The sequence below is a fragment of the Medicago truncatula genome, chromosome 8, assembly GCF_003473485.1.
Source record: "Medicago truncatula cultivar Jemalong A17 chromosome 8, MtrunA17r5.0-ANR, whole genome shotgun sequence".
NCBI lineage: Eukaryota > Viridiplantae > Streptophyta > Magnoliopsida > Fabales > Fabaceae > Medicago > Medicago truncatula.
In genome coordinates, this window is record NC_053049.1 from 42,411,224 (window position 1) to 42,551,613 (window position 140,390).

The 140,390-nt window shown below is 32.8% G+C and overlaps 17 protein-coding genes, 3 long non-coding RNA genes, 1 other non-coding gene and 1 pseudogene across 27 annotated transcripts in view; 11 read left to right on the forward strand and 11 right to left on the reverse strand.

Moving 5' to 3' along the window:
* The first annotated feature begins 7,143 nt into the window (after positions 1 to 7,143).
* On the forward strand, positions 7,144 to 8,142 carry LOC120577585 (phosphatidylinositol 4-phosphate 5-kinase 8). The gene has a single exon (XM_039829189.1). The coding sequence runs from the start codon at positions 7,144 to 7,146 to the stop codon at positions 8,140 to 8,142; it is 999 nt and encodes a 332-aa protein (XP_039685123.1).
* Positions 8,143 to 16,798: 8,656 nt separating this feature from the next.
* LOC120577763 (uncharacterized) lies at positions 16,799 to 18,580 on the reverse strand. The gene is made up of 2 exons (XR_005643745.1): positions 18,229 to 18,580; positions 16,799 to 17,159 (listed from the first exon to the last, which is right to left on the reverse strand). It is a non-coding gene; the product is annotated as an uncharacterized lncRNA (long non-coding RNA).
* A 5,096-nt stretch (positions 18,581 to 23,676) lies between these two features.
* On the forward strand, positions 23,677 to 24,853 carry LOC120577609 (stress enhanced protein 2, chloroplastic). The gene is made up of 2 exons (XM_039829246.1): positions 23,677 to 24,210; positions 24,335 to 24,853. Exons 1-2 carry the CDS (start codon positions 23,884 to 23,886, stop codon positions 24,590 to 24,592), a joined length of 585 nt encoding a protein of 194 aa, XP_039685180.1. The 5' UTR covers positions 23,677 to 23,883; the 3' UTR covers positions 24,593 to 24,853.
* Positions 24,854 to 25,140: 287 nt separating this feature from the next.
* Positions 25,141 to 28,664, reverse strand: LOC120577608 (uncharacterized). Its single transcript, XM_039829245.1, has 10 exons — positions 28,404 to 28,664; positions 28,050 to 28,145; positions 27,706 to 27,780; positions 27,515 to 27,583; positions 26,568 to 26,644; positions 26,392 to 26,480; positions 26,140 to 26,269; positions 25,753 to 25,843; positions 25,587 to 25,652; positions 25,141 to 25,458 (listed from the first exon to the last, which is right to left on the reverse strand). The coding sequence occupies exons 1-10, from the start codon at positions 28,599 to 28,601 to the stop codon at positions 25,339 to 25,341; spliced, it is 1,011 nt and encodes a 336-aa protein (XP_039685179.1). The 5' UTR covers positions 28,602 to 28,664; the 3' UTR covers positions 25,141 to 25,338.
* An 83-nt stretch (positions 28,665 to 28,747) lies between these two features.
* Positions 28,748 to 28,828, reverse strand: TRNAL-AAG (transfer RNA leucine (anticodon AAG)). Its single transcript has one exon. It is a non-coding gene; the product is annotated as a tRNA-Leu (tRNA).
* Positions 28,829 to 32,054: 3,226 nt separating this feature from the next.
* On the reverse strand, positions 32,055 to 37,991 carry LOC120577441 (shikimate kinase 1, chloroplastic). The gene is made up of 11 exons (XM_039828904.1): positions 37,901 to 37,991; positions 37,554 to 37,753; positions 36,475 to 36,533; positions 36,246 to 36,300; positions 36,080 to 36,152; positions 35,396 to 35,483; positions 33,549 to 33,631; positions 33,312 to 33,441; positions 33,099 to 33,177; positions 32,687 to 32,751; positions 32,055 to 32,544 (listed from the first exon to the last, which is right to left on the reverse strand). The coding sequence occupies exons 2-11, from the start codon at positions 37,723 to 37,725 to the stop codon at positions 32,488 to 32,490; spliced, it is 861 nt and encodes a 286-aa protein (XP_039684838.1). The 5' UTR covers positions 37,726 to 37,753; positions 37,901 to 37,991; the 3' UTR covers positions 32,055 to 32,487.
* Positions 37,992 to 47,802: 9,811 nt separating this feature from the next.
* Positions 47,803 to 50,209, forward strand: LOC112417174 (zinc finger BED domain-containing protein RICESLEEPER 2). The gene is made up of 4 exons (XM_024772351.2): positions 47,803 to 47,997; positions 48,077 to 49,450; positions 49,547 to 49,868; positions 49,965 to 50,209. Exons 2-4 carry the CDS (start codon positions 48,089 to 48,091, stop codon positions 50,087 to 50,089), a joined length of 1,809 nt encoding a protein of 602 aa, XP_024628119.1. The 5' UTR covers positions 47,803 to 47,997; positions 48,077 to 48,088; the 3' UTR covers positions 50,090 to 50,209.
* A 3,499-nt stretch (positions 50,210 to 53,708) lies between these two features.
* Positions 53,709 to 56,240, forward strand: LOC112417160 (zinc finger BED domain-containing protein RICESLEEPER 1). The gene is made up of 4 exons (XM_024772292.2): positions 53,709 to 53,909; positions 54,024 to 55,345; positions 55,445 to 55,766; positions 55,857 to 56,240. Exons 2-4 carry the CDS (start codon positions 54,920 to 54,922, stop codon positions 55,946 to 55,948), a joined length of 840 nt encoding a protein of 279 aa, XP_024628060.1. The 5' UTR covers positions 53,709 to 53,909; positions 54,024 to 54,919; the 3' UTR covers positions 55,949 to 56,240.
* Positions 56,241 to 57,411: 1,171 nt separating this feature from the next.
* Positions 57,412 to 58,723, forward strand: LOC112417438 (zinc finger BED domain-containing protein RICESLEEPER 2-like). The gene is made up of 3 exons (XM_024773124.1): positions 57,412 to 58,095; positions 58,187 to 58,508; positions 58,605 to 58,723. Exons 1-3 carry the CDS (start codon positions 57,412 to 57,414, stop codon positions 58,721 to 58,723), a joined length of 1,125 nt encoding a protein of 374 aa, XP_024628892.1.
* Positions 58,724 to 61,138: 2,415 nt separating this feature from the next.
* Positions 61,139 to 63,618, forward strand: LOC112417161 (zinc finger BED domain-containing protein DAYSLEEPER-like). 3 transcript variants are annotated; one of them, XR_003007704.2, is made up of 4 exons: positions 61,139 to 61,222; positions 61,339 to 62,687; positions 62,864 to 63,109; positions 63,207 to 63,618. XR_003007704.2 is itself a non-coding variant. In XM_024772305.2 (4 exons), exons 2-4 carry the CDS (start codon positions 62,640 to 62,642, stop codon positions 63,299 to 63,301), a joined length of 441 nt encoding a protein of 146 aa, XP_024628073.1. In that variant the 5' UTR covers positions 61,139 to 61,222; positions 61,339 to 62,639; the 3' UTR covers positions 63,302 to 63,618. The 3 variants fall into 3 exon arrangements, 1 of the variants encoding a protein (XP_024628073.1); XM_024772305.2 differs by having other exon boundaries at positions 62,812 to 63,109; XR_005643417.1 differs by lacking the exon at positions 61,139 to 61,222 and having other exon boundaries at positions 61,243 to 62,687; positions 62,812 to 63,109.
* A 138-nt stretch (positions 63,619 to 63,756) lies between these two features.
* Positions 63,757 to 66,902, forward strand: LOC112417140 (zinc finger BED domain-containing protein RICESLEEPER 2-like). The gene is made up of 4 exons (XM_024772199.2): positions 63,757 to 64,651; positions 64,752 to 66,098; positions 66,198 to 66,519; positions 66,619 to 66,902. Exons 1-4 carry the CDS (start codon positions 64,637 to 64,639, stop codon positions 66,693 to 66,695), a joined length of 1,761 nt encoding a protein of 586 aa, XP_024627967.2. The 5' UTR covers positions 63,757 to 64,636; the 3' UTR covers positions 66,696 to 66,902.
* Positions 66,903 to 68,591: 1,689 nt separating this feature from the next.
* On the forward strand, positions 68,592 to 71,070 carry LOC112417092 (zinc finger BED domain-containing protein RICESLEEPER 2). Its single transcript, XM_024771982.2, has 4 exons — positions 68,592 to 68,736; positions 68,854 to 70,191; positions 70,291 to 70,606; positions 70,703 to 71,070. Exons 1-4 carry the CDS (start codon positions 68,722 to 68,724, stop codon positions 70,759 to 70,761), a joined length of 1,728 nt encoding a protein of 575 aa, XP_024627750.1. The 5' UTR covers positions 68,592 to 68,721; the 3' UTR covers positions 70,762 to 71,070.
* A 2,090-nt stretch (positions 71,071 to 73,160) lies between these two features.
* LOC112417235 (zinc finger BED domain-containing protein RICESLEEPER 2-like) lies at positions 73,161 to 75,639 on the forward strand. The gene is made up of 3 exons (XM_024772544.2): positions 73,161 to 73,336; positions 73,593 to 75,316; positions 75,419 to 75,639. The coding sequence occupies exon 2, from the start codon at positions 73,680 to 73,682 to the stop codon at positions 74,472 to 74,474; it is 795 nt and encodes a 264-aa protein (XP_024628312.1). The 5' UTR covers positions 73,161 to 73,336; positions 73,593 to 73,679; the 3' UTR covers positions 74,475 to 75,316; positions 75,419 to 75,639.
* A 2,850-nt stretch (positions 75,640 to 78,489) lies between these two features.
* LOC11437440 (transcription factor TFIIIB component B'') lies at positions 78,490 to 85,379 on the reverse strand. 4 transcript variants are annotated; one of them, XM_024773714.2, is made up of 16 exons: positions 84,980 to 85,379; positions 84,746 to 84,889; positions 83,984 to 84,252; positions 83,833 to 83,899; positions 83,680 to 83,754; positions 83,437 to 83,579; positions 83,292 to 83,358; positions 83,019 to 83,110; positions 82,729 to 82,911; positions 82,237 to 82,636; positions 82,057 to 82,151; positions 81,918 to 81,961; positions 80,833 to 81,052; positions 80,541 to 80,685; positions 80,268 to 80,401; positions 78,490 to 78,851 (listed from the first exon to the last, which is right to left on the reverse strand). In XM_024773714.2, the coding sequence occupies exons 1-16, from the start codon at positions 85,029 to 85,031 to the stop codon at positions 78,696 to 78,698; spliced, it is 2,286 nt and encodes a 761-aa protein (XP_024629482.1). In that variant the 5' UTR covers positions 85,032 to 85,379; the 3' UTR covers positions 78,490 to 78,695. The 4 variants fall into 4 exon arrangements, with proteins under 4 accessions (XP_024629482.1, XP_024629483.1, XP_024629481.1 ...); XM_024773715.2 differs by having other exon boundaries at positions 82,237 to 82,627; positions 83,984 to 84,258; XM_024773713.2 differs by having other exon boundaries at positions 83,984 to 84,258.
* A 1,357-nt stretch (positions 85,380 to 86,736) lies between these two features.
* LOC120577721 (uncharacterized) lies at positions 86,737 to 88,870 on the reverse strand. The gene is made up of 4 exons (XR_005643675.1): positions 88,717 to 88,870; positions 88,430 to 88,574; positions 88,149 to 88,277; positions 86,737 to 87,253 (listed from the first exon to the last, which is right to left on the reverse strand). It is a non-coding gene; the product is annotated as an uncharacterized lncRNA (long non-coding RNA).
* Positions 88,871 to 89,140: 270 nt separating this feature from the next.
* LOC120577722 (uncharacterized) lies at positions 89,141 to 90,480 on the reverse strand. Its single transcript, XR_005643676.1, has 3 exons — positions 89,989 to 90,480; positions 89,809 to 89,903; positions 89,141 to 89,706 (listed from the first exon to the last, which is right to left on the reverse strand). It is a non-coding gene; the product is annotated as an uncharacterized lncRNA (long non-coding RNA).
* A 10,386-nt stretch (positions 90,481 to 100,866) lies between these two features.
* LOC11432177 (60S ribosomal protein L6-3) lies at positions 100,867 to 102,847 on the forward strand. The gene is given in 5 exon segments (XM_024773555.2): positions 100,867 to 101,201; positions 101,581 to 101,687; positions 102,227 to 102,355; positions 102,358 to 102,407; positions 102,499 to 102,847. Coding segments are annotated over 5 exon segments (702 nt in total). The 5' UTR covers positions 100,867 to 100,941; the 3' UTR covers positions 102,655 to 102,847.
* A 983-nt stretch (positions 102,848 to 103,830) lies between these two features.
* On the reverse strand, positions 103,831 to 106,660 carry LOC11432178 (heparanase-like protein 3; annotated as a pseudogene).
* A 1,232-nt stretch (positions 106,661 to 107,892) lies between these two features.
* LOC11442561 (uncharacterized) lies at positions 107,893 to 109,379 on the reverse strand. The gene is made up of 3 exons (XM_003630063.4): positions 109,184 to 109,379; positions 108,259 to 108,519; positions 107,893 to 108,163 (listed from the first exon to the last, which is right to left on the reverse strand). Exons 1-3 carry the CDS (start codon positions 109,205 to 109,207, stop codon positions 108,116 to 108,118), a joined length of 333 nt encoding a protein of 110 aa, XP_003630111.2. The 5' UTR covers positions 109,208 to 109,379; the 3' UTR covers positions 107,893 to 108,115.
* Positions 109,380 to 115,728: 6,349 nt separating this feature from the next.
* On the reverse strand, positions 115,729 to 116,908 carry LOC11439951 (uncharacterized). Its single transcript, XM_003630065.4, has 2 exons — positions 116,566 to 116,908; positions 115,729 to 116,123 (listed from the first exon to the last, which is right to left on the reverse strand). The coding sequence occupies exons 1-2, from the start codon at positions 116,799 to 116,801 to the stop codon at positions 115,937 to 115,939; spliced, it is 423 nt and encodes a 140-aa protein (XP_003630113.1). The 5' UTR covers positions 116,802 to 116,908; the 3' UTR covers positions 115,729 to 115,936.
* Positions 116,909 to 131,231: 14,323 nt separating this feature from the next.
* LOC11427447 (small GTPase LIP1) lies at positions 131,232 to 137,001 on the reverse strand. Its single transcript, XM_003630066.4, has 7 exons — positions 136,456 to 137,001; positions 134,326 to 134,417; positions 134,094 to 134,235; positions 133,698 to 134,002; positions 132,089 to 132,142; positions 131,852 to 132,000; positions 131,232 to 131,775 (listed from the first exon to the last, which is right to left on the reverse strand). Exons 1-7 carry the CDS (start codon positions 136,544 to 136,546, stop codon positions 131,580 to 131,582), a joined length of 1,029 nt encoding a protein of 342 aa, XP_003630114.1. The 5' UTR covers positions 136,547 to 137,001; the 3' UTR covers positions 131,232 to 131,579.
* Positions 137,002 to 140,075: 3,074 nt separating this feature from the next.
* Positions 140,076 to 140,390, forward strand: part of LOC25501943 (probable galacturonosyltransferase 4) — an 8,917-nt gene continuing 8,602 nt past the window's right edge. For both annotated transcript variants that reach the window (XM_024772736.2, XM_013591396.3), the window contains exon 1: positions 140,076 to 140,314. The gene's annotated coding sequence lies outside the window, so the exon portion shown is untranslated. The remainder of the gene's footprint in view (positions 140,315 to 140,390) is intronic.

Genomic DNA, 140,390 nt, shown 5'->3' on the forward strand with positions numbered 1-140,390 from the left:
TACAAATATCATTTCTTCTATTTTTTTACTACAAACAACGGCTGGCTTAGTAAAAACTTAATGGAAGGTAACAACAAGTGAACTTAAACACAAAAAGAAGTATTCAACCCATTATAGTTTAAAGAGTAATGTTAACCAATGCCCCCTGGACACTGGTTAAGGAGTCAAATATAATAAGTATTTTATTGGAACTTGTGTTGTCAACTATTCAAAAGCATAAAAAGTGTTACTTTCATTTTAAAATTTTCTTTTTTTAATTTCCTTAACCCATGCACCAAAGACACTGATTAGCATGACCCACTAAAAAGTATTTGTTTAAAGGGTATTGCTATAACACAACCACTCACTTTTGTAAATGTGTGTTTTAGCATGAAACATCTTTTCAACTTGACACTAAAAGCCCTCACTTTCATTTTAAAATTAGTGAAAACAAGAGGGTAGGATTGTTATTTCAATTTAATTTAATCATTAACAAAATCATATATCTCCTTTTTTCCCCTTTCCGCTGCTTTTTTACCCAGAGTCTCTCCACACCATTCAACTTCCTTCAACCAGCTCCTTTTCTTAAACTAAACCGACCTTATTTTGCCTTCAATCTTCATAGTCTTTCGGTATCCAACGTTGATAGAACTGGACTCTTGTTTATGTCTTTATCTTACACTTGTCTTGCTCCTGTCTCATAATGTCAAAGACAATTTTTTTCATATTTGTTGAGAGATAAGAACATCACTCCATAGTCCCGTGAGCATAACTCAGTTGGTAGGACAATGCATTATTATATGCAGGAGTCGGAATTCGAATCCCGGACACCTCACTTATTCACCTTATAAAGTGAATTATAGCCACTAGACTACCTGATAAAAAAAAAAAAAAAACACCACTGTATATATAATGCTAGAATGTAATCTTCTTCAAAATGTGTAGATTTTTTTTCTTCCGTTTTTATTTATAATTTCATTTCAATTTTATTCGTTCCAATTTCTTCATGGGTGTTTTCGATATAATGAAAGTTTAAATATGGCATCGAAGGAGTGATGTTGGTGTCTATTTACTATATATTAAATATTAATCCTTATGATTTTATCATTTTGTTTATATGAGGGGCATTTTTGTAATTTACTAATTGGTGGGATTTTGTTGGTGCCACCTCATCATTTTTATGGCATATTTCCCATTTTGCACCCATCAATTTTTTTTTAAAATTTTTAATAATTTTTAACTATTTTCCAATTTTTTCACCCAAAATTCAGTTGCTTCTACATTGCCATTGTGGAAGATTAATGTATCGTTTGACCCGACTTTTTTCCAACTTCTCTATATTTTTAAGGAGAAGTTAGGTCAAACACAGTATCAATTATTTTAATTTCAATATTGTTTAATCATCATAACCTCACAAATATTTTTATTCACACTGTCATTTAATGAAACCAAATATTTTTATTTCCTTTCTTCAACCTCGCAAATATTTACACACACATTAATGTTTAGAGTAATATTTTATGTCCGTCTGTCTGTGTTTTTATTACACTGATGCATATAATTTTTTTTAATGTTGCTTGGTTGAGTGCTACCTCACCGATGTTTTTTTAACTTTTCCAATTTTTATAAACTTTTAACTATTTCTCAATTTTTTTATTTTTAACTATTTTCCAATTTTTTTCTCTCAAATTCAGTTGTTTCTACACTGCCATTGTGGGAGATTAAGATACCGTTTGACCCGATTTTTTTTTCTACTTCTCTACATTTTTAAGGAGAAGTTAGGTCAAACACGATATCAATTAAGTGTACTTACTAGAAATGGAAATTTTTTTATTGCATAAAGTAGAATGGAATGAGCTTTGGCCAAAAGTTGTTGAATGCTACTTTAAAAAACTACTTCTTGACAATATATTTCACAAGCATCTCTTTTGAACTCACGCTGGGAACCTTTTCTTTTATTTTTTAATATTATATTTCAATATGTTTTTTTTTATTTAACTTTATTTTATTTTATTTTTTTAACCGTTCCATTTAATTTTTTAAGGAGGTTCCGTTTAATTTTATTATCTTTTTTTCAAAGGAATTTTATCATCATTTTATCACTTATATAGTTAATTTCAATATTCCTTTATCATTATAACCTCAGTAATATTTTTATTCACGCTGTCATTTAATGATACCAAATATTTTTATTTCCTTTCTTCAACCTCGCGAATATACACACACACATATTAACGTTTAGAGTAATATTTTATGTTCGTCTGTCTGTTTTTTGTTACACTAACGCATATAATTTTTTTTAGTATTTCTTGGTTGAGTGCTACCTCACCGATTTTATTTTTAACTATTTTTCAATTTATATATTTTTAAAAACTTTTGACTATTTTCCAATTTTTTTTATTTTTAACTATTTTCTAATTTTATTTGTCCCAAATTCAGTTGGTTCTACATTGTCGTTGTGGAAGATTAAGATACTGTTTGACCCGGTTTTTTTTCAACTTCTCTACATTTTTAAGGAGAATTTAGGCCAATTACAATATCAATTAAGTACTTACTAAAAAAGGTATTTTTTTTAATGCATAAAATTGAATGGAATGAGCTTTGGTCAAAAGTTGTTAAATGCTACTTCAAAAAACTACTTTTCGACAATTAATTTCACAAGCATCTCTCTTCAATTCACGTTGGGAACCTTTTCTTTTATTTTCTAATATTATATTTCAATATGTTTTTTTTCTTCCATTTAATTTTTTTAACCGTTCTATTTAATTTTTTTAAGGAGGTTCCATTTAATTAATTTTATTATCTTTTTTTCAAAAGAATTTTAGTATCTTTTTATCACCATGTTTTTGAAAGGAATTTTAGTATCTTTTTATCACTTAATCATAACAACCTCACAAATATTTTTATTCACGCTATCATTTAATGATACCAAATATTTTTATTTTCTTTCTTCAACCTCGCAAATACACACACACACACGTATTAGCGTTTAGAGTAATACTTTATGTGTTTCTGTTTTTTTGTTACGCTAATGCGTATAAAATTTTTTTGCGTTGCATAATGCGAATGATTATTTTTATAAAATTTTGATTTTAATTAAAAGTAAATTTGTAGATGTCTTTTCTTCAAAAAAGGTACATATGCCTAAAAAAATTATGCTTATCTTATATATATATATTGCACCTTTATATTGTAACAAACTATGCATATCTTTTTCTTATTAAAAAAAACTAAACATTGCTAAATAGAAAAGGTATTATTTTCTATTTTGTCAGCATCAAATGATAGGATTTTATATAAGTTTAATAATGACCCGAAAGATGTTTTTCCTTATGTAGTGGGAATATAGTTGATGTAACACTATGGAAAAAATACTTCGTAGCTTTATCATTTACCATTTATTTACCTTGAGTTCTTTGCTTCCATTTTGTAGTCAATGACTACCCAAATATATGTAACAATTGGTCAAGTTCGAGGCTGCTCATCAAGCTACATCATCCGGTTGTTGAGAAGTTTAAGAATTAGTAAGTTTGCATTATGATTTCACAATACAGTGTTAGAGTAACTTATTATTTCACAATCTGATTTGATTGTTTTTTGACCATGTTTATTTAATTGTTGTCGTAACCTTAAAACTTCTCAAGCTCAGAGTCAAAGCTTCAGTTAGAACTTAAGTCAGAGTTGGACTTCTTCTCAACGTACTTCGTACAACGATTTTTCCAAACTGTCTCATGTTAGGCCAATAATGCAATAATACTTATTGCATTATTTTTTATTTCATGTGCATAATTTGTGTTAGGATACATACTGCATCGCTATTTGGAAAACAACTAAATTCAATCATAACCAGTTTGGATTGTATTTTAAGAGTTGCACCAAATGTTCGAAGACATCAATGTGAAATTGTGCTAGCTATATATGCCCATGCGGAAGTGATGCTTAATTTCCATTTGTTTCAACAATGTTAATTGGTCAACAAGGTACATATAATGTACATGCATGCATTTATCTAGACTTTATATGAAGATAATATAAAGATAAATTAGAAGTCATGGTACATTTTCTTTAACTTAAAATCAGTTATGCTACCTTTATTTTAAAAATTATATGTAACTATATTCGCATACATCTTATCCATGTTAATATGCATTAGACTAATATTGCAGTTATTTTCCTGTATAGCATTTCCCAAACGAGGTGTCAAGAACAATTCTGAAAGGAAAGCGCAAAACAATCACTCTCATTGATGACCAGAGACAGAGACAGTATAATTGTCGCCTCATTACAGCCAATCGAGCAAGCTATGAAAAATACTTGGGTGGGCAGTGGTTCAATTTCTGAAGAGAACGAGTGATGGAAGAAGGTGGTAAGCTCATCTTTGATCTCGAAAAGTCACAGAAGAACTTGCACGTTCGAGTTGTTCCAAAGTAGATCTTTGTTGTTGAGCTATTTGAACTTCTACTATTTTGACGTATCGCTTTGGACTGTAGTCGTAAACTATCTTGACTTTGGGATGCCATTTGTTCTTTTCATTTTGTCTGATGTAAATATTGGCAAAAATCCCTTTTTGGTTAGTCTATGACACTTGCAGTCTCTTTTATAAACCTAACTATTATGTAACGTTAATCTGCACATTGTTGGTTCCTTCATTGGTTCCAATTAGTATCATGTTAATTATAATGTTGTTTTCATAATCTCTTGAACAAAATAAAACATGCTTTGATAAATGTTTTAGAAATGTACATATATATAACATCTAATTAACAGTGCAATTTGTTTTGTACCTAGCACTTCCCAAATGAGATATCAAGGACATTTCAAAAAGGAACACGGAAAACAATCACACTCATCGACAAACAAGCTCAAAAAAGGTATAAGTGTCGCTTGATAACGGCAAAGAGAGCAAGTTACAAAAAATACGTAGGCGATCAATGATTCAAATTTTGCCGAGAACATATGTTAGAGGTAGGTGATAAGTTAATTTTTGATCTAGTGAAGCCACCTAAAAATATGAACGATCAAGTCGTTCCCAAATATAGATTTGGTGTTCATGATCCGCACTTTCAACAGATCACCTTATCTCTAATCCTAGACTAGATTATCTTCATTCACCAATGTTACTTCTTTGCTTGATTTCATTTGATGTAAATATGGGTATCAATCCTTTTTGGTAACTCTATAACAATTTTTTTTTTTTTTTTTTTTTTTTGTAATTTTGGATAATATGTAATCATAATTCATACATCATTAGTTCCTTTATTAGTTCCAATTGTTTTCATCCTAAATATTATGTCAATTCCTAATCTCATAAACTGATTATATGCTCTCTTAATCAGCCGATACATATTTTATGATGAATCACAATGTTATGTCGTTTTAACATCTCTTCTTTCAAGATTTTTTTTATCGAATACGTTATTGAACCTGTGCGAAGCACGAGTTTGTAACTAGTTGATTATTAAAAAAAAAGCATTAACTTGATTAGTTAAATTATATGTCAAAGAGGCTCATGAATGAGCTTTTCTTCTTTCTCCGAACAAGTAATAGAATGACTGGCGGCTGAAAGTAAGAGAAAGAAAATGGGTCATGACCTCATGCATATGAAAATGACTTTAATAGACATTAAATAAAGAGAAATGATATTTAAACATTCATTTTTTAACAACTTTTGTGACAACTCTCTCTCATTTTCTTATTATACATTTATTCTCTCTCTTCCTTTTCTCTCTCTATTGCTATTGTCCAATCAAAAGAGAGGAAAAAGATTGTCACTAAAAGTTGTTGAAAATTGAATGTCAAAATATCATTCCTCTTAAATAACACAATTGAAGAGAGAGAAAAGGATTTTTAGTGTCCAATTGAAAATGTGTTTCATGCTAAAATACACCTTCACAAGAGTGAATGGGTGTGTTATAGCAATATCCTTTTTTAAACATAAAATTTATAAAATTGTTTATATTTTTAAAGCGTTAAAATACTTAATGAATTAGTCTCTCCAATTACATGCATAAATATCCGGTTTACACTATAAAAATCCTTAACAAAGCACTTATTAAAGATTTTAAAATCTGAATAATTTATAAATTTTATTTTGAAAAAATTACTTTTTAACATAACCCAAACACTTTAATTAACTTACAAGCTATCAGTCATACCAAATCAAGTTTATTATCCAACACGTCTATCGTGAAGGTGAAAAGGTAGCTTTATCTAACATGTGTTACTTTTCCATCCCATTAATTTTGTTTTTTTGTTTGTTTTTGAATAAGCTAAATTAATCCACCCTAATTGACACCAGAGAGAATCGAATCTGAAATGTTGAGGAGAAACATGCTCCCAAGTCACAAGTCAATACCACTAGACCCCAATTAAATTTCTTATTGAAATATACTAAAAATTTAATTAATAACTGATAAAATAATTCATAAATAATTAACAATTTAATTGCAATTTAAGAATAGTAAATACTTTCATATTTAAGAATAGTAAATACTTTCATCAACTGACAAATGGCGAATTTGGCAAAGAAACAGATTTGTTATGTTACTATATATAAGATATATAAATAGAGGGTTCATTGTTTAGATAATAACGATTAATAGAATAGAAAACGTCGGAGGAGGAGAAAAGGAGATCTGAAAAAGCAATGGGGTAAAAGCAAACCACTTTGCTTTTTAGTTCCTATTTTTTAGTTATGCTCTTGTGTTGTGTTGGTAGAAAGTAGAGACGTTAGTATTATTTTTGGTTTAGTGGAACTTGATTTTTGTAATTAATTCATTTTCTGTCTTTAACACCACAACACGTGCAAAGCAACAAACATTTTTAGCAGGCATCCATCTCCATATGATTCCCAAACAATGAGTTTGTCGGATTTTTCTCTTTCTTTGTTTCTGTTGTGGAATTCAATTTTTCCATCGACCAGTATGAACTTTGAAATCAATATGGTTTGAACCATTCATTTACAAACCACAACATGCATGTATGGTTTATCATCTTATGTTATATCGATTCACAGTATTTGGATGGGGAACGCATGATTTTTATGATAACAAAAAAGTTAATGATACGGTGATCTTTTGTTTTGACTAATCACTGTATTTTATGATGCGGCCATGTATTATGATTATGATTTCATCGTTTCTTGTTAAGTGTAGGTTTAAAGAGATGTTGTATTCGGATGGGGGTGTCTACATTGGTAACTTTAAGGGTGAACAACATCATGGCAACGGAAAGTTTATATGGTCAAATGGATCAATATACGAGGGTGATTGGGTTGATGGAGAGAGGACAGGGAAAGGACGGATCGTACATACATCAGGAGATAAGTATGAGGGTGGATTCTCTGGAAATCGCCGCCATGGTAATGGCACCCAAACTTGGAAGGAAGGAAATGTCTACATTGGAAATTGGAATAAAGATAAATTTGATGGAAGAGGGATTATGAGTTGGGCTCAAGGTGATGCTTTTTATGGTTGTTGGACGAATGGACTTGCACATGGATCTGGAGTTTATATATCTGCACGTGGGAATGTCTATATTGGAAATTGGAAAAGTGGTAAAATGGATGGAAAAGGGAATTTTATTTGGGCCAATGGTGATGATTTTAATGGTTGTATGTCAAATGGACTTAGACATGGATTTGGAGTTTATAGATTTGTAAATGGGGATATCTACATGGGAAATTGGAAAAAAGAGAGAATGAATGGAAGAGGGATCATGAGATGGGCTAACGGTGATATTTTTGATGGTTGTTGGTCAAAAGGACTTATACATGGATATGGAGTTTTTAGATTTGCAAATGGGAATGTCGACATCGGTAACTTCAAGAGTAAAGTTCTCCATGGCAACAATATGCACACATGCTCAAATGGAACAATGTATGAGGGTGATCGAGTTAATGGAAAAGTGACAGAGAAAGGATTGGCAATATGGGCCGTTCAAAATCCTGATGGATATTGGATATGTCCTGATTCCTCACCTGAGAGCCCTTTGGTTATCAAAAGGGAATATATGGAAGGAGTTCTAATTGTGGAGAAAATAAGGGAGTACTCACAAGTAAGGAATAATAATAAGAACAAAAAACAAGGGAAATTTAGTGTGAAGAAAGTAAAGAAAAGATCGTGTGTATGGACATTTTTAAAGACCATCAAAGCTATTATCTGAATACTAACTTGCAAGGTGGCATCAAGTAAATTATTTGATCTTTAAAGAAAGCATTGTGGAAAAATTGATATAGTATTCATTGTTACTAGTATTATCACCTTTTTTTTTCCAAATGTTTTATACTTCATTATTTTATAATCACGGCCTTATGTAGAAAATCATTCGACTGATAGATTAGATGCCTCAAGTTTTTTAAAAACTTGTATGGTTCGAAAAGTTCCATGAAGTTGGAGTTTATTTATATTGTATTCATATGTACTTGTTGCATTTTTTTTTTGTGTGAAGGATATGTACTTGTTGCATGTTTCCCATATCAAATTAGTATAGAAATAATCTATAATATAAATTATTTGTTTAATATTATAAGTGAAAAATATGAAACACTTGGAGAATGATGTGATATTGTAAGTCTGACACCGAGTAGGATGGGATGCTTGGTGGTGTGTTTAAGTGGTTTGGTTCTTCCTCTTTGCTAGTTGGCTATTAAGGTAGGGTTCCCCAAGGGCTTAGATACTTCAAAAAATGATGTGATAAGTGTAGAGTTTTTTCATGCATTCTTTATAAGAACCTGCAATTTTCTTATAGAAATTTTTATGTACCTTATTTGTTATTTGTTGAAATTTTGATTAGGATGGTGAATTTTTAATTAGGAAACCAAAAAATTTGTTTATGACATTAGTTAATCAGTCTGCTGAAATTTTGATTGCTAGAGCATCTAATGGATACTAATATGGTTTGATAGGGCCAAACCCAACTATATATTACAAATTGTTAGCTTCCAAAAATAAAATTTGGAAACTTTCGTACTTGTGTCTATACAACTATATTTTGAAAGAAAAATAAAGTTTTAGTTCAGCGTATAGTTATTCAGTTACGAAGTAAACGTCCTCACAAAGTATTGAGTTATTTTAATTTTAGGTTAAATAAGTTTTTTGTGTTTATAAATATAGCGAATTTTTATTTTAGTTCCTACAAAATTAAACTAAATGTTTTTATCCTCATAAATTTTTATTTTGTTTTTGGTCCTTAATGGCCACTTTATGTTCATATGAATGTCAAAAGTATAACTCTTTTATGTTCAAATTATATTCATGTTATATCCGTTTATTATGTTCAACTTTTATATATTCATAGTATGTTCAAAAAATGTCAAAATTATATCCATTAGGGACCAAAAACAAAACAAAAAATTTTGTGAGAACGAAAACATCCTATTTTATTTTTTAGGGACTAAAATCAAAATTTGATATATTTATAGGGATGAAAAACTTATTTAACCCTTTATTTTTTTATAAAAAAGAACTCTTAGTGTTTGTGCATCACATGTACTTAGTGTTTGTGGCATCTATTCTCATATTCTATTCACCCGTGTTTTATTTAGGCTAAACTGCACTTTTCGCCCCTTAAGTTTTGAAATGTTGCGATTTTGGCCCTCTATTAAAATAAATGGCAATTTTAGCCCCCTTCGTCCCAAAATTGTTGAGAAGACGTCATGTGTTCCAAATAAGGGGTCATAATTGCAACTTTTTGTAAAGATAAGGGGTCAAAAGAGCATATTTCCCTTATGTTAGAAAGTCAAAAGAACATATTTCCCTAAACATGGGGGTCACTTTTGCCATTTTTTTAATAGGGGATCAAAATTGCAATATTATAAAACTTAGGGGGCGAAAAGTGTTGTTTAGCCTTTTATTTATCGAGGTGAAGATGTAGAATTAGGAGTTTATCGTTTAGTTGTTTTTAAAGTCAACTTTTTACATTTGAACCCTATTCTGCAGTGTCAATTTTTGAATTTTTTTTTCCCGCCCCTATCACCAAAAAAATTGATATGTCTGCCCCTAGTTCAATATTATTGATAGAAATGCCCTTGTTCTTTATTTTAGTTGGCGAACATAACCATTTATTCAAGTTTTTTATGAATATTCTGTGTGTTCTGCAAATGAAATGGCGAACATGATTTTTTCTTTTAGGTTTCTTTCCTTTTTTTTATATGAAATGGCGAGCAAGATATTTTTTCTTGGGTTAACATGCCTTTACCCCCCTATAATATATGACATTTTTGGTTTTGCCCCTTGTAATTTTTTTTTTTGGATTTGATCCTTGTAAAAAAAAAATTATTTTAGAATACTCTCAAAGTCAGCTGACTTTGCATTTTCGCTGATGTGGCATGTTGTATCACCTTTTTCGGATGACATGGCATGCCATTTCATATGAAGAACAGGAAACAAAACTTTAAAAAAAATCATGTTCGCCATTTCATTTGTAGAACCCATAGGATGTTCAATGTTCAGAAAAAACCTACAAACTTGCAGAGAATGTTTAATAAATGGTTATGTTCCCCAACTAAAATGAAGAACAAGAGCATTTCTATCAATAATATTGAACTAGGGACAGACATATCAATTTTTTTTTGTGATAGGGGCAGAGAAAAATTACATCAAAACACAATATATCTTATACTATAAGGTAATAAATAAGGTTTTTTACTCTCTTTTTTATAGTTCATAATATTTTGCTCCTATTGTTATGGGTTATTTCTGCTATTGTTGTCGATTCATCCAATTTGAATGTGATCGAACAAAATTTTTAACTGATAAATGGAATGATATTATGAACTAATATTTTAACTGATAATTGAAATGATATTATAGATAAAATAATTTAAATGAAGGGGTAAAAATGAAAGAAAAAAAAAAAAAGCCCACAATGGTGTACTCCCTTTATACATCGTTGTAGATTTACCGGCACAAATTTTTAAAAAACATCTCAACATGTTGAGTGTTAGAGGTGACAAACATCTTATTCCCATTTTCCCTTTAGTTGAGACTTCAAAACATTCATCATGAATCCATATCAAAACAAGTTTTTTATATCTCTATTCCTTTCATAACATGATAGCTTGAGATTCCTTGTAGTTAGCAGGTTGTGTGATTGTTGATTTTTAATGGTTGCTGCCATATTTATCATTGGTTGGTACTTGTTGCAATTTTTTCTCTGTGTATGAGATCCTTGTTTTGTTAAGTTAGGGAGCTGAATGCAAATTAGTAGCTTCATTACGTAGTTAAATCATTGAACACCTTGGTGAGCAATTATGTCAACATTAACACTAAAAAGTGGTTACATAATCTTTTTTGAGAAAATTATGTCAACGTTAACATTTAAAAAGTTGGAAATGGGGAAAGATTTGGTTGGGATTTGAGTTTTTAGTCCACCCTAATTCTTTCATCCAATTAGAATGTTCATCAGCCGAAGGTAGCAGTAAATTGTCAAAAAAAGGTTTTTGGCATACTTCAATATGGGTGATTTTGGAATACGCGTAATGGGAAAAAATGTAAGACTAAGGATTTTGAGGTGAATTCGATCGTTGAGGAAATCAAAAGTTTTACCTTTGAATAGACTCAATTATTGTCCTTGTTTCTATGAATTGAGTTGGTTTCCGGGTGAGTATTTTGGTAGATATCTGTTGTTGGCAGCGGGCTAGTGGTTTGGGACTGTTATGCAGGTTTTTGGGTTGCAGTTAGTAGCTGTGTTGATTGCCTAGCCACAGATTCCAATTTGGGTTTTCTGTCCTGTGTTTGTATTCTTTTGTTTTTGGTTTTTGGTAGGTGTTTGGCTGGTCCCTTTGGTGTGGTTTCATTCACTGTAACTTTAAGGGGCTGTTTTTTCCTGTGTTGTATTCCTTTTCTTATGCCCCGACAGTGCGTTTGCGTTCTAAGTTCTCACTCTCATAAAACTGAGAATTTCGGCTCATTTAAGAGAACACAAAGATTATGAAATATCTGCAGTTATGAAGCATTATTTATCAAATAAGCTGCATTCTTCAATCTGTTTATCATCCATCATACTGGGATTTGGATGAAACATTTATCATTTGTCCAACTGTTTATTATGTATGCATGTATAATATATTGATTTATTATAGAATAAAATTTGTATATCTTATTTTATTTACAATTATGTAGGGGGAGCTTCTGTAGTCAGGAAACTGACTTTTTTAAAAAAGTTAATTTTAATGTTTGATTCATTTTTAAATTGTTGATTACTGATTAATTCATTTAGTAATGTTTGCAACATCTTTGACTTACATGTACTATTTTATCGTTGAAATCTTTAACATGCAAACATAGTTGATGATATTATGTAATAGTCTTAAGCGTTACACTTTGTGGGGGTGTTACGCTTATAACAAGGTATGATAAAATTAGATTAAGTGTAGTTTTGTTAATCGGATGAATTGATGATACTATGAGGAATGAACTTTTGATGTGATTGTACAAACAATGGGGTGTTACTCATTACATTTTTGATGTTATAGTGTTAACTTCACCAAAAAACTCATTCTTATGACTTCACCATAGAATTTTTCTTATGTAGAATATATTTCTCAGATAAACTAGAATTTGAACCCCACATTAAACAGTGAAATTTGAGAAAAAACATTAATACGAATTTGTCACGGAGTTTCTATCTAAGAATTATGGGATGGCGAAATATTTGTTCACAATCTTCCTAAATTTGGTTTATTTGGTCTTCCATTTTTTCTCTGTGCCTTTGAAATTTGAATACGAGTAATGTTTTTATTTTTTGAAAGGATTATGAGTAATGTTTAGTACTATGAAACTGCCACTACTATACGATGATCGAATAAAATATTTATTATATGATATCGAAACTTGTTTGGTAGGAAGGAATGATGTGCTCATGCGTTAGTTAATTATGGTTGCCCTTTGGATGACAATATTGTGTTTTATCACACTCTAGTGTATTGAATTAAGATTTTAAAAAAATTTAAAAGATTTTTTAATAATAATTTTTTTTTGTGGTATTCAATCAAGACTTTTATAAAACATAAATAAATCTCATAATATTCAATATTTTTTTTGTGGTATTCAATCAAGACTTTTATAGAACATAAATAAATCTCATAGTATTCAATCAAAACAATCAAGATTTTTTATTCAAGGCAACCAAATCTCATGGTATTCAATTGAGATTTGTACCAAAATGTCTATTGGTATTAACAAATATTTTATAGAACATAAATAAATCTCATAGTATTCAATTAAAATAATCAAGATTTTTTATTAAAGGCAACCAAATCTCATAGTATTCAATTGAGATTTATACCAAAATGTCTATCGGTATTAACAAATCTTAAAATTTTAATGAATTCTTTTGTAGAGTGGATTTTGTGAGATTTTTTTATTAAAAATACACATGACATGCTCTTCAACAATCTCACAAAAAACCTTAAAGTGTGTTTGGATGAGGGAATGTTTTGAGGGAATTGAAATACTTTGATGTGAATTCCATTGTTTGGATGATAATTTGAAGAATTTTCAAAATGATGGAAATTTATGAAGTATTTTGTTCAAGTTAAATTTAGAGAATTTCAAATGACACCTAAAAGGTAAGAATTTCAAAATTCTTCATTGTTATAATTTTTTAAATTTTGCATTTTGGTCCTCAAAATTTTCAATTTGACCCCAATAAATTTTCAAAAAATTGCAAATTGACCCCTCAAAATTTTCAAAAATTATAATTTGACTCCTCAAAATTTTTGAAATTTGCAAATTAACCCCTAATTTCATTTTTCAAATTTGGCACAAAAAAATTAAAATTTAGAAAAGTTGCCCAAAAATTATGACAATATTATTTTTTTATTTCTCCATCCAAACAATAATATTAAGGAATGAAAGCAATTTAATTGAATCATTTGAATTACCTAGAATTCTAAATTCTTCAAAATTTCTCAATTACTCCATCCAAACACACTCTAGAATTCTAGACAATTTAAATGATTCAATTAAATTACTTTCATTTCTCAATTCTTTTGTTTGGATGAAGTAATAAAAAAATTCATTGTCATCATTTTTGGGCAACTTTTATAAATTTTAAATTTTTTGGGCCAAATTTTAAAATTGAAATTAGGGGTCAAAATGTAAATTTCAAAAAATTGAGGGGTCAAATTATAATTTTTGGAAAATTTGAGGGACCAATTTGAAACTTTTTGGAAATTTTTTGGGGTCAATTTGAAATTTTTGGAAAATTTGAGGACCAAAATGACAAATATGAAAAATAACAACAATGAAGAAATTTGAAATTCTTAGCTTTTAGGTGTTATTTGAAATTCTCTAAATTTAACTTGAACAAAATACTTCATAAATTTCCATCATTTTGAAAATGCTTCAAATTATTATTCAAACAATGGAATTCACCCAAAGTATTTGAATTCCCTCAAAACAATACATTCATTCCCTCACAACATTCCCCCATCCAAACACACTTAAGAAATTTTGAGACATTCACAACTTTTGTTACATCCTGCTTTTCATTGTTGATGTGCACGTTCGGTCAAGAATCTTGTTGTCCACGTTACATACTCATACTTGTTTCTCACTATTGCAGATTCGTAAGTGTAATTTTTTTTTTATTGTTTTTCTAATTTATTATATTTATTTGATTTTTTAACAGATAGTTTTTGTAGACAGTGTTATGTTATTTTGTTGTTAACCAACAATTATTATTTTTTGGTCCAATAGTTTAGTGTCTGGAGCTCACACAATTAAATGTGGAGACGTGAGATGTTCGGGGTTCGAATCTTGACCTGCAAAAATTATGCAATGTCCCTACCAACCGAGCTAAGCTCACGGGATCAACCAACAATTATTATTGTTATTATTATTATTGTCTTTTTTTAGAGAAATTATTATTTTTATTATTGTTATTTGGTTATTTTGAGTAAATTATTATTATTATTAGTCAATTCCATATTACAATTTCATAAAAAATTCATTCGCTCTTGTAATATTGACTTTTTCATAAGAATCATACGATCCTTTTAAATCTTAAAATCCCATGAAATTCTTTGAAATCTTAAAAGTTTATGTTACAAATTCATTCAAATCCTGATTGTGAAAAATCTTTTAAAATCCCACAAAATCAATACAATTACACAAAGTCTTTTAAAATTTTAATTTCTTTTTGCCAAAACAATCTTACAAAATCTCAATCAAATACATCCCCTAAGATATTTAGTGTCCGCTGATATTACGGGGATCACTATCTCTTGCTTAATCTTATTGCAGTTCTTTTGTCTTGGGCTTAAACCCTCCTAGTAATAGAAAAAAAGAAGAGAAACTTGAGATCTCAAGTTTGTTGCGTATGACATTGACATGTGGCACATTAAAAAGCAATGGCTGAGATTTATTTTAAACCAAAATCATTTAAGAAAAAACTGTGAAATTTAGGGTGTGTTTGATTATGCGGTGGTAAAAATTGAGTTTGATAAAATTGATTTTGATAGAATTGATTTCGATCAAAAGTGAGTTGAGTGTAAATTGATTTACGTTTGGTTATATTGATGTGAAAGTGATTCCATTAAAATCGTGTTGTTTGGATAGTTTGGATGAAAATTGCTTTTGCATATGTAATTACCAAAATGGGTTTTAGTTGTATTTAGAATATATATTTTATTTATATTATTGCATTATTGAATTTGATAAAACTGTATAAAAAATAGTATAAAAAATTATTCAATAAAATGTGCATGTTATATTATAAATATAAAGAATTATAAAATTAATATAAAGTATGTAAAAATTATAAATACGAAGTAGAAATGTATAGTATATTTTTTTTTGAACAAGCCAAAATGAAATTATATACGAAATAGGGCAGTCCCAAACGCACAAGGTGTGCCTTAGAGACTACCTCAAAAACCAAGAGTTACAACGGTTACAAACAAAACACAACAGGAAAACATTAGCCAATACCTAAACAAACAAGAAGGTTTGACCACCACTGCTGAATTCCAAAAACAAAGGTAACTTTTTTAGCTTTCAGCCTATTCTCTTTCTAATTAACAAAGGTAAATCATAGTTATTGGCACATTGATTGAACATTATACAAGGCATTTGCCTTTTGCTGTAACCATCAATAATTAAAATAATATTTGAAATAATTAAGAAAACATGCTTATTTTTTTTTAAGGAAAAAACAAACAAACATGCTTTTATATTAAACGGTTTCTTCCTATTCTCTTTCTAATTTTCAGAGTTTTTATTTTTATTTTTAAAAGATTTTGGTTTAAAATAAATCTCAACCATTCCTTTTTTAATGTGCCACATGTCAATATCATATGCAACAAACTTGAGATCTCAACTTTCTACGTAAATGGAGAGGATCTGCACCTTCTAGTGTGCTCTTTAAAACCATTTAAATGGTAACTTTTTAAGATAATTTATAAAAAAATTATGTGTTCCATCATTTCAAATGTCAAACATAATTATACATCGATCAAACTCTCTTAGTATATGAAAACAAAAGAGGATTAAAAATCTCGAAAAATTGATATAGCGCAACCCAAAATTAAGAAATATATTTAAAAACAGGATAATGTTAATCAGTACATCCGGAGTATTGGTTAAACATTAAATAAAGTAAGTTTTTATTAAAAATTAACGTAATTATTACTTAATAAAAAGTATTCCTTAACCCGTGGCCCGGGCACCACTACACCCCTTAACAACACCCTTGAAATAAATCAGTTTTTATCTTCAACCTAATTTTTACCGAAATCAATTCAATCAAAGTTAATTTATCACTACCCTGTAGAATCAAAACACTTGCTAAGGCTAAAGTATGGATAGGGCCCAAGTAAACAACCACAAAAATGAATCTCGAAACTCACTTTGACACAGAGAGAATGATGAGAAACTAAATTAATTGTACCATAAAAATAATGATGAGAATCCTCTACGTCATAAGAATGAAGAAAACATATGCAGTTTACATTGTCAACTTTCCTTCTTTTTTCCCCTATTCTTCTGGGTTGCAGGATTATCGGATTCAAGGCCAAAACATTTGAGAAAAGCTACTCTTGCTAATTTGAAATAATAACAAGGATGAAGGAAATACAGTGATGAAGCCTCCCCTTCTGCAATCCCTTCTACCTCTCTCACTATCTCTCTGCTTGTTCTTGTAGGTATCTCCCCTTTAATACTAATGTTCTCTACCGCCTGCCAAAACACTTCCTGTTAATTGTTGCATATACTCTACTAATGCATATATATTTTATCTTTATGCAAAAGAAGAAGAAAAGTTAACTGCAATGAGCCAATTTCAGGCTTTAACATGGTAAGCAATCAGAAATGCCAACTCAACCGTAAATATTAAAAGACATAAAACAGTTTTTTTTATAATAATAAATTCAACTGTAAAAAGGTCAATTTGGTTGTATGTTTCTCCTGAAAGGTGGCAAACTTTCCGCGTTCAAGTAGCGGCTAAGTTTTCTAGCTTCTGTGAAATTGCGGGCAAAACATTATTGAATGCGTTCATCGTCTCTGACACCAAACCAAACGAGCACTAAAATGTTGGTTAAGCTCAAATGATCAAAGAACTTTAGTACCAAAGCTCGAATTGATCAGAATTCAGAAGTAATGAGTTTGATATCAGGTGAAACAACTTTTAGCCATAATTCAGATCAAAATCCGGATCATAACAGTCATTCCTTTCAGACGGGAACAAAATTAAGACCAAGTAACACTGACCAGCATACAACATATCCAAACCTAACAGAATCAACAGCAGGTAATGTTGTTTACTTGCATAAATTGGAGTTTGAGTTCTGCTCAATATTGTTACGTAAAATAATAGTAAGTTATAATGTATTGTTAAACACCGTAAAAGATTCAATATGTTTATGGCTGGTGACTTCTGGTCCTCAATTCATCTCATATGTAAATCACAAAAATACCAATTCAAAGCTCCTTTCCCAATTTCTTACAAATTTTTGTTTTGGTTAATATATATATCTCTGCCTACAAAAGAGTATGGACCAGCTACTATTACTATTCAAAGTATATCGCATTTACATTTATCCATTCACCTAATTAATCAGAGACATTTATTTCTTCCCAACCCAAAGCTTGAACTTTCTTAACATAAGAAATCAAAACAAGAGCGGAACACATCAGACATAGATCAGTCTTGAAGATAGTAAAATTTAATTCAAGGATTTATTTAACTTTGAACTTCAATGAATCAATAATTAATAATATAGGAAGTTTAAGATAAAAGAATATGTACCCGTGTGATTTGAAGGGGGTTAGTATTAAGAGTAACAGAAGAAGTAGAATGAAGGGTAGAAGAAGAATCAGCGGTAGTGTGATCTGAAGCAATGATGGTGATGCAAAAGAGGAAGGCAAGCAAAAGAATTAAAACTAAAAGTTGAATCCAAATGAGCCATGGAATTCTGAAACCCTCCAAGACCAGCTCATCTCCAAAATCAAACATATATAAATTGAAGGCAAATTTAGATAAGTGTGTGGAAGAGACAAACACAAGATTGGAAGTATTGTATTACAGTGGGTGTGGCCGGCCGGCCATATAATACTATTAAAAAACAAGGATAGGACTAGACGCTGACGGGGCAAATATGCCCTCTGAATGGAATAGACTCGTCAAAAGAAAAGTTGTCAAATAAGTTGTATTAAATGGGTGTTCAAATATCATTGCTCATTAGATAAATTCACATTAAGATGTTGATAATAGATTGACCAAAACTATTTTTTTTTCACAATGCTAATTGGACTAAGTCAAAAATGTATGATTATTTCCCTAAAAAATATGTATGATTATTTTTTTAGTTTAATTGTTTATGGTCCGATTTGAACTAAAATATGATGTACCGAGCCAATTTATTAGATCTGATCCATTTTCACAACTCTACATGATCGGCTATGGATCTAAGATCAATGGTCTAAGAGAGGTGGCGATGCTTTTGAGTTTTGACCTTCGATTAGTAGTTTCATTCTTCTCCGGAGGAGGGTGGTGTACATGCAAACACCCTCTCAATCAAATTAAAATGCACTGAATATGTGAAGTGTTTTAGAGTGGAAAAGTGTCAAGTGTGTACTTGTAAAAATGCTATGAGTTAGCCTTTATAGTGAGGAGTTAGGGACTTGGTTGGTCTCGAAATCGGTTTGAACGGTCCATGTTAGCTTACTGATGAGCCTGGTTGTAACAATGTGGCATCGAAGTATTTATTATTGCATAAAGAGGGACTTGGTTACTGGTTAGTGAATCATTAGGTTATTTGATTATTAAGAGGTGTGGTAGTACTTGTATGGTCTTGTATTATTGACAAAATATGAGTGAGGGATGAAACAAATAATAGACAAGCTATGAGTTTCGTTAGTTAGTTCGCTAATGTCTTTCTTTGTTCGACTTTAAACTCCTCATATGCCAATTATTCCTTCTCATATCATTCATCATGGATCTTGATGTCTCAGATAATGGGAGATCACCACTAGTCTCTAACCTCTTATGTCTCGCTCATTTTGCTAAAAAAATAAGCATCAAGTTCCAACGATGTGTGTGATTGTAAACTTAATCTGATGTCTCACAACTAGCATCTACAACTGCTCTTACCTATGTCTCTTACAATGAATGTATATGTTTAGCACACTCCAAGTCAAAAGATCAATCTCAAATTGCACGTTGGAGAAGCATTAAGAGTGGTACTAAAGACACTGATATAACAAAGTATGATTTATTATAGACGCAGACTATGTATTTACATTAGATCCCTAATTAGTTACACTTAATCTCAATATAAAGATAAATTTGCTACACATAATGTATAACTTATAAGACATAGGAGATGATATCGAGATGCTGCATCAACCGACTTGATCTATAAGCCTTTAATGTTACCACTCCACTTATGCCTTTTTACTATCTCCTAAGCTTGCCTTCTCTAACTTGAATATTGAGTGAATGAATGAAAGTCATGTTGTAGACCTCTATTTATATATAGGTTATGTAATCCTTTGCCAAGCGAGTGTTTTTTTGTTGGGCAACGACCATTTATGCTTCAATGAAATTTTGTCACGTCAGCTAAGTGGGACTTTTAAGACCGTCTTTACTCGCTAGGTGAGATAATAGGGGAATGGATTCTCTCCTGTAAGTTTTCCTTCTGTTTTCTCCCGTGAGTTAATCTCAGCCATTCAATTTGTTTTTAATGGCTATTAATGAAAATAATTAAATAAGGTAGGTTTTGTCTTTTTCCTTTCATTCTTCCCACGAGACCATCTTCCACCTAGGGGTGTTCGCGGTCCGGTTTGGATCGGTTTTGAGGTTAAAAATCAACCGATCCAAAATAAAAATCACATGCGGTTCGGTTCGGTTTGGATGATTATGTTAAAAAAATCCGAACCGATCCGATCCAAATATATGCGGTTTAATTTGGATCGGTTTTTGGATATCCAAAGTGTAACATGTAATTTTTTTTTTAATATTAATATTACTCATACACAATAAAATAATAGGTTTGATACAAAATATGACACAAATTTATTAAAAAAGTTAACATTACACAATGAAAATGATTGATTATATTTGAAATAGATGAAGTAGGAATAATATAGATTAAATTAATGCAATATATAAGATTAAATACCAATAAGCAATATATTAGTGCAATATATAATACTAATAAAATAATAAATAAGTATAAAAATTTACTTTTGCGGTTCGGTTTGGTTTTGAAAACGCAATCCGAAATCCGATCCGATCATAGCGGTTTTTCCAAAACAACATCCAAACACATCCAAAAATATTCGGTTTTTTGCGATTTTCGGTTTTTTTGGATCGGTTTGCAGTTTTATTTTGGATCGGTTTGGATTTGAACACCCCTACTTCCACCTTCGACAGTCACACAACTCACAAAATTGAATCTCCTTCTCAAAAATTGAAACTTAGATATTAAAGCCAATTTATTTATAAAACTCAGAAATTGACTCTCCTTCTTACTCGGTGTTGCACTATGTCTCTCTCTTAATCAAGAAAAGAATAAAACTCATAAATTGATTTTTGAGATAATTATGTTTAAGGTCGTTATAAATAAGCGAGCTTCCAACATTAGTTCCTATTTAAATTTTATTAAAATTTTCATCTCCAACGTTTTTTTCCGTTTGTAAGTTTGGTCCTTGCCGTCAAACTGTGGTGACTAGGCTAACAGAATGCTGACTCAGACATGCCACATGGACATTTCAAGTGACATGGCTGCCATGTGGTAAATGACATCATATGTTTTTTGTCTTTATAAAATTGGGACTTTTTAAGTATAGTCCTTACTTAATTATAATAGTGTTTTTAGTCCATATAAAAAAATTATGCATTCAGTTTTAGTCCCTACTAAATCTAAATTTGTTTAATTATGTTTAAACTTTTAAGATTTTGAACAATTTTTTGCACAAGTGTTAAGAACATCACGAAAATTTTATCTACAAAAATTTATCTCAAAATTTTATTTCTGCGTCCAAATTTTTGTTACTTTTATTTTGAACTTTTGTCTTTTAAAAAAATTCATATTTAATTTATTTCATGTTAAAAAATTATAAATTTTAGTAAACAAACCTTTTGTAATGTTCTAAACTTGTATCAAAAAAATCATTGAAAAATTTAAGAGTTTTTAGAAGAGCGTTATCGGCGTGAACAAGGTGATGAAAAATCCAAACTCTCTCCTTCTACTCTTTTCACCACCTCGTTCACGCCGGCGATGCTCTTCTAACCTTCACTTGCAAATTCATTTAAGATATCAATTTTAACAACTGAATTACACGTCAACTTCAACACAAAAAAACTCAACAATCTTCACCATTGAAAAATCCAGCAACAACCTTTTTGGGAGAGAAGCGGAACCTGTCGATTTTCAAAGTTTAGATCGGGAAACAAAGAGTGAGAGCGAAGAAGATTGAAGAGAGTGGGGAATGACCAGAAATATTTGTAGGGTGAAATATTTTTAGAACATTACAAACGGCTCGTTTACTAAAATTTAGAATTTTTTAATATCAAATAAATTAAATATGAATTTTTTTAAAGACAAAAGTTCAAAATAAAAGTAACAAAAATCTGGACGCAAAAATAAAATTTTGATATAATTTTTTTGCAGATGAACTTTTCGTAATGTTCTTAACACTTGTGCAAAAAATTATTCAGAATCTTAAAAGTTTAAGCATAATTAAACAAATTTAGATTTAGCAGGGACTAAAACTGAGTGCATAATTTTTTTATATGGACTAAAAACACTATTATAATCAAGTAAGGACTAAACTTAAAAGGTCCCAATTTTATAGGGACCAAAAACATATGATATCATTTACCACATGACAGCCATATCACTTGAAATGTCCACGTGACATGTCTGAGTTAGCATTCTGTTAGTTTAGTCAGCACAATTTGACGACAAGGACCAAACTTACAAACGAAAAAAAACGTTGAGGATGAATTTTTTTTATAAAATTTAGATAAGAACCAATGTTGGAAGCTCGCTTATTTATAGAGACCTTAAACATAATTAACCCTTGATTTTTTGAAGGTTGATGAGTTTTCACTTTAAATTTGCTGAAGAAAGGAAAATGGAAAATAGAAAAGGAAGGAAGAACACCACCACTGGTGTGGTGCACAACCTCTTTACTCCACCTGCTGTCTGTCTTAGAGATGGTTTGTGAGGGAGGAAAGGGGTTTCACTAGGAAGGAAGGAAATGAAAAAGACAAAGTCATGTTATTTAACTCTTTTTAATAATAGCCATTGATTTGTCATTAAAAAAAATGAATGGTTCAGATTAGCTCACAGGAGAAAACTGGAGGAATATTCATATGGGAGAGAATCCATTCCCAGATAATAGCTTCATTGGGCGAAATGCCAGCTTATTAAATTGTATTTCTTTGATGGGCCGACCCTGGTTGGAGGAACTCTTTTGTAAGAATGACATGGCTCATTAGACGAATGCTCTTATGTTTTGAGTTATATGTTTGTTGCTTTACTAATAAAAGTAGAGTAACAAATCTAGTGAGAATAAGACATTGACCCTCTTTCGATAACCAACTTATGTTGTTTATACTTTATAGTACATGTTTTTGTTATGATAAACATTTACTCTATCCCGTCACTGTTATAAGTAAAAATTAAGTTTTTAGATTCATTAATTAATTATTGTATTTAGTTAATAATACATTTTTTATTGAATGAATTTAAAAACTTATTTTTATTTACAATAATGGTCGGATATAAGTTATTTTCACAACAAATGATAAATAAAATAAAATTATTTTTTTTCGTATAAGTTGTAAGAAATTGTGACAAAAAAAAAACTTATGACAATGTCATAAATAATTTTCATAGACTTTCTGAAACGATCTCTAAGTAAATCATCTGTGCAACTGTGTTCCTTAAAAAAAAAAAAAGGTAAATCACCTATGTATGAGTTTAGCAAATGATAAAGTGTGGTGATAGGTTGACACCTTTATGTGACATATCACCCTTGGATACACTTCCACAACACAAAATTTCCTTGTAATTAAAGGGTAAAAAGATATGTTAAAGAAAAAAGAGAAGATTTGTTATGTGGAGGTTAAAATGTATGTAGAATTAAATCCCTCGAAAAAAAGAAAAAGTATTACAATTAAAGATGTGAAAAGATGATAAATAATTGAAGTATTAGTATGAGAGTGAATCCATAATAGGAGGAGAAGAAGGAACGTACAGGACCACATAGTTTTGTCTGATACCTGTGTGTGCTACGTATCCAATTTCTTCTCCGCAACTGCTACCACGTTACTACGACTAATACTGTGACTTTTTTTGGTAATATTCAACCTTCAACGTTCATTCATTCCCTACAACTACCTCTTCTCAAGTCTCAAACTTACTTTCACTCACAAACAAATTGATTTTTCATGGCATCTGCAACCCGTGTGACTAACTGCGACCTCCGGCCACCAAAAGTATCATCGTCTCGTTCCCGCCCCAGAAAAGCCGTTCCTGTTCAATTTTCCATCCCCGAACCAGAAAGCGCTAACACAAACATCGTACTACAGCCGCGGCTATGCACTCTCAGATCATACGGTTCCGATCCAGTCGGCGCCGTAATCAAGACTCGTAAAGAAGAAGAAGACATGCAAGTTACAGATGACGTGTCCTCCTTCTTCGCCACTCTTTCCGAATATATCGAGAGTTCTAAGAAAAGCCAGGATTTCGAAATCATCTCCGGCCGCCTTGCCATGGTAACAAATCCTAACACTAACACATTCAATTATATCATTATTCTTAGTTTATTATCGGTGTTAGTGTCCATATATACTATAGTAGAGGAACTAATTGTTGCTTTTTATTCATGTGGTGGTGCAGATGGTGTTTGCAGCTACAGTGACGGTGGAGTTGGTGACGGGGAATTCTGTGTTCAGGAAAATGGATATTGCAGGGATAACGGAGGCGGGTGGGATTTGTTTTGGTGCGGTTACTTTGGCGGCAATGTTTGCTTGGTTCTCAAGTGCTCGTACCAGAGTGGATCGAATCTTCACAGTCAGCTACAACTCCTTCATTGATTTGCTAATTGATCAAATCATTGACGGTTTGTTCTATGATGATAGCGAGGGTGAACTCTGATTCATCATGGTTTGATTTATACATATCTATACGTGTATATGTATATCTAGGCTATAGTATATAGGATAGAACAGAAAAAATTATCATGTTGCTAGTATAAACATGAATGATCATTTTGTAGAATACTAATAATGAATGATACGCGAATTTAATATTGATTTTGGTGTTGCTCAATCTCCTTTGAGCATGTTCATAGATTGTAAGATGGGTGGTTAGTGGCTATAATCATATTTTGAGTTCAAAGAAATTTTCATTATTCAATTTAGTGTGATGTTGTTTGATCAATGTAACCGATTTCATTTAGTGGTATAAAATTAATTGTTGTTGTAATTCATTTTTGAGCTATTGTTTCTTAATCATATTTTTGTCTCATCCATCCAAATATTACTTGAATCAAATACTGAATGTTTAAACAAGTGATTAGATGGTTAACGAAATCTATCTAAAGACGAATTGTTTAGAAGAACCTAGGTTCAATTTTGGTTAGAACAATTCTTGGCCACTGAACTCTAGCTCTAGAGATCAGTGGAGTCCTTCCCTTTGAGAAATGGAAAGTTAACACAAAAATAAATAAATAAATGGCTATACAAATGTACATGTTTTGCTTGGAAACTTGAAATACTTAACAAGAACTTGAATGCTATGCATTTTTATAAACAAGAAAATTATGATTTTAATGAAGTTTGTAGACTTTGCTTATACATGTGTATTATGTATGTAAGAGCTTATAATAGTTTAATGTTGAACTATGACGCACTTTCGATTGTTTGAATGCACTCCAGTACACTTGCCTTCTTTGCCATCGATGCCATTAAGGCTTCATGGATCGACTTGTTGTTTTTCAATAGAGAAGCAGAGAACAAAACCTGTAAATATAAGCTTTTTTAAGGACAAAAATGCATAAACTTGAGGACAACACCTCCATAAATATGAGCTTTTAAAATATATCTGCAATGCTAATTTGTGTCTAGCTCTGTGTTATAGAAGAACTTACTGCCCATCTAGTGAGATTTTGTTGCTGATCTTTGCTGAGTTGTGGTTTGGTTCTGTTTATAAACCTCTGTAGCAAAATGCATACTTTTTAAAATTATTATTTGATTCAATAATACTAATGAGTAGTTTAATAATATTCACATATTTTGAAAATAGAGGTCTCAAACCTGGAGAGTGAAAAGATCAGCAGATTGACCAACAACCTTGTCATATGTTAAACCTTCTGCTGCCAGTCCAGCCATTGATACAACAGCCAATCTGAAAAAACAAGCAATAACAACTTTACCTATTTCTTCACATTGGTACCTTGTTCTTAACAAATGACTACAAATTGGGATAGTTTCTTAATTTTATTATAGTTGTGACATGTCTTATGATTCTTAATTCACCACATTCCGTGTTCGTGTCATATCATATAAGAGTTTTTTGAACTAGGTGTATGTTTGGATTGGTGTCGAATTTCACAAAATCATGGTGCTACTGTGATTTAAGAATATGTACTAAAGTTTCCTAGTAAATATTCTACCAAAAAAACAGTTTCCTAGTAAATATACCTATCTATCTCCTTAGCATCAAGCTGACCACTATAGAGAAGCTTTTCAAGCCTGTCGTCAATGAGATTGACATGCTCTTTTCCAATATCCAGTGAATATCCCAAAATGGGTAAGCCAAGCAGATAAGCAACTAGAAATAGAATGAACAAAAAGAAGAAGCTGAGTTAGAATCATGATGAAATTGATAAGACATATATGATATACGTGATACTTTGTGTATGAATATCAGCCATAAAAGCAATAGGGCAGTACTCAAAAAGTGGGCTGCTTCATGTCTAGCAATCCTTTCTTGATAATCAGGAAAAACAACTGAAAAGCTGCTAATAGCTGCTTGGAGAAGCCTACACTAGCATATTAATTAGAGCATTAATGCTATGGCAAACACTGAAAAGAGGGCATTCTTGCTAACTTGTAAGCCTAGTTCTTACCCGGGAGATGTGCTACCTATACCCAATACCACTAAGGAAATACTCCCAATCAAATATGGTACAAAGAAGCCCCAATCCTGCATCAGTCAACAAGCATTAATCACAGACGATAAATGAGAGAGTTGATGGGAAGTAAGAAGGTAAAAACTATTAGGAGCAAAATTATTTTCAAACAAAACTTATTTTCCATTTTCTCTTTGTTATTTAGGCATAACAAGCAAGTTAAAAGGAATTCAGTTCTAAAATATTTACACTGTTCACTTATCTACCAAGGACATTCTTAAACTTCTGTTTAATGGTCATAAATGTATGAGCCCGTCAACTTCAAAGAGGAGAGAGTTCTAAACCCTAAAAAAAGTTTTTTTTTTTCTGAAAGAAACCCTAAAAAAAGCATAATGCAGAAAATTATCACTATTGCTAGCAATTGTTCAAAAGAAGTGGAATATAGTATGTAGACTAAACTTGTGATGCAGGTGAAAAAGGAAATTCCATTTTGGTTGCTTTTAACTCTAATTATCTTCTTAAAAAAAAAAAAAATACACTCCAATTACCAAGATATCATTTATAATCCATAAAAGACTACAAGCCTACCAGCCAAATGACCTGCCAGTCATAATTTCAAGTTGTAGACTACATTACGTGATATGTCTGCAATTGCAATATCACATTGCATTTGTGATGCTTTTGAAAATCACAAAAAAAATATACAATTTGATGTCGCAATGAAGCGGATGCACCTTGATGCAGACTTCAAAGTACTCGGATAAATTTGGAATGGATATACAATGTGCTTGACTACAACCACAATGTGAAACCATGAATGCTATATCCACACTTATGAATAACACTACTAGACTTCATCATATTTCTAAAAACAGATTATCATACACAAGATCATCAAAAAGACATACAAATTAACAAAGAAGATCAGTGCAAGGGATACATACCCCGGGAAGCTGGCCAGCCAGAATACCCAAGAATCCAGTTGTTCCAACCACAGTAAAGAGAAAAGCTGCCTGCACCACAAAGATCTGTGTTATATGTTGTACTTGAAAAACTTAATTCTCAAGAAAGCCATATGCCATGTATAATTCCATTTGATACTGCAAAAATAGAGAAAGAAATTCTGAAAACTTACATCATTTCTAACACTAGGAATTGCAAGGTTCTCCGCATTTTTAATCCCTAAAGTTGTCAGCTCTCGAAGTGATGTCTGTCGCACAAATTTGGAGAGGTTAAACGAACAATGAAGCTTGCATATGAATATTTAAACATTTGGAAGAAGTATTGGACAAAATATACTTGACTATGAAAGACTGATACATACGCGAAAATCAAACACGGCATAAACATGATAAGAATTTAAGAAAATCAATTCAATGTAACAATATGAAGTGAAGTGAAGTGTTAAATAGGTGCATTGCTTATTGCTATGTCCATTGGCATCTATCCAAAACTTCAACATTTATAATGGACACTAACCGTACGACGTGAAACATATGGCTGAGAACTCCATTTCTTGGCCCAACCAATTTCACTTAGTTGATCAAGTGCCTCTTTAACAGCATTGCTATCTTTCTGCACAAAAACAATTTACTTACAAACAAGTTACTTCATTTACATTACCAAACAGTATAATTAAATAACTGCCATATCAATGGATTGAGTATAACTTCATCGGGATTATTATCAATATAAAACAAAAGAATCTAATTTGAACTCAAATTATAGGAAACCTTCACATTCATCAATGGTAAGTATAACCTCGTGTGATTAGTGAGATATATTCAAATAAAAAATAAAATATTACTGAGCTTATAATTGAGATAGAAAGACCTTGGCAATGGCAGAATCAAGAGTGTTGAGGTCGACACCAGGTGCAGCAGAGGAAGAAGCTCTGGTTGTGAATTTAGGGAGGTTGATGTTGAAGCATGTTTGGTGGTGATGATGATGATAATGGAAATTATGATTATGGTAAAAATTATAATATGGTTTGGGTAAAGATGATGAGTAAGACATGGTTGTGATCAACATTATATTATTATCGCTTTGTTATCTGTATTCGTTCTAATTGTTCCAACCTTATTGGAGGTGCAGGTTGCAGTAGATAAGAAAGGATTTTGAGAGTTTGAGAAGCTTTGTGGGACCAATGAAGCGAAAAAATAAATAAAAAAAGCTTTTGTTGAGAGTGGGATTTGAACCCACGCCCTTTCGGACCAGAACCTTAATCTGGCGCCTTAGACCAACTCGGCCATCTCAACTTTATTGTTACAATAATTCAAACATAGGTATCTTAACGTAATTGCTACTTAGATGGGATTAATTTTTCTTTTCGATCAAGCTTAGGTGGGATTAATCATGAATATGATTAGATTATTTTGACATTGTTTTATTTTCTTTGCCTCAGGATGCATGCTGAACTGAAAATTGTTGTTTGCTCGGTGTCAGATAAATTGTCTATGAGAGAAATTGCTGGATAGTATAAGATATGGGTGGCATTTAGGGTGGGTAGGAGGAATTCTTACCCACTATGGGAAAGTAAATTTTAACTGTTGGATTAATTGGAGAGTACACTCTTATCATACTCCATCAACACTAGATCATTTTTACACTACCTTCCTCTCCATCCTCTCTCTTCCATGTCCCACTCACCTACTACCACCACTGCCATCACCACCACCAACATCAAACACACTTCTCAATTGCACTGATACTGATACTGTAGATTCAATTCAATCGACATGTTGAAAACTAAGAAAAAAATAAACCATTAAATATATTGCTTCCATTCTTGCTTCTACTTCTTCATATATAAAAATAAACCCTTAATTAAATATTAAAATTCAGGGCAAATGATAGAGTAAGAAAAAGTATAATATCTACAAAGGTTTTTTGTTTTAGGTAAAGATCTACACAGCCGCCGAAATTTGTTCTTCATTTCTCTCTATAAATTGAAATTTTTTTCAAACCCAGAAATGTATTATTCTCTTTTTTGCTAAATTTTGTTTCTCATTTTTTTTCTTCAAAAGGGGATTAGATCCTTGATTTCAATAAAGATGTTTGGAAAATGAGAGAATAAGCCATGTGTTATGGGAATTGAAGAAATTGAATGTGTAAGAAATTTGGAGTAATGGGTATGAAAAGATATTGAGGAATATGCATCATATGATGATGAATGTTGTTGTTTTCAAGATTGTTAATAATTTTGAACAATTTAGTTTATGTAAATACCTTTGTAAGTGCTCTTTGAGCCCGAAGGTCTTCTCTGCCTTGGACTGGAGCACCATCCCCTCACCCTGAAATTTTGTAACAAAAAAAAAACATCCACCATTTCCCTAAAAAAAAATTTCCTTTTTCAACAAAAAAATATTTTATTTTTGTTTTGAAAAAAAATCTAGTATTGAGAGTCCACTATAAAAGTGTGCTCTCTATTTGATCTAGAGGTCGAAAATTGACTTTCTCATGGTGGGAAAGAATTCCTCCTACCCACCCTGAATGCCACCTAAGATATGCTTAAACAAAAAATGACAAAATATGTAAGTATTAACGGTTGTTTTTTGAGATTGTCATTTTTATCCTCATGAATGGTAAGTGGGTTTGCCGTTCATCAAGTTTCGTTAAAGTACCAAGTCGCACTATTTAGCAATTCTCATCTATTAATCGGATATTGTATGTTTTTTGGGAAATATTGCATGTTTTTGTTTATTATCTTAACTTTTTAATATTATGGAGAGATTGTAATGCACACAGCCACGAACACTAGAAGACTACAACCAATTCCAACAAAAAAATTACTTAATAATATGGAGTTTTGTTCAAATTTATTTAAAATTTAATTTATTTTACAATATTTTTTTTTTGAAGAGGCTAAAATGCAATATATTACCACAACAGAAAAGGTCTTCCTAGCACAAGTTGTGCTAAAGAAGAAACACCAAAGTACAAACAGAATTCGTCACAATATTTACAAGGCAAAAAACAACCTCCAAACAGCAAGAAAAGAAATAGAGACAACTATCCTATTCCGAGAATAGAAAACGGATTTAGCCACCAACCATGATTAATCTAAAAAATGGATAATGCTTCATTTAACGAATACCACAAATACGAAAGCCAAGAAATAACAAGCACTATAGATTAACACAAACACACGATTATGATTTGTGTGAAAGTTGAAGTTAATAGTTTTTTTATTTTTGTGAAATAGGACACCGTTGTATTCTTGAAAAATTACTTCGTGGCATTTAGCAGTGCTAAAAAAAATAACACAACATTAATTGATTGAATATTGAGTATCTCTACTCAACAAAATTCAAGAATATCAGGGTATATTCACCTTCGAACAATCTCAAATAAAGTGGTGATTATATTATATAATTAAGGGTTAATATCTCTTTACCTCATGTAATTTGGGCAAATTCCGGTTTACCTTCTGTAAAAAAAAAAAAAAGAGTTTAAATTTCAACCCTATAAAATGAAGATTCTCCACAAAACACTCCTGTAATATGAAGATTCTCCACAAAACACTCTTAACCCCATCCAAACGCTGACGTGACACGCGACTGTGTAATTATTTTAATTTTAATTTTAATTTTTTTAAAACCTGACATGTGTGTAATAGTTTAAAAAATTAATTTTAAAAAGATAAAAAATAGAAAAAACTGAAAATTAATTTTCAAAAATTTTAAAATAAGAATTTAAAAAAAAAACGAAAAAAATAATTTTTTTCGAATATTTTTAAAATTTTCATTTAATTTGGATTTTTTTAAAAATTTTCAAAATACAGTAAGTTTAGGAATTTTTTTTATTTTTATATAATTTTTTGGGAAATATATATATATAAAGAAAACAATCTCTACAAGCTCTTTTGGATTGGCTGTTTCTTTTAAAAAATGTCCTCAGTTTTCAATACAAATAAGACATGTAACAAATAGATAATAATAAATTTAAATATTAAAAAATATTCCAGACTTTTTATATCCTCAATTTTTGAATATTAAAAAATCTTCTCAAATCTGTAACACATCGTTATCCCCTAATTTATATATTACTAGTTGCATTTCAATCCTAGTCTATAGACTAAGTACTTTGTCCTCGAAGAAATGAAAATACAAAACTATTTTTTTACTTAAATTAAACTAGTTTTTGAGACTCCCTAGCTGGTGACTACTAATACAGGAAATTATTGTGACGATATTCTAGCTAAGTTGGAAAAGCGAACAACTTAGACACCTTCATCGTGGTCTATGAACTCTCGATTGTCTTTCCTCTTCTTTTATCGGATGCTCTAAAAGTGCCATTTACGGCCAGAGAGAGTATGTCGAGAGTTAAGATTGTCTTGTTAACACCATTCTGGAAGTTAAATACAACGGTTTACAATATCACTCTCGTGCAACTGATAAATTGTTTTCAGAAATAAAACATTATAGATATATATGACTAATGTGTGTTCCGTAGATGGATCTTTCGTATAGAAACAAGCAAGACTGAAGCATGAAGGCACCAATTAAGACCCAAAATAGAATAAGATAGAGTGTCATTTTACAACATACAATCTCTTACAGGAAGTCAGTCACACATTAACTGATCAACCAAACTCAATTTAAAGCAAAAACTTCGTCAACTACAATACAACAACAATTCAGCCTTATCCCATTAAGTGGGGTGGTCAACCGGAATATATAGTAGTATATACATCAATGATAAAAAAAAAAACCTAGAAATTCAAACTGTTGCCATTGGCTGTCACATGAAGCTTAATTCCCAACAAAAATTATGTATAAAAAATGTGGCAAGCTACATTTATTTTTATTTTCACACTTAAAACAACACTGCACAACAGCATGGCCTTAATTGCAAACTGCAAATTGAAGGAAAAAAAATATAAACAATCAAAACACGGGTACGCCAAATCGTACTACTATCTTGCATAACCACCATCTTTTGCCTTTAAGAAGTTGCCAATTTGCTCTAGCGCCTGCAAGATACAGAAGAATTATTAGATTCGCATCGGTTATACAGAACTTAGATTCAGCTTTAGCATCCGTGAACATTCCAGTTTGCCCAAAGCTAACAAATTGAAATGGAGTTAAAGGCATGAGGCAGAAATTGTGCAAGACCTCAATTGCAATTTCAGTTGGAGACAAATCAGACGCATCTTTTCGGCCCAGTTTTGTTGCTATATCTGCACATAAAAACAGCACAGCATCAGAAATTGTATTTTGATTGTTATCATCTAGGAAGCATATAACATGAAGGAATAATGTGTGTTGAGCTTCACAAAAGATTGTAAAGCAACAAGATCACTCTTTTTTATTGGAGAAGGATCTATACAGCAACATGAGTTTTAAATGTTTTATTTTGAGCAATCTTGAAATACTAATTGATTCAGAACACTAGGACAAAAAACTAAGTTTCAGACATCACACCACGACAATGTAAATACATACAAGGTGTCTTCCTGTTTTTTCTTACAGAATCTGGAAAAATTTATAAGTTTTAATTTCAAAACACAAGAAAATTTAGACATACTTTCTAATGAGACTCTAGCATTGGCGTTGGCATAGAATTCACCTCTCTCTTCAAAAAGAGCAGACAGACGCATCAAAGCCTGCATGTGAATTACAACTGGTCAAATTATTTTGTGAAAAATATTTTTTACGCAACTTTGGTGACCAAAATTATGGATAATTAATATAATATGCTTTGTCACACACAAAATCCTATTGATGCAAAACAATTTACCGCTGTGTATGCATCTCCTGCTTCATCGTGTAGAAGAGGGCGAGAATTAGTTCCCACAGCTGCAATTCTTTTGGCCAATGCTTCCACTGGTACATCTAACCAAACACTAACCCCCTTGTGCATATATTTCCTGGCAATCCATTCCCATACAAATACATGTAAAGATGAGGAAATACTTCATCATAAAAAGTGAAGCATAAACTTTTCTCAATACTACTAGTATGTTAATTTTTATACCAATTAATAGGCCGCACAACAGCACCTCCACCCGTAGAAATGACAAGTTTGTGCATCAGGGACAGCTTATTCAATGCCTCAGTCTAAAATGGTAAACAAACAAATGAATATTGACTGTGTGACAGAACCATAGGCTAGCCGGAACAATTCACAATATCTTAGTATCATAATAGTCAAACAGAATAATAGGAGTTAGGAGATACAGTACTGACTTCTCTGCACATGTCATCATCACACTATGCTGTTTAACTATTAACATTGCATTCCAGAACCTTGTAACAAGCTTTTATTGAAGGACATGAGTTTCAACTTACGTTAATATCAAACTAACTGCTACATAAACTTGATGTAACAGTTAATATGCTTCAATTCAGGAACTATGCCATGAACTCCCCTGCTAAAAGACATGTTGCTTTTAATCTCTGTAATTGTTTGGTCTCAAGCAACATGTTGAGTCACTTGATAGGGGTGTACATCAATACATGGTAAATAAACTGAACTGATTTGAACCATATTAATGGTTCAGTACCTTAAAACCACTTTAGTAAAAACTGTCATCAAGTGACTCAGCATGTTGGTTGAGACAAACCAATATAGAGATTAAAAATAATGTCTTTTTATCTTTTAGCAGGGAGTCCATGGCATAGGCCCTGGTAACTAATCACACACAACACAAGAAGTGTTATCAACATGTTAGTGCCACTATAGCACCTATTTGATGAATTTCGTACTAATAGCACATTCCGCTACGCTGTAGCGATACAGCGCCCCTATAGCTGTTATTTAACAACACTGATGACAACGCCTATGAGCTACAACCAGTAAGCACCTAATTGTTTCTTAAAACCTTTTTAAGAGAGGAGGATTTGTTTTAGGGAGTGCAGTTACTAAACTGTTATTTCAAACAAAGTTGGGGGTGTAGAGATAATCCAAAATTAGAAGCAAACATAACAAGAAAGCAAATGCCTCCAGACCTCGACTATAAATGTAAACTATGTCTCATACCCAGCTGATATGATCATATGAAATTAATGCTCTGTTGCCAAACCTGTAAAGTTGGACAGAGGGCGGTCCACCGTCCATCTGTGACATGGGTGGACAAACAGGCTCTCATATTGTTAAAGTAGAGGACAACACGCTCCTAGTAGCAAGCTCGTAAGAAGGGGTGGATTCCACCATATATGTACAATCAATCAATATAGAGGTCACACTCTTTCCATGCCCATTTGCTGTCTCTACAAACTAAATCAATTTACTAGCAGAAATCCAAACTGGTTGAAGAAATATTCTTCCATTTCAACAAAAGATCCATAAATGTGGGACGGACATTCCACTGACTCGGTAAAAGGAACTACTTAAGCTAGTTATACAAACTACAAGAAAATATTTTGTTTATTTGGATTCTCTTTGTTTTTATGTTCTGTACTATCCTGCCTGTGACACTGCTAAGTGTCAAGTACCATCACGAATTGGTATGTAGAAATGACACTGCTAATTGTAGAGTACCAACAAGAATTGGTATTTCAGCACACATCTATGTAGCACTGACACTTCACATCGAAGGCGTGTCTAGTGTCCGACACGTGACAGTTTGCGACACTGACAAGACATTGACACATGTTGTTACATTCAATTATTCGATTATATCAAATTATTACCGGTGTCGGCGTGTCAGTGCTTCATATTGATCTCCCGTCTCCTTGGAGCAGCTTATAATATATAGAAGCAGAAAATAAGGGTACTGAGATGTAATTAAAGAAATAGGAACGTCTAAACATTCAGACAACTTAAGAACAATTATCAACACTGAAGAATATGAAAACTTGAAACTGTCCTTTCCAACTGACCTCCTTCTCACGAAAGAAAGATTCTCCATAGAGCTTGAATATATCAGCCACAGAGTTTCCATCAACCTCTTCCTCAATCAATGTATCACTATAACATACACATGAGTAAAAAATATAAAATCAGCAAGACCTATATAATACGGCCATGAATAAAAAAATATAAAATCAGCAAGACCTGTAATATGGCCATGAATCAAAGTAACTGTTTTGCAATAGGTAGATGTAGACACTATAATAAACGAATTTCAAACAAAACTCTTGTATGAAAACTAGAGCAAAATCCCCAGGATAACTGACCCCTTCCCCCCGTTTTTATCTATTGCATAATAAAATTGTAGACCCTTAATATTATCACTTGAATATGAACACTAGTTGAACCTCATATCAAATATTAGATGTAGTGTGATGATTACACACAAAAATGATATTGTTTCTTTAATGCCTATTCAAATGGTACATTTGGTCAAAAAAAATATTTAAAAAAAAATGCTACACAATTTAAAATATATATATATATAGTGTGTGATGATTACACACACAAATGATATTGTTTCTTTATTGCCTATTCAAATGGTAAGTACATTTGATATAAAAAAAAAATAACAAATAAAAATGCTACACAATTTACATGTTTTGGAAACTCATCTTTCCCTGTGAACAGACAAGAAATTAATATATACTAACCAATCACAAAATGAATAGCTAAGCGCTTGCGACATAATTTTTCCCACAGTTGTCTTCCCAGAGCCCATCATTCCTGCATGTCAATTTGAAAGTATTTTGAATGCCAAAGTAATCATACTTGTATTGCATGCCGGGTAATCATGAGACATCAACCAAAGAAACTGACCAACAACATATATACAGCGCCCACTTAAATACGGCAGAATCTGTTGCGATCTATTCTGCAATTTTATTGGTTCAAGTAAGAAAATGGTATATAGATACTTAAAAGGGCAACAAAAACTGAGCTGATATTACTATTTGTTGATGGTTTTGCTTGAAAGAATGGAAGGATATAACATCAACTAAAATGAATGAGCTTAAATTAATTAAAAATGAAGAGCATATGCTATTACCTTCAGAACCAACTCTTCCTCAAGGGGAAACTTATGCCCTCCAGATTCCAATGTTGAAGCTACAAGAGTAATATCAGAAACAAAATGTAAGGATACAGATGGGGAAGCACTTATTTTATTCGGTAACAAACTAGACCTAGTGTGAGCATATTAAATAAATCTGCTCAAACACCACACTTTTCCTTGAAATATGCAGCAAATTCCTTTTTTTTCAATTAATCACCAGAAGTAAATGCTATTCAAGCATCCAATGGTAAAAGCTAGCTTAATATTGGCTAATGTAATTATCAATTCAACGTGATAGAAAATATACTCTCAGGTGCCAAGCTGGTGTGACTATTAGGGGAGTTTTGGGTAAACACTTTAATTAAGTGCTTATTATACAAGAGCTCATCATACGACAAATTTCATAAAAGCTTAAATTCCATGAGCTACTTGTGATTGGATATAAATGTTGCAAAAGCTGTTTGTGTTCTCAACATTTGTTTTAGCTGTTACAATAGAACGTAACAGTGGATTGAAGAGACCAAAAGTTATCTTAAAGAGCTTTATTGGATTAAGGTGAAAACAGCTTAATGTGAAAAAATGACGCAAACACATACATCAGACACGACCCTGACACGCTGACATCAACACTAATTAGAAGGGAAAAAAATGAATTGATTGAATATAATCACATGTGTCGGTTAGTATCTGACACCACATGTCAACACCCGAACGCTTAGGATTAGAAGTGTAGATGCTACGGGCTACGCAGTAATTACTCAAGATAATGATATAATTACCTTTTGCATATTAATCACGTTATAGGTATTCAAATAACATTCAACAGAATTTGGAAGGATTAATGTATTTATGAAAGAAGCATGTAAAACTTTATGATTTTGGTTTCATGGAACAACCTAGCATCTACAAATTTGCTTAAAAAGCCAAAAAAACAAAACCTCACCTTAAATAATGACAAAAAAACTAGACTTTCAAAAACAAAAAGGAAAATGGATAAAACAAAAACAATGTCAACTGTGAACAGTGTAATTAATTGGTTTTAATTAATAATTAATGTTTAATTATAGCAAAACCTGGAATATTGTTATAAGAACAAGCAACTTCCAGAGAAACCTTCTTGCGCCGAATCGTCTGAAGCTTTTTCAGTTTACCGGTCCGACTCAAAGAACAACCGGTTATTCTCACACAATTATCGGGTCGGGTCAGAACCGGTAGATGCAACATTTGAACAGCTTTAGCATCCATTACATACAGCGGCAATACACAGTACACACTGAAACGAAGGTGAGTTTTCCTCAATTAACGATGGAAACCGAAACCAAAACGAATAATAATAATCGAATATGATAAAATAAAATAAAAATGAGATAGAGAGAGAGAGAGAGAGAGAGAGAGAGAGAGAGAGAGAGACTGAACTGACCTGGTAGATTTGTTTGAGAAATGAAAGAAAAAGAATGGAGTGGAAGCAAAATCTAATTGGAATGGACGAAGGTGATACGATGAAAGTGTTAGTTAGAGTTGAACAAGGTTGATAAATTGTTTATTTTAATGTAGCTTGGTGCCCACAAACAAATAAAATAAGGTCCAACACCCCAACTTTCACTAGTGGCCACTTTATTTTTGATGTAGCATTTGTCGGTCAATTTTTTTTATTTTTTTTTACAAACTTTATTTATTTTTATTATTTTACAAAAAACTTTATTTTATTTGTTGGATAAAGAAAAGTTTATTTTGTACATGTGAATATACCTCAATTTGTCTACGATTGTAATATATAGATGTTTGGTTGGAACTTCAAATTTATTATTTGTTTATTGATTCTATTCAAAAGTTGTTTTCATCTTCTTTTCTTTTTCCAACTAGTTTAGTTTAATGATTAAAATTTATGTCTAAAATTTGAACTTAATAATGTATTGTCAACTAATAATATAAAGTTGTTTTCATTTTGAGTGTTAATTGACTAATAATATAAAGATTGACAACTTACCAACTTGGAGATCCAATATTGGTGGATATCGGATAGGTGGCCATTGTGGTAGGTGTGGTATTAGACTTTTTTTTTTTTTTTGTCAAGTAGTATATAACATGCAATATCCCTATCAACTGAACTATGCTTACGGGGATGGTATTTGACTGTTTTTTCCTACCTAATGTTAGTTTTTTTTTCTTCTCAAAATATAATGTAAACTTCCGGTTTTTTTATTGGAGGGACGACATTTCTATAATCCATCCGTCTCAAACTAACCCAACGTTTCGTTTATTTTATATATATGTTAAAAAATATATATAAGTGAAAAAGAAGAATATTTTTTTAATGTTTTTATTATGCATAGTAGAAGATATTGAATTGAAAATGATATAAGTTGTATAAATTATGGTGCATAGTTAGAAAAAAAAAATCATTGATATTATATTAAAAGGTCAAATGAGGCAAATATTTTACGATAATGTTTTCTTATAAATGAGTCACTAATTATGAAACGGGGGGGTATGAACTTCAAATTGTTTTATTCAAGAATTGAATTCAAATTGTCCTAGACGGTCCATTTTAAGTGGAGCTAATTAATTATTACTTGAACGTTTATGATTATATAAATCATTGATATTTACATTAAAAAGTCAAATGAGTCAATTATTTTATGATGATATTTTCTTACAAATGAGTCACTAATTATAAAACGGAGGGAGTGTGAACTTCAAATTGTTTTATTCGAGAATTGAATTCAAATCGTCCTAGATAGTTTATTTTGAGTGGAGCTAATTAATTACTTGAACATTTATGATTATATAAATTATTTTGAAGATATCGTTATCTACATTTTTATATTATATATGAAGTGGGATACATGATTTTGAGATGGTTTTTTAACTTCCAATTATATCTTTAAATAACTTTTTTTTATAATAATGTTATAATGTTGGTAAGCGATAAAAACATATGTTTATGGTTTTAATAAAAAATTTATAAAAAAAAATAAAAAAATGTTGTTTGCAATCAGGGGTGGACCTGTGTAAGACCCAGTGTGGCTATAGTCACACCAACTCGGTCCAAATCTTTTTTTTATTTTATTTTTATTCAAATCCGTCCTCAAACAAAAAACTTTGAAAGGATTGATGTTTATTTGTCAGGTGACATTTAACATGAAAATGAGAAGTTGTTCCTCACCATGGAAAAATATTTTTTGATAGTCAGATTAAAGAGGATCACTGATTTTATTATAGTGTGCATACACTATATCTTTTCCAACTTTGTCTTCAACCTCACTCTCTCTCTCCTCCATACTTCCACTCACCAGCCACGCGAACCATCACCCACCATGAAACTACAACCCATTTTCATCTTCATCATGTTACTCTTCAAAAAAATACCCAGAAAATTAAAATTAAACATATAAAAAAAATATGCACGTGTTGTAATTAAGGAACAGGCTTTTAATGGAACCAATTAATAAAAAACAATCTTCATGAGTTACAATCTAAAAAAATTAAAAATCAATCTTCATAGCTTCAATCAAAGGAACCTAAATCCATTGTTTGTGTTTGTTTTGTAACTTATGCTTGTAAGATTCAAGACCCATTGACATGGGTATGGAAAATTCCTTATGCTTGTAACTTCACCTATTTCAACTCAATAATAATCTAGCTTTTCTATTCCGAGACTAAGCTACTGGTGATTCTTGAGGCTTTCCTCTTTCTCCTTCTCAATTTCAAATCTCGGCATTCTTTGTTAATTAAAAAGACTCAGATCTAAAAACTGCACAGGAGAGACCAACATGAGGGAAAATGTCAGAGAAGATTCGTTTCCAGAGTTGGAGCAGCAGCCGTAAGTTGTTGAGTGGTGAGTGTGGGAAAAAAATCTGGTGTTGAGTGTCTATGGTAAAAGTATGTTCTTTATTTTATCTAATGGTCAAAATTAGCTTTCACATGGTCGGAAACAACTTTTCATTCTCATACTAAACCCCATCTGCAATGTGGAATCTTTAGGAAGCTATAAATAGAATTGTTTTCTCTTTGAAGAAAAATGGCGTTAAAGAAGCTATAGAGGGGGTAAAATCAACCTTTTAGAGGTGGCTTTTAGCTAAGGAAAAAGAAGAAGCATTATATGTGTTATGAATGATTTTTAAACCCACCTCTTTATTTTAGTTCTTAACTGGGTGTTGGTTTTCAGCGAGTTTGAAGTCCCCTTATATTTTTTTTTTTTTCGATTTGTAAATTAAGTGTTCTTCGTACTTTTCTTCTTGGAAACAAAATTGTCATAAAGAAAAGTAATACACTTTTATTTGATTTTTTAAAATCAAACACTGAAAAGGTCAAACATTTTTATTTTTAATTCATTGAGTATGCAAATTCCAAAGATTTAAAACCATTCACTTATTCTAGAGCCTTAAAGAGTGTCCTTGAGACACTCGTCAACCTCTCTAAAAAATTATTAGTAAATGAAAACAGCAAAATAATGAAAACAACTAAAAGATTATTAGACTTGTAAAAAAAAAAAAAAACATGTGGGAGCATGAAGGTGATGGAACATGGTTGATGCTTAAGAGGTTGGACTGTAGGATACACTATGCTGGCCTGCCCGCTCCAAGTTGAGAGTTGGGCCATGGGATTTGGGCGAAGGCTCAGGTCTCCTGGTCATTAGAATGGAGGGATCCGCATGAGGTTGGTTTCACAGAGCAGTGAACACTTCCTTCTCTTGACAGTGGAGGGATCACATGCTGCTGTATTCTCAGCCCATATGGCCTGGTGAGCCTAGTCCATTGAACCATCATTTTAAAAAAAAAGACTTGTAAAAAAAACGACAAGATTATTTTTATTTTTTTGACAAAAACAGAACGATATTCATTCATTCAAATTGATCGAGTGCATTAGATACAAATATCGCTAAAAACGTAAAGGGTGAATCTGCGAACAAACTCACAGCACCCAAGTTAATAGCATACAACGGAAAAATGCCTACAATTAATATGATAAAACCTAAATCACCGAAATACCAATGCTTCCGGATCTGCAACGTTGACGTCCAAATCATTGCTTGAATTTGTACTTGATTGATGTAGATCTTTCAATAGGAACTGAACAAACACCGCGACAAGACGCGAAATCAAACGCCGTACAAGACGACGAACAACACAACACACTTAGACGATGAAATCACAAAAAACACAAAAGAAAAAACTTGATAGATGTGAAAACCACTTATTTAGATTGAAAGAAAAGGGGAAAAAAGATGTAGAGGGGTAATTCTAAATTAAAAAATGATCTAAAATCATCCATCCTCGATGAACGAAGAAGAAAGAAAGTTTAGAGAGAAGTTGAAGTTTCTCTCAATAGAAAACTAGGGCCGACTGACCACAAGATTATTAGTAAGTAAAAGATTATTAGCATCTCACTTGGCAATACCACGTGCTCACCAACCACCACCAATTGCTTGGTGGAACCAGTGGAGCACGCCGTACGGACGGGAATGGATAGTGTGGTCTCCTTTTTCTATCTTTTCAATATTTATTATTTATTTTTTGGTACAAATCTTTTCATTATTTTTAATGTTCCTTTTTATTTTATGTCTTTAAAGAACTGAACTGCTTTTTTATTAATAAAGATTTTTATCTATCGATGATAATTCGACTCAATAACTAATTCATTCCTGAAATCATGGAGGGCGAGCATTTATAATATTCAAAATTTCAAATAAATAGAAATAACATTGAGTTCTTTAAAAAAAAAAAAAACATTGAGTTTAAATTAAATCGAATAGTTTAGGATATGTTCTAATTGATGTTGAGTCTTACATTCTCGCGTCTCAAATACATGTATTGGGTGAGATTTGTCGTGGTTTCAAATAGCCTGATCAAACATTTTTCTTGACGAATTTAACTTTAAGCGTCTAATATTTTTTTCAAATTTAAATATATGTCATTGCTAAAGAGAACTTCAAACAAAATTAACAACTTTAACTCCAAAGGCTTGGTCTAGTGGTAAAAAGACAGGTCTTGAATCCGGGTTCGGGCCCCGCTGGTGCCTTTGGAGGGAGGTAAATGTAATTACCTTTGTAAGTGCTCTTTGAACCTGAAGGTCTTCTCTGCCTTGGACTGAGGCACCATCCCCTCACCCTAAAATTTTTGTAACCAAAAAACAAAATTAACAACTTTACGGTTTTTAGCCATCTTTGTAGTAATTTGTTTTTAACAATTTTAACTACTCATTTATTTTTTATACTAGACTTTTGACCCGTACTCGCACAGTCTATTATGAAACACAAAAAAAAAAAAAAAAAACTTAATATGTATAGATACAATATTGAAATCAAAATCATCCTAATACTCTTTCAAGGGATTTTACAAAAAAAAGAAGATATTTTTATATGCTTAGCATTTCTAAACAAACTTCTTAAATTGTATTATAGTACATGATATTTTTTATAATTAAAACATAAAATAAACAATAAAAATTTGAGGATAAGAGTATTTGACTTTGTGGGTATGCTAATTTTTTTTCTAAGTCTCCGTAATTTACCATGGTTTAGTTTTTTATTTTTATTTTAAAGAAACACGGTTTAGGGTTTGCTATATATAGTCGAGTTTGTATGGAAATTAGGGTAGCCGAGTTTGCATAGAAATTAGGGTATTCTGTTTGTAAACGTATTAAATAAGTGTAAAAAAAAAAGTCTACATAAACAATAGATATATACAAACGATGACACAACAGAATATGAATGAAAAGTTCATCAGTGAGGAGAAATATTAGGGATTGCTGCATTTTAGAGGGAATTTGTTAGGTTAAATTGATACGCTGCATTTTAGATGAAATTTGTTAGGTTAAATTGCTGCTAACCTAATGTAGCATTTTAGAGAGAAATTATTAGGCTAAGTGGTTGCAGATCTGATAAAATTAATAAATAAGGATAATTGTATTGTATTTAAATGGAGGTAGCAAAATCGGATAATCTGTTAAGCAACGATTGGATTAATAGGAGCGATCTGTTTTTTCAACAAAAAAAAATAAAAAATAGGAGCGATCTGTTTTTCAAAAAAATAGGAGCAATTCTTGATATTTAGTTTGGAAATGATTTTGTTTTGTTTTTTAAATAAAAGAAAATAATAGGAGTGATTTGTTTTTTTTTGTTATGAAAAATTAAGGAGAAAAATTAGGAGCGAATTGTTTACTTTGATTTCCATAACAATTAACATTTTGATTAAATTAAATAGGGTTAATATAGTAAAATTCAGCAAAGAAGTTAGGTTAAATCTAAGACACAATTTTACTTTCGGGTTAATTTAAGGAATAAGAGATATCAATACAATTTTCTTTTCCAAATTTAAACCTAAAAAGAGCACGGCTATTTATTACAAAAAATGGTCCATAAACGTGCAACTATGAGATAAAATTTGTACATGAGTGGATTTTGAGCAAAGACATGAAAATAAGTCTCGGCATCAGTACCACAACACGGACAAGCCAATTCACATTGAACATGTCATGCCTGCAATTTAGAGCGAGTGGGAACATAGACTTGACATATTCTCCATGATAGGTTACGCGCCTTGTGTGGAGCACTGACCTTCCGTAACCTACTCCACTCACCTTCAACAAGAAAACGTTGAGTATGTAATAGTTATGTCATATCCAATCTATACCCTAATTAATTTTGTGATTATTTGGTCAACCGTTGATAAATTAAACATGTGTAGTTTATGATGAAGTTTTAATTAGAAAGAATGGTAGATAGTGGAGGTGGTTGGATGGAGAAGGCCACTTCTCACTGTTACGGCGTCTTAAAGGATGAAAAGTTGAAATGGTTCAAAAAAAAATAAAAATAAGCAAAATCTGATTAACTGGTAGCCAAATAAACTAGTCAAATTTAGATGATGTGTACCAATTAAAAAGCGAGTGACTAAAAGAGAGTGGTTGAGCATCTGTCCCCAGCATTGTTCTTTCACAGTATACATATCATGTCGTTCCTTCATCCACGTGATTTTATCATTTGAAACTGAATCAAACAGAGGTGTGTCGAGAATAAATGTCATTGTCTCAGCTGAAAACAAAGAATCAAGCTTTGTAACATCCCATCTGTGTTTCTCCAACAATCATTAAATCACAAACAAACAAATTATGCACACCTTGATTTTTGTGGTGAGTGAACCTAACCACCGTGGTCTCCTCGAAGCCACAGGTTATGCATTACACGTACCTGTTGACCACTTATGATCTTCCAACAATATATATATATTTTTTTAAAACGGTAAATATTATTCTCATCAAATAAATGCAAAACGCATAAATACTCACGAAAAAAACAAAAGAATACAATCCGGTGCGCAAATATACGGAACACCTCTCAAAAGCCAAAGTTCAAAACTACCCAAAACAATAAGGCCGGAGTATACGAACGTGCAATGCACCAACCGCATACCCACACCTCACAATTCAGAACAATGGCATCTCATGAAGCCAAAAACCCAGCACAAAACCAACTGCCAAGCCAACCTCCAGGTTCCCTCCTAACATAGTAATACTTTACCTTCCCCATTCCTAATAAAATGGAAATAATAGAATACCAAAGAAATAAAAACAGGCCATCACAGAGAAGTCTGTCAAAAAAAGGCAGCACTACAAGTAGTTAAAAGCCATGACAGCAACACACCCTATTGCGCAAACAGCTCCAAAACTCCCTAAATTACACAAAAACTCCAAAGCTCAGCCAACACAACAATAACGTCAAACGCACACCTCCAACCAAAAGCATTATCTTTCAAGACAGTTTTGGATTCCAACTCCATTCGTAAAAAAGACAAGACGGGGTATGAGTCCTATCCAGCATCCACCTCCAAGACAACACCTTTATCTCTTCAACCATTCATCCACGTCAAAATTAATCCCCTTAAAAATCTTATCATTTCTCTTCTTCCACATCACCCAAATGGTAGTATGCCAAATTAACCAAAAACCTTTGGTAACCTTTTTAGGTCTCCCACCAACACTCCAACACTCCCGAACAAAGAAGTATGCACACCTTGATTTTGTGGAGAGTGAACCCAACCACCGTGATCTCCTCAAAGCCACATGTCATGCATTACATGTACCTGTTGACCACTTCTGATCTTCCACCTACATCCATTTAAAAGAATTTGACGCGAATTCCAAATACTTCTCCAAACAAAAATAAGATTGTGGCCATGAATAACATAAAAAAAAAAGTGCGAGAAAAATACCTTGCTTTGAAAATTCTTGACACCAATGCATTTGGTTTTGATAGAAAATTTCATCCCTGCTTGCCACCATGGCTAAATTAAAGGCTTTAAAATTGCGAAACCCCGTCCCACCGACATCCTTAGGACAGGCAACTCTTTCCTAGGCTCACCACTTAATCCCCCGGTTCTGACTCCCTCCCCCTACCAAAAGACATTAATAATCTTTTCAATATCATCGATGATAGAGTTAGGTAGTGCATAAATATACTCACGGGAGCACGGATTTAATCATTACTTCCTTACTTACTCTAGACAAAGCATGACCACACAAAACATTAATTCGATTCCATATACGATCCTTAATAAATGAAAAATTGAAACTTTATCCCTTGCAATCGTTGAAGGCAGGCCTAGATATTTCTCCGCACCCATGACAAGTCGAACACCAAGAATACTGGACAAATCCTTCTGCACCGCCAAACTCATATTCCGGGTAAAAAAAACACTTTTGATTTGGATAGATTAATTTCTTTTCCAAAAACTATCTCGTAGGTCTTAAGAATATTAATCGGCTTATGTGCCTCAACAACACTTGCTCGACAAAAAAAGAAACAATCGTCGGCAAAAACAGTAAATGGAACACCAACGGAGCTCCCCAACAAACTTTCACTCCATGGATGGGAGGACAGTAGGAGACTCTTGTTGAATCGAAATAAAAGGCAAACAAATATCATGCTCCTTTTGTAAACTAAAAAGTATCCAAATTTTAGTTTGTAACAAAAATTATGCAAAGTCTGTGACACCCTCGTTCACAACTGAGTTAACTAACTAAAAAAATACTTCTCCTAAAAAAAAAAACTTCCTCCCAAACTATGTCACTTTAGAAATTTCATGTAAATTAAAAAAAAAATATAGTTAATGTTTTCCTTCATCGATTGTATGAAAAACATAAATTAAGAGAATTGAAAAAAAAAAAAAAAAGTAATAAATAGTAAATGACATAATTGAAATATAAGCATTAATGATTTTTTTTAGGGTGCATCAATGATTTATTGATATTGTAGAATGAGAGCATAATTGAAAAAAATAAGTACTATTACATTGAAAAGTATAATTATTTTAGAATATTCTTTTTTTAAACGTGACAATCATTATAAGAAATAATTGACTTTTTAAGTTCATTGTGTAAGTGATGTATCTAGCCTATATTTATAACGAGATACATTAATTATTCAATGAACCTAAAAAATCAATTGTTTCTTATAACAAATACAGAGGGGAGTATATCACAATGTAGTACTAGAAAACAAATATCCAAAAGAGTGAGGGGAAGTACTAGTAAACAAATATCCAAGTGAGTGATGGGAAATAAAATTTAACAAAAAAATAGAAAAAGAAAACGACATTAAAATCAAACAATGTCCTTTTTTTTTTTTGTGTCTAAATAATTGACTTTTTAAGTTCATTGTGTAAGTGATGTATCTAGCCTATATTTATAACGAGATACATTAATTATTCAATGAACCTAAAAAATCAATTGTTTCTTATAACAAATACAGAGGGGAGTATATCACAATGTAGTACTAGAAAACAAATATCCAAAAGAGTGAGGGGAAGTACTAGTAAACAAATATCCAAGTGAGTGATGGGAAATAAAATTTAACAAAAAAATAGAAAAAGAAAACGACATTAAAATCAAACAATGTCCTTTTTTTTTTTTGTGTCTAAATAAGATATTATCGATAGTCAACTGCGTAATCTTTCAAATGTTGTGAAATCTAAAAAGAAACTCTCTCTAAAACCTAAAAGGATCGTTACAATATTTATTTTTTTATTAATCCTCTATTTCTTAAGAAAAATGAACTTTATAAATATGAAGTTATACCATAAATTAAATAAAGCTTTGTCAATAATTAATTTTACAAAAAAACTAAACTCAAATTTTGCCGAATGATTCGTCCGAGAAAAATCTAATTAATTATTTGATTTTTTTTTGAGGGATGATTAATTATTTGATGTAAAAACCTAAAAGCATCAAAGGAGGGAGTTTTGATAAACAAAGAAGTGAAAGAACAAATAAAAAATAAAAGGTTTCATAAAATCTCTGTAAAAAGGTTTTCATAAAATCAAACGGCTAACCCGTTTAACCCTGACCCGAGGGTACCCGTTTAGGGTTTCGGATCGTACATCAATTTGGGGGGAATATAAATAGTAAGCCCGGGAAGAACTCATTTCTCACTGTCTCTTCCTCTTCTTCATTTCCTTAGTCTCTCTCTCCAAAACCCTAATTTCCTCTCTCCGTCACACCGTCCGCGTCCTCTGCATCACGGTAACTCTTTCGTTATTTAAGTTTCTTTCTTTTTTTATGCAATAACCTGTGATTTTAATGCTGAAATGTATTAATCTAGGTCATTGAAGCAATGTCACAAGAAAATATGGAATCCGATTGCGAGGTAGATTTACTGGACTCTGATGACGAGACAATGGAGCAAAAGGAATCACGGTTAGTAAAAACTTGTGCATCCATGATCCTTTCATCTGATTATTCCTTTCGTCATTGCGAGTACGACTCAATGAAGAACATCATGGAATGGTTAAGTCAAGATATTGTTTTGCCTCCTCCTGACGTTGTCGAGCTTTATTTTGAGGATTTGTACACTGAAGAGAAACTCAATATTAAACAACAGCTGGCTACTATTCCTAATAGGATATCTTTAACTTTTGATCTGTGGGAATCTAACACTGCTGAGACTTATATCTGTTTGACCGCTCATTTTGTTGACGCGGATTGGAAGTTAAATAGTAAGGTTCTTAATTTCTGTCTTGTTTTACCCACTGTATCTGAGATGTGTGAGAGAATGGTTGAGTTCTTGAATGATTGGGGAATAGAGGAAAAGATTTTCTCTCTCACTTTAGAAGATTCATTTAAGAATAAAATTTTGCAAGAAAAATTTCAAAATCAACTTGTTTTGCATAATGGGTTGTTATGTGACGGGGAGTTCTTTCACGGGCATTGTTTTGCACGCATTTTAAAACTGATTGTTGAAGAGGGGTTGAAACTAGTTAGGGATGTCCTGTGTAAAATTAGAGATAGCATCATGTTTGTGAGGCATTCAAAGAGTGGAAGGGAAAAATTTAAGGAGTGTATTGCAAAGGTTGGTGGTGTTGATTGTTCCGTTCGCTTGCATCTGGACACGCCTAAAAGAGTGAACTCAACTTATTCAATGCTTGAAAGTGCTCTTAAATATCGGCGTGTGTTTGAAAGTCTTCACTTGTATGATGATAGTTATGTGTTATGTCCTTCGGTAGAAGAGTGGAAAAGAGTACAAAAGATTTGTGTGTTCTTGTTGCCTTTTAGTGAAACTGCCAACATGATTAATGCCACAACACATCCTACTTCCAACTTGTATTTTTTGCAAGTTTGGAAAGTCCAATGCCTTTTAGTTGATTGTTTGGGAGATCAAGATGAAGATATAAAGAGAATGGCTGAAAGGATGCTGACCAAGTTTGAGAAATATTGGGATGAGTATAGTGTTGTTCTTGCAATGGGAGCGGTTCTTGACCCAAGGATTAAGCTTTCAACATTGGCTAATTGTTACTCAAAACTTGATGCATCAACACGTGAAAGGAAGTTGCAACAAGTAAAGAGCAAGTTGTACATGCTATTTGACAAGTATTCTAGCAAAAGTACTCCTTCTTGCGTGCAAAGAATTATCCAGGACCAATCTTCTAGCATGCCATTTCAAGAGAAGTTAAACTCTTTATCTGACGGCCTATTTGATGTAAGTTTATATTTTTTTTAATTGGCAATTTTCTTTCTTTCTTTCTTTAATTTTTTTAACCCCATTGCTTCCCTTTTCACGTGTGAAATATAATAGGAATTGAAAGTGCACCATCAACAGCTTGTTACTGAAACTGGGAAATCTGAACTTGATGTTTACTTAGATGAGTCAAATTTGGATTTTCGTTGTGATGAAGATATGGATGTATTACAGTGGTGGAAGAGTAATAATAATCGATTTCCAGATCTATCAATATTGGCTTGCGACTTGTTAAGTGTTCCCATTACCACCGTCGCTTCCGATTTTGAGTTTTGCATGGGCTCACGCGTCTTTAACAAGTATAAAGATCGTATGTTGCCGATGAATGTGGAAACTAGAATGTGTACTCGCACCTGGTTGCACAATTTTGTTAATAATGGTAATTTATGGAATTTGAATGTAAATAGATATGATTTTATTGGTTTGATAACCACTGTTCAATTGAATTATAAACCTCTTCAATTATGATATGTAGATGGAGAAGATGATGATGATGGCGATGGCGATGACTTTGAAGAAACAATGAATGAAGTTTATGTTGATGAAGAATTGGATAACTCGTCAAATGGTTATGATTTCAGTGATGGTGATGATGATTGATTTGCTTGTATCTATTTAACTTTGGTTTATAATGTGTCTTTTGGCTTTATGGATTGTAAAATTAGAACTATATATGGTTATGCTATGGTTTCTAGACATACTGGTGGATTTAAGTTTTAATATTTTGTACTTGTAGACATGATTTTAACTTTGGTTTTATGTGTATTTGTTTACTTTCTAAATGTTGGATGAAATTAGTATTTAATTCCATGAGAAAGGAACAAATTTCGGGTATTGTTCTTGCACCTTATTTCACTTTGATCCTATCTCTCAAATGCATCATATGATTTTATAGTTGTTACCAACAAAATGGAGCTTCTATTTTCAGCAACTTTTGCATGTTTTTTTTTTTTTGAGACCATGTTGTTTTATTATTGAAAGTGATCTTGTCAGATTTTGTTATAGTTCAGTGTTGTAGTTGCTTATTGTCTGCAATTAATATGTATAAGTTGCTTATAGTTGCGTATCAGAAGTTTTTTTTTTTTTACAATATCATAAGTTGCTAATTGTCTCCTTTTTCCTCTACTTCTATGATTTCATCCTCAGTCTTCACATTCACTGCCAATAAGTGTTTCTCCACCATTTTAATCATAATATATTCTACCCCTAATGGTTTAGGTGCTTACACGGTAATTGTGACCTGGTCTACTAACATGTTGGCTTGAAGACAGTGGCTCTTAGTTTGTGACTGTTGAAATAGGCCACCGCATTTTATGGTTTAAATTTTTGTTTCAATGTTAATTGCATTCTTTTTAATTACTTATGAACAATGTCCTGTTCGGGTTAGCTCTGAGTTTTAGCTGAACTATGAGTTTTTTTAGATGATGTATTTGAGTTTTGGCCCTCTTTGATCTAAAAAAATGAAAACATCGACTTTAATCGAAACTTTGTTACACGCTATTCACACATCAATTATCCAAACTTTGGTAAATTGATCGCTTGGTCCTACCATACTTAAAAAATAAGGATAAATATATTTTTGGTCCTAATATATCAACTTTTCGTTTTAGTTCCTCTAAAATTTTTCTTCAACTTTTAGTTCCTATTAAATTTTCAATCACTACTTTTGGTCCCTATTTTTAAGTTAATTTTTGTATTTTTTAATGAAATTGTGCAGAAATGTGTAGAATACACAATCTCCAATTTTAACCATCAAAAATATAAAAATTCATATTAAATTTATGTTTTGTTAAAAAATTCTAATTTTTTTTGAGAGATTCTTTTAATATTATGAATTTTTCTGCAAAATTTTACTCAAAGATATGAAAACTACATATGAATTTACTTTAAAAGAGGGACCAAAAGTAAAGATGGAAAATTTTTTAGGGACTAAAAGTTGAAGGAAAATTTTAGAGGGACTAAAATGAAAAGTTAGTATATTTATAGGGACCAAAACCATATTTAACCTTAGAAAATAAACAGAGTATGCATTATAAGTAATATTAGAGTTTTCCCTAAAAAAAAAAAAAGAAGAACTAATATTAGAGTTGATGAACTGACTCACTGAGTAATATTTTTGTTAGTGAGATAAAATAGGATATAAAATACTTGTGTGACCAACAAATTTAATTTTAAAAAGGAAAACTATTTTTGTTAGTGTGATAAAATGAAAGACCAAATGTGCAATTAAACAAGAAAAAAACAATTTCAGCACTATAAAATAAAATAAAATAACTTCTAATTACAAACTGGTAAATTGTTCTAATAAAATATAACAAGTAATTTGCTATTTTCCTTAAAAAAATTGCTATTATTTTTTATACGAAAACAAAACAAATAAAAGGAGTTGATGAAGAGCCTCTTTGTTTTTGTCAAAAAAAAAAAGGCTCTTTGTTATAGATTAAAAATAAAATAAAAACTATAAAACATAATGATGCAATTGAAATGTTAGTTTGTTTTCAAGATACATTTCTCCATAAATATTCAATTTTGTTATTTCTCGCCTTTAAAAATATATATATTTTGAGAAGTTATTCGTAAGAACTTTTCGTTTGAAGTTGTTTTCTGATTTTCTTTTTTTATTTCTATATATTTTAAATAAAAAAACAGTAACAAACTTATGTCATTCTAAAGTGATTATTTAAAAAAAAGATGATTTTTTTATTTTTTTTATAAAAATAATAAGACAAATGTGCTCTAAAATACTGCATAAATATTTGATGTATCGAGGTGTAAGTGTATGCATTAATTCTCAAATGTAATTATTTTTTAAAAATGATTATTTATTTGAAAAAAGATATTACAAATAAGCTTTAAAAAACTTCATAAATATTTGATGGGAAATGCCAAAGACAAACACTTATACACACGCCATCTAACACACGTGCATCTGTGCAGCAACCTGTTCAACTTTTTAAATTATTTACTTTTTTTTTTGACCAACAGAAACTTATATTCTTTCATTCATAATAATAGTCGTAATATAAGATGGAATTCAATCAAAAACGTGACGACTAACATATAATTTTGACTCCCGAACTAATGAGTTAAAAGTGATCTTATTTACTTGTTAACCGAGTCAACTGGTTTTGAAATTTTAACATTCTTTTATGATTTTTTATCAATGGGAAAGCTTAGACATTTAATTACCCCACCTCTTCATTCAGTCTCACGTGTCATAAAACAAATGGCTAATGCATGCAATAAGGAGGTTCATCACAGATTCGACGGTGTATGAGATTCCTGCAGTACGAAACGCATACGACGATGCGAGGTGGGGTAGGAACTTGGTGACGTTCATGGTATGGAAGGCGATGTATATGGGTTGGTTGTGTCCCGCGGCGAGTAGTGATGTTCTATTATGGAGAGGTTGGCTGAAAATTTGATTTTAAGTAGCTATTGATGGTGTTTTAATTAGAAAAAAAACGATGAAGGTGGTGGTAGATTGGAGAAGAATACTATTGGAATTGCTATTGATTTCTCATAATGAGATGGCTGATAAAAGACAAAAAAGTGAAACCAAGAGTTAATTATCTCCCTCCCTCTCTCTCTCTCTCTATATATATATATATATATATATATATATATATATATATATATATATATCCTCTTCTCATCAACAATCCCACCCCTCACCCAATCTCATGAAATTCTATCGAAACCGTGCTTAGAATACTGTCGTGTTATAATATCATGCAGTGAAAAGATTTAACTGCAGATTCCCATGATTTCTCCGAGCTTGACGATGATGGTGGTTCCTGCTATGACTGTAAGTAATAACTAATTTGAGAAAACGACGAGTGGAGAAGACAATATTAATTATAAGATTTAGATTTTTTTATAAAAAGAAAAACGTAGCCGGTTGCAAGTTAAATGGCATTTTAATGAAAATGACGTGGACCAATGACAGGGGAAGTGTTCAAAAGCGTTTGTGAGATCGTGTGTCTGTAGCATTGCTCATATTTGATATATTAAGGTGCAAGTGAAATGTTTCAATTCTCAACATTTATTCTGTGTGCATTTAATCTTAATTTTATTTTTTGACACATTTAATCAGACCTTTTTTTTGAGCAATTAATCAGACTTTTTAAAACTAAAAAATTGAATTGATAAATACTAAAAAAAAAAAAAGTGAACAGATGAATCAAACGGCTAACCCGTTTAACCCGACGCGGGTGCCCGGTTTAGGGTTTTGAAGTGAAAAGCATTTTGTTCCTTTGAGAGAGATATAAATACCAAGCCTAGGAACTTTCATTTTCCATTTTCTCACTCTCGCCAACATACTCACCGCCGCTTCTCTCTCCGTCACTCCGTCTTCCTCTCTGCCATGTCTCCGCCGTCTATTTACGGTGACTCTCCGTCTTCGATCTCTCATGCGCAGGTATTTTGTTGTTGAATCTCTTTCTTCATTGAAGTTTCTTAGCATTTCTATTTCAATAATAATCTGCGATTTTAGAAACATTATAATAATTTACAATGTTGAAATGTAATCTAGGCCTTCGAAGCTATGTCACTGGAACAATTGGAAACTGGTGATGAGGTAGATCAATTTGATTCGCGGTTTCTACCTATATGTGCTTCTATGATCCTTTCAAATGATTTTCCCTTTGAGTTTTTTGAGCGCGAGGGGATGAGGAACTTCATGAAGGTCTTAAATCCAAATATTGTTTTGCCTCCTGTAGATGTTATTGAGGCTTATGTCTCTGATTTATACATGAAAGAGAAACTGAAGCTTAAACAAGAATTGGCTACCATTCCTAATAGGATATCTTTAACTTTTGATTTGTGGGAATCTAACACTGCTGAGACTTATATCTGTTTGACTGCGCATTTTGTTGACGCGGATTGGAAGTTAAATAGTAAGGTTCTCAACTTCTGTGTTGTTTTACCCACTGTAGCCGAGATGTGTGAGAGAATGGTTGAGTTTTTGAGTGATTGGGGAATAGAGAAAAAGATTTTCTCTCTCAATTTAGAGGACTCATTTAAGGACAACATTTTGCAAGAACAGTTGAAATCTCATCTTGGTTTGGAAAATGGTTTGTTATGTGATGGAGAGTTCTTTCACAGGCATTGTTCTGCACGCGTTTTAAAACTGATTGTTGAAGAGGGGTTAAAACTAGTTAGTGGTGACGTGTCTAAAATTAGAGAGAGCATCTTGTTTGTGAGGGATTCAAAGAGTAGAAGGAAAAAATTTAAGGAGTGCGTTGAAAAGGTTGGTGGTATTGACAGTTCAGTTCGCTTGCATATGGACATGTCTATGACTGTGAACTCAACTTATTTGATGCTCGATAGTGCTCTTAAATATCAACATGTGTTTGAAAGTTTTCACTTGTATGATGGTGATTATGTCTCGTGTCCTTCTGCAAAAGAGTGGAAAAGATTTGTGCATTCATGTTGCCTTTTCGTGAAACTGCCAACATGATCAATGGTGCAACACATCCCACTTCCAACTTGTATTTTTTGCAAGTTTGGAAAGTCCAATGTGTTCTTGTTGATAGTTTGGGAGATGAAGATGAAGTTATAGCGAGAATGGCTAAAAGGATGATGGGCAAGTTTAAGAAATATTGGGATGAGCATAGTGTTGTTCTTGCAATGGACCCACGGATGAAATTCTCAAGGTTGGCTGATTGTTACTCAAAACTCGATCCATCAACTTGTGAACGGAAGTTGCAAAAAGTAAAGACAAAGTTGTACATGCTATTTGACAAGTATTCTAGCAAAAGTACTTCTTCTGGTATGCAAACAACTGTTCAGGGCCAATCTTCTACCATGCCATTGCAAAAGAACTCTGAGTCTTTATCTCATGGCCTATTTGATGTAAGTTCATATATATTTTTTGAACTAACAATTTAATTACTTTCTATCTTGAATTTGTTTAACCTCGTTGATTTCTTTTTCACTTGTGAAATACAATAGGAATTGAAAATGAAACATCAACAGCTTGTTACCGAAACTGAAAAGTCTCAACTTGATGTTTACTTAGATGAGTCAGATTTGGGTTTTCTTTGTAATGAAGATATGGATGTATTACAATGGTGGAAGAGTAATAATGATCGATATCCAGATCTATCAATACTGGCTTGTGACTTGTTAAGTGTTCCCATTACCACTGTGGCTTCTGATTTTGAATTTTGCATGGGCTCACGCGTGTTTAACAAGTATAAAGATCGTATGTTGCCGATGGATGTGGAAACTAGAATTTGTGCTCGCAGTTGGCTGTACAATTTCGTTAGTGATGGTAATCTGTGTAATTTGAATGTATATGATTCTGTTGTTTTGATAACCACTGGTCAATTACATTGTTAACCTCTTCAATTATGATTTGTAGATGGAAAAGACGATGAAGACGACTTTGAAGAAATAATGAATGAAATTGATGGTGATGTTGGTGACAATGATGGAGAAGAAGATGATGAATGAAGATGACGACGACGACGATGATGATTTATTTGCTTCTATTTATTTAACTTTGGCTTTATGGTTCAAAAAATTAAAACTATATACGGTTGTTAGGTTATGTTTTTTAGACTTGTGGGTGAACTTAATTTTAAACGCTTTTAATTGTAGACTTGTTTTTAACTTGTAATATGTGAATGTGGATTTGTTTGCTTTCTAATGTTTAATGCTGGATGAAGTTAGTCTGTAGTTCCATGAGAACAGAAAGAAGACTATGATCAAATAGTAATTGTTTTTGTTCTTGTAAATTGTTCTATATTATCAAAGTTGTTTTCACAAGCTATCTTGGAGAAATTATGAAAATAAGCCGAAAGTAGCTTATGCACATGTCATTAGTTGTTTTCATAAGTCTTCCCGAACAGTGTTACAAGTGTTTGCTATAATCCAAACAGACTCTTCAACTACTTCAAGTAGTTTTGCTTTCTCTGAAATTAAAAGGTTATAGGTATTGCCCCTGCTCCTTGTTCTGTATTATCGTTGCTTGTTGGCACTACAACCAACTAATGTAGTATAAGTTGCTTGTTTCTTATAGATGTCAAAAAAAATGGAAGGAAGAGGATGATCACCTTTTCAAGGGGATGTAACAAAACATCTATGGTGGATGTGATGTCTCTATACATATTAAATTTTTGTATTGGTCTAACACATCCTTATTAAATCAACTTGTAAGCTGAAAAGTGTTAATTTTTATAAACTCTAGTTAGACTTTACCTTTAATCCACGTAGAATTTGGATTTTTCAATATATAATACTAATGTTTTTGACATCTTGATGCATCAAGACTTCTTCATAGCTAGAAAGTAAAAATTGTTTACCACATCTCAAAAACAAAAAAAGGAAGCAATTCTACACTCTAAAGTTGTTTCTACGAAGCCACATTTTACTGCTTAGTTCTCTCAAATGGATTCTAGATTTTGTAATGTTTGCCCAAACAAAATATTCTCTGATTTTCCTCTACTCTTTTACTCATTAAGTCTTTATTATTTTGTACACGGAAGAGAAACATAAGCTCAAACAACAACTGGCTACCATTCCTTATAAGATATCTTTAACCTTTGAGTTGTGGGAATCTTGTACTACTGGCACTTATATTTGTTTATCCGCTCATTTTGTTGGCGCGGATTGGAAGTTAAATAGTAAGCTTTTCAATTTCTGTCTTGTTTTCCCTCCTACTGGAGCCTATATGTGTGAGAGAATGGTTGAATGATTGGGGAGTAGAGAAAAAGATTTTTTCATTTACTTTAGATGATTCATTTGAGAATAATGTTCTGCAACAACAATTGAAGACTCAACTTGGTTTGGAAAATGGGTTGTTATGTGATGGAGAGTTCTTTCATGCTCATTGTTTTGCACATGTTTTAAAACTGATTGTTGAAGAGGGGTGTAAACTAGTTAGTGGTGCCGTGTATAAGATTAGAAAGAGCATCATGTTTGTGAGGCGATCAAAGAGTCACAGGGAAAAATTTAAGGAGTGCATTGAAAAGGTTGGTGGTGTTGATAGTTCTGTTCGTTTGCATCTAGACATGTCTATGAGAGTGAACTCAACTTATTTGATGCTTCAAAGTGCTCTTAAATATCAGCTTGCATTTGAAAGTCTTCACTTGTATGACGATGGTTATGATTCATGTCCTGCGGCAGAAGAGTGGAAAAGAGTAGAAAAGATTTGTGCATTCTTGTTGCCTTTTAGCGAAACTGCCAACACGATAAATGGTGCAACACATCGTACTTCCAACTTGTATTTTTTGCAAGTTTGGAAAGTCCAATGTGTTCTAGTTGATAATTTGGGAGATGAAGATGAAGATATAAAGAGAATGGTTGAAAGGATGTTGACCAAGTTTGAGAAATATTGGGAAGAGTATAGTGTTGTTCTTGCATTGGGAGCGGTTCTTGACCCAAGGATAAAGCTTTCCACATTGGCTTATTGTTACTCAAAACTTAATGCATCAACCTGCGAAAGGAAGTTGCAGCAAGTAAAGAGCAAGTTGTACATGCTATTTCACAAGAATTCTTGCAAAAGTACTTCTTCTGGCGTGCAAAGAACAATTCAGGACCAATCTTCTAGTGTGCCATTGCAAAAGAAGTTAAAGTCTTTATCTCAGGGCCTATTTGATGTAAGTATTTTTTTTGTTTTTGAATTGGCAATTTTCTTTCTTGAATTTGTTTAACCTCATTGCTTTCCTTTTCACGTGTGAGATATAATAGGAATTGAAAGTGCACCAACGGCAGCTTGTTACTGAAACTGAAAAATCTCAACTTGATGTTTACTTAGATGAGTCAAATTTGGATTTTCATTGTTATGAAGATATGGATGTATTACAGTGGTGGAAGAGAAATAATAATCGATTTCCGGATCTATCAATTCTGGCCTGCGACTTGTTAAGTTTTCCCATTACCACTGTCGCATCTGATTTTGAGTTTTGCATGGGCTCACGTGTGTTTAACAAATATAAAGATCGTATGTTGCCAAATAATGTGGAAACTAGAATATGTACTCGCACTTGGTTGCACAATTTTGTTGGCAATGGTAATTTATGTAATTTGAATGTAAATATATATGATTTAATTGTTTTGATAGCCACTGTTCAATTTAATTATTATCCTCCTCAATTATGATATGTAGATGGAGTAGACGATGGCGATGATGATGACGGCGACTTTGAAGAAACAATGAAGAAAGTTGATGGTGATGTACAAACGGAGCAAGCATCTACTGATTTTGATTTTGAAGATGACAATTGATTATCTTGTCTTTATTTAACTTTGTTTTGTGATGTTTGTTTTGGCTTTATGGTTTGCAAAATTAAAACTATATATGGTTGTTAGGCTATGTTTTTTGGACTTACTGGCGGACTTAGATTTTTATATTTTGTAATGGTAGACTTGTTTTTAACTTGGTTATATGTGTATTTGTTTGTTTTCTAATGTTCAATGTTGGATGAAACTAGTATGTAAATCTACTTGAATGGGAACATATTTCAGGTATTGTTCTTGCACCTTATTTCACTTGGTTTCTCTCTCTCTGTCACTGCTATCTTATATATCTCACATGTATCGTATGATTACCATTGCTGTTATTACCAGCAAAATGGGGCTTTTATTGTTGCTTGTAGTTTCAGCAACTTTTGCATGTTGCTTTATTATTGAAAGTGATCCTGCCAGCTTTTGTTGTAGTTCAGTGTTGTACTAGTTGCTTATTGTCATGAATGATTACCACTTAATATGTGTAAGTTGGTTACAGTAATATCAGAAGTTGCTCATCGTCTCTTTTTTTTCCTCTCTATTATTTCCTCCGTAGACACTGCCAATAAGTGCTTCTCCCCCATTTTGATCATAGTATATTCTACTCCTAATGGTTTAAGTGCTTACAGTAATTGTAACCTGGTCTACTCTACTGACATGTTTTCTTGAGACATGACTCTTAGTTTCGTAGTTTGTGACCTGTTGATATAGGCCACCACAATTTTTATTTCAATGGTAAATAGTATTCTTTTTGGTACAATTGTGTTGCTTTGGTTTACTAGTGGAATGCTTATTATAGGCAAATAGATAAAGAAAATTGTACTCAATTGTAAAGTCTCTGATATGATGTCTTCTCCCTCCGTAATATTGATTATGACAGTGGACGAAGTTTAATTATGAGCTGTTTCTGCTCAAGTTAGCTGTGTTTTTTGTTGATGTAAGCGGAGTTTTTACTCCCAGGATGATTTATGTTTTGTTTTCTCTTTTGGCTTCAGCCCTCTTAATTCTCGAAAAAAGAGGAGGTAGTTTCTCTTCTGACATTTGTTTTACTAAGCTCTCGAATTCTACAATACTGATAGACTTTATTTTTTTCTTCCCAATTTGAGCAACCTGGGTTTTAAACAGCTATCTTCAAAATATGAAAGTATCAATCTCAATGGAAACTTTGTTACATTTGCACACTACCCATTCAAAATGTGAAACTATCAATATCAATGGAAACTTTGTTACACTTACACACCACCCATTCAAAATATGAAACTATCATCAATGGAAACTTTGTTACACTTACACACTACCCATATATCAATTAACCAAACTTTGGCTGATAGATTGGGTTCGTCACATAATTAAAAAGTAAACAAGGTTCATTACAATGTTAGAGAGTTGATGGACTGATAAATCCTAACAAGGTTTGGAATGCTTATCAATATTTAGTATGTGCGTAAATTCAATCGTTAGGATTTTCTAGAATAAAAATATGAATTGAATCTTACAAAATATAAAATTGAATCGATAAACTAAAGCCTTTTCCGGATATATTCAAGGCTCAACGTGCATTCTTCAAGCTGAACTCACAGCCATTCACAAAGGCCTCTATCTAGCAGTAAGCATGGGAATTGATGAATTAGTCTGCTTCTCGGACTCCCAGCTTTCCGTCAGCCTCATTACAGGAGAGGTACCTAAATTTCATGCATATGCAGTGCTAATTCAGGATATCAAGGAGATAGAGGGGTAAGTGGGGTATTGGTGTTGTTGTAAGAGATTATGAAGGTATTGTGGTTGCTGCTAGTTGTTGTCAAGTCTTTTCATTACCAGATTCAAAGGTAGGAGAAGCTTTAGCTATGCGGAAGGGGTTGAAATTTGCAAAAGACATGTTTTCTTTTTTTAATCTTATAGCAGAATCAGATGCTTCTAATGTGATTCAGGCGCTGAACACTCATCAACAACATCTCAACTATGTTGGATCTATTACTGGAGATTGCATTAATTTTAATGTCTTTTTTCGGAGTTTAAGATTTTTTGCATGTTAGACGTGAGACTAACCAAACTGCTCATTATCTAGCTCAATACTCTCTTCATAATATCGACTGTATATGGATTGAAGAGACCCCACCTTATATTTTCGCAATCTTAACTTTTGATTTATTGCCAGACTTTTTGTTAATGAAATTTTATTTATCGTAAAAAAAGTAAATGTATCGATAGACTTTAATTTGTGAATTTACCCTCGAAGCTCAAAAAAAAAAAAAAAACTTATAGTAATAAATAAATAAATAAAAACCAAAATTCATTGATATTCAGCTAAAATCAAACGGCTAACACGTTTAGCCCGCCTAACCCGTTTAACCCGACGCGGTGCCCGGTTTAGGGTTTTGAATTGAAAGGGCAGTTTGTTCCCTTGAGAGAGAGATATAAATACTAAGCCCTCATTTTACTCTCTCCGTCTGCGTCTCTGTCATGCCGCCTTACTCTCCATTCCCGTCGTCTTACGCACAGGTTTTTGTTGTTGCTGTTCAAGCTCTTTCTTTATTCAAGTTTTTTAGCTATTTATGCAATCATAATAATATTCTGTGATTTTAAAAACATAATACTAATGCTGAAATGTATTCTAGGTGTTCGAACTAATGTTACAACAAAATGTCGAATCTGATAGCGGGGTAGATCAAATTGAATCAGAGTTAGTGCCTATGTGTGCTGCTACAATTCTCGCACATGATTTTCCCTTTGATTTTTTTGAGTTGGCGGGAATTAGGAACCTCGCATCTTGCTTAAATCCAAATGTTGTTATGCCTCCTTCAAATGTTCTTGAGGCTTATGTCTCCGATTTGTACACGAATCAGAAACTCAAGCTTAAGCAAGAATTGGCTACCATTCCTAATAAATAGGATATCTTTAACTTTTGATTTGTGGGAATCTAATACTACTGAGACTTATATTTGTTTGACTGCTCATTTCGTTGATGCGAATTGGAAGTTAAATAGTAAAGTTCTCAACTTCTGTCTTGTTTACCCTCCTACTGGAGCTGAGATGTGTGAGAGAATGGTTGAGTTTTTGAGTGATTGGGGAATAGAGAAAAAGATTTTCTCTCTCACTTTAGATGATTCATCTGAGAATGACATTTTGCAAGAACAATTAAAAAATCAACTTTGTTTGCAAAATGGGTTGTTATGTGATGGAGAGTTCTTTCATGTGCATTGTTTTGCCCGCGTTTTAAACCTGATTGTTGATGAAGGGTTAAAACTAGTTGAGAGTGTTGTCTGTAAGATCAGAGAGAGCATTTTGTTTGTAAGGCATTCCAAGAGTAGATGGAAATTTTTTAAGGAGTGCGTTGAAAAGGTTGGTGGTGTTGATAGTTCGGTTCGCTTGCATCTAGATATGTCTATGAGAGTGAACTCAACTTATTTGATGCTTCAAAGTGCTCTTAAATATCAGCGTGCGTTTGAAAGTCTTCACTTGTATGATGATGATTATGATTCATGTCCTGCGGCAGAAGACTGGAAAAGAGTAGAAAAGATTTGTGCATTCTTGTTACCTTTTTGTGAAACTGCCAACATGATTAATGGCGCAACACATCCTACTTCCAACTTGTATTTTTCGCAAGTTTGGAAACTTCAATGTGTTTTAGTTGATAGTTTGGGAGATGAAGATGAATTTGTAGCGAGAATGGCTAAAAGTATGATGGGCAAGTTTAAGAAATATTGGGATGAGTAGTGTTGTTCTTGCAATGGGAGCAGTTCTTGACCCACGGATGAAATTTTCAAGATTGGCTGCTTGTTACTCAAAACTAGATCCATCAACTTGTGAACGGAAGTTGCAAAAAGTAAAGACAAAGTTGTACATGCTATTTGCCAAGTACTCTAGCAAAAGTACTTCTTCTAGGGTGCAAACAACTATTTAGGGCCAATCTTCTACCATGCCATTGCAAAAGAACTCTGAGTCTTCATCTCTCGACCTAGTTGATGTACGTTTATATAATTTTTTTTGAATCAACAATTTAATTACTTTCTATCTTGAATTTGTTTAACCTTATTGCTTTCTTTTTAACTTGTGAAATATAATATGAATTGAAAATGCACCATCAACAGCTTGTTACTAAAACTGGAAAGTCTGAACTTGATGTTTACTTTGACGAGTCAGATTTGAATTTTGGTTCTTATGAAGATATGGATGTATTACAATGGTGGAAGAGTAATTCAAATCGATTTCCAGATCTATCAATATTGGCTTGCGACTTGTTAAGTGTTCCCATTGCCACAGTGGCTTCTGATTTTGAATTTTGCATGGGCTCACGTGTGTTAAACAAGTATAAAGATCGCATGTTACCAATGGATGTGGAAACTAGAATTTGCACTCGCAGTTGGCTGTACAATTTTGTTAGTGATGGTAATCTATCTAATTTAAATGTGAATATAAATAAGTGTATTGTTTTGATAACCACCTGGGTAATTTAGTTATTAATCTCTTCGATTATGATATGTAGATGGAGAAGACGACGACGATGACTTTGAAGAAATAATGAATGAAATTGACGGTGGTGATGATGGTGACGATGATAGAGAAGACAGTGATGAATGAAGATGATGACAGTATTGGAGAAGACGGTGATGAATGAAGATGATGATGGTGATGGTGATTTGTTTGCTTTTATTTATTTAACTTTGGCTTTATGGTTCAAAAAATTAAGACTATATATGGTTGTTAGGTTATGTTTTCTGGAGTCACTGGTCACTGGTGAACTTAATTTTGAAAGCTTTTAATTGTCAACTTGTTTGTTTGTATCTAGTAATATGTGGATGTGGATTTGTTTGCTTTCTAATGTTTAATGTTGGATGAAGTTAGTTTGTATTACCAAAGAGTGGAAATTGTCTTTTTTATTGTGAATTGTTTATATTATCAAAGATGGATTGGTTTATAAATCAATCATTTGTTTTGTTTTATTTTGTTCTGATTTTGGTTATATCCATATCCAAACCATTACAGCAAAGCAATTAACATAATTTTGGTTTTAAAGCACCTGGCTGCATATTTAATTTCTTTCACCTTTGAACACTGCTATATCTATATGTAACAATGACCAACCATCTGTGTTAAGCATGAAGTCCAACAACCCAATCATTAAAGTAGAAAAAATAGCACTTTCAAGCAGTAGAGATTCTTGTTCTTGCATTTGCTTTTGGGTTCCATCTTTGATTTTCCAGATTTCTTTATAATTAAGTTCCATCTTTGTCATTCAAGAATACAATTACAAGTTTATTTTTGGTTGCAAGTCTAAACTTTAAAGAATTTTAACCACCTGTTTGTGGTGTTGACTTCTCTGACAGTAATAGTTTTAGTAATATTTCCTGCACCCTGTTCTATCTTATTGTTTGTTTATTGTCACCACAACCCACTAATATATAAGTTGCTTATTTCTTATAGTTGCAGAAGTTGCCCAGTCTCTTTTTATCTCTACTTCCTCTATTATTTACTCCTCCCAGTCACCGCAAATAAGTGTTTCTTCACCTTTTTGATCTAATGAAATTCTCCAACTAATGTGTACCAATTTTTTTATCCACCTAACGGTTTAAGGGTTTAATATAAACCATCTTTGGTCCCACTATTTTACTAAATCTGTAATTCTGGATCCCCTATTTTTTTTCCATCCAATTTTGTTCCACTGTTTTACTATATCAGCAATTTTGTCCCCTCTATTACACCTTTGATTTTGATGACAATCAAATATTTTACTTTCTTAAATAAGAAAAATAATTAAAAATAAATAAATTAAAATGTCAGAACTAAAAACTGAATGAATGAAACAAGATTTGGGGATTTAAGTCAGCACATACGAACGAACTCATTTCTCAGTCCGCGACTCTCGCCATCGCCTCTCTCGTCTGCGTCTCTGTCATATCATCGCCGTCTGCTCCGATGTCTCACGCACAAGTATTATTTTCAAACTGCCCTTTTCAATTCAATTATAACAACTTGTGATTTTGAAAACGTAATAATCATAATTTACTTACTATGCTGAAATGTAATCTAGGTCGTCGAAGCAACGTCACAAGAAAATATGGAATTTGATAACGAGGTAGAACAAAGGGAATCACAATTTGCGGGTATATGCGCTTCTATGATCCTTGCACATGATTTGCCCTTTAATTTTTTGGAGCTCGAGGTAATGAGGAAGTACACTGAGTTCTTAAATCCAAATGCTGTTATACCTCCGACAAATGTTATTGAGGCTTATGTTTCGCATTTGTACACGAAAGAGAAACTAAAGCTTAAACAAGAATTGGCTAGCATTCCTAATAGGATATCTTTAACTTTTGATTTGTGGGAATCTAACACCACTGAGACTTATATTTGTTTGACAGCTCATTTTGTTGACGCGAATTGGAAGTTGAATAGTAAGGTTCTCAACTTTCGTCTTGTTTACCCTCCTATTGCAGCGGAGATTTCGGAGAGAATGATTGAATTGTTGAATGATTGGGGAATAGAGAAAAAGATTTTCTCTCTCACTTTAGATGATTCATTTGAGAATAATGTTATGCTAGAACAATTGAAAAATCAACTTTGTTTGCGAAATGGGTTGTTATGTGATGGAGAGTTCTTTCATGCTCATTGTTTTGCATGCGTTTTAAAACTGATTGCTGAAGAGGGGTTAAAACTAGTTAGTGGTGCCGTGTATGGAATTCGAGACAGCATCATGTTTGTGAGGAATTCAAAAAATAGAAGGACAAAATTTAAGGAGTGCATTGAAAAGGTTGGTGGTGTTGATAGTTCTGTTTGCCTGCATCTGGACATGTCTATGAGTCTGAACTCAACTTATGTGATGCTTGAAAGTGCTCTTAAATATCGGCATGTATTTGAAAGTTTTCACTTGTATGATGATAATTACCAGTTATGTCCTTTAGCACATGAGTGGAAAAGAGTTGAAAAGATTTGTGCGTTCTTGCTGCCTTTTTATGAAACTGCCAACATGATTAATGACACAACGCATCCTACTTCAAACTTGTGTTTTTTGCAAGTTTGGAAAGTCCAATGTGTTCTAGTTGATAGTTTGGGAGATGAAGATAAAGTTATAAAGAGAATGGCTGAAAGGATGATGAGCGAGTTTGACAAATATTGGGATGAGTATAGTGTTGTTCTTGCACTGGGAGCAGTTCTTGACCCACGGATGAAGTTTTCGACGTTGGCTTATTGTTACTCAAAACTTGATCCATCAACCTGCGAGCAGAAGTTGCAACTAGTAAAGAGAAAGTTGTACATGCTATTTGACAAGTATTCTAGCAAAAGCACTTCTTCTGGCCTAAAAAGAACTACTCAGGACCAATCTTCTACCATGCCATTGCAAAAGAAATTAAAGTCTTTATCTCACGGCCTATTCAATGTAAGTTTATATATATTTTTTGAATCAGCAATTTAATTACTTTCCACCTTGAATTTGTTTAACCTCATTGCTTTCCTTTTCACGTGTGAAATATAATAGGAATTGAAAGTGCACCAACGGCAGCTTGTTACTGAAACTAGAAAATCTCAACTTGATGTTTACTTAGATGAGTCAAATTTGGATTTTCATTGTTATGAAGATATGGATGTATTACAATGGTGGAAGAGAAATAATAATCGATTTCCGGATCTATCAATATTAGCTTGCGACTTGTTAAGTGTTCCCATTGCCACTGTTGCTTCTGATTCTGAATTTTGCATGGGTTCACGTGTCTTTAACAAGTATGAAGATCGTACGCTGCCCACGAATGTGGAAACTAGAATCTGTACTCGCAGTTGGTTATACAATTTTGTAAGCGATGGTAATCTACTATGTTCTTTAAATGTAAATAAATATGATTGTATTCTTCTGATAACCAGTGGTCAATTTTATTATTAACCTCTTCAATTGTGATATGTAGACAGAGAAGGCGACAGAGATGACTTGGATGGAATAATGAATGAAATTGATAATGGTGAAAAAATGGTGCAAGCGTGACAATGATGGCGGTGATGATTGATTTGCTTGTAGTTATTTAACTTTGATTTATCATGTTTGTTTTGACTTTATCTTTTAAATTGTTAGGATATGGTCTGGTCTGGTGGACTTAACTTTTAATGTTCGTTATTGTAGACTTGTTTTAACTTGTAATATGTGGATTTGTTCTCTTTTATCAAATTTGGATCTGTATGAAATCATTCCTTATTTTTGTGTTTATTTTGATCCTGGTTTTGGTTATACCAATCTCCAAACCATTACTCCCAAGCAATAAAATTGATTTTGCTTTTAACGGTCAACCATTTGTGTGAAGTGTGAAATCCAACAACACTCCAACTACTGAAGTAGAAAGAATAGTACTTTCTAGCTGCAGAGCTTCAAGAATACAATTACAAGGTTTGTTCAACATAGCCTATGCATGTATTAGAAATTGAAACAGTACAAAGATTTTTGGTTGCAACTCTTAAACTTTAAAGGATTTTAACTACTTCTAGTGGTTTTGGCTTCTGAGATTAAAAGTTTCCGGTATTGTCTTGCACCTTTTTTCACTTGCTGCCAATGGTGGTTGCCTTTTTCATTAACCTTAACTTTCTTGTCCCTGCTATCCTATCTATCTAACATGCATCATATAATTTGAATATATGTTTCCATTCTACCAAAACGTGGCTTCTGTTACTTCTTATGGTTGTAGTAGCTCAGATTTATAGTTTCTTGTTGTCATGACAACAAACTGATGTATAAGTTGCTTATTGCTTGTAGTTTCATATCAGAAGTTGCTCACCGTCTCTTTTTTCTTCTATTTCCTGTAGTATTTACTACTCACAGTCACTGCAAATAAGTGGTCCTCAGCTTTGGATTAACTATGATTAACTATTTGCACACTAATTAATATATCTAGTTTTTCTTTTGATTTGGTGATAAAATACAGGAAGGTACATACTCTAAATTATTCTAGATAAGTTGATGTGTAGGTAGCCACTCCTTCAGCAAGTCCAGAATACCCGAATACCTCCATTATACAACCATGCCTCTCTTGCTTTGACATTGTTCTTCTTGCTAATTCATGAAAGCATTTCATTATTTGATATCAAGATTATAAATATAAGGTCAAGATACTGCGTTGTTTACATAAAATTCCGGTTAGAAAAATAAATGTGATTCAATTTATGGTAATTTTTAATCAATACATGGAAGCTGCAAGTAGTGGCGAAGCAAAAAAAATAATCAATGGATCCCTAAAATAGACTATAATATATAAACGTAAAATTTAAGTTGTAATTGATTCAATATATAGCCGATCAAAGTTGATATGTCAATCGAAAGACGCCACCATAACAAGAAACTAAAGAATGCAATATTAAGACGACGAACAAAACATCACACTAAGTTGATAAAGTCACGAAAAAAAAATCTTATATATATATATATATATATATATATGTGTGAAAATTATTTATTTATATTAGAATGTGAAAAAAAGATAAAGACAAATTTTAAACTAAACGTTGACTCAACGAACCATTTTCGATAATTAAAGAAGAAAGGGGTGGAACATATTTTTCTACAAAATTAAGGCGGACTATATTATGACAAAAAAATAATTTCTATCATTTTCTTTATCAAAAAATTTCTATTATCTTTTGACACACAACCAAAAATAAAATAAAACAAATTGATAAATAAAAGACCAAAAACCAAATCCTTAATTCAATGATAGAATAATATGCTTATTCATCTTAAAAGATGAACTTCTAGCTACTAGATTGACACGCAATAATTTTTATTTTATTTTTTTTGACATCGGCAAAAATGAAATCCCACACTTCTATGTCCCAAGCCAATACCACTAAGACAACCAAATGGGTTTGCAATAACCGGTTTAACACGATGGGTGGCCATTTTAGGGTTTTAGATATAAATACTGAGCCCGCGAACCTCGTTTCTTAGTTATCCCATTTCGTCACTTACTCACACCAACACCTCACTGGCTCTCTCTCTCTCTCCAACACCTTACGCCGACTCTTCGATGTTTCACGAACAGGTATTGTTTCGAATCTGTTTTTGTTGATGTCTATTGTCTCCTAGCTTTCAATGCAATAGTATTAATCTGTGATTTTAGAAACATAATAATAATTAACAGTGTTGAAATGTAATTTAGGACATTGAAGAAATATCACAAGAAAATGTGGAATCTATTGGCGAGATAGATCAATTATGGTTAGTTAAAAGGTGTGCTTCTATGATCCTTTCAAATGATTTTCCCTTTGATTTTTTTGAGCGCGAGGGTATGAGTAACTTCATGAAGGTCTTAAATCCAAATGCTGTTATGCCTCCTATAAATGTTATTAAGGCTTATGTCTCGGATTTGTACACGAAAGCGAAACTCAAGCTTAAACAGGATTTGGCTACCATTCCTAATAGGATATCTTTAACTGTTGATCTGTGGGAATCATGCACTACCGAGACTTATATTTGTTTGACCGCTCATTTTGCTGACGCGAATTGGAAATTAAAGAGTAAGGTTCTCACCTTCTGTACTGTTGATCCCACTGGAGCTGAGATGTGTGAGAGAATGGTTGAGTTTTTGAGTGATTGGGGAATAGAGAAAAAGATCTTCTCTCTCACTTTAGATGATTCATCTGAGAATGACATTTTGCAAGAACTATTGAAAACTCAACTTGGTTTGCAAAATGGGTTGTTATGTGATGGGGAGTTCTTTCACGGGCATTGTTATGCACGTGTTTTAAAATTGATTGTTGAAGAGGGGTTGAAACTAGTTAGTGATGCTGTGTCGAAAATTAGACAGAGCATCTTGTTTTTTAGGGATTCAAAGAGTCGAAGGCAAAAATTTAAGGAGTGCGTTGAAAAGGTTGGTGGTGTTGATAGTTCAGTTCGCTTGCATCTGGACATGTCTATGACTGTGAACTCAACTTATTTGATGCTTGAAAGTGCTCTTAAATATAGGTGTGTGTTTGAAAGTCTTCACTTGTATGATGATAATTATGAGTTATGTCCTTCGGTAGAAGAATGGAAAAGAGTTGAAAAGATTTGTGTGTTCTTGTTGCCTTTAAGGGAAACTGCTAACATGATTAATGGCACAGCACATCCTACTTCAAACATGTATTTTTTGCAAGTTTGGAAAGTTCAATGTGTTTTAGCTGATAGTTTGAGAGATGAAGATGAAGCTATAAAGAGAATGGCTGAAAGGATGATGAGCAAGTTTGAGAAATATTGGGATGAGTATAGTGTTGTTCTTGCATTGGGAGCGGTTCTTGACCCACGGATGAAGTTTTCTACATTGGCTCATTGTTACTCAAAACTTGATGTTTCGGCCTGTGAAAGGAAGTTGCAAGAAGTAAAGAGTAAGTTGTACATGCTATTTGACAAGTATTCTAGCAAAAGTATTTCTTCTGGGGTGCAAAGAACTATTCAGGACGAATCTTCTAGCATGCCATTGCAAAAGAAATTGAAGTCTTCATCTCACGGCCTATTTGATGTAAGTTTATATATATTTTTGGAATTCATAATTTAATTACACTCTATCTTGAATTTGTTTAACCTCGTTGCTGTCCTTTTCACTTGTGAAATATAATAGGAATTGAAAACTCACCATGAGCAGCTTGTTACTGGAAAATCCCAACTTGATATTTACTTAGCTGAGTCAAATTTGGATTTTCGTTGTTATGAAGATATGGATGTATTACAGTGGTGGAAGAGTAATAATAATCGATTTCCAGATCTTTCAATATTGGCTCGAGACTTGTTAAGTGTTCCCGTTAACACTATCGCTTCTGATTTGGATTTTTGCATAGGCTTGCACGTTTTTAACAAGTATAAAGATCGTATGTTACCGATGAATTTGGATGCTAGATTTTGTACTCGCAATTGGTTGTACAATTTTGTTCGCGATGGTAATCTACGTAATTTAAGTGTAAATACATATGATTGTATTGTTTTGGTAACTAGTTGTCACTTTAATTATTAACCTTTTCAATTATGATATGTAGTTGGAGAAGACGACGATGACTTTGAAGAAATAATGAATGAAACTGACAGTGATGACTAAATGGAGCAAGCATCTAATGGTTTTGATTTTGAAGTCAAACGCCGGTGGTGATGATGGTTGATTTGCTTGTATCTATTTAACTTCTGTTTATGATGTTTGTTTTTGTTTTTATGGTTTAAAAAATTTGAACTATATAAAGTTGTTAGGTTATGGTTTGTTGACTTACCGGTGGATTTTATATGTTTGTGATTATGGACTTGTTTTTGACGTGTACTATGTGGATTTGTTTACTTTTTAATGTTGGATGAAGTTAGTATGTAATTCCATGTTTAAGGAAACAAGATTATGATCAAATTATAATTTTCTTTATTCTTGTGAATTATTCTCTTAAATTGCACTTTCAAGTTGTAGAGCTTCTAGCTCTTGCATTCGGCTTTTGGGTTCCATCTTTTGATTCTCCACATTTCCTTATTATTAAGTCTACTGGCATATACTCCTGTCATTGAAGAGTATACAATTACAAGGTTTGTTCAACATGGCTTATGTACTAGAAATTGAAACAGTTCATAGATTTTTGGTTGTAGTTGTAACCCAAAAGGTTAATGATTCTAACTACATCTAGTGGTTTTGGCTTCTCTGAAGGTAAGAGCTTCAGGTATAGTTCTTATACCTTGTTTCACTTGCTGCTGATGGCCGTTGCTTCTTAGCATCAATACTTCATGTCTCTCTGTCCCTGATATCCTATCTATCTCACATGCATCATATGATTTTAATAGTTGTTTGAAACATTAAAACATGCTACTCAGATTTCAATTAGTGAGTTGGATAGAGATATGATAAAACATTATGTATGGGGTGGCAAAGCGTCTAATGATATTGATTTTGAAGTTGACGACAATGGTGATGATGATTGATTTGCTTGTATTTACTTAACTTTGGTTTATGATGTTTTTTTTTGGCTTTTATGGTTTGAAATTATAACTATATATGGTTGTTAGGTTATGGATTGTGGACTCATTGATGGATTTGAATGTTTGTGATTTGGACTTGTTTTTAACTTGTAATATATCCTCATTAATACAATTTATTGGTCTGGTTGTGAGGACATTTTATATGCAATCTCGGGTTCGAACCTGGATTACCGCATTTTTTCCTTCTCGTATGCGTGTTAGTTTCAAAATGTGTTGGTCTCTAGGCCAGTAGCAAAATAAAACTTGTAATATGTGGATTTGTCTGCTTTCTAATGTTTGATGTTGGATATAAGGAAACAAGGCTGCTATCAAATTGTAATGTTCTTTATTCTTGTGAATTGTTCTTATGATCATTACTTTAGATTGTTGATGATGATAGAAGTAGTAATTTATTAATAATTTTGGGTCATGATGGGGTTCGAGTGGGCATCAAATTGGGCACACAAGTGGAATTTGACACCGAATCTTACCAAAAACTTTAAGACGTTAGGCATATGAATCCTTATTTATAGGTTGCTCAACGTTCACTTTTATATCCAATGTAAATCTTTTACCCACACTTGATATAGTGACAAATAATACTTTAGAAATTTATTTTGCATAATTTTCTTAGTTTAAACTTTTAATTTTTTTGAATTTGTACTTTCTCGTTTTCTATTTTGAGACTTCTAAAATAGTGAAAGTCATTGATACTTCTAACGGTAAAACAAATAGTAATATTATTGTTTGTCGCACTATCAGAGAGGGAAATCAATGTACGGATTTCTTGGTCAAGCTTGGTGCCTCCTCATATGATGATTTGGTTTATCATGCCTCCCCTCCAGATGGTTTTTTATATCCCCTGAAGATCGATGCAGTTGAGACTTTCTTTCCTAGAGAGTAGTTTGTATTTGTTTTTCTTTTCTTCTTTTCTTTAGCATTGTAAAAAAAAAAAATTGTTTTTAAATATATATGATTTTCATGCGTTAAAATATACATGATATTAATTAATCATAATTTATTTTCAAATATATATTAGACAAAGTATAATTAATGAAGTTCAAAATCATGGTTAATTACATTTAATAAATATTTTTTGTCTTACATATCTAATTTTTTGTCCAATTTTGATATCAAAATTGGCTCCCTCTTTATGCACCTTTTAGGTGTTAAAATATAATTTCTCTAAAAACTATTATTGCATCACTAAACCGTACAATACTCTAGATAATACATAACGAATAAATGATTTTGTTGATACAAAAACATAAAAAGTTTGGTCTAATAGTAAAAAGATAGACATTAAATCCGAGAGGTTTAATCCGAGAGGTCTTAGATTCGAGCTCCACCAATGCTTTTCTAGAAATTTAAATGTAGGAATCTTTGTAAGTTGTCTTTGAAATGTCTTCGTTGCCTTAAATACATCTTAGTTATCAGAAGAAAAAAAAAAAAAAAATTGAACTTAAAAAAAAAAAAAGGAATTGAAAGAAAACACATAAGATAAGATGAGCTAAAATTAAACGGCTAACCCGCTCAACCTCCGACGGGTACCGTTTAGGGTTTTGGATCGTAGAGGGGGGAATATAAATAGCAAGCCCGCGTACCTCATTTCTCACTTTCTCTTCTTCATTTCGTCACTCTCGCCGCCGTCTCCTTACGGTGACTCTACGATGTCTCATGCACAGGTATTTTCTTCAAACTGCCCTTTTTTTTTTTATAAGTTTCTTATCTTTCAATGCAATGATAACATGAAAATCCGTCAATTTAATCTCTAACATTTTGAAGGATTTTATATACTTTAGGGTCTACTTATTATATCTATATAATTTGAGGGACTAAAAGACAAGGAATTGATATTTTAGAGACTATTCTGGTAGTTTATTCTAACATATGATTTTGAAAAAATGTAATAATAATTTATAATGCTGAAATGGAATCTAGGTTGTGGAAGTCATGTCACAAGAAAAAATGGAATTTGACGATGAGGTAGATCAAACCTAATCACGGGTTGTGGATGCATGTGCTTCTATGATCCTTGCACTTGATTTACCCTTTGATTTTTTGGAGCACGAGGGAATGAGGAGGTACACTGAGACTTTAAATCGAAATGCTGTTATACCTCCTACAAATGTTATTGAGGCTTATGTCACTCATTTGTACATGAAAGAGAAATCTAAGCTTAAACAACAATTGGCTACCATTCCTAATAGGGTATCTTTAACTTTTGATTTGTGGGAATCTTGCACTACTATGCCTTACATTTGTCTGACCGCTCATTTTGTTGACGCGAATTGGAAGGTAAATAGTAAGGTTCTCAATTTCTGTAGTGTCTACCCTGACACTGGTGGTGAGATGTGTGAAAGAATGATTGAATTGTTGAATGATTGGGGAATAGAGAAAAAGATTTTTTCTCTTACTTTAGATGATTCAGTCGAGAATAATGTTCTACAAGAACAATTGAAATCTCATCTTGGTTTGCAAAATGGGTTGTTGTGTGATGGAGAGTTCTTTCACGGGCACTGTTTTGCACGTGTTTTAAATCTGATTGTTGAAGACGGGTTGAAACTAGTTAGTGATGCCGTGTCAAAAATTAGAGAGAGCATCATGTTTGTGAGGCATTCAAAGAGTAGAAGGGAGAAATTTAAGGAATGCATTGAAAAGGTTGGTGGTGTCGATAGTTCCGTTCGCTTGCATCAGGACTCGTCTATGAGTCTGAACTCAACTTATTTGATGCTTGAAAGTGCTCTTAAATATCGGCGTGTGTTTGAAAGTCTTCACTTGTATGAGGATAATTATGAGTTATGTCCTTCGGTAGAAGAGTAGAAAAGAGTAGAAAAGATCTGTGCATTCTTGTTGCCTTTTTGTGAAACTGCTAACATGATTAATGACACAACGCATCCTACTTCCAATTTGTAATTTTTGCAAGTTTGGAAAGTCCAATGTGTTCTAGTTGCTACTTTGGGAGATGAAGATGAAGTTATAAAGAGAATGGCTGAAAGGATGATGAGCAAGTTTGACAAATTTTGGAATGAGTACAGTGTTGTTCTTGCATTGGGAGCGGTTCTTGACCCACGGATTAAATTTTCAACATTGGCTTATTGTTACTCAAAACTTGATGCATCAACCTGTGAAAGGAAGTTGCAACAAGTAAGGACGAAGTTGTACATGCTATTTGGCAAGTATTCTAGCCAACGTACTTCTTCTGGCATGCAAAGAACTGTTCAGGGCCAATCTTCGACCATGTCATTGCAAAAGAACTCCAAGTCTTTATCTCACGGTATATTTGGGGTAAGTTTATTTTTTTGGAATTAACCTCGTTGCTTTCCTTTTCACTTGTGAAATGTAATAGGAATTGAAAATGCACCATCAACAACTTGTTACTGGAAAGTCTCAACTTGATGTTTACTTGGATGAATCAAGTTTGGATTTTCGTTGTTATGAAGACATGGATGTATTAGAATGGTGGAAGAGTAATTATAATTGATTTCCAGATCTATCAATTTTGGCTTGTGACTTGTTAAGTGTTCCCATTGCCACTGTCGCATCTGATTTGGAATTTTGCATGGGTGCACGCGTATTTGAAAAGTATAAAGACCTTATGCTGCCTATGAATGTGGAAGCCAGAATCTGTACTTGCAGTTGGTTGTACAATTTTGTCAGCAATGGTACTTTATGTAATTTAAATTTTAATGTATATATATGTAACTGTGTTGTTTTGATAACCACAGGTCTATTTAATTATTAACCTCTTCAATTTTGATATGTAGATGAAGAGGATGACGATGATGACTTTGAAGAAACTATGAACGAAATTGACGGCGATGAAAAAATGGAGCATGCGTATTTTGACGATGATTGTGATGGTGGTGATGATTGATTTGCTTGTATTTATTTAACTTTAGTTTATGATGATTTTTTGGCTTTATGGTTTAGATTAAAACTATGTATGGCTGCTTGGTTATGGTTTACGCACTTACTGGTGGACTTATTTTGTATGTTTGTAATGTATATATGTTTTTAATTTATATTGTGTGGATTTGTTTGCTTGCTAATGGTTAATGTTGGATGAAAACAGTCATTCTTGGTGTGTTCTTGTGAGTTTTTTTTGTTGTTGGACTATTTGGATGTTAGATTGTTGCTGATAATAAAAGTAAGGCTGTTACTTTTCTCATCCTATGAACTTTAAACGTGCCCTATATGATTCGGATTTTAGAATCCTAACCGCGTAAAAACCTCCAAAAACACATTGAAATATTTCGGATTTTTTTTTGTCAAGTATATTTCGGATTTTTAAATCCGAATAGGACGTCCGAGAAGCTCGTAGGATGGGAAAAATAATGACATAGTTATGTAACATCACTTCGATTATTTTATTTTGCATAATTTTATTTTCATAGCTTAAACCTTCAATTTCGTTATTGAAATTGTACCTCCTCTTCTTGTTATCGTTTTTGAACTTGCTCGAGTTTTGATGGACACAAAGGATATCGTAAAAACACAATATATGGAGGATTCTAAAATATTGTCAAAAAATTGAGATAGCAATTGTCATAAACTGGAACTAGTATTTTAGAGTACAAAGGTAGGATATAACTTAAATACCATATGGAAAGTATAGAAGATCTTATATTTAAGAATTAAGAGGCTAAAAATTCAATGAATGTTTTTCATACAAAAAGATGTTTCTCAGTACATCGATAAAAACCTAAGCGGTACATTGAGAAATTTGAGTCCCGCAGCCACCCTCCAACAACAATCAAGTCTTGTCTTGCTAATTGAGATTGTTTATATGAATTAAACGACATTATAGTGTTCTTCAAAAACCATATCTTTTTCAAACTCGATTATTTCTAGATTTTTCTAATAGTTTTTTTATGATTTTTCTAGACCTATTTGTACCTCTAATGATCTGACTCCCTCTGTATGATCTACTCTCCTTACTATATAATCTACAGGTCTTCTCTACTTATCCAAACCACCTAAGTCTAGCTAGTCTCTTTTCTACTGTAGTTGTTACCCCAACTCTTTCTAATGTCGTCATTTCTAATTCTATCCTCTTTAGTCTCACCATACATCCAACGTAACATCGTCATCTCCACTACACTTACTTTATGTTTGTGTTGGTTCTTTACTGCCCAACTCTCTATCTCGTACACCATTGTTGGTCTTACTGTTGTTCGATAAATTTTTCCCTTCAACTTAAACGGTATTTTCATATCACATAAAACACCTAAGACACTCCTTCATTTCAACTACCCAACTTAGATTCAATGATTTACATCTCCTATATATCTATCGTTTTGTACTTAGACCTAAGATATTTAAACCTTGTAACATGTGGTGGTAGGATTTCGCTGCCACCCTCAATATAAAAAAAAAAAGTACCACAAAAAGGACACTCGTACGAAATATGCATGCATACATAGCGGAGGAAAGATATATTATTATATACTAATAAATAGCTTGAATGGATTGGTTGTCCTTATTGTGCCAATATCGAAGTTGTTTTTTATGGTGCGGGTTTTAGCACAATGATGTCAAAGAGAGAGATAAATTTAATATCAAAATATAAGGATCATATATTTGCAGGCTATAAATTTAATGAATATTGTCATACAATAATGCGTTTCTTCATACACTGATGGAGCCTAAGCAAATCATCAATGGTATACCTAAACAGCTCAGCAATTACGAGCTCATTTAAATCTGTAGACACGTTCTTTGTAGTAAATAGAACTCAACGGTTGTCTATGATGGTTGTGAATTTAAAAGTAGGCTAATGAGTTCAAAAATATAGGGAGACAACTGCTAAAGTAGGCTAATCGTTATCCAGATCAATTTCTGTAAATAGCATGGATATGAATCATGTGATACTCACCAACCATACAAAACAATTACTCCCTCCGTTTCAAAATGAGTTTCGCTTTAGTCAATTGCACACAGATTAAGGAATGGAATGAAATAATCATTAGACATAACACTTTTACTAAACTGCCTTACTTTATAATCAAAAGACAAACTTAAAGTTGCATTGAAAATTGTGTGAGGGTAAAGTTGAAAGAAAAAAATTAAAGTTGTATTGAAAATATAAAGTGACATTCATTTTAAAACAAATTTTTTTGACTAAAGTGACACTCATTTTGAAACGGAAGGAGTACCTTCCAGCGTTCATCATAGATTAAAAGATAAATCAATTCTATTGACCAAATTTATAAATCAATTGCGGCGTTTTTCATGTGATACTGATCATACTCACCATACAAAACATAAATATAAGGAACTAGAGACATCATAGAAAAATAAATTATTGACCAAATAAATTATTGACCAAACTTTCAAATCAAAGTTATGCATGCACCTTACAAGAGACATAAATATAAGGAACTTCTACGGTACACTCACAAAGTGAGATATACCGGTACTCTCGCTTTATAATTTTATAAATTAACGATCATTTTTCATGTAAGAAATAACTATTTTTCAATATTTATATTTTATAGAACATCATTTCGTAAGAAAAAACATCATTTCATTGTTTATAAGAATCATAGTAATTTTTTTATATATTATCGTAAAAAATAATCAATGTTTTCAATCAAGAGTGATAAAAATTCAAAAAAAAAATAATTATTTTGTTGACACTTTTGATGAATAAGATTTAGTTATTATAATTATAAGTGATAAAAAAACAATATTTTTCTTCAAAAACAACTCATTTAACTATTAATTTAAAGAGTAAATGTACCGGTACACTCAAATATATTGGATGTACCGGTACACTCAAATATATTGGGTGTACCATAGAATTTACCTCATAAATATCGTGGGACTAAGAAACTAAAAGTTGACGAAGTAATTTCACAAATCAATCAGCAAAAAACTAAAATATCACGTAATCTTCCAATTTAAAAAATGAGATCAAGTGTAAGTGTCACCTAAGTGTTAAGAGTTTGACTTTGTAACCTCAAATCTCAAATGCAAAATTTCCCCTTCCCCATTTTTTTTTAAAATAAGATCAAAATTCGTGGTTATTATTTTATATCACTAAATGGCACTCTGATAATGATACCATGCGTCTTCATTATTTTGTAACCCATCGTCACTATCGTCAGATTGCTCTGGAACTGGATATGCCATAGAATCTTCTTGATCTTTAACATTGATGTGGTCCTGCTCCTGCTCAGCTGTTGCAACCTCTTCCTGCACTCAGATAACAAGAGTCTTTAAAATTAGCAAGGTTAATATGGGATAAGAAATATTAGGCTTCAGAAATTTACAAATGTATCGATCTAATCAAGGATATCCTACACCTATAAATAAGTAGGGAAAGACTTGGCACTTATAATTATCTTTATTTGCTAGGTTATGTCCGGAAAGGTTGAAAACTGCTGTTGACACATTTGTTTGGTTGAGAAACACATGTAAAATACTAAAATGCTCTGCTGCAGTTAACTACCGAGGAAGTCTAAAACCGGCTGCAGTTAACTACTGAGGAAAACCTCGGCAGTTAACTACCGAAATTCAGTTTTAGGAAACTGGAAACCATTTCGTTCACAAACCCACAAGAAGCTCATGGTTTGGACCATTTTGACAGTATTATTCTATCTAATTCTCCACATCTTGTCTTTCATGGACACGCAACACCATGAACAGGAATTCTCCACATCTTGTCTTTCATGGACACGCAACATGTGACTCATGATTCAGGAATTGTAGTGCATATAATATCCAATCTAAAATTGACATACATGCAAGTTGACTCTATGATGTTTATGAACTCAGAGTCATGCCAAAATAAATTAATCACTCCTCAATGGCTATATAATACCAAATCGACATAGAGAATTATATGTAGTTCATGGATCTAGTAACTTTTGTTTATTTTGAGGCAATATAGTAACAATTGTACTTAAATATTAGAAAAATATGAAAATTTGTGGAAAGGCATTATAGTGCCGATGGGTGAAACTGAATTTCGGCAGTTAACTGCCGAGGTGGTTAACTGCAGCCGGTTTTGGACTTCCTCGGCAGTTAACTGCAGAAGGGCATTTTGGTATTTTACATGTGTTTCTCAGCCAAACAAGATGTGTCAACAGCAGTTTTAGGAAAGGTTTAATGTCATATCACATACAATAGAGTACGAGAGAGGGGGTACTGGAGGGAGTGGAAGGGAATAACATCTCAAGCGATAATTAGAATAACTGGCTTTCATTTATGTTTTCTCCTTATAGTATTGATTTTTATCCGCTGGAGGATTTCCATAAAAAAAATACAAAAATAAAACATTTTTCTTATCAAAAAGAAACAACAGAACTATTAATCAAGGCAAGTTATTTTGCATCCTTGCAGCAATAAAAATAACTCGGCCAGCTGAACTTCAAAGCTAAAAATGCTCTACATCTTGTGTAAGAACTTTAATAAACAAAGGACTGAACCAAAGTAAAAATGTTAATTTTGGTAGAAGGACCAGTTAAGTTCCACACTTCCACGGGAAAACATCATGCAATAGGAATATTTATTTATTTGATAAATATGGAATTTTACAAAAAATTACCATAAACCATGTGCATCAAAAGAATAGTGACACCAAAAGAGAAAGCAAAACTGTGTGCAAACCTTAGTTCCAGGTGTTGGGTCCTCATTCTCCTCACCCTCCCCTATCATTAAATCTGAGGCATCTTCAGCAGTATCTTCTTCCTTATTAGAATTTTGTTTCTGTTTCTCAACCACCAATTTAAAAAAAGAAAGATCTACAACACCGAAGAGTATATATTTTATTCAGTAGAGTTTTATTCCCTCATCAAGGAGTAAAGAACAATAAACCATTCTAAACTTATGATTAACCATGAAGTAGAGTGAACAACATAGAAAAGTAACTAAAGAGTTTACCTTTTCCACGATTATTCATGGCATCAGTTAACAGTAAAGGATGTTGTCGCTCTTCCTTCTTGTACTTCAACTTAATTTGATGACGTGTTTTATCAGGGAAAAGCTGTTGTATCATAGTAAAATCTGTGCCAAACTGCCTAATAGCCTATATTTAAAAAATGAAAAGTTAATTTATTGAAAAGGACGGTCCTTACTCCCATCCCCCTTCCCCAAACCCAAAGGACAATTATTGTGTGTATAACAGTGTTTACGAAAATATTAACGCCTGACATGGTAAAAATTATGCAAATACCTCATAAAACTTTTCAGTATCTCGTGTTGACCATTTTCCCCTAGGTGCCTTGTCCATGAAAGACTGGTAATTCAATAAAGGAGTAGTTGATGTAATCTTTTCAGTGGCTCGATCATCATCATCCAGGTCTCTAAATTCATCGTCTGAACCAAAAAACTCCTCTTCATAATTAGCATCAGCCTCATGATGAAAATCCACATCATGATGAAAATCCCCATCACTGCATATAAATATTTTGAGATGTGAAAACTATATAGAATATTGCATATGATTCAACAGTGACAGTAACAATGGCAAGTGGATCGCATGAAATGCAGTTTCTATATAATGTTTTTGTTTTTCCTTTTTGTTCAATACTACTGAGAAGAGGATGTTGTGGTCCGAATGCATGTATGAATACCAAAAAAAGAAGGACCTTTGATTTATATCCCTGACATTTTACTCACTGACTCTCATCATAAACTGCTGCAGGGAAAAGGAATTAATGTGTTGTTCTCTAAATGATTCTAATATAGATTTAGTATTTATACTAGAGCGACAGCTGTAAATCTAGCAGAATCAGTTATGGCGGTTATTACAGATGTTCTAGCTCCTAAATTTGGACTGAACAGAGGATTGCTATATAAATTGCACTGTGTAATTAGACTCTCATACTGTCACATCTACCATCCTCCATGCCTCAGCCCACCTGAACCAATTTCTTGAACGATGAAAATAATGAATTTCTTGACAACATGTCAATCCATTTATCGAAATATTAACTTTCTGAATGACTTCATAAAATCATTGAATAAAAGACGCAGTGTATTCCATATGATGGTTTCGGTGCAGGGTATTCACATGCCTTGTCTCCAACATTTGTAGCATACAAGATGTTTACAGTGGTATACACTAATTTGCAAAAGATAAACAGCGACCAGAAAATACATGTAGAGTTCTGTAATTGTCTAACTGAAAGCAAGCATAGGAGTAACCAGCTCTAACTAACTCTATCAAATAACATGTATACCTTAACTTCTCAAGCTACTAACTATGCTATGTATACTCTGATAAATACACTCATAAGCTGTGTGGTGTTAATGTACCTTTGATTGGTGGAAGGTGTTTGCGAAGGTGTTGCCTCCTTTTTCTACATAGAGAAACAAACAAAACAGTTGGTGAAATTTAACCCACAATATCAATTGCTAGCATTGTAACACAATAGTTATAGTTGAGAATACTCACCGCCAACCGCTCCTTATGTTCTGCAATTAAAATAATATCCCTAATAGGTATTGTTCGTTGATCAAGATAGTCATTTTCCAGCAGAGCCTTGTCCACTATGAAAATGAAAATACTTTCACAATAAGCATATAATATATAATCATCATAGACAATAGTTAAAATATAGTTTGACAAGTTTACCACATCTTTTTCTTCGCCGAGATGCATGGGGGAACTTTTTAGGAGGTTCTTCAGTAACCTTTTCTGAATCATCATTAGCCTTCTTGCGTTTTTTAGATGTTTTTCCCTTTTTAGCCACTGATTTCTTCTTTGAACTTGTTGATGCGCTTGTCTTCTTGGATGAATAATCCACGTCGTCATCATCGTCATTTTCTTCAAGTTCATCTCCATCAATAACATAAGGAGGGTCGAGGACATCATCACCGTTAACAGCCTCATTCAATGAGTTTTTAGTAGGTTTACTAGCTGCTTGTTTTCTTGGTTTCCTTGAGGATTTACCACCTTTATCCTCCACACCAGCAATAGAAGATATTTTATGCTTCTTTAGAGATTTTTTTCTCTCATTAGCAACCTGAGAAAGCTTGCGAATAAAATTACAAATCATCTACACGGTCATATTCACAATCAGATAAGTGGAAAAAAAAATGACAAATCATAATAACAGATATTTACTTCTTTCTCTCCAGCATCGTCTTGCTGCAAAAGGTCAGCCAATGTGGGACTATCTGGAGAATTTGTCAAGCCTTCATGCCTTGGAATTTCAGATGTTGGATCAATGCCAGATTTCATGGATTGATAATCATCATAGACATTGTCAATGGGGCAGTCAGGATCAGGGTTCAAGTCTGCGCCTTCCTGAAACAAATAATAACCGGGCCCATTTTTATACCAAAAAATTATCATTATTTTTTTGGCATATATTTTAGGAAATTCTCGTATCCAATAAATCACATAATCTTCACCTGTATTTCCGACCTACTTTTGCCATCGTATCCTGGAAGGACAAATTTTTCCTCCGCGCCATTCACATTGAAAGATTTAAGATCTGGTTTTGCTGCAAACAATTTTCCAATCACTGGTAAAGAATCCCAGGGCCAGGTAATTACAATTGGCTGAGAGCCAATTAAACATGAGAGTGAGAGAGAGAATAAATGGAAATGTAAAACAACCAAAACTCGTGGGAGTTTGAAAAGTGCTGATATAATTTGATAAACTGCAGAGCATTAATAACTCACCTGTACCAGTTGCATCTTGGTTGAGAATGTCATCGAGTGATTCTAGCCCGGAAAAAATATCTGCATTCTATATGTGTAGGTACAAAATTTATCATTACTAGAAAAATCAATGAAACTGAAATAATGATAGTAAATATAATTTTACCTCTGCAACTGATTTACCAAAGCTAGAAGGAAAATCTCTAGTTCCATCGTGAACTGCAGACTCTGAAGGCATAGCATTCAGGGAATCAGAATGGGAAGGAATAACTGCTTCCAAGCTTCTATCATCTTCAGAAAATGGAATACCTGAGCTTATACAATTAAACTTATTTGATAAATAGGCTGTCCTAAGAATGCCTGAAGTGTGAAAAGGTAAACTTATCATTTGTGCAAGTAGGCAACTCACCAGATGAAGCAGAAGCAGTAGCTGGTGTATTGCTGACTCTAGGTCGTGGCTTAATCTTGGGTTGAAACTTTTTAGCTACAATGAAAACAAATACAGATAATTTATCTTTTCAGGTATATGAGGCAAATTTAAAATAACACCAATATTCCTAACCCTTTCCGGTTCCAGGATCAGGGAGGACATCACTGAAAGGATCCAGCTCGATTTCCGCAGACAAGACCTGAACATAATATCCACCAAAAGCTGACTAAACACATCTGAAGCAGTGAAATACATGGTAAGACACGTAAGTTCAAAATTCTACCTCTCGCACTTCTCCAAACTCAAAACTTGAATGTAAGTCGCTCTCAGATATTCCATTGTTAATGTCGCCTGAAGCGCTTTTGAAGCCCGCGTTTAGGCTAACCTCTAATGAATTATCAATAACTTCCAAACTCTTGTTGCTGTCAAGAAAAGAACCTTCCCCATTTGTAGGCAGTTCTTTGTTACTACCTATGGTTGAGTCAGTAGTAGATACAGCAGCCGCATTATTCAATACATTCTCTACAGCATTAGCAGGGTGAACTGACTGCGCTGTTACTAAATCACATGATAGATATGAAGGGAATCAGAGTATGTTTGATTGACTTATTTGAGCTTATCTACTATGTATATGTTTGGTTCTTCGGTGACAAGAATTGATTTTGAGTTAATTGACAATGTAAAATTAATTTGATTAAAAGTGAGTTGAAGGTGAATTGATTTGTGTTCGGATACATTCATGTAAAAGTGAGTTAGAATATAAATTTGTGCGTAAAAATCAATTCTAAAATCAAAAGCAACAAATCTTAGCTTCAACTGGAATCAATTATACTCGAAAACAAACAAACATGTCAGAATCAAATCTATGGGATATAATCAAATACATTGATATAATCACTTTTCAGAATAGCTGATGGAAACAGCTTATAACATGTAGTACATAAGTTGTTTTCAACTTATTTCCATAAACTCTATGGGATAGCAAATGAAACTAACAGCTTATATAGCTTATGATAAATACAATGCGAATAACAACATAACTCACCGTTATTGACATTGATGTCAGCATTATGAGAATCATTTTTGGGAGAAATTAGTTGAGATTCTTCGTGAGTGGTTGATGCAGATACATTATTCTTTTGAGGCGGTGGTGGTTTGGGTTTAGCCTTAGGCGCAAACCTACCTCTCGCTGTAAAAACAATACAATAACCAAAATTCAATACATTGATTAAAAATAAGAAGAAGAGAAAAAGAAAGACAAAATTCCATTAGCAGTTACCACGTGTAGTCGTAGTAGTAGTAGGAACAATATCGTCAAAAAGATCATCCATGACGCAATTAATTAATTAGGTGTCACGCAATCGGCAGATTGATTGAAATCACGCGCACAGAAAACTGCAAATTGGAATCACGCGCGCTACCGGAAAAATGAAAATGTCAAAAGGGTGACGAATTTCCGGCGAGCGAAACTCCGGTGGGGTTTCCCGGCAGGACGAGAACAGTGCAACTCCGACTTGTTTGTTTCAGATACAAGACAAGAATAGCAAAGCCACGGCGGTTGTATTTTTTTGTTTGGAGCTGCTGGGTTTCTTTTGTTTTAGGGTTTTAATTTTTTATTTATCTCCTTCGGATTACACAGCTTAAATGGTTGATAACTGGAAAAATGTTGGGTCTGCTCGTGGGTTCGAACCGCAACGCAATTCTTCATTTTAAAATATCGATAGCTTTTCTCAATTTTTTTAACGTGATTATTTTTGTCAATTTCCAATTTTTCTTTTTGAGGTAGTATTTATTATTGAATGTAATCATTGCTACATAGTACATTAGGTTCAGACACCATCCCATTTTTATTTTTTTAAGTAGTCTGCTGACTAGAGCTCACACGATTAAATTGTAGAGAAGTGAAGTATTCGAGGTTTGAATCCGATCCCTACATATAATATGCAATATCCCTACCAACTGAACTAAATTCACGGGAATATTTTTTTAATTTGATCAATATAAAATAATTGTACGCTAACAATTATTTTGGTTTGTTGTTAACAAATGCTTTAAGAATACCCTTTAAAGATTCCTAATTAATAAAATGTTTATAGAAAAAGTTTGATTGTTCAACTTTCAATGTATGGAATGAGTCAATTTCTATAAATATATAATATCTAAAGGTCGTTAAGAAGTGTTTGTAGTACATTCTTTAGTGTCACTAAACATTGTAAATATTCATTTGATATTTTATTTTAATTTTTTTACTAATCCATTTTCTAATAAATAAATTATCCATAATATTGATACTTCAATTAATTTTCACGTTAAATAAATTAAAATATGTTAAATGTCTTAAAAATATTGCTATTTCAATTAATTTCTAAAATGAATGATTTATAATGACCGATTCTTTTCACTGTTGTTGTTGATGTACTTTAAAAAGAATATGATACATGGACCCTTCCATGTGTAAATATTCACATAGACATTAAATGAAAAAGCTTCTATTGCCTCAATTAGACCATGCATAACTACTGGTACTATCAATTTATGTCTTGCCGAAACAACTTAATATTGAGAGGTGTTCTTGCTGAATTTTATTATGTGGTTTTCCGATTTGTTTATTATTATAGTTTATTATTATAATATATAAATATACAATGATGACAAGAATGTGAAAATAATTATTTAAAAAAATGCGAAAATAAATATCTTTTTAAATAAATCATGCTATAAAAAAAAAATTTGATGATTCATTTGTTACATCAATTTAGGTATGACAACTGTACAAGTCAAGGTAGGTTTTGCCCCCTACTCCAACTCTCACCAAAATTTGCACTTGTTTTTCGTTGAGGTTGATATATGAGTCCCCACCCCAGCCCTCCATATACTCATATACATAAAAGAAAATAAAAAATACTATTTTTTTGGTAAACGAGGAAAAAACTAGTCCCTCAAAAAGGATATTTCTGAGGTATCCACAAGTATATCGGAGGAAAATTTGTACTTATTTATTGTGGATACCTCAGAAATATCGGAGGAAAGATAAGACGGTGGTTCATAAACAAAGACGATTATAAGTTCAACACCATTTATTCTCGGCCTAAGTAGAATATTGTACATTTGTTTCCTTAGCAAGAAAACATTTCAATATCTCGCCAAAAGGTCACAAATAGGCAGTAAAAGGTTGATAAAATCTATCAGCACCAACTGCACCAAATGCAAAGAGTCTGAAAAAATAACATCTTTTTGAAACCCGCTTGCCAATAGAGATTGATTAATTCCAGCCAGTAAAACTTTAATCCTAGTATGAAATTAGAATTTGGCAATTCAAGTGATTTCACAAATCAAATGGTGAAAAACTAAAATATTGCATAAACTTTAATTTAAAAAATGAGATCAAAATTGTCGGCTATCTTTCGTATTACTAAATAGCACTTCGATACTGAGACCATCTTTGTAACTCATCATCACTATCATCAGATTGCTCCGGAATTTGATTTTCCATGGGATCTTCCCGATCTTCAACAACTTCTATGTGGTCCTGCTCAGCTGTTGCAACCTTTTCCTGCATTCAGATAACAAGAGTTTTGAAAATTAGCAAGGTCAATTATGGGATAAGAAACATTAGACTTCAAAAAGCTAAAAATGCATGGATAAGGCCCCGTTTAGTTTGAGATTATGAAAAATAGCTTATGTAAATAAATAAGTTTTTATTTTAATTTATAAGTTCTCACTAACGAAAATCATATCTTCATAAACTATTTTTTCATAAACTACCTTAAAAACTTATAAATAATATTTAAAAACTTATTTATTTGCATAAGCTGTTTTATATAAGCTCTAAAATAAGCTAATCCAAACGGGCCCTTAATCAAATATATCCTTAGTCTATAAATCAGGAGGGAAAGGGTTGGCAACTATAATCGTCATTATTTGCTAGGTAGGGTTATGTTAGGAAAGGCATAACGTCCTATCACATAGAAAGGATAGTAAATTTAGAATATTGTCTCTTATCCCTCTACTACATTACATAGAGTATGAGAGACTTCTGGAAGGAGTGGAAGGAAATAACATCTCAAGCAAGAATTGGCATAATTTTCATTTATGTATTCTCATTACTACACTGGTTTTTCTTTCCTGTGCATTTCCCTTTCCCTCTCTTGCAGAATTTCTGAACATTAACACAAATAGCAAATACACAAATAAAAACAACTGGACGAAAACGAACGTTCAGAAAGGCAAAACGTGCATGGCGCTACATCAGCGTCGGGATGGTCACAACTCAATTCCGCACTACTTTGCCGTGATTGTATCGCTAAGTTCCGCCATTGACAATATAGCAAGCAATAAGATTATTTCTTTGATAAATATTACATTTATAATAAAATTATCATAAACCATGTGCATCAAAAAAATAGTGGCATAAAAAAAATAAAACCAAACTAGCAAAAAGTGCATACATTAGTTCCATGTGTCGGGTCTTCAACCACCTCCCCTGGCATGAAATTTGGAGGCATCTCTAGCGGTATCTTGTTCTGCCTTATTAGAAGTTTGTTTCTGTTTCTCCATCACCGATTTATAAAAAGGTACTACAAGAGAGAAGATTATAGATTTGATTCAGCATAATTTTATTCCCTTGCCAAGAAGTATATTAAGAACGATAAACCATTCTAAATTTATATTTCCCCATGTAGCAAACACTCTGACCATGAACAACCCATAAAAGTAAAAAGAGTTTAACCTGCTGCATGATTGTTCAAAGCATCGTATAACCACTGTAAAGGATGTTGCCGCTCTTCTTTCTTGTACTTCAACATAATTTGACGACGAGTTTTACCAGGGAAAAGCAGTTGTATCATCGAAAAATCATTGCAACAACTAACAGCCTGTGTTTAAAAAATGAATAGTTAATTTATTGAAAAATAAAAGCCCTTCCTCCCATCTCCCCTTCTCTAAAACCAAAAATTGATGCATCTACCATCATTCAAGAAATAATTATGCAAGATATTGTAAGAGTTATGAAAATACCTCATAGAACAGTTCAGTATCTTGTTTCGACCATTTTGCCCTAGGTGTCTTGTCCTTGAAAGATTGATGATTATATAAAGGGGCGGTTGATGTAATATTTTCATTTGCTCTAAAACCATCATCGGAACCATAAAACTCCTCTTCTAAATAATGTTTTCACTTTTCCTTTTTGTTCAATAATACTGAGGAGAGGGAGCTGTGGTCTGAATGCACGTAGTGCCTTGATGCATACCAAAAATAGAAGGACATTCTATCTATATCCCTAACATTTTACTCGCTAACTCTCGTCATAGACTGCTGGGAAAAGGACATGGGTTTCTGAGTTTTAGAGAAAATGAGAGTCGGTCAGTAACAAAATGTTATGTTGTTCATGGAATGATTCAGATAGAGGTTAATATTTATACAAGAGTGGCTGCTGCAACTAACTAACTAACTAAAAGAATCAGTTATCACAGTTATAATAGCTGTACAATAGTTCCTAACTTGGGACTAAATAGAAGATGGTTGTATAAATTTTACTAAGTAATTATATTTCCATACTGTCACATCTATCATGCTCCATGCCTCAATCCGCCTGAACCAATTTTGTCAAGGATGAAAATAGTGCACTTCTTGACAACATGGCAATCCATCAGGTCAAAAGACTTCACAGAATCACTGAATGAAAGATGTGGTATGCCATATGGTGGTTTCACAAAAAAGAATAATTAAAAAAAAATTCGCTTTATTAAGAAAAGTTTCACAATATTTTCAGATATTTCTTAATTCAATAGCATGAGACTGTAAGGATCACATCGAATTGTAGTAAACAAGATGTGTACAGTGATATGCACTAATTTGCTATATACTTTCAGATTAAAAAAGGTAAACATTGACCAGAAAATAAATGTGGCATTTCTGCGATTGTCTAACTTAAATCTAACCGAAGGGCAGTGACGTAGTGTACCTTTGATTGGTGGAAGATGTTTTAGAATTAATTGCCTCCTTTTTCTACATAGAGAAACAAATGGAACAGTTGGTGAAATTTAACTCATAATGCCCAATGTCAAATGCTAGCAATGTAACACGCTAATTATAGTTGAGAATGCTCACTGCCGATCGCTCCCTACATTCTCCACGTCTAATAATATCTCGAAGAGGTAATGTTCGATGATCAAGATAATCATCTTCCAGCAGAGCCTTGTCCACTATGAAAATGAAAATACTTTCAGAATAAGTATGTAAAATATAATAATCATGGACAACAGTTAAAAAAATGCCTGATAAGTTTACCACATCTTTTTCTTCGCCGAGATGAATGCGGGAACTTTTTAGGAGGTTCTTCAGTACCCTTTTCTAAATCATCATTAGCCTTTTTGCGTTTTTTTATAAGTTTTTCCAGTTTTAGCCACTGATTTCTTCTTTGAACTCGTCGATGCTCTTTTCATATTGAATGAATAATCCACTTCGTCCTCATCATCGTTTTCTTCAAGTACATCTCCATCAAACTCATAAGGAGGGTCGAGGACATCATCAACCTCAACAGCCTTGTTAAATGGGTTTTTAGACAGTTCACGAACTGCTTGTTTTCTCGGCTGCCTTGAGGTTTTACTACCTTTATCCTCCACACCAACAATAGGAGATCTTTTATGCTTCTTTAGAGGTTTTTTTCTCCCGTTAGCATTCTGAGAAAGATTGCAAATAAAATGATGTATTGTTAAGAACCCAACAATTGAATGGAATAGAAAGAACACTTTTACTAAGAAATAGGAAAGAATGGGAGATAATCTCTCCTCCAAGGGTTTCCCCTTTACAATATCTAACCTTTGTGTTCTCCTATTTATACACATACTCTCTAACCAATCCGAATAACTAACTGACTGACTATAACAACTCTTAACTAGATTAACTACTCTAATTAGCCATTATTCTATATCCCAACACAAATCAACTACACAATCAGAAACACAAATCAGAGAAGTGAAAAAGATGACAAATCATAATAACATATATTTACACATGTCAGGGTAGTGCTTATTTTGAGGTAGAAGAAAAGATAAAGCTTCGAGTTGGTTGAGAGAGCAGCTGAGAATTATAATTTCTTTGGCGGATAGCAGCTGGAACAAAGCTGAGCTATAATCTAGAGTTGGTGCTTTGGGCGTGAATGCGTGCTGATGTTGTGGCGTGGCATATATTCTAGTAGGATGTTGGAGATTATTTGGGCACAAAATTGGAGAATAATTCTGCATATTGTTTTGATAGAGCCCAGTCACAGAGACTGTGTTGGGATACCAAGAAAATGGTTGTGGTAAATAGGTCTGGGTATGTAATGAATTCAATTGTCTGTGATGGCTTGAATATATTTAATACAACAAGTTGTGTCATTGTGATTATTCATAAGATGCATCTATGTGGATACAATTCTTTGATTGAGAAAGAAGTGAGCATACTTGGTTGGTTCTGTTCTGCTACACACCGCAGAAGTTTTTTGGCTTGGAGTGGTGCAATTGAATTTGGTATAAGTGTAGTGTGAGGTGCTGGGTGCAGAAGTTTATCAGTGTGCAGCAATGTGACTGATTTATGTAATCAAACTGTAACTTTCCTTTCTTAGGACTACTTGTGGACTGTGGTGATGACAGGATATTTAGTTATTAAATATTAATACAATGTTTTGCTTATTCAGAAGAAAAAAAATCAGGTATTTACATTTTTCTCTTCAGTATCATCTTGCAGCAAAAAATTAGCCAATGTGGGACTATCTGCAGAATTTGTCAACTCTTATTCATGCATTGGAATTTCAGATGTTGGAACATTGTCGCTTTTGAAGCCCACGTTTAGGCTGATTTCTAGGGAGTTATCAATAACTTGCAAACTTTTGTTGGTGTCAAGAAATGAACCTTCCTGGTTTTTCGGCAGTTCTTCCATTCTACCTATGGTTAAGCAAGTAGTTGATGGAGCAGCAACATTCTCTACAACATTAGCAAGGGAAAATAGGTTGCATTATTAATAGAATCACATGATAGATATGAAATAACTTAGAGCAAAATTAAAACAAGAAATGGCTAATCTTACGCCTTGTAACACCCGTACAAATTCTATACGAAGAAATCAATGTTGTCAAAACTCTCGAGTTAACTCTTAAACTCTTAAAAATTTATAATTCAAGATTACAAAAACGAGTTTACTCGCATGTACTCTTATTTATTTGATAAACTATTACTATGAGCTAAAGTAAATTATGATAAAATCGGTTATCTATTTTATTGTTTAAATTAGGGTTTAATAATTTAAAAAAACGTTTTCTTCTGAAATAAGTTTGTAGCCAAGTGGTAATTGCTTATTTTTGCTTTGGATTTGAAGAAGAATTGGAGAATACGGTCATTTGTTCGATTCTTCAAGCGGATATATTGATCATTACCTTTTGTCTTTTTTTTTTTTTTTACCAATGTCATAATTTATTTAAGAAATAAAATAGTTTCTTTTTTTGTTACAAGAAATAAAATAGTTTAAAATCAATTAAAAAGTCTTTAAAACTTTTCTTCAAAAAAAAGTCTTTAAAACTACACTCTCATCGAGATATTCAGGCTGTCAAATTATAAAATTGGTTGTTTTTCATGATGGTTTAGAAATTAAATTGATGATGTATTTTCTATAATTTATGAACCTTGTGGTTGGTTTTAACCGTTTAAAAAACAGTGATAGTTTAAGAATTAATGTTCAGACTAAGTAGTTAAGTTTGGTGCTTCATCAAATTCTAAACTTCTTTATCATGATTCTCCTTCGATGGATCTTCTTCCTATTATGTGATGTGATGTTGTTGAAACCTTTTTATGAGAGTTTAATTCTATGTTCTTTTTTTTTTTTCTTTTTCTTTTTGTTTGTTTGCCTTTTTCATTTAGCTTTGTAACAAAAAAAAAAAATCATTCTCGTGAGCTTAACTCAGTTGGTAGGGATATTGCATATTATATGCAGTGGCTGGGGTTCGAACCCTAGACACTCCACTTCTCCACAATTTAATTGTGCGAGCTCTAACCATTAGACTACTTGACAAAAAAAAAAAAAACATTAACTTTGTTCAAATCTTTAGTAAACAACCGTATCTAACTTAAGTCACTTTTCAACGGCTCCTTCATATAATAATCAGTATTTTAAAAACACTTATCACAATTAAATGAATGTGTTTACCCGTATATTTAACCACTCTATGTCATTTTACTATCAATTTAGTTCTCATATTTAACTTCTCACTATCAGGTTAGTCTTAAATATTATTATCAAAATTGGTTTGTACTCTGCATAAGACTAATATGAGTAAAATTTGAGACAATCATTGACCTTTTTAATATACTCATAATCTCATATGAATTTAAAAAAAGTAGGTTTGTAATAACTGGCGTCAAAACTTTTATTTTTAATAACTAGTATCCATGAAAGATGTAAAAAAATTGACAAAAAGAAAAAAAGAAAATGTAAAATTTATTCGATTATTTACAAAATTATGTTATTTGATTGATAAAAAATGATAAAACTCAAAAAAAAAAAAATCCATGCAAATAGTAAAATTAGAAGAAACAATGTCACACTAAAACCTAGTGTTTTTTTAATATAAATGTATGAAGTTTTTTTTTTTTGTAGTGTCGGAGTTCGAACCCCAGACATTACATATATTTTTTGGCGTGTCATTATCAATTGAGGTAAACTCACATGGACAAAATGTATGCATATTTAAAAAAGCTAATTACTTCCCGTAAAAAAAGAGATAATTACTTAATTAAATTAAATAAAAAATGGTTAAATTATAAATAAAATCGTTTTATAATTAGTTTTCTGAGTGAACGCTATCATATTTCCAAGAAGGAGTGCAATGAGCACTGATTTTGTCTTCTCCGCTCTAAACGAACCTAACCTTCAACACAGGAAAAAGCCTCCCGATCCATCTACCCCTAAGCTATCATTCCGAGATAAACTCTTGGGATCCTCCTAAGAACTCCCTATCCGAGAAAAACATGATATGATTGAACAAAAACTCGTCTGTATTGAGCTCGAAAATGGAAACCGTCTCCTACCCAAAGTTTATCTTGAACCCCAAATCTTCCAAGAACTCTGCACCCCTTGGAAGGATGCTTTAGTCGTGAAATTACTAAGGAAAAACCTTGGCTATAACACCATGAAAGAGCGTCTTCACAAAGTTTGGAAAACCCAAGGCGGCTTTGAGATCATGGATAATGACAATGGCTTCTATATGGTTAAGTTCGATCAGACATCAGACAAAGAAAAAGTCATTACAGGAGGTCCATGGATGATTTTCGACCATTGCATGGTAGTAGCACATTGGTCCCCGGAATTCGCCTCACCAAATGCAAAAGTGGAAAGAACTGTGGTATGGGTACGTTTTCCTGGTCTAAATCTTGTTTATTATGATGAAAATTTTCTTCTGGCTATGGCTTCTGCAATCGGCCGTCCGATAAAAGTGGATACTAACACTCTGAACGTAGAAAGAGGAAAATTTGCAAGAGTTTGTGTCGAAATTGATCTCACTGCTCCGGTGGTTGGGAAAATATGGGTTAACGGACATTGGTACAAAATTCAATACGAATGGCTTCATCTGATATGTACTAATTGTGGCTGCTGCGGGCACCTGAGAAGAAATTGCTCACAAAAATCCACCACATTGCACCAAGCCGCCGCCACCCAAGGAAGTAGTCACCCACCGGTTTCCACCCAACGGTAAGAATTTAATGTTAAATCAAAATGATTCTCCAACTGATTTGGAAAATATTATTAGCAATGATGAGGAAATAAATGAGTTTTATGGTGATTGGATGCTTGTTACTAGGAAGAAAAAGTCTCAGTCTGGCCCCACACAAAATTCCAAAAACGTTCACAACAAAAGTAAGAGATTTCAACCTTTGTCCCAGCTGGCCCACCAAGTAAAACCTAATTATGCCACCAATAAAAATATTCCCAAACCTTTATTCAATTCAGCCCCACGTGTGATCAAAAGTCACATGGAGACTAAAAGACGGCGCCAAGAAGATGATCCCTTTGACAATAGCCTTAATTTCCCCAACATCAAAAGTAGCACTGGTCCCATTCTCTCTCTCCCAACCGACCAGCATGGCCCACACCTGACAAAAGCCAACACAAAACTCTTTGACCAAACCTTAAATTCTGCTATGCCATTTGCATCAAATTCTAAGACCAAAGCTTTTTCATTAATTCAAGTCAACACTTGTGCGACCCCACCCCACTCACAAGACCAGCAAGATAAAAATAACCCCCAACATGATGATATTAACAATTCTGCCATCCCTTATTCTAAACCTTTTCAAACTTCCTAGACTAATCATCAACTAACCGATCATGCAGAAGCTAACATGCAAGTTCTTGAAAAAAATGGAGATATGCATGAAGATTGTCGTGACAACACTGATAACCTAAACTCATCCAATCATAGTGATGAGGACATGGTCACTTAGATGTCTATCTCAATGGTACTTTCTTTCTTATGTTGTTGTTATGGAAGCTCTCCTAAATACAACAATCCTCTCTTGGAATATTAGAGGGGCTCAAAATAGCAATTTAAAAAGACATTTGAAAGAACTGATTAGAAAGTATAGCCCCACTTATCTAGCCATCCTTGAGACTCACACACCTTATGCTCATCTTTCTTTTTTTGGAATAACTTATGTTATACCCCTGCTCACATCATTGAAGTCATTGGCCAATCAGGAGGTATTTGGCTCCTTAAACAAGCTGCTACTACTACTTCCTCAACCGTCCTTCATCACAATCAATATTCCACAACCTTCTCTATCCAAAGGGGAAATGCCTACACCACCTGCACCTGTGTCTATGCTAGCCCCAATCACACCATGCGCCCTAACCTATGGACCCACCTGACTAACATCAGCCACAACATTACTAGCCCGTGGATGCTTATTGGTGATTTTAATGAAACTCTCATTCCTAGTGAACAAAGAAGTGGCATCTTTCATCATAATAGAGTGGCCCTCTTATCAAACTTTATGGACAATTGCAACCTTCTTGATCTTTCAACAACAGGTGGTCGCTTTACTTGGCACCGAAATCAAAATGGCATTCGTATTCTGTCTAAAACACTTGATAGAAGTCTTGCTAATGTTGATTGGCGCATTACTTTCCCGGAAGCATTTGTTGAAGTCCTCTGCAAGCTACATTCTGATCATAACCCCCTTCTCCTCCGATTTGGCGGTCTTCCTTTGGCTAGGGGCCCCAGACCCTTCCGTTTTGAGGCTGCCTGGATTGATCACAATGACTACGCCGAGTTGGTTAGCCAATCCTGGAACTCCTCCAACCACAACACCATCGTCGCATTAAAAAAAGTCAAAGATAACTATTATCTTCAATAAAGAAATCTTCAGAAACATTTTTCAGAGAAAGAAGAATGTGGAAAACAGACTCAAGGGTGTTCAGAATTACCTGGAGCGCGTCGATTCAGTGCATCACACCCTTCTTGAAAAAGAACTTCAAAATGAGTATAATCGCATACTCTTTCAAGAAGAAATGCTTTGGTACCGAAAATTCCGCGAGAAGTGGATCAAATTTGGAGATAAAAACACATCCTTCTTTCATGCCCAAACCATCATTAGAAGAAAGAATAATATAATTCATAGACTACAACTCCCTAATGGCACCTGGTCTTCTGATGACACCATTCTCCAAGCGAAAGCTCAAAAAAAATTCAAGAACCTTTTGGCTAACTCTCAACCACACCAAAACCGCACCTTTAACTACGGCCTACACCCCACCATTGATGAACCAAGCAAGATCTCCCTCACTTGTCCCATCATTAAAACCGAAGTCTTCACTGCCCTTAACTCCATGCAACCCTACAAAGCGCCGGACCTTGATGGTTTCCATTGTATTTTTTCAAGCAATACTGCATATAGTTGGAGATGACATCTTTTGTTTGGTTCATTCAGCCTTCCAAAATGGTCATTTTGATCCAGAGATTTCAAATACTCTCATTGCACTCATTCCAAAGATTGACACTCCTAACCGATACAAAGATTTCAGACCTATAAGTCTGTGCAACATTGTTTACAAAATTATCACCTAAGTTTTGGTTCACAGATTGAGACCGATTCTTAATAATATTATTGGCCCCTATCAAAGCAGCTTCCTGCCTGGTAGGGGAACTTCTGATAATTCTATTATTTTGCAGGAAATTGTCCATCACATGAGAAAATCAAAAAAGAAAAAAGGTTGTGTTGCTTTCAAAATGGATCTAGAAAAAGCTTTTGATAATGTCAACTGGGAATTTCTCCATCATTGCTTGAAAGATTTCGGTTTTCCAGACATCACCATCAAGCTCATCATGCATTGTGTTACCTCACCCACCTTCTCTATCCTTTGGAATGGCAACAGATTGTCTCCTTTCAAGCCTTCCCACGATCTTCGTCAAGGTGACCTGCTATCTCTATATTTATTTATTCTTTGTATGGAAAAGCTCTCGGTTGCCATAAGCACGCTGGTTCTCCAAGGTGAACGGGAGCCTATCCAAATAACAAATACAGGGCCTCAAATATCCCACCTTCTCTTAGTGGATGATGTTCTCCTTTTTATTAAGGCTTGAAATGCTCAAATTCGTTTTGTTGCTGATTTATTCGATAGATTCAGCAAGGCTTCGGGTTTGAAGATCAATCTTTCCAAGTCTCGTGCTTTTTATTCCACAGGTACTCCTCAGCAGAAAATTACTAGCCTTACATCTATTTCAGGTATCTGGGGCACTACTTCCCTCCATAGGTATCTCGGCTTCCCCATCATTAAAGGGCGGTCAAAAAGGAGTGATTTCTTCTTCATCATTGCAAAAATGCATTCAAGACTCGCTTCTTGGAAAAATAAACTTCTCAATAAACCATAAAGATTGACTCTAGATTCTTCAGTCTTATCTTCTATTCTTTCATACTACATGCAAATTAATTGGATGCCTCAAAGTATTTATGATAGTATTGACAAAACAACCCGTGACTTTATTTGGAAGTATACCAACAACAAAGGTATCAATTTAGTGAATTGATGGGATAAAATCGCAAGTGCACGGTATTATCGAAGTAGTAAAATAAGAGTATCGTTCCGACAGGGAATTGTTTAATTCAATTAACTTTTGTTGGTGATTAGAAGAGAATCAAGATGTAAAGTTGGGGTTTTCAAACGGTTGAAAAGATAATATAAATAAAAGGAGCCTTGGGATTATTGGTTCATCTAACTGACAAGTCCTTCGCAAACCAAGTTATTAAACTTATAACCTTATGTTAGACCTAACTTCTAAAGACAATTTCTCTTTTGTTCCTCTAGCAACCAAGCCTATTTCGCTGACTTGATTACTATTAGATTTTAGTTCTAAGTTGCAACTAAGCATATTTCGCTGACTTGATCACAATTAGAATCCTTGAAGTTCGAAACTATATGTCTCAAAAATTGTAAAGACTATTTCGCTGCCTTTACAATCTTTGTCTAAATTCACTTGTTCGAATATCAAAGCTCCACTTTCGTTTTATAAATTGATATTTGAGATGATGGATTAACAATTATCAAACCCTCCACTTTCGTTTCCACAGTTTGATAATGATTAATTCATGTTAAAGCGGTGAATTTAGATTAGAGATTAGGGTTACATAAGATTAAGGTTTAAAATTTGGTTTGATTAGGATTATGTCATTTAGACTTATCCAATAATCCCAAGACAAGAAGAAGTCTACTCACTCATGTTCATCGTAGACATGGAGAAGAAGAGAGAAAGCATAAAAGTAAATAACAAGAAAGTAAATGAAAAGAAAATAACTTTTATTAGAAAGACAATTGCCACTTATTGAATTCCAAAGAAAATATGAATATTTGTGATGACTAGCTACTCTATTTATAGTTTACATTCGACTTAGAATCTAAGCAATTACATCACTAGAATGTTCCACAAGCAAAGGGCTTTATGGTAAAACTAAAATAGAGTAGCTTAAAATCTAAGCAAAAGTAGTTATGGGAGGTGGCATGGACGTGCCAAGCCTCGCACGGGCCATGCCAAGCTTCTGACTTGAGGGAGATGTATTTTTGTCTCCGAATCTTCGTATTTTCGCACCGAATCAGCTCCCAAACCCCTTTCTTTTGCTCCAAGACTCAATCCATCAAATATTCGTTCTTGAAATATAATAATATGCAATTGAAGTAAAATAGCTCAAAAAGGAAATAATATTAAAATATAATTAAAACGAAACTAAATATTATACTAAAATAGATAATTATTGACTCATCATGAATTGGCAAAAGGTTACTACCCCTAAGCATCTTGGTGGTTTGGGCATCCGTACGGCTAGAGAAACTAACACTAGTCTCCTTGGAAAGCTGGTTTGGGACATGGTCCAGTCAACAAACAAATTATGGGTGAATCTTCTATCCAATAAATACTAAGGGGGCGGGATTTCCTTCAAGCATCAATTCAATCTAACAGCTCTCCCTCTTGGTCCTCTATCATCCGTGCTAAAAATATTATCAAACAAGGTTATTCTTGGCGCGCAGGTTCAAGTTCTTCTTCCTTCTGGTACAGCCATTGAAGTAATCATGGTCCGATTGGTAATCATGCTCCCATTATCGACATCCATGATCTCCAACTTACGGTAAAAGATGTTTTCTCCGTTGATGATCTTCATACTCAGCAGCTTTACACCAATCTTCCTCCTGAAATTGAAGACTTCATCAACTCCACCCACTTCCGATTCAACGCCGCAATTGAAGACTCTTTTATCTGGGCTACGAATAAAAATGGCAACTACACAACCAAAACTGGCTATGACTGGCTGCTCTCTCTCAAAGTTACGCCTGATGACACCACTCCCCACCGATCTTGGTCCTAGATTTGGAGGTTATAAGCACCAGAAAAATACAAACTTCTAATTTGGTTAATCTGCCATAACGTTGTGCCTACGCTGACGATGCTCCACCATAGAAATATGGCAACTGCAGCAACCTGCTCGCGTTGTGGGGAGGAGGACGAAACTATTCTGCATTGTTTCCGGGACTGTTGTTTCTCTAAAAATGTTTGGCACAAAATGGAGTTTACAGACACTCATTTTTTCTCTGGTCAAAATGCTCACAGTTGGATAAATGTTGCTGCTACTGGCCCTCGCAGCTCGTATTTCCTTGCCGCTCTTTGGTGGGTTTGGCGGCATCGTAATTTGATGTGTCTCAATAATGAAACATGGTCCTTGTTCCGCATTACCAATAACATTCAAAATTCAGCAGATAGGAATATTAAGAGTTTTCAGCGAAGTGGGAGAATTCCTCAGCCGGAGCGATTTGTTAAATGGAACTGTCATAACCACTTAGGTACAATCCTCAATGCAGACGGCAGTTGCTTAGGAACTCCTATTCGAGCTGGCTTCGGTGGTATCATTCGAAACACTCATGGTTTTTTCCTCGCCGGTTTCTCTGGACACATCTCTAATTCCACTGACATCCTCTTAGCGGAGCTCACCGCATTTACCATGGATTGCGTTTGGCCATTGACATGGGATTAGATGACCTAGTTTGTTATTCAAACTCCCTTCTCTCCATAAAGCTCATCACGGTAAACACTCTGAAGTTTCATATATATATATGTCGTCCTTCTTCAAGATATTAAGGACCTGCTTGGTAACCGCAATTTTTATCTTCATCATACACTAAGAGAGGGTAACTATTATGCTTATTTTTTTAGCCAAATTGGGAGCATCCACTGAAAATGTTTTCACGGTGCATCATTCGCCTCCAGACGACCTCCCAACTCTAATTAGGATCGACGCTTCGGGCACTCTCTTCTCTAGGGCCTAGTTTCTGTCTTCTGTCTTTTGTTTTCTTGTTTCTTCTGTTTGTAATTTTGCTTCTGTAACAAAAAAAAAAAAATCGTTTATGATAAAGGGTAAAAATGATATAAAAATAAAACCATAGCAAATACTTCCACATACTATATTATATTGTATAAAAGATATATAATAAAACATTTCTTTACAAACATAAATTTACAATAATAAAATCGTTTGTATAATAGAATAATGGTAAAATAACATATGCAGTCCCTTGAAAATGGGCCACGGGCCAAATGCAAAGTTTCGGTTTAAACGACCCGGGTCCATAACATTACATAGATTTATTTCCACAGAACACAGACACTATCTTCCTCTCTCTCATTTGCACACAGACAGAAAAAACTAGGGTTTGCATTTCGTAGCAGCAATGGCGCCGACGAAGGAGAGAGCACCTAGGGTTAGCCGCAACCCTGATTTGATCAGAGGAATTGGAAAGTTCTCAAAGTCGCAGATGTATCACAAGAAAGGTATCTGGGCTATTAAGGCAAAAAACGGTGGCGTTTTCCCTCGTCATGATCCTAAACCTAAGCCCGAAACTGCTGCTGAAAAACCACCAAAATTTTATCCTGCTGATGATGTGAAAAAACCTCTTCGTAACAAGCACAAGCCTAAGCAGACTAAGCTCAGGTTAGTTTTCACTGTGAATCTCTCTTTCAGTTATTCTTATCATTTTTAAATTTATTAGATTTTGTGCTTTTTATCTCATGTTATTTCGATTTATTTTCATAGTGTTGTTTGTGTTAATTTGGAAGTTATACTTTATTATAATTATTGTTTATTTTAGGTGAATCCTTTGAACACGATTTTAGTATGATTTTGATTTGCTATTATTTGGGATATGGAATAAGTTTTAGTTTATTGTAATTACTGATGCATTAATATATGTAAAATGATAAAATTAACCACTTTTTTTAAATAAGTTTTAGTTCATTGAGATTACATGATTTCAATATTTGTATTTTGATTTATTTAATTTATTTATTTTTTTGGTCTTTTTTGTCTTCAGGGCAAGCATCACTCCCGGCACAGTGCTGATTCTTCTTGCTGGTAGATTTAAGGGCAAGAGGGTGGTGTTTTTGAAGCAGCTTCCTTCTGGATTGCTTCTTGTAACTGGTAACTTTGATACTTTTGGTTTTGTTGCTCTTGATTGATAAGTTTTCATGTAGCTGATTTGTTGATTTTGTCTATCAATTAAATTTGTGATTTTGTTTAAGATATAAGGGCCTGTTTTGATATGCAGCTTATATTACAAGTGCTTATCATGATAATCGCTTATGTATAAGCTTGCATAAGCTATTTTTATGCAAAAGATAAAATAATGTTACTTTGTAAGAAAATTGTTACCAACTGTTTTAAAAGTTATCCCAAAACTTATGTCAGTAGATAAGCTCTGATAGTCAATACAGATAGACTCATTCATGTTTTAACTCATAGTCAACAATGTCATTTGTTGTGTTGTCTTTCCATTAGTTGACTCCAATAGTCATTAGTCATATTTGAATATGTTCTTCTAGGGCATACTTCTGATTTTGCATAGCAAGTGTCCAAGTGATTTCAACATTGAATATCATGGTGTCTTTTTTTTTAACAGGCACCACTAGTCTTCTGTGTCTTGGCTTCTCTTCACTTGTTTTTCTTACTTTGCATCTCAGGTCCCTTCAAGATCAACGGAGTTCCTTTGAGACGTGTGAATCAGGCCTATGTGATTGGTACATCAACCAAAGTCGATATCTCCGGTGTTAATGTGGATAACCTTGATGACAAGTACTTTTCAAAGGAAGCCCCAAAAAGAAGAGCAAGGGAGAAGGCGAATTCTTTGAGTCAGACAAGGAGGTGAGTTTTCAATCTAAATATTTGTTGACGTTTTGTCTTGTTATGCTCATTGCTTCTGTTGGCTGATCTGTTTTTTTATTTTTGATTGCAGGAGAAAAAGGCGTTACCTCAGCAGAAGAAAGATGACCAGAAAACAGTGGACGCTGCATTGATAAAAGCTATTGAGAGCGTTCCAGACTTGAAGACTTATCTTGGTGCCAGGTTTTCTCTCAAGGCAGGTGTGAAGCCACACGAACTCGTCTTCTAGTTTGGAGGAAAGAGGGATGCTATGCTTGCATTTTATAATTTTTTTAATGGAACTTGGTTCAGATAGTTGCACTTTCTTAACTGTAATATGGAATTCTGCTGGAGATATTCCTTCCTGCAATTTTGCTATTGTGAACGTTTTTGTTGATTTTATGAATTTTAGTTATTGTGAGGTTTCACTTGAGCATGCCAAAGGAAAATTTTGGAGACAGAAAGATAGAATGTTCCTTTTTCTTAGCAAAAATGATACTTATATTCCCTGCCCCCAAGGCAGTGTCTTGATGAAACTGAAAGAAATTCTTAATGGGAGATGGAATATGTTTTAACCGTGAAAAAATGATCAAAGTACTTCAGGTTTCATGTATTATGTGTACCCGTTGAAAAAATGATCAAAGTGTTAAACAGAAGTTTTAACTGTAGTATACAATATGTTTTAACCGTGAAATACTGATATATACTCAGTTTTAGGGTTGGAGACCTTAATAGGTCTCCTACTGTGAGCGAGTTGGAGCAAATTTTCTTGGCCGTTGGCTTATGAAATTGTATGTATCTTACCGTTTGCTGTCAACATGTAATACATATTGACATTAATTTTTTTATGATCGTGCCAAAGCTAGGCATTAATTTTTTGAAAAGCATATGGACAAGAATGTAATGTTAGATTGAACTAGAATGAAGGAATTTGTTTTCTCAAATTATTATTGTTATTATTAATAATATTATTATTAACTGTTTCTCGATTTCCCTATTATATGATTGAGTTTCCGTATGCTTTTTGAACTTTTTTTGAAATGAGTCTCTGTATCCTATAAAATAGAGATTCGTGTTTAGTTTTTTGTATCAAGTCAGCATCAAGTTTTTATCAAAAAGTGTTATGTCCTTTAATCTGAAATCCCACAAATACAGCAATTGAATTCATGGAAATTGGGAAAACATTTGAAGTTTTTACCCTGGTTTGTGGAACATACCTGGTCCAAGGTTATAAATGTGATGGGCGACCACATTTGCCAATTTCCCTGATTTTCTTAAGAAGTCCTTAAACCAATTTGCATCAAAGAAGCCTCCAGGTGCAATGACTAGTGGCTTCTGCACAGCATCCCTATATACCTCTTGAACTATGTTTCTTAAAATAGTTTGCTTACCAGTTCCCATGAATAGTGTAATTCTTGCTAATAGTATAACGTATAAAAGACTCGGCATTGGCGAAGTTCTAAGCTGCAACAGCAGAACCAGGCTTCAATGATCTTCCAGCAAGAGCATTTAAACCCTGAAATATACCTACCATTAACTAATGCATTCATCATTGATATTGTTCCAAATCAGCATTAGAAAATTTGGAAGATGATAGTATCTGATTCAGTTTGGTTTTTATAAACATTGAAAGATGTCGACGCAAGTTGAGCTACTATTTTTGGATATATCAAATCCTCTACTGCTTTGCACACAGTCTGTTGGAGTAGAATATTGTATGGTGTATCTGAGTTCATTATTTTTACCCTTTACAGTCATATGAAGATTTAAATAATTCTAAAAAAGCTATGTTGATTTTATATATTTGATTATAAGAAAACTTACTTATTGAAATACAATGTGGTTTTACTCATTTCAATTTTAGACTCTAAACAAATTCTCCTTAGTAGAAATTGAAGTACTTTGCGTAATGTTTACTGTCATTGTTGAATGAATTTAATGTTTTTATATGTTTCTCTGTCATTATAGTTTTCATTGTTTTTCTCACAATTATTTAACAGGACTGAGGCTACATACATACTGAGAATTGGTAGTTAATCATTTAAGGTGTCTATTCTTACGCCTCTGGCTTCAATATTTGTGACAAGTATTACATCGCAGTTAGCTAACAACTTGATTTCAAAAGGAGTTGAAACCACTACGGTATGAGAGGCATTCAAACAGCACTAAATCAATTATTTGTACTACTAGCTTTTGATGCTTTGGTATCAAGTTTCAGCCATAGAAGACAACCTGAGTAATCTCAACATCTTGTGTCATCAAAATCTCACCAAACTTCCATGCAATAATTTTTCATTTTTTTGCTTTGTCATATTTCTGTAGAGTTAGTTGTAAGATCAACTGGTTATTGATAGGATTCAATAGAGGAATATCACCAGCTGAGTTTACACTTAAAATGTTACCATTTAGCAGCATAGTTTGGCAACGTAAATTTCCATCCTTTGCTGTTAAATGGTACTCTCTTCTCTGTGATTCTCCCACATAATTTAAGGTCACTTGTACATCAACTGTGGTGCTGTTGTCCAAGTTGAGAAGCAGTAGTGTGTGTGATGCCCTTCTGTAAGAGAGTATCAACAAATCAGATTTAACAAAATAACATAACTATTAATACACAACTCTACCCACAGTTTCCTTTGCACAGTGTGCATAAGTTCTGATCTTCTTTGTTCCATAGATAGAAGGTAGTTGACAGGACCCGTTCTCCATGAGTCAGTGCCAAAGAAGAGCACTGTAAGAAAGAAATCACAACTCTATTGATGTCATAAAATAGCATTATGATTTATGAATTTACTTTAAATAGGACCTTTAACCAAGTGGCAGGCTAGTGATGAAGCAAAATGATAGCACAAAATAATCTCATATATCAGCTCACGAAGAATGACACAGAAACGCAGAACCGAATCAGTCCATAATTAATTCTGATGCTCATTCTTTAACCATGAAATTCAATTTTTAGTTCCTATAATAGTCTGGATTTGGCATGAAAGTAGTTGTATCCAATAAACCATAGTTTCTTCCTATCAAAGTCTGTCTGCGCTCTGCAGTATGTTTCGGTGCCGTAAGTAGCTGACATGCCAAGTTGATCCAAATACCTGAATGCGATTTGATTATATCAATAAAACACTTTTAAGGAAGTCCTACTGATATATTGTTAAATCACACGCAGTTACACTAACCAGAAGCTGTTGAAAAATGCATCAGATACAAGATGATGGCCACTATGGTGAGCACCTCCAGCCTCACCAACCCATGCTTTAGCTGTGATTCCTGAACTTTGAAGTACACATTTTTAAGGCTGCTGAATGTGCCAGCCACTCCATCAAGATAGGCTGGATCGAGAATTTTTTCGGTTATGCGATCATTATATCCTGCATGTAAGTAGATTTCTGTTAAAATCGATGTAAGAAAATAAATGCGGTGGGTGGCCACATCTGCTCATTCACCCGATTTGCTTAAGAACTCCTTAAACCAATTTTCATCAAAGAAGCCTCCAGGTGCAATGACTAGTGGCTTTGGCTCAACTTCTCTATATACATCTTGAACTATGTTTCTTAAATAGTTATATCATTTGCATATTGATATGGACCAACACTTATTCCCACTCCATTACCACACAATTCATTGTCTGCCCAATAAAAAAACAGCATAAGTTCAATAGAAATAAGTTTTCCTTTTCTGATTTTAACAAAAGATAACAAAAAATATTGAGGAATGCTAGCAACACACATTCTAGCACACACTTTCCAACACACTCTCTTTGATTAGTTGAAACTCACATGAGACCCACCAAATCATGTGGGTTCCATGTAAGTTTTAACAAATCGTGTTGAAAAGTGTGTTGGTAGCATTTCTCAAAAATATTTATGTCAAAATTTTTATTTGGTGACAAATGGTTATCACTTTCAAGTGAAGTTATGCTTTGTGAATTGTGATAGAGATGATGAGAGCCTTAAGATAACCATTTTTCAATTTTCAATCTAATTGTGCCAGTAGCAGCAGATATTACTTTGACATTTTTAACCAATGAAACAAACATTCACTAACCAAGTTCCCAACCATGAATAGTGTAGTTCTTACTAACAGTATAACGTATTAAAGACTCGGCATTGACCTAATTCCAAGCTCCAACAATAAAACTATGATTGAAAGATCTTCCAGCAAGAGCATTTCATCCGAATATAACATTAGCCCTGCCCTGAAATATACCTACCATTGATGCTAAGCTTGTTAAAAACAGCTGCGTCTTAAATCGTGCGGGCACGGGCACGGGCACACACATGTTTTCTTTATATTATGAATATTTATAGCAAGGTGGATGTCGATTAGTTATTATTTTATTTTCATTTAATTTGGATTTGACAGTAAAAAAGTTGTGATTATTTTATATATTTGATTATAATGTTTACTTTCATTATTCAATGAATATATTGCTTTTATTTAGTTTTCATTGTTTTTTTTTTTGCAACATTATTTATTAGTAATTCTAATTTGAGCAATGCTAAGGACAAACTCTACGTCACACTCTATTGAACACATTCTCACTCGTTGGTCCACGTCATTAATATTTTAAAATAATTTGTTTTTTTTTTTTTGACAAAAGCAAAAATAATAGTTGAAAAATAGATGTATATGAACTAAATTTTTAACCATAAAGATTGACCTTTCAACTACCGCTTTTGCTTATATTTCACTCTAAAGCAAGTAAATGTTTTATTTAGAGTGGATTAGTATAAGAGTCGTTTTAGGATCAAGGAGGGGGTCATTTAATTAGTTAATTTGTTACAAATTTTCTACTTAGGAATGCAGTGAAGTTCCATATTTGTTCCTTCCTACGGTTCAAGTTAAAATTTGGAAAGATTGAATGCCTTTCCAAACACCAATTGTATAATCTTCCAAAATACTTTAAGCATTAATTGTTGAGTACCTTTTCTTTTTTAAAATCTGTCAGTTTTGTTCTTCAAGGATTCAAATAATACTCTTGTGTGATGCACTTTCCCCCCACATATTTCCAAGTACAATACCCTTCAAATTGTAGAACTCGGCGATTATTCATTAGAAAAAGGTCTGAGTATGACAAAGTGATGTCTTCGTAAGCTGGTTATACCACTGAAACTGAGTACATTAGAAAAAAACAGGAACATTCATAGTTCAACATTTGTGCGTGATTTCTGGTTATTACTCTTTGAGCAAATTAGAAATGAGTAATCCCCCGAAGGAGATTTGTTTATCATCAACTCCATCCTAATTTACAACTATTCATTCATCTCCAGAAGAAAAATTTGCTTTAGGAACAAAAATAAACGAAAATTAATAGGCCAGGAGCGTACGAGTTTATTTATTTTTGGGGTGATTGGGAGCGTATGATTTTATTCATCATATGATTTGTATCATCATTTGCTGCCCTCATCATTAGTCACAGGCACTTATAATATTTTTTTTTTGTTTCAAATAGTCCAGTGGCTATTACTACATGATTAGTATTACTACCTTTACCACTAATTACGTAGATTGATAGTATTAAATAAATTTCAAGCAACAGTAACAAGTAATTAATTTAACAGAGCTCATCACAAACCAAAGTTTTTTTCATTTCAATTGTAAATAAAGAACAAAGTTATCACAAAATGAGAGGCAGCATCTAAGCAATTATAACCGAAGGATCCAGAATCTTGAGAAATCTATGTGGAGGGTGGCGTACATGACCATAAATATCAGGATTTGACACAGCAGTTGAAGTAGCTGAGGAAACTCTTCCTTGTCTGCCACGAAAGAAAATAAGGAGATAATGGACCTAAGATCAATCTTTTGCAGATCTAGAAAATGAATCTGATATGCATCAAATTAGTATTCTTACAGTTGGAGAGTGTGTTTGATGATGATAGCGAGGGGTGTGTTGTTGTTGTTGTTGTTCAATGCTGCTGACAGTGTTAGAAGTACTGCTGGAGGTTGAATCAATATTGAACTCTTCATCATTGCCAAGACTTGCTCTTGAAATATTTGTTTTGTTCTGTTTCCTTGTTTCTCTTATTTTTGAGAAATCAAGTGAGTAATCAGGTACTTGCCCCTTCTGATCCCAATCCCCAAACTGTGGTACTGATAACCAACCTCCATTCTTCTATATATTTTAATAATATTAATCATGGGATCATTTTCTATATCACTTATAATATAAAAGTATAAACGAGTTTTAACTCAATTACAAGTAGGAAAAAAAATATATATATATGAATCATGAATTTGACTATTTCATTGCTTGGTTAGTGAAAGGTAGTGTATGGTATGGTTGGTTACTTGTACGACTGCAACACTGTTATCATCGTTTTTCAAAGTATCCAATTCAATTGTAGGAATCTTCAACTAAACAAAACAACAAAAATTAAATGTAGCGTGGAAAAATATTCTGTATTGCGTCACTAGCACTAACACCAGCCAGGTGAATTTCAAAGATCCTAAAACCAAAACAAAATGATCAATAAATCTAAGTCGGCAAAAAAGAAAAAGAATAAGAATAACCGAATTTGTGTACATGAGCATCTAATTTAACAGATTAATAATACAACAATCACTATGTGGATGCATGGCTAATTATAATTACTTTTATAATAAAAAAATAACAGTGAATTTCAATTCAAAGGCTTTGATACACAAATTGAATTTAGAAAATTTAAAAGAACAAACAAAAAATACTCTGTTTTTGGTATATATGTGATTTTGCAAGGTGAAATAAAAACATAAGCATGTGATTACAACTTTACAAGAGAGAGGGGAAAGTAACTAACCTCTTTGCGAGCATCCATGGGCATGAGTGTGTATTGAGATCTAAATTAGATGAGAAAGGGTTTTTATTAATAGAGTGAGTGAAAGAAAGAAAGAAAGATAGGTCCCCAGTTTTGTGATAGCTGTACAATGCCTATTTGATATGTTCAATTTAATCAATCCATTGGTCACCTTGTCATGTGATATATATATATATGCAACACAAACTCTGTGTCCCTTTTTTAATTGGAAAAATGTTGGGGAGTCTAGGAGTGCCGATAGGTTAAACATTTAGACCACTAAATACTTTGACACCACAATTTTTAGTTATGGTTTTGATAACATAGAGTTGAAAACGTCAATGGATTAAACGTTTAGAATTATTGAGAGATTTTGACATCACATTTTTAGATTTATATATCAAATATTTCTATTTGATATGGAACTTAACTATTCACATTTAAATTGCAACAAAAAATAATATAATTTGATCTTGCTAAGAGTGTAACCCGTGGATGAGATGACAATATTCCAATTCACATGCAAAAAATATTTATTATTTTTAATGCAATATTTTTATTTTTTGTAGAGATTGTTACACATTTGAGAAGTTTGAAACTCTCTTATAAAGGGGATATTGGAGTACATTCTTTAGATTTTTTTTTGAAAGAAACATTCTTTAGATTTAGTGTCTATAATTTATTACATCAAAATCTATCGTCAAATAACATTGATGTCTCATTAATAGTTGATGCTTTTTTTAAGGAAATAATTGAGGCCTTTTATTATGATTTAATTTACGAAAGTTACTAGTCATGTCATTGACACGCTATGCTTACAAATCAGATCACGCGAATTGGACAGTTTGATTTATTATATATGATCATGATATACCTCTCTCCATTCGGACCATCACCATCCCTTCACAAGGGCTTCAATGTCTTGTATTGGTTCTTTTGGACGTTGTTGAGCAGTGTGTAACGTTGGATTTGGCGTGCTTTCTGCCTTTACTTGCATAAATAACTAGTATTTCTCTTCTCTTCGTTGTCACATGGCTAGACTTTACTTTTTTTCTTGTTTTGATCGGGAGGTAAATCAATATTCACTGAGCAATCAATTAAAGTTCGAGTTCACGCCTCCTATAACTAGATCTAATATAGGATCTCTCTCCACCAAGGTGAATGAATCAGGGTCTAATATTGGAGAGTTTAGGTGAGCGCGGAAGCAACAACGGATCAATGCTTCAGGATCGCAAAAAAAATGAGACGTCATATCTACGATTTGAGGCTTAACTCCTCTCACACTCAACAATCAATATCTTATGGATTTTAAAATTTACTTTTTTTAATTTTAGTAAAAAAATATTACAGAAGGTTAATCTCTCGACCTGTTTAGTTAAGGGAAGGGCCTTGCTACATGCTTTAAGTATCTTAGCTCTTAATATTCTTCCTGTTTTGTGTTTCAACTTTATGGATTGTAGTATTACTACTGTTGTGAAAGTGAAAGTGAAAGTGCCATTCATCCTTAACATTAATAATTACTCAATGAATTTAATTCAAAATCACAGACTTTGGACTAATTGATTAAAGGTCTTTTTAACCGGGGGCCCAAGACACTAATGAAAGAATCTATAAATAAAAATTTTGTCTTAAAAATATAAACTGTCACTTTTTATCAAGTAATAATTACATTACTTTTTAATAAAAATTTACTTTATTTGATGCTTAACCAATGCACCGGGGGCACCAGTTAACATTCTTCATTGATTAACATTAGGATCCAAGTTGATTTTGGAATAATTCTTGCGTTTGATAAATGGGTTTTTCTAGGTGAGGTCTAGATTACCCTCTCTTGTTTAGAGAATATTTACCCTTTCAAGATATCAACCAATCAAAATATAATATATAAATGTAACATTAAATGTCAAATAAATGAGTCAATTTTTCTATAAAAAAAAATCAATTTTAATAAGGTAACTTTTCATTTTTATTTAATTATATTTAGGTATATAATCTTAATTAATTTACACTATATGACTTATAACAATTAAAATTTCACATCAAATTCAACCCATCATGGTTGTGTTTGGTAACACGAATAAGCTAGCTTATAGCTTGTTGGACTAGCTTATAATCTTGTTTTGATATAATAAGATGTGTTTGGTAAAAAAGCTTTTTTCACTAACTTATAGCGTTTTTTGAGAAGTTATTTCAAGTAGCTTTTGAGCTTATAGCTGGTAGTTTTATATATTTTCTTCCAATTTTAACCCTATTAATTTAATTTAATTATTTTTTAATAAAACAACACGTTCATAGCTTAAAAAATAACGGCCAAGTTCATAGCTTATTTTTTAATAAAACAACTGCCACATTTTCTCCTTTGAAAAAAATCTGCCATGCTTTATTTTATTTTTTAATGAACGCTTTATATATATTTCTTAAAATAAATGCTTTATATTTAACTATAACTAGCCTACGGTACGTTGTAGAATTTTATATATTCTTGCTTGTATTTTTTTCCACCTTCCTTTTATTTTTGGGATTCATAAAAGTAGAGATCAATGAGTTTTTGCCCTCTTTTGTACAAAAAAAAAAAAAAAAAAACAGAGATCAAAATTGTCGGTGAAATTTATTGGAGACTAAAACCAAAAGTTTGAATATTTACAAGGATCCATAACATAGTTAACCATAAATTAAAATATTAAAAAATAAATACATTAGAAAAAATGTCTCTATATATATATATATATATAAACATGTCCTTTTATGTTATTTTATACTTATCAGTCACTTCAACATCTAATTTTACCAAACACTTCAATTTTAATAAACCATCTAGTATTACTACTGTTGTGAAAGTGAAAGTGAAAGTGCCATTCATCCTTAACATTAATAATTACTCAATGAATTTAATTCAAAATCACAGACTTTGGACTAATTGATTAAAGGTCTTTTTAACCGGGGGGCCCGAGACACTAATGAAAAAATCAATAAATAAAATTTTTGTCTTATAAATATAAACTGTCACGTAATAATTACATTGCTTTTTAATAAAAATTTACTTTATTTGATGCTTAACCAATGCATCGGGGGCACCGGTTAACATTCTTCATTGATTAACATTAGGACCCAAGTTGATTTTGGAATAATTCTTGCGTTTGATAAATGGGTTTTTCTAGGTGAGGTCTAGATTACCCTCTCTTGTTTAGAGAATATTTACCCTTTCAAGATATCAATCAATCAAAATATAATATATAAATGTAACATTAAATGTCAAATAAATGAGTCAATTTTTCTATAAATAAATATATATATATATATAAACATGTCCTTTTATGTCATTTTATACTTATCAGTCACTTCAACATCTAATTTTACTAAACACTTCAATTTTAATAAACCATCTTTTCAACTATAAGCTATCAGTTATAAGACATCAACTATAAGCTTGTTTTTCAACTAGCTTATAACTTTTTTTTACGAAACACACCCCACATACGTTCATAAATTTTGTTGCATTTCAAAACCTAGAACACACATAACGTGCAATTTCTTCTTCATTCTTCTTCCCATCTTGATTGTTCAATTCTCTCGTTCGAGAATTGCCGTCGTTTCCAATTACCTTGAGAATCGTTGTCGTCCTTTTGATTCCAGACATTGTGAGAATCGGTGTTGTTTCCATAATCACATCAGATATCACGACTTGATTTTTCTTTTTGATTTGATTTTTCATTTTCGTTTCTTTCTCACTACTATCGTGACTTGATTGCAACCGTTTTACACTTATAATGCGACGTTGGTGACTTTCAACTTTGACATGAATTCCAATGATACTTCCATTTTTATTTGAGTTTGATTGAGTTGTTTGAGATTATATAAAATTGTATTTTATTACACATATTTTGCGTTTGATTAAGATAAATGGATCTTCAATGTGTTGATTATTAATTTTATTTTTGGTACAATATTGATTATTAATTTTACTTTTGGAATTTATTTTAATCAAATCATTATATTGTGTTGTTATGTTGTTTCAGTTCCTAGTGAATTTTGTGTTGTCAAAATGAACATTTGTTGAGATTGTGAACACGGTGTGAGGTCGGTTAAAGCTATGGAAGAGAAGACAAAGTGAAATAAATAAATAATAAATAATGCTAATACGAACATGAATTTCATAAGGTGAGCGTTAATTCGCGAGCAATTCGTGGTTATAGTTTTTGGAAACAACACTGGTTCTCATAATGTCTGGAATCAAATGGACGACAACGATTCTCACGATAATTGGAAACGACGGCAATTCTGGAATGAGAGAATTGAACAATCAAGATGGGAAGAAGAATGAAGAAGAAATTGCACGTTGTGTGTGTTCTAGGTTTTGGAATGGAACAAAATTTATGAACGTATGTGGGGTGTGTTTAGTAAAAATAAGATATAAGCTAGCTGAAAGCTGAAAAACTAGCTTACAGCTGATGTCTTACTGATAGGAGGGAAAAAGCTCATTGATCTCTACTTTTATGAATCCCAAAAATAAGAGAAAGGTGGAAAAAATGCAAGTAAGAATATATATGGGTGTGTTTGTTTCAAGTTTATCAAATTTATTCCTAGGAATAACATTCCTTGGAATATAAAGATGGGAATTTTATTCCAAGGAATTTAGGAAAAATATGTTTGGTTAGCTTTATAATATTCCTAGGAACCATAAAAATAGGGATTATAATAGGTAAACTATTTATGAATTTATTCCCATCTCCATGGGAACTTTATTCCCACCCTTTTTCTTGGGAAATTTTTTCTATTCCCAGGAACATTTTATACCCGGGAATAAAATTTAGTAAACTTGTAACAAACATAGGCATATACATTCCAATCATTTTATTCCCGGGAATCAACAATTATAACTTGAAACAAACACACCCTAAAATTTTACAACGTACCGTAGGTTAGTTATAGTTAAATATAAAGCATTTCTTTTAAGAAATATATATATATATAAAGCGTTCATTAAAAAATAAAATAAAGCATGATAGTTTTTTTTCAAAGGAGAAAACATGGCAGTTGTTTTATTAAAAAATAAGCTATGAACTTGGTCGTTATTTTTAAGCCATGGACATATTGTTTTATTAAAAAATAATTAAATTAAATTAATAGGGTTAAAATTGGAAGAAAATATAAAAACTACCAGCTATAAGCTCAAAAGCTACTTGAAATAACTTCTCAAAAAACGCTACAAGCTAGTGAAAAAAGTTTTTTACCAAACACATCTTATTATATCAAAACAAGCTTATAAACTAGTCCAACAAGCTATAAGCTAGTTTATTCGTGTTACCAAACACAATAATGATGGGTTTAATTTGATGTGAAATTTTAATTATTACAAACCCTATAGTGTAAATTAATTAAGATTGTATACCTAAATATAATTAAATAAAAATTAAAAGTTACCTTATTAAAATTGATTTTTTTTTTTTATAGAAAAATTGACTCATTTATTTGACATTTAATGTTACATTTGTATATTACATTTTAATTGGTTGATATAAGAATAAATACCCTCTAAACAAGAGAAAGTAATGTAGAAAAAACTGTTTTTCTAACCTATGCAACATTGCATAGAATAAGGTGCAATAAATGTTCTACTATCTTTAATAAAATCTAACATTATTAATTATCATTTTCTTGGAAAATGACAATTTTCTCTATCCTATTAATCATTATTTTTTTTATAACTTAATATTACAAAATTAAATACTACTTCTAATAATAAACACATGGAAAATTATCATGGATCAAATGGAACGGCATTTGTAACCAAAAAAATATAAACTGCATTTCTTTATATAAGGGTATCACAAACCACAAAACCAAAAACATGGAACGACATTTGTAAACAAAAACACCACCTTATGCTAGTGAGAACAATGTTTGATACTCCATAATAGTGGTAAAATACTTATAAAGGGATTAATTGCTCTCACTCCTTGAGTCAAGATGCCAACGTTTGATATAATTATAACATATGCATGTTAATAGTTTTATAACATGATAACATGAGTTTTTTTAACATTAGAACATATGAATTATATAGTAGTTAATTGAGAAAAAGGTGAAAGCAATTGAAAACTATGAGAAAAGCGTGAAAGAAATTGAAAGAAAATATGTATAATTTACTGTGAGTTTTGTCCACAATGACGCTGAAGAAGAAATTAGTGTGAAAGATAAAAAATTTAACTGGATTGTATTTAGAAGATGCCTACTAGTATTTAGTTTTTCACAAAATACAATAAATAGAAAGATGATTAATAGAGGAGAGAGGGAAAGAAAAGAAAAATGTATATAGTGGTATCATTTTTTAAGAAAATGATAATCAATATAATAGTTAAGGTGAATATAGTGGTACATTTATTGCACCTTATCCTATACAATATTGCATAGGTTAAAAAAACCCTTGATAAATTAATAAAAAGAGGGATCAGACCCTTTGTACCCAAAAAAAAAAAAAAAAGAGAGAGAGAGAGAGAGAGAAGTCAGGCCTAGAAATCCACTAATTAAAAAAACTCAAAATACAATGGTAGTGTGAATTGCTATTATATATTGGCAACATAATTTTTCAAATCTTCCAAATATTGGCCTAAATTGGTAAAATGTATGAAAACTAAAGAACAAAAAAAACTTTACCATAAATAAATTGTTTCATAGAATACAAAGATAGCCATCTCCTCCAATAACAGCATTACAACTTTGATTAAAATGACTCTAAAAGAAGAAAAAATAATTTGATCAAAGTTCTGCTTTAGAATCCTTATCAGAATCTGTACTCTCTTTCACCTTTTCTTTTGTATTATGAATTGTTTCTCCAACAAATTCTGCGGCTGATTTAGCAGTTCCTTCAACAGATTCTTTGCTTTTGTCAAAACTCCTCTCAACTGCTTCTTTCACTCCTTCATGTTCTACTTTTCCCCTGAAACTGAAATATAGATACACAACATTACCTACATTACTATTCATATATACATTAAATTGGATTTTTACTACATTATATACATGGTAAAATTATAGTTTAATTTGGTTATAAAATTATAGGTTAAATTTGATACACCATCAACAAATCATATATATCTTTGACTTTAGACGTGGTTAAATGTCTTTGATAATTTATTTGATACTGAACAATTATTGCGAAAGACTAATGTGATTGAATATTTTTCAAGGATTTAATGCATAAAAATGATTGATTTTAATTGTAACTATTTTAAAGTTGTACATGTTTGTGATTTGTTGACACCATATCAACATTAAACAATTTTCAATTGCAGAAATCATTAAAAAATTCAATAAAGTGTAGAGATCAAATCAATGCTGATTCAATCCTAAAAATGAAATAGACTTTTGTGAACCTACAAACTTACTCCAAATTTGGTGGTGAAAACTGCATCTGAAGATCATGGATGACAGTTTTGATTTTCTCCCAAGAGCTTTCATGGGATTTTCTAAGCAGAGAAACGGTGTCAATTAGTAATTTGGTAAGGCGTGGTTTTTCTGGAGAATCTGTGGCCACATTTTGGCCACCTTCATCAGCAGGGGTTACATGCTGGAATTGGAGAATTACCAAGATGCCAAAAAGAAGAAAAAGTTTATTTTCCATGCTAATGCTAATTAAAAAAACTAATTGTTCAAGGTTAGAGAGATGAGAAACTTATGCTAAGGTATATGGCTTGTTTGGTACTTGGAAGTTAGCACAACCTTTCCTTTTAACACGTTCTACTACGTGGTGGGACTTTCATCTTGCATGTGGGCTATCCATATATTTGAATATTTCAAACACTAAGGTAAGCTAAAATTATTTGTCCCAAAATATAGAGAAATTATTTATTTATTTATTTATTTATTTTTACCTTTTCTGCATGATTTAAAATGTCAAAATTCTAGTAAAACTTTGTTTGGAGAATGGTAGAGATTGTCTCCCAACTAGGAGCTTGCAACAAGAAAGGTATCGTGTTCTTAAAATTGTACTTATTGTGATAATTATGGTGAAAATGTTGGACCCCAAACTGTATTGATGTTATGTTTAATGATATGAGATGAGTTTGCTTTTGTCAAAAAAGTATGTAATTGATTCATAATTAAATTATTAATACATCACATCAAACTAAGTGCCTTGAAGTTACAACTATTAAGCTAGCACCTAATGTTAAAACTATATACTCCATCCGTTTCAAATTGTATGACGTTTTAGGCATTTTACACATATTAAGAAATGTAATTAATATTGTGTGAGAAAAAGATATTATAAATTGTTTTACAAAATTATCCTTAAAAAATGATATAGGAAAGATAAATGAAAGAATTGAAAAAAGAAAAAGTAATAAATAGTTAAAGATATAATAGGAAAAGTAACATTAATGTTTCATTGATATTCTAAAGTGACATACAATTTAGGACGGAGGGAGTATAACTTACTTCAAAATATGCTTACTATATAACAATAAATTATGGATATGATTCATGACGTTTGCATTAGAATAAATGTCGACATCAAAGGGACCATAATTGTTGAGCAAACAACTCATTAGATTTGTAGAATAGAATACTGATCATACTTCATAATCATATGATGTGATTGATCTATAAATGCATGCTAACTGAAAAAAAACAAAAAAAAAAAAAACATGTAATAATATAGACTTAGACTTCCACAGTAGAAGGATAAAATCAGGTTCACAATTCGAAGTTTACAGAACTACAAATTACCGTAGTATGTACCAAATTTTTCAACATTTGTTTGCTTGGATCATTTAGGCACACAAGGTAAAATGTCTTGCATTTTGTCAATAACATCACATCTTCACCCATATCTAGCCTTTGGGAGGAAAAAAGAAAAATCCCATACAAAATCCTAGAACTTCTGGAATTCATGTTTGATCAAATACAACCGTATCTGAAGATTATAAACACCAACTACATATTATATGTCCAAACAGAAAATCAGTAGCCACATCAAGTAACAAGTCTGCATGCAGAAAGAAACCAACCAAATCAGTTGTCCTTCCAATCTATGAATCTTCGGTTTTGTTCTCATGGACGCAATGACATTTTGAAACTTGCCTAGAAAGATTTTTGCCAATTTTTCTTGTCTCCTCAATCTCGTCCCCAAATTGATCTGTGTGTTGCTATGAAACCAAGATTAATATAATGATAATAATTAATGATATATTAATCATGAGAAACAAATTCTAAAAGGCTATATGAGTTGTGATAAAATTTACCAATAGGTGAGAACCCAAATAACCAATTACGAGAGCATACGAGAGCTTGCAGATTTTCTGAAAACATACAACTTCTATACTTGTTCAAAATACAGTTGCCAGGACTAAAAGGAGATTCTGATGCCACTGCGATTAATGGGATGCTCAATACATCCCTAGCCAACCTTGCAAGGATATAATACTCTTTCTCATTGTCTTTCCAATATTGTAAAGCATTTACATAATAACCTCTGTCTCTCTCTTTCAAATAAAGATCAAGTTGAGTCACACCACCTGCATATCTTTCTAGCCTCTCTTTTTCAACATATTCCTATGACAATTTGAATCAAAGACAAAATAAATATTTAAGAATAAAGATAAAAAAAATGAAAAATAAAAAGCTGAACAAAACATAGACATACACGATATTCCGAAAGAAAGTCTGTTTTCCTTTCCCGAGAAGTAAAACGAGAATCCCTCACAGGTAATCTAATTGAAATTGATGCAACTTTGTTGGCATATTCATTAAAAAGAGAATATAAAACTTTCCTCACATGGCTCACCTTATCTTTTACTGTCTCTGTATCATGACCTAATTTTTCGAACAGATACTTCAAAGATTCGAACTTCAAACGAGGATCTAAAACACAACCAAAAGCAAGAATCATGCTATATTCACTCATATACTTGTCAAACTCATTCAACATCTTTGAAGCCATATCTCTTATCTTGTCATCTTCGATCAACATCATTTTTTTCAATGAAAACTTTATCCCCAAAATATGATCTAAATAAGTATGCAATGTAGGATGAGTAGATTCAGAAATTATGTTGGTAAGTTCAAAGAAATTATTCAAGAATGCACAAACCTTCTCTCCTCTTTCCCACTCTTCACTGGATGGGCAATCACTATATGCTGTATCATTTAAACCCATGTGTTCAAACTTCAAAGGCACTGCGATATTTGATTGCATTCTTAAGCATCGTATAAGTAGAAACCCATTTACCGGACACATCCAAATGCAAGCCATCGCTACTATCACCGCCATCAACTTCTTCAACACATTGACAAAATTGTTTCAACCTAGAGTTTGACACACTCACATACTTCAAACTGTTCCTTATCTTGTCCAATACACCACTTACTACCTTTAAACTCTCTTTCAACCATAAGGTCCAAGACACGAGCACAACACTTAAAATGTTTTTCTAGAGATGGTGCTGTTGCCGATGTGATGAAAGTTCTCAACAAACTATCAAGCGAGCAAAGTTGATTTTTCAAGTTTTGCGAGGTTTCATCATTAGCTGAAACATTATCCATAGTAATAGAAAAAACATTTCTCTCTATTCCCCATTCCTGCAAACAATCAATCACCTTCCTTGATAGCTCAAAACTATCATGTGAAGGGTTGAAATGACAAAAACTCAACACTTTGACAACCAAATTCCATTGATCATCCATAAAATGAGCTGTTAAAGTAACATAACCATGAGAAGAAGTGGAAGAAGTCCAACAATGAAAGCTCAAACACACTCCACCCTTAACTGCAGCCAGCTGTTTTTTCAATTTATCCTTTTCAAGCAAGTAAACTTTCATCACATCAGCGACAACATTATCTCTAGAAAGAGATCGAGCCTCATTAAAAGAAGCAAATTTGGTAAATGCCCTAAATTCATCCCACTCAGCAAACTGAAATGGAATGTAACTTTTTATAGTCATTTGAGTAACCGAATCACGAACCATCCTATGATCAATTTTGTTGAGCTTGAAATGCTTGGCAATACGAGATTTCATAATCAAAGGACATTTGGTAATATGTTGGACTTGGTTTAGATGAGATATACCTGTCCTTCCAGAAATAAACTGTTTCCCACAAGTTTTACATTCACACAGTTCTTTACCATCTGCTTCAATTTTAACAAAGTAGTTCCAAACATTAAACCTTTTAAGCTTCTTATTTGGTGGTTCATGATCACCATCAGAATATGCTGAGTTACAGCTCTCACCAATAAAATCCATACTACATAAAAAAGAAGAAAAAAAAAATCAAACAAATAAACACACTCAAACTCTACCACATTCGAAACTCATTAGCGTGTATAGCAATATACAAAAACGACAACCCTGAGGATTAATTTTACTTGCTATCAAAGAGATAACAGACTCTTGAAGTGGAATTAATGAAAATGCCAAAAGAATTGTTTTCATTATTTTCAAAATTGCATCATCGCTTAGCTAACATTTCATTTTCTCTACATTACAACGGTTCATTTTACGAGTCTCGTATCTTCTCATTAGCAAGTCAAAATGAACACAGGTTAGAAAATGAAAAATACTGTAAAATATATTGACAATAAAGTGGGCAACCAACAATGGATTGGTCCAAGTGGTAAGGAATTTGGACCCTTTTAAGCATGTGGTTCGGTTCCCGGCTCAGTTGACAGAGGAGAACGCACCTTGTGTGTCCCACGTATTCTCTATTCTCTAAAAAGATTACCCACTGCTGAGCGGTGCTGGAAACTTTGTACCAATATCATGTAACCCAAACAAACAAACATTCAAGTAACTAATCGCAATCGGCAACAGTAATAATAAACTATCATTCAAATACCAACACAACATAGATTGTAAATGAATAAATTTATAACTGTAATTAATTATTATTAAAAATAAATAACAATTTTAAAGTGAAAACAAGGAAAGGGAACCTGGGTGTGAGTGAGAGTGAGAGTGAGAGCAGTGAAAACGAGGATTGTTGTTTGTTTACAACAACCGCGGTTTCATCTTTCTTTCTACTTCCTTCCCGCTCGCTATAGGGAATTCTCGGGGCGCGAGATTATAGGGAATGACAGGTTTTTTTGTATCAACTTTTTACACTTCAATTTTTCTTAATTACTACACGTGGTTGAGAAAAATACTTTACATTCTAAATTAAAATTTTAATTATATATGAAAATTAAAATAATGAAATTTAATTTAATCAACATACATATATTTCCTACTTATTAACATATTGAATATTCTCCTCTTAAAAAAAACACATTAACTATTCAATACAGATATTTTTTTTTATCTTTTCGTGGTAATTATGTGCAGCATGTAATAAGCTTCGCATTTGGGAGAATTAATCAGAAGAGTAGAGTTTATTTTAAAACTGTCTATGAGGAAGATGTCTTTGAAGTTCAATCGGTTATCTCTTGTTGTAAATGTTTGCCCTCTCTTTTATTCAATAGCTCTAGTTTTTAGTTTACTAGGAGACAAACAAAAACTTATTAAGTACTTGACTTGACACATCAACAATAAACTCCAAATTAAGTGGTGGAACTATATCTCTAGATTTTGAAAGGGAGATAGAATTTGTGCCAAAAGTATACTTAAGTTAAGAGTATGGATTCAAAGAAGGTTTTGATATTTAAAACATTGAAATGTTGACAAATATGTTTGAGATATTGGTTCAACAATCAAAAGAGGTAAGTTTATTTTTGAAAAATGGTGTATGTATTATATAGACAAAACAACTTCCTTCTTTAGTTCGATTATATGAGTAAATACCCGAACCAAAATATGATATTGCTACTAGTATATTTTCAAGATAAATTTTATTTTTTATGTATTTCTTTAAAGATGTCCTTAAACATTCGCCAACAAAATCTTTAAAACGTTGATGTCAAACATTTGAAAGATTATTAAATTTTTTTATAGCTGACGTTTGAAGTTGTAGTATCCAACTTACTAGTATATTTTTATTACAAGCACGTTTCTCAGGTTGAAGCATGGTAGAAAGACTACTAAAATAGTCTTGAAAGTTTCCAAAAACCTGCCATGCAATGCAAATTAAATGATGATTCCGTTATTCGTTTATGCAACTACCGACAAAAGGTGTTCCTAAGGTCAATTTAAGACATGAAAAATCAATCTTATTTACATGGTATTGTTGACATTTTCAGTGGCAGGAAAGGAAATTTATGACATAAAAGAATAGACCATGAATTCTCCCCAAGCTTTGAATAAGTAGTACTAGTTCCTCCTCCAACAGAGAATGCCTCTACAAAATGAATGAATCAACAAATACACGATCTCATTCCATGCAAGAATACATCAGTGTAATAGAAGTGACAAGTTACCAAATTCAAAGATCTTCAAACATTAATGACCGAATACTATGTTCTAGCTATAGTATTCATTTCTTAAGATCCAGACAAAGAAAATCAACGGAAATTGTACCTTGTATTATAAGACTGATAATCTTCAATAAAATTTGAGGTGAAGAAAGGGACCATGCAGGTGCAGGTATTTAATCTGAGAAATATTTTCTACTAATCAACTAAAAGGAGAGGTACAAGAAAATTTAGATGAAAACCCATGAGTAAATTATGGATATGATTCAGGACTTTTGCGTTAGAATACATATAAACTTCTAAGGAAATATCATTGTTGAGTAAACAAATCATAATAGATTTGTATAATAGAACACTGATAATCTATAAATCTGTGATAACTGGAAAACATAACAAACATGCAAATATCCTTCCAATCTATCAATCTTCAGTTTTGCTCTCGTAGACGCAATGGCATTTTGAGTCATGCTTAGATAGATTTATGTCAATTTTTCTTGTTTCCTCAATCGCATCTCCAAATTGATCTGTGTAATAAAGTAGCGTCCAAGGTTAATATAACGATAATAATCAATGAGACATTATTCATGAGAAATAAATTCTAAAAAATTATATCAATTGCAATAAATTCACCATTAGGTGTGAACCCAAACAACCAGTTATGGGAGAGTACGAGAGCTTGCAGATTTTCCGAAACCATACAACTTCTATACTTGTTCAAAATACTGCTGCCAGGACTAAAAGCAGATTCTGATGCAACTGTGATTATTGGAATGCTAAACACATCTCTAGCCATCCTTTCAAGAATACCATATTTATGACCTTTGCACTTCCAATATTCTAAAGGATTTTTATAATATCCCTCTATCTCTTCCAAATAAAGATCAAGTTGACTCACACCATCTACATACTTTTCTTGCCTCTTTATTTCAAGATATTCCTATGACAATTTAAATCAAAGACAATAAATATTTAAACACTAAGACAAAAGAAAACAAAACAAAACAAAAGAGTTGGACAAAACAGATACATACATGATACTTTTTCAAAGACAATTCCAGATTCCAATCCTGAGTTGAAGTAGAAGAAAGAGGATCCACCACATATAAACTACTTGACGTTGATGCACTTTTGTCGGCATATTCATTAAAAAGAGCATATACAGCTTTCCTCGCACTGCTCACCTTATCTTTTACTGTCTCCGTATCATGACCTAATTTTTCGTATAGATACTCCAAAAATTTGAACTTCAGACGAGGATTTAAAACACACCCAAGTGCAAGAATCACGCTATATTCACTCAAACAATTGTCAAACTCATTCAACATCTTTGAAGCCATGTCTCTTATCGTGTCATCTTCGCTCAACATCATTTTTTTCAATGAAAACTCTATCCCCAAAATATGAACAAAATGAGTATGGGACGTAGGATAAGTAGATTGAGAAGTAATAGTGGTGAGTCCATAAAAATCCATCAAGAATTCACAAATTTTCTCTCCTCTTTCCCACTCTTCACTTGATGGGCAATGATTATATGTTGTATCTTTTAAACACATGTGTTCAAAGGCACTGCGATATTTGATTGCACTCTTAAGCATCAGATAAGTAGAGACCCATTTACCGGACACATCCAAATGCAAGCTATCGCTACTATCTCCGCCGCCAACTTCTTCAACACATTGACAAAATTGTTTCAATCTAGAGTTTGACACACTCACAAACTTTAAACTGTTCCTTATCTTGTCCAATACATCACTTACTACCTTTAAACTCTCTTGAACCATAAGATCCAAGACATGAGCACAACACTTAAAATGTTTTTCTAGAGATGGTGCTGTTGCTGATGTGATGAAAGTTCTCAACAAACTATCAAGCGAGCAAAGTTGATCTTTCAAGTTTTGTGAGTTGCCATCATTAGCTGAAGCATTATCCATAGTAATAGAAAAAATATTTTTCTCTATTCCCCATTCCTGTAAATAACCAATCACTTTCCTTGATAGCTCAAAATTATCATGTGATGGTTCCAAATGACAAAAATTCAACAATTTGACAATCAAGTTCCATTGATCATCCATATAATGAGCCGTTAAAGTAATATAGCTACGAGAAGAAGTGGAAGAAGTCCAACAACGAAAACTCAAACACATTCTACCTTCTATTCCAGCTAGCTGTTTTTTCAGTTTATCTTTTTGAAGCAAGTAAACTTTCATCACATCATCAGCAAGACCATATCTGGATAGAAATTGAGCCTCATTATCAGAAACAAATTTGGTGAATGCCCTAAATTTATCCCACTCAACAAAGTGAAATGGAAGACGATGTTTTATAGTCATTTGAGTCATCGATTCACGAACCATGTTATGATTGAGCTCGAAGTACTCAGCAATACAAGATTTCATAATCAAAGGACATTTGGGAATATGTTGGATTAGATGAGAGATACCTGATCTTCCGCCACAAGTCATACACTCACACATTTCTTTTCCATTTTTATTAATTTTGACAAAGTAGTTCCAAACATTAAACCTTTTAAGCTTCTTTTTTGGTGGTTCAGAATCACCGTCACCAGAATATGCTGAGTTACAAGTTTGTAAAATTTGACATTCATTCCCAACGCCACATCTCTCATTGTTGCAATCCATACTGCAAAAATAGTCAAACAAACATATAAATACTCAAAACATGCCACATTCAAAACTCATTAGCGCATATAGCATTACACACAAAGACAATGCTGAGTATTAATTTTACTCGCTGACACCGAGATAGCAGACCATTGAAGTAAACAATTGTGTGCATTTTTTTTTAAACAATAAAAATGACGGAAGAATTATTTTCAGTGTTTCAAAAAATGCATCAGCCCTAGCTATCATTTCATCTTCTCTTCATCAGAATAGAGAATGTTTTCACGAAGTATATGGAGACTAAGTATTAATGATACTTAGTTTAATTCAAGCAACTAATCGGCATCAACATTTCAATATTAAACCATGAATCAACAGAAACACGCAACAGATTCTAAATTAATAATAAAATTTATAAATGGTTGCAAAAATAAATAATAATTTTATACTAAAAAACAAGCAGAACGAACCTGAGAGTTGGGAGAGAGAAGAGTGAGTGAGAACTGGGAAATGAAAATGACGATTTTGTTTCTATTTCCTTCCCGCGAATGGGGAAAATTTCGGGTGCGATGCGGGTTTTGGGCTGGGAGTAGGGACAGACCTACCGAGCATGGGTAGATTTTCTTTTCTGCACCCCTTCTTCAACATGTTTACTTGTGTAAATCAATACATACTTTCTCCATTCTCAATCAAAAAATATAATCATAATTTTGGTCCAAAATGTAAATATTTTTTTTCTTAATTTATTATATTTAATAATGTTATTTTACTTGATAAAAATAATGATAATTACAAAATGGTTTCCATTTAATTAAATGTCATGAATGGTAATTTTTTTTTATTCTACATAACTAAATTATTGAATAAATTTTAGTTTATGTATTATATCAGACAACATATATTTTTTTTAAAAATATTATTGGACCAACATTACTTCAATCCGAGTGGAACTAAACTCGAATCTCTTAAGTTAGGGTTTTAAGTTCGAAGATTGCTTTTTAGGCCCCCCCAATATCTCTTTAGGCCCCCTAAAAATACAAAAATAACCTTTATAATACATCCGGTAGTTACATACCGGTAGTGCATTTTAAATTTTCACATTTTACACCTTCGGTATGTACATACCAGAGGCACATTTACAAATTTTCGCGTTTATCGCATTATGTTATTTAAATGTACATGCTCTGCTATGTTGGAAAATTCACAAACTTTTGGTAGGGTGCATAAAATTTACAGAAATAAAAGGATCAAACTTTTCATTGAATATGACAGAACTCTAAAAAAAATATGCAGAAACAATACGAGAGAGGAAGAAGCAAGGTTTACCTTCTAAATGATTGCAATTGAGTAAAGATTGACGCTATTTGTTCTATTAATTGTGATGAAAACACAACAAAAATTGGCCAAAAAACGCAAGGTATGGAACAATATTGAAGCTTAGAAAATAACTCTTAAAAAACTGCACCATTTTATACAGATAACAACGTGGGTGGAGTACGGTATATATATACCGGAGGTGTAATTGAGAAATCGCAAAATGAATGTTCCTCCAGAACATAACTACCGAATGCGATAAACGTGAAAATTTGTAAATGTGCCTCCGGTATGTACATACCGAAGGTGTAAAATGTGAAAATTTAAAATGCACATCCGGTATGTAACTACCGGATGTATTATAAAGATTATTTTTGTATTTTAGGGGGCCTAAAGAGATATTGGGGGGCCTAAAAAGCAATCTTCTTTAAGTTCTAGCCTTGTGGATGAAAAATAAAAAAGTTAATAGGAGAACCCTACTAAAGGTGAGCAGTCAGGTTTACCGACGGAGATTAACCATTGATAAAATTAGAGAATGTTTGACGCCAATACCATAGTTTCTTACAAAACAGTTTATATTACAATCCAACTTTCTGGTTATAATTTGACTCCATAAAATATGTTTCAAAAGTTTTTTTTTTTTTTGAAGAGGAATATGTTTCAAAAGTTAATATTCAAAAGGTGTGAGAATGTGTAAGCGTTCGGTTTTTAATTTTCCAGACGCTCTTTTTTAAATATATAGATTTCGTAATCAAACTACCGAAACATATAAAAGATCAGAAGATTTAAATATATAAATTTTGTAATCAAACTTCTGAAACATGTAAAAGCTCAGAAGATAGGTGCCAGAGGCAAGTAAAAGATATTTAAGGAGTCTAACTTTCAAAAGATTTCAAAACTTAAAAGATGAACAAGTTTGTGTCATGTTGTCAACGTAAAACGATAGTACCCTGCAATGATACTATATCGAATATGATACACCACTACTTTATCTTCTGGATAGCAAGGTTTAATTGGCCAATTTTTAGTTCTGTTTCTAATGAATATTTGGTCCATTAGTATTATAGGAAGAAGAAGAAGAAGAAAAAATCCAATTCTCACTCAAGAAAGAGAAGAATTAAGTCTAATATAAAAGATGTAAAAATCTTATACTATATGCAACTTATCCATTCATTTAAAAATACATCAGTGCAATAGCAGTGACTGGTTACCAAATACATAGATCTTCAGACATTAATATCCAAGCGCTTTGTTCTAGCTGAAGCACTCATATCTAAGGAACCAGACAAAGAAAATCATGGGAACTAGCTTTCAGACACTAAAACTGGCTGTTGAGAATAGAGTGTAGGTGGAGTTGGATTGCATTGAGCAGGAAGTTGGGGAAGCATGTTATACTTGTACGGATAACTGCTTTGACTAAAATCAACGATAACCTTTCGAAGGAGTGGCATAACACCTGAAAATAATTTAGAAGAGAAGCAGAAAATACTTTGTATCATAAGACTGATCATCTTAAATAAAACTCTCAACTATTGAGAAGATCTCTGAGGTGAAGAAATGGACCATGCAGGTGCAGGCATTTCATCTGAGAAATATCTTCTCCTAATCAACTAAAAGGAGAGGTGCATGCAGAAAGAAACCAACCTAATCAGTTGTCCTCCCAAACTATGAATCTTCAGTTTTGTTCTCATGGACGCAGTGACATTTTGAAACTTGCTTAGACAGATTTATGCCAATTTTTCTTGTCTCCTCAATCCCATCTCCAAATCGATCTGTGCGTTGATATGAAACCAAGATTAATATAATGATAATAATCAAAAGATATAGTAATCATGAGAAACAAATTCTAAAAATCTATACGAATTGTGATAAAATTTACCAATAGGTGAGAACCCAGATAACCAATTATGAGTACATACGAGAGCTTGCAGATTTTCAGAAACCATACAACTTCTATACTTATTCAAAATACAGCTGCCGGGACTAAAAGCAGATTCCGATGCTACTGTGATTAATGGGACGCTCAACACATCTCTAGCCATCCTTGCAAGGATATCATATTTACGACCTATGTACTTCCAATATTGTAAAGGGTTTTTATAATATACATCTGTCTCTTTCAAATAAAGATCAAGTTGAGTCACACCACCTGCATATTTTTTTTGCCTCTTTTTTTCAAGATATGCCTATGAAAATTCCAATCACAAAAAAATAAATATTTAAGCAGAAGGACAACAAAACAAAAAAGTTTCAGAAAACAGAAACATACCTGAAATTTTATATCAATCGACTCCATCTTCCTTCCCCACGTTGAAGAACGAGAATCCATTAAAGAAAAACAAGTTGAATTCGATGCACATTTGTTGGCATATTCATTAAAAAGAGTATGGAAAGCTTTCCTCACATTGTTCACCTTATCTTTTACTGTCTCCGCATCACCTAATTTTTCGTATAGATACTCCAAATATTCGAACTTCAAATAAGGATTTAAAACACAACCAAATGCAAGAATCATGCTATATTCACTCAAATACTTGTCAAACTCATTTGACATCTTTGAAGCCATATCTCTTATCTCGTCATCTTCACTCAACATCATTTTTTTCAATGAAAACTCTATCCCCCCAATTTTTCTTAAATGAGTCTCAGACGTGGGATAAGTAGATTGAGAAATCATAGTGGTAAGTCCATAAAAAATCTTCAAGAATTCACAAATCTTCTCTCCTCTTTCCCACTCTTCACTCGATGGACAATGGCTATATGATGTATCCTTCAAACACATGTGTTCAAAGGCACTGCGATATTCGATTGCATTCTTAAGCATCGTATAAGTAGAAATCCATTTACCGGACACATCCAAATGCAAGCCATCATTGCCATCACCGCCACCAACTTCTTCTACACATTGACAAAATTGTTTCAACCTAGAGTTTGAGACACTCACATACTTCAAACTCTTCCTTATCTTGTCCAATAGATCACTTACTACCTTCAAACTCTCTTGAACCATAAGATCCAAGATATGAGCACAACACTTGAAATGTTTTTCTAGAGATGGTGCTGTTGTTGATGTGATGAAAGTTCTCAACAAATTATCAAGCGAGCAAAGTTGATTTTTCACGTTTTGTAAGTTGTCATCATTAGCTGAAGCATTATCCATAGTGATAGAAAAAATATTTCTCTCTATTCCCCATTCCTGCAAACAACCAATCACCTTCCTTGATAGCTCAAAATTATCATGTGAAGGGTCGAAGTGACAAAAATTCAACAGTTTCACAGTCAAATTCCATCGATCATCCATAAAATGAGCCGTTAAAGTGATGTAACCACAAGAAGAAGCAGAAGAAGTCCAACAACGAAAGCTCAAACACACTCCACCCTCAATTGCAGCAAGCTGTTTTTTCAATTTCTCTTTTTCAAGCAAGTAAACTTTCATCACATCATTAGCAACACCATATCTAGAAAGAAATTGAGCCTCATTGAACGAAACAAATTTAGTGAATTCCCTAAATTCACCCCACTCAACAGACCGAAATGGAAGATGATTTTTTATAGTCATTTGAGTAATTGATTCACGAACCATCCTATGATCAATCTTTTTGAGCTTGAAATGCTCGGCAATACGAGATTTCATAACCAAAGGACATACGGGAATATGTAGGTTTAGATGAGAGTTACCTGACCTTCCATCACAAGTAAACACTCTCCCACAAGTCATACATTCACACATTTCTTTTCCATCTTTATGAACTTTGACAAAGTAGTTCCAAACATTAAACCTTTTAAGCCTTTTCTTTGGAGGTTCGGAATCACCATAATCAGAATATGCAGTTTGTAAAATTTGGACTTCATTTCTTACGCTGCAATTCTCACCAATGCAATACATACTGCAAATTGAACAAACACACTCAAACTCTAACTGATTTAAAACACATTAGTGTCTATCACTATACAAAAACAACGATGAAAAGCTATTAAGCATCAATGGTACAGAAATGCCATTGCTTAAATTCTAAAATAAACCATCAATTTAGTTCTTAAACTATGGCTCTCTCTCCAATTGAGTCCCAAGACTAAATAAATATAAAAAGTAGTGCTAAACTATATAAAATTCATCAATTTAGTCCATAAACTTTATGAAAATCCGACAATTTAGCACTTGATATCTTAGCAACAGGTTTAGGAACAAATTAATGTATCAACAATTTGTAAATAATTTCAAAATCCAACCCATTAAAAGAAACAAATATGCGGCAAACAACAAAAATGAACTATCAACAGCAACACATCACAGATTATAAATTCAAAAAATAAAATAACGAAAGAAACGAAGCGAACGAACCTGGGAGCGGAAGCTTCGGTGTGAGTGATGAGTGAGAGAATGGTGAAAATGAAATGAAAAGAAAAACGCTCTTGATCTTTTTGTCCTTCCCGCTAATGGAGAGGGACATGTGGGCTTAGTGGAATAGACACATAGGTTTCCCGCTATATTCTGAGATGGTATTGTTTTTTGCACCTCTTATTTGTAATGCACTCATTTTTATAGTTAATAAAAATTATTGTTTATTTTTTTCAAAATATTTATTTATATCTTTCCAATTTTTCTAAAATAAATCAACACAACATTCTACGTGGATACAAATTGATGGCTAGTTTACTTTGTGAAAATATTTTCAGTTTTTATTTTTTAGATCATGTGTTCATTTTAGCTTGCTATGAGAAGATGATAGACTTTTCCATGACTCGACAGATTTTTAAAACAATGGAGCAGTGATAGAAATAAAAGTTCAATTCCAATTTATTGAGTTTAACATCAATCAACAAAAGCTGTTTCTAAGGCCAATTTAAGACTCCGAAAATCAATCTTATTAACAGAGTACAATGCACAGTACTAAGGGCAGAAAAAGAAAGATATATATTAAAGAATCGACCATATATCATTTAAACTCTCCTCAAACTTTGAACAAGTAGCACCTTCTCCCCACTGAGAAAGCCTCTAAAAAATGAATGAATCAGTGGACAGGTTACAAGTGGAACAAAGAAACAAAACAAACATAACTTTGCTCCATGTAAGAAGACATATCAGTGCAATAGCGGCAACCAATTACCAAAATACAAAGATCTTCAAACATTAATATCTGAGCGCTTTGTTCTCGATGAAGCACTCATTTCTGACGAACCAGACAAAGAAAATCTAGGGTAACTGTAGCTTTCAGAGACCGAAACTGGTTGTTGAGGATAGAGTGTGGGTGGTGGAGTTAGATTGCGTTGAGCCGGAAGTGGGGGAAGCATGTTATACTTGTACGGATCACTGCTTCGACTGCAATCAACAACAGTAAATTTCGTAAGGAGTTGCACAAAACATGAAAATGATTTAGACAAGAAGCAGAAAATACCCTGCATTATAAGACTGATCATCATCGATAAAACTTTCATCTATCCGCTGAGAAGATATTTCATCTATTCGCTGAGAAGATCTTTGAGGTGAAGGAATGGACCATGTAGGTGCAGGTATTTCATCTGAGAAATATCTTCTCCTAATCAACTAAAAGGAGAGGTACAAGAAAATTTAGATGACAACCCATAAATTTAAACAAAAAATAAAGGATAAAGTTATCAAAGACATCACTGACCATGCGGAAAAACTTAATCACAGCCTCCTTATCATACCTTGCTTCTTTTGCTGCCTGTAGTCATCCGACAAAAAAAATTAAAACTACTATAAGAAGAATGAACTATTAAATGAATAAATAAATAAATAAATAAATAAGAGGCAGATTTATACGTCAAATTCTATCAGATATGATTTGTTACTTCATAAGCACAACTGATACTTTAGGTTTTAAATGACTAAATGAGAAATTGAGATTCTCAGATAGTATAACATCTTAAGTTCAAAGTTTAAAACTGTTCTGAATACATCACAGTGTGCAATGTAGCAGTGATTGAGCTAAATTCATTATCCATAATGAGTGGCTATAAAGAAAATATGTTTTGACACGCTTCAAGAAACTACTGTTAGAAATATAATTTTAACCATTAGCCTTTTGATTTTGAAAATAAATTACAGATAAAAAAAATCAACTTTCTAATCTAGTTTTTTTTTAAGGGACTTCTACTTCTAATCTAGATAGTGGACAACAAAGTGAAGTGTGAAGTTTCAATGCAAGTATTTCATAATATTCAAACATTGAAGAAACACAGATGGTTGAAAATCACAGGACTTTTAAAAATTGGAACACTGTTTATTCGATCACATGGTATTTTGAATGAGAACACTATTTATCATCATTATCTATTTTCTATTTTATTTTATTCTATACTACTTCATCCGTCCCTATTTATAAGACCCCTTAAGATACATGTATTGTTCTTTTTCCAAATATTTCCCCTTATTAATACTACCAATTTGTCTTGGACTGAAAAGTCAAAATCAAATGTTTCTATACTCAAAGGGTAATTTAGTAATAGACACGCACAGCATATACATTCATTACACAACAAATTTTCTTAACATTTTAGTAATAGACACACACAGCATATACATTCATTACACAACAAATTTTCTTAACATATGAGAGAAGTGCCTAAGGGTCTTCTAATTGGGACCTGACGGAGTAACCTATTCCATATTCTCTATAGAATTTTATCTCAATAGAGTATAGAGAGAAACTATCAATATTTACTTCTATTTAGATTTTTTTTCCTATTTCTATTTAGATTTTTTTGGTTAATGTACTATTTGTTGTCCTCATCAGTCAAGTAAAGCAGATCATTTCTATGGGAACAACTGATCAAAAGATTTCATTATATCCCTTCTAAAATAGCTCTATTTCATCTGATATTTTGTGGATACAAATAGTTAAATGCCAAGTGGATATAGTAGAGAGTAAGATTAGTAAAAACAGGAGGTAACATGGAATAGCTTTGTTTTAATGGGGATCGCATAAAATTCCTCTTCATCCATCATCTAAACTCTAAAGTACCATTTCAGATACAGTGATAGGGTAAAAAAAGTTGTAAAACTCGTTTAATATGTATTTGTAAAATTCCAGCCAGCTTTAAAGTACAGAACAAACACAACTAAAATTCTGAACTGCCACTACACTGGTTAATACTTGAAACTCCTTAGAAATTAGCATTAACATCAGAATTATTCATGGAGGTGGCATATCATCTAAAGCATAGAAAGTGGCAACTCAAACTTGTAAAAGTGACACAAAATTTAGTTGAGGCGCTTACTGCAATAAGGCCTCCACCACCAGGAAAACTCTCAGTCAGTGGAAGCTCCTCACTGGATGGAAGCAAACCCTGCTTCTCGACCCATTGGCGTGCAACATCAACAAGATTCCCGCTGCTTCCTCTCGCACCTTCTTTTGCAACAATATCAGCTTTGTTACCAATAACAATATATGGAACAGGAAGACCACCAGGGCCGCCAGATCCCAAAGGAGCTGAAAATGTCCCAGTTGCAGCAATCTCAGCTGCCCACTTCTGCAAACTAGTCTTTGTTCTTCTCTGTGAAAGATCGTGAACAAAAATTACACCTGCAAATGAAGTTTAAACAATACCACTTCCTTCAAATCTAAACATGTATACAGTTTATAAAACTGAAACAATAGGAACTTTGTTGCTCACCATTAATCTGTGAATAAAAGAGAGATCGGCAATCTTTATATCGTTCATGTCCTGATACATCCCACAGTTCAACAAAGAAATCTCTCTCAGAATCACCTTTGAGGCTACTTGAAGAGCTGCCAGAATTTCCATAAGTAGTGTGCTGGAAATGAAACGGAGGATGTTCAGTAAAGACTTTGAATTACAGAAACAATGTATTCTCTTGTGTAACCCTATAATGTGAAATGCTTACCTTCACATCTACTGTACAACCAATTGTCTGGGAAGGACGGGCAATGGGAGAACCTTTAACGATAAGGTGAACTAAAGAGGACTTACCAACACCTGCAAGAATGAGAAAATATCATATATCTGCAATTAAGATATCTCTGAAAAATGGTAATAGAGAGAATCATAAAGTAGGGGGGAGGGCAAGCAGTCACATGCTCGGAAAATAAAATTATTTTCTTCACTAATGTTCGGATTCACGTCCGGGTCCTTTTTTTACATCCCAAAGCTTTTTTGACATGAAAATAGTGAAGCTACTATTTGTAGCTTGTGGTTGGATGCGCGTCTGAAGCAATTTGACCGCAATTCCAAACACACTATTCATCGTTTACCTACAGTTGACTGATGCACATCAAAGGGCATAAGTTTGGACTTGGGAAGTACAATCAATTAAGCCTAAAGATGGACAAATTGAGGGCAGTTTGGTCTAAGAAAAATGATTATATTTATATTTTCTGTTTTCAATAATTATGAAGTGTCATCTTATTTCCATCTGACTTTCTGTTTTCCCGTATTTATTATATAATAAATGGTAGAAACATCATTTTTTATGACGTGAATCAGGAAAAGGGTGAAAAGAAAATATACATTTTTGTGATTGTTAGCAAATTAAGAAATAGAAACGGTAAAGCAGAAAGTTGTGATTGTTAGCAAATTAAGAAATAGAAACGGTAAAGCAGAAAGTATTCCGTCAAATCAAGCAGGCACTAAAGAGCTATTTTAATGCACTTGACGCAACAATACCAATAAATTCAAAGCATAGTTTAATTCAGAAGCTTCAGAGAAACACCATATCTGAGAGTTTTTCAAATGCTTGCATATTCCTCTATGACAAATCTGTGGGAACTTAAGCCTACTTTATAAATGGATTATATGCAACAACTATTTATATCCCTAGTAGTAATAATAAACATTAGATTATGATATTTTTCCCCAAAGTTAATTTATAAAAATAGTTTTTACGTAAGAGTCAACACACACAGCTATAAAAGCGAGGTAGCTCGTACTCATCATTTATGTCAAATGTTGTTATTCTCACGCCACACTAGCTTCGCTCAGCTCCTGAACTTTAACCAATTCAAAATCAAATTTATATAGTCGTTTGCATTACAATCTCGATAAATTTAAACTTCCTAGAGTCAAACACCCATAGACAAAGTTAACCTACTTTCCTGTAATATTTGATTGACTGAACTAATTTTGAATAAAAATAATGCGTCCAGCATAGATCTCGAAAGTACGTCCAAAGAAATTGACATTTGTCAAAGCACATAACGTTTTTCAGAAATTTCCACCATCTTCCTACTTCTAAGTTCTGAAGCAGACTAAAGCAGACTACATAAATGTACTCTACACACTCGGCATGACACCATATATTACGGCTAATTTTAGCAACATAATAACTCTTAAAGCCTCAATCAAATATTATAACAGTTACATCACGATGACTCCGTCCCCTGATCTACGAGTTTCAGTGGCACTAGTACAAAATCCCAATGGATTTCTAAATTCCAAATACAACCTCCTTCACTCAATCAACTTGACTTTTTCCACACGACGCGGGGGAAATTTTCCATCCCCGCTAAAAAATCACAGTAAAATTAAAGCATAAAGCTCTTCTAAGGTAAGCTGGTTTCTAAGGTACATAAATAAGGTTATACTTGTAATGTAACCACCAGCTGAGTTAAATTCACCATATATTTGAGATTAAACTAGATTAATTGTGAACTTACCATAACTTGCACACTTCAAAAACAAATTCAATATAAAAATGATTTTTGCTTCCGAAAATTATAAATATATCAAATTCGGAAAATTGAACATATGCTGCTTAGTTCCACTATTGCAGGAGACAAAATTGATTATAAATTTTTTGACATGTTTGAATGTTCTCGAATAAAATTGATTTTGCCTCCAGAGTTAATTCTAAATTAAACCTATGATTTAGAGAGTTTTTTCGCTTTGACTATTGATTTTTATTCTTGAATCCATTCTTCAACTTACTTTTAGCCAGAATCAATTCTATCAAAATCAATTTTCTTGGCAGCATAACCAAACACAAACAACAATAAAAAAGGGAGTAAGAATGAAGAACCTGAGTCACCAACAACGAGCACTCTGACTTGTCCACAAAGCACTCCACCGTTATGTTCCTTATTCTCCCTCTCACGTTCCCTCCAGAACATGATTTCCAAACCCTCCAGAACTGACTAACTTCTTAAAAATGATTAATAACAAGAACCCTAAACACAGACTCAAAAGCTTTTTAATTCCACTAAACATACACTAATCAAGTTCCGTCAAAAAGATTCAACCACCAATTTTTCAAAACAAATGTCTGGAATTTTGTTCCAAAATCCATGTCACGTGAGAATTAAAACCCCATAGTAACGCATCTTCTCTGAAAGAACGTAAGAAAGTGAGAAAATGAAATCAAGAGCTTTAGCGATGGATCTGAAGAGGTTGTGGCGTTGTTCAGTTGAACGAAATTGATTTGGATGTATGGAGTACCAGGGAAGAGTAGAAGAAAGAGTTGAATAATTTGCAGAAATTGTTTGGATCAAGGGAACCCTGATGAAGGGAAAGAACTTTGAAGGAATGATGCGATCTCACTTCTCATTCGTGTAACCCACGCGATCAAATAGCACGTGATATTAATATATCTATTTTTTTTTAAATATCAAATATCTGTACTTTTTTTTTTTTTTTTGAATAAAAATATCTTTACTTTTTTAAAAGTCTAGCTTTATAATATTTTTTGTAAAGAGTTTCCAGCATATCAAACAATTTTGCAGCGTCACTACCAAAAAAATATATATTTTTGTAATATTTTATACTATTTTCTTTTGGAATTTTTTTTTTATGCTATATTGATTAGAAAAGATTAAAGAAGGAAAAAATATTTATATTTTATGCTATTTTTATGAATAAACAGGCGCAAAACACACGAACAATAAAATTAACTAAAAGCCCTTGCAAAACTATATCGGTGCAAGGTCGGTTAATATGGGTAAACAAAACTATATCGGTTGCTTGGTGTTACTGCTCGAAAGAGTTAGATGTGTAGATGTTTTGTGTTGACGGAGTAGTCGTTTGATGTAATTTAAGCCTTCCTGATTGCTCGTTTGATGTAACTTAAGCCTTCCTGATTGCTCAGTTGTCAGCGAACGCAAGTCCTTCACGATTAATCATCCTTCTTCGCAACTCCTGGATCGTTCGTCGTTTCAAGGATCGTAATGGTTTATGGTTGTCTAGCCGAGGGTTGGGGTGTGCGCCGGTCTATTTAGGTGGTGGTCTTGCAGGTTGGTTTGGTGGCTTGTTTTGTTTTGTTTTGTTTGTGTTCGAGCTGGTTCGCTTTGCACTATTGTTCCCCATTTTCTCTATCTTTGGATTTTGCCATCAGGTTATTGGTGGGTCGAGTTTTTGGACAGGTTAAGGTGTTTGCTCTGGTGGTTCGTGAGTTGAGGGGTGCCTTTTTGACTTATGTCGGGAGTCTTGTGGGCCAATCACTTTTGATTCAAGGTCAGGAGCAAGTTTGTGACTCAGGTCCTTTTAGGCTATTGTGATGTCTCATCTGATAGACTAGGACTTGAGTGGTGGTCGAAGCTGAACGTTTGAAGCAAAATCACTATCGGGTGCCTAATTGATCACTGTTGATGGTGTTGGTTCTTCGAGGAGTTGTTGTTAGGGGTTTCGGCATTTTGAGGGTGCTGGTGGTTTTTCTTTGGGGGTTTTTGGTGTTTTTATTTTCTCTTTTTTGTGTAATGATTGAGATTTATTCCCCTTATATATATATATATATATATATATATATATATATATATATATATATATATATATATATATAATATTTTGCCTTTCAAAAAAAAAAAAAAGGGCAAGCAAAGACAATCATGAATAACATCAAACAAAGTAATTGGTAAAGAAGAATGATATGTGAACAACTTTTTTCTATTTTTTAATATATTTTGCTCGATTTTGATTTACGTGCTTCTCACAAAGCTATAGGTTGCTGCATTGGTTGTCTAATTTTAGTTGTACAAAACAAACAAGGACAATGTTAACCAGTGCCCTCGGGGGCATCGGTTAAGCAGCTAAAAGAGGTAAGATTTTATTAAAAAGTGATGTAATAATTAGTTAGTCAAAAGTAATAGTTTATATTTCCAAGATAATTTTTCTCCTTTTGGATTTCTTACCTTAACTAGTGCCCACGCCCCGTGGGCACTGTGAAACCCCGATACTTCAAAATGGATGCTGTATTGTATCCTCTGCGTATCCTGCACCGATACCTGTCCGATACTTCTCGATACGTGTCAGGAAAGTATCCGAAGATTAAATTTTATTTTTTTAAAAAACAATTATCCAATACTTCCTGATACTTATCAGAAGAGTATTCGATAATTATCCTACACCGATACCTGCCCCGATATTTCCCAATTAATGTTGACTAAAAAAACTTAACTCTCGAGTACTGATGTGTTCTTTTATGGATGTAGAGTTTCTTTTTTGAATCGATATAGTATAACACTAACAATGTTCATTTTGGATAAAATATAGCACTCATGATGCTCTTTGGTATATATTGTGTATGTAATTGACTAATCATCATTCTCTTTATGTTGATGTGCTACGAGCCTATGACTGATTTTTTCTTTTTAGAGATATGACTGGTTTCTTTTGTTTGTTAATATATTTGCATATTAAAAAAATGGTATAATTATATTGTACATTTAATTATATAAATTTTTTTATTAACGTATCCTAACCGTACCGTATCTTGATTTTTGAAATTTTTCCATATCAACGTATCGTATCTCGTATTCGAGCTTCATAGGCTCTAGTTAACAAGACCAACAAACAATTACTCTATATTCCCTCCATTTCCTCCAAAGATTCACGTCATCAATAGAAGGGCGTGGAAGTAGGTTGAGTCGATAATCCGATTTTCGGGTTACTTGATCAGGTTGTTCAAAAAATTTGTTAGTAAAAAAAAGGGTTAAATGTATTTTTGGTCCCTATAAATATATGAACTTTTCGTTTTAGTCCTTCTAAAATTTTCCTTCAACTTTTCGTACCTATAAAATTTTGAATCACTACTTTTGGTCCCTATTTTAAAGTAAATTTTAGTATTTTTTTTTAATGAAATTGTACATAAATGTGTACAATATTGTAAAAATATTTCTCAAAAAAAAAAAAAATTAAGTAAAAAAAAATTAAATATGAATTTTTAACCATTAAAAATATAAAAATTTATATTAAATTCATGTTTTGGTAAAAAAAATTAATTTTTTTTGAGAGATTTTTATAATATTATGAATTTTTCTGAAAATTGGATTCAAAAATATGAATTATACATATGAGTTTACTTTAAAAGAGGGACCAAAAGTGAAGATGGAAAATTTTTTAGAGATTAAAAGTTGAAGGAAAATTTTAGAGGGACTAAAACGAAAAGTTAGTATATTTATAAGGATCAAAAACATATTTAACCCTAAAAAAAAATATGAATCAAAACTCTCCTAAAAAATATTTCTTACAAGACTCCGTTATTCAAAATTTCATCCCTAGTTTTTTTCTTCATATTCTTTAAAAAATCCAAAAATTTTAAATTAATTTTATTTGACCCGTTTTTATAAAAAAGACAGCCGCCCGAAAAATAAATAGAGTAAGAAAAGTAATAATTTTACTTGATATTGCTGATAAAAAAACACACTTTAAAACACAAGTGAATGACCCAATATAAAATAAAAAAGACACTTGCGAATCCGTCAAAGAAAAACCGGCGACCAAGCTACCTCTTTTTCATCTCACCGATGGTGCCACCGCCCACCGCCATCGTTTCTCCGCCGGCATTCGCACTCGCTCATTCAACCCAACTCAAACCTTAAAGTCGTCTGTTCTTAGACGGTCCTTTGCTTATTTGCCACGTATCCAAGCTATTACTCGTGAACTTTCAGGTATTTTTTCTTTAAACAATGCCTGCTTTTCAAATAAGAAGAAACACGCTTCACGATATACTTTGACGAATTCTAC

What these genes read in the sequence shown, in the direction of transcription:
- LOC112417092 (XM_024771982.2), top strand. An exon ending in CATCTCACGGCCTATTTGAT is followed by an intron (nt 70,192 to 70,290) that starts GTAAGTTTATAT and finishes GAAATATAATAG; the next exon opens with GAATTGAAAACTCACCATGA. An exon ending in GTACAATTTTGTTCGCGATG is followed by an intron (nt 70,607 to 70,702) that starts GTAATCTACGTA and finishes TATGATATGTAG; the next exon opens with TTGGAGAAGACGACGATGAC.
- LOC11437440 (XM_024773713.2), bottom strand. Translation starts at nt 85,031, where the DNA reads ATGGATGATCTTTTTGACGATATTGTTCCTACTACTACTACGACTACA. An exon ending in TGACATCAATGTCAATAACG is followed by an intron (nt 84,259 to 84,745) that starts GTGAGTTATGTT and finishes CATGTGATTTAG; the next exon opens with TAACAGCGCAGTCAGTTCAC. An exon ending in AAAGTAGGTCGGAAATACAG is followed by an intron (nt 82,912 to 83,018) that starts GTGAAGATTATG and finishes TATTTGTTTCAG; the next exon opens with GAAGGCGCAGACTTGAACCC.
- LOC11427447 (XM_003630066.4), bottom strand. Translation starts at nt 136,546, where the DNA reads ATGTTCTGGAGGGAACGTGAGAGGGAGAATAAGGAACATAACGGTGGA. An exon ending in GCTCGTTGTTGGTGACTCAG is followed by an intron (nt 134,418 to 136,455) that starts GTTCTTCATTCT and finishes TCATTCTTGCAG; the next exon opens with GTGTTGGTAAGTCCTCTTTA. An exon ending in GTTGTACAGTAGATGTGAAG is followed by an intron (nt 134,236 to 134,325) that starts GTAAGCATTTCA and finishes TTTCATTTCCAG; the next exon opens with CACACTACTTATGGAAATTC.
- LOC120577609 (XM_039829246.1), top strand. Translation starts at nt 23,884, where the DNA reads ATGGCATCTGCAACCCGTGTGACTAACTGCGACCTCCGGCCACCAAAA. An exon ending in TCTCCGGCCGCCTTGCCATG is followed by an intron (nt 24,211 to 24,334) that starts GTAACAAATCCT and finishes GTGGTGGTGCAG; the next exon opens with ATGGTGTTTGCAGCTACAGT.
- LOC112417160 (XM_024772292.2), top strand. Translation starts at nt 54,920, where the DNA reads ATGTTGCCTTTTCGTGAAACTGCCAACATGATCAATGGTGCAACACAT. An exon ending in TATCTCATGGCCTATTTGAT is followed by an intron (nt 55,346 to 55,444) that starts GTAAGTTCATAT and finishes GAAATACAATAG; the next exon opens with GAATTGAAAATGAAACATCA. An exon ending in GTACAATTTCGTTAGTGATG is followed by an intron (nt 55,767 to 55,856) that starts GTAATCTGTGTA and finishes TATGATTTGTAG; the next exon opens with ATGGAAAAGACGATGAAGAC.
- LOC11442561 (XM_003630063.4), bottom strand. Translation starts at nt 109,207, where the DNA reads ATGCCCATGGATGCTCGCAAAGAG. An exon ending in CCATGGATGCTCGCAAAGAG is followed by an intron (nt 108,520 to 109,183) that starts GTTAGTTACTTT and finishes TAAAATATATAG; the next exon opens with AAGAATGGAGGTTGGTTATC. An exon ending in ATCAAACACACTCTCCAACT is followed by an intron (nt 108,164 to 108,258) that starts GTAAGAATACTA and finishes CTTTCGTGGCAG; the next exon opens with ACAAGGAAGAGTTTCCTCAG.
- LOC120577608 (XM_039829245.1), bottom strand. Translation starts at nt 28,601, where the DNA reads ATGTTGATCACAACCATGTCTTACTCATCATCTTTACCCAAACCATAT. An exon ending in ATAGGTAGCACATCTCCCGG is followed by an intron (nt 26,481 to 26,567) that starts GTAAGAACTAGG and finishes ATGCTAGTGTAG; the next exon opens with GCTTCTCCAAGCAGCTATTA. An exon ending in CTGATCTTTTCACTCTCCAG is followed by an intron (nt 25,653 to 25,752) that starts GTTTGAGACCTC and finishes ATTTTGCTACAG; the next exon opens with AGGTTTATAAACAGAACCAA.
- LOC112417140 (XM_024772199.2), top strand. An exon ending in TATCTCACGGCCTATTCAAT is followed by an intron (nt 66,099 to 66,197) that starts GTAAGTTTATAT and finishes GAAATATAATAG; the next exon opens with GAATTGAAAGTGCACCAACG. An exon ending in ATACAATTTTGTAAGCGATG is followed by an intron (nt 66,520 to 66,618) that starts GTAATCTACTAT and finishes TGTGATATGTAG; the next exon opens with ACAGAGAAGGCGACAGAGAT.
- LOC112417438 (XM_024773124.1), top strand. Translation starts at nt 57,412, where the DNA reads ATGTTTGTGAGGCGATCAAAGAGTCACAGGGAAAAATTTAAGGAGTGC. An exon ending in TATCTCAGGGCCTATTTGAT is followed by an intron (nt 58,096 to 58,186) that starts GTAAGTATTTTT and finishes GAGATATAATAG; the next exon opens with GAATTGAAAGTGCACCAACG. An exon ending in GCACAATTTTGTTGGCAATG is followed by an intron (nt 58,509 to 58,604) that starts GTAATTTATGTA and finishes TATGATATGTAG; the next exon opens with ATGGAGTAGACGATGGCGAT.
- LOC120577585 (XM_039829189.1), top strand. Translation starts at nt 7,144, where the DNA reads ATGTTGTATTCGGATGGGGGTGTCTACATTGGTAACTTTAAGGGTGAA.
- LOC11439951 (XM_003630065.4), bottom strand. Translation starts at nt 116,801, where the DNA reads ATGGAAAATAAACTTTTTCTTCTTTTTGGCATCTTGGTAATTCTCCAA. An exon ending in TTTTCACCACCAAATTTGGA is followed by an intron (nt 116,124 to 116,565) that starts GTAAGTTTGTAG and finishes TCTATATTTCAG; the next exon opens with TTTCAGGGGAAAAGTAGAAC.
- LOC112417235 (XM_024772544.2), top strand. Translation starts at nt 73,680, where the DNA reads ATGATCCTTGCACTTGATTTACCCTTTGATTTTTTGGAGCACGAGGGA.
- LOC112417174 (XM_024772351.2), top strand. Translation starts at nt 48,089, where the DNA reads ATGTCACAAGAAAATATGGAATCCGATTGCGAGGTAGATTTACTGGAC. An exon ending in TATCTGACGGCCTATTTGAT is followed by an intron (nt 49,451 to 49,546) that starts GTAAGTTTATAT and finishes GAAATATAATAG; the next exon opens with GAATTGAAAGTGCACCATCA. An exon ending in GCACAATTTTGTTAATAATG is followed by an intron (nt 49,869 to 49,964) that starts GTAATTTATGGA and finishes TATGATATGTAG; the next exon opens with ATGGAGAAGATGATGATGAT.
- LOC120577441 (XM_039828904.1), bottom strand. Translation starts at nt 37,725, where the DNA reads ATGGATGCTAAAGCTGTTCAAATGTTGCATCTACCGGTTCTGACCCGA. An exon ending in AGGAAGAGTTGGTTCTGAAG is followed by an intron (nt 36,301 to 36,474) that starts GTAATAGCATAT and finishes ATAAAATTGCAG; the next exon opens with AATAGATCGCAACAGATTCT. An exon ending in CTTTCTTTCGTGAGAAGGAG is followed by an intron (nt 33,632 to 35,395) that starts GTCAGTTGGAAA and finishes TTACCATTTTAG; the next exon opens with ACTGAGGCATTGAATAAGCT.
- LOC112417161 (XM_024772305.2), top strand. Translation starts at nt 62,640, where the DNA reads ATGCCATTGCAAAAGAACTCTGAGTCTTCATCTCTCGACCTAGTTGAT. An exon ending in CATCTCTCGACCTAGTTGAT is followed by an intron (nt 62,688 to 62,811) that starts GTACGTTTATAT and finishes CACCATCAACAG; the next exon opens with CTTGTTACTAAAACTGGAAA. An exon ending in GTACAATTTTGTTAGTGATG is followed by an intron (nt 63,110 to 63,206) that starts GTAATCTATCTA and finishes TATGATATGTAG; the next exon opens with ATGGAGAAGACGACGACGAT.